The sequence below is a fragment of the Neodiprion pinetum genome, chromosome 1 (genome assembly GCF_021155775.2).
Source record: "Neodiprion pinetum isolate iyNeoPine1 chromosome 1, iyNeoPine1.2, whole genome shotgun sequence".
NCBI classification, from domain to species: Eukaryota; Metazoa; Arthropoda; class Insecta; order Hymenoptera; family Diprionidae; genus Neodiprion; species Neodiprion pinetum.
Genome location: NC_060232.1, coordinates 41,160,168 through 41,301,595, shown reverse-complemented (window position 1 = coordinate 41,301,595; position 141,428 = coordinate 41,160,168). Strand labels below are relative to the sequence as shown.

Below are 141,428 nucleotides of genomic sequence, written 5' to 3'. Positions count from 1 at the left end.
ATAGTGAATAATGATAAATGAGATTTAGAAGCATTCGATGCATTGGTTCATTATGATTGGTTGGGCATGAATTTTTTTTCAGCAACCAGCAGAATCCTAACTGACTAAATTATATCCTTTGCAGTATTACAGTCGTGGTATTTTGAACTGTTCAAATTTAGTCCAGTTTCACCTTCGCGAAAATATCTATTGTGAAAAATTATCTGTTCACTAAGTATAAAATTACTCGATTACTTTTCTCTGCAAATTCGGCTCTTTATAGCAAGGTTATGCCCGTATTAATTGATTATTGCCACACTGCGTAACCACGCAACGTCAATAAATTATGCTTGTCTTTAACAATTACGAAATCGAAGGAGAATGTTTCACCACCATTACTCACTTTATCACTAAAAATCACTCGAAATAAATTATAATATTACAATAATGTTACGATTACACGTTAGTCATTGAATACACGCCATATTGAATTGATGAATAATATCACTAGCATGGAGTCTAGAGTAAAGGAGTCCGATCTTCGTACACTTGATCCGGGATGAAAAATCCGTACAATAAGGCTTGCGCTAGCTGACGCTGAAGGCGCTGATATCGCAAAGATCCGACGAGTGTTGGGCTTATAGCGTTTTCCACTGGTTGCACTGCGTGTGCACTGAGAGCGCACTAGCGGTAGTGTGACGTCGGAACGGTACCTAGTGGAAATCTCCAGATGTTAGACACCGGAAACATTCACACACAGTTACAGCCAGACTCACATCAGTAGTTTGGGTCACCAATTACCGATTAAGTATTGAAATACACCGGACAACGGGCATTCTGTCGCTCTAGTCGAACGAACCGAAGAGGGAGAAATTGTTGGATAAAAGATTTAATTTGGCTTACCTTTTTGAGAGTATTCTGGATGCGATGACTTGTAGATTGGTGAGAGGTTTTAGTGGAATAACTGACTTTAATATATTTGGATATTTTGACTAACTTGGTTTATTTTATAAGTTTGATATTTAAAAGTCACAAACGCAGAGTTACACAGTGTAAGATCTTAGACTTAGTAAAAATGGAGTTGAAGCTCGCTGAACTTTTGGGCAGAGTAACGTTGTATGAAAGTTTTAATGCAAAAGGCTAAAGGATTTTACCGCGAGACTGTACCGGAACTAGATGACGAATCTGGAGGTAGAAACACAAGAGAGCGATCGAGTGATCGGTCGCCGTTTTTATAGGGGTCGATCGTTGCGCAGAACGATCCCCCTCTCTAGTTTTTTGGTCGCCTTTGCGCACCTCCCCTCTTTTCTAGGAATTCTAATTAGGGCACGACATCTTCGCCGCATGCACGCCTGTGATCTTATTTCTTTAGCTATTACTATATTGTAGGTTTTTACGTATGGTATATCGCTGCTTGGTGCGGTGGTGTAGGTGCGTGGACTTGGTTCCGTAGTTCTCCGAACTGCGTGAGCTTTTCGTTGTGTCGCCAGTCCCCTTTGTGGCGCCAGCCCCCTTTGTGGCGCCAGCCCCTTTGTGGCGCCCGTCAGCCACTTAACTACCTGTCTACCTCTGAATGTTTTTGCTATCTTGCTCGTTACAAAGCCCATATTTCATTTTGGTTACCTGTCGTTTGTTAGTTTTATAGTTATATCTATATAGAATTGTATATGTATTATAGTCGACTACTGTCGTTGATAGTTTTATAGTTGTATCTATATAGAATTGCATATGTATTAAAGTCGACTACTGTCGTTGTTAATTTGGGGTACAATAGCAATTGTTTATGAACATAGTTTGTTATTTGTTTAACATTATTAGAATCACGCTGCTGCGAATATCTTTAGTTGTTTGTGTTATAACTATCTTAACAGATTTAGAATACTTAGTAATTTGATGATTCATAGCTTTAGAGCAGGTTTACATGTGTGCTTTTGTATATGATTCCCTTCTGTAGTTGTTAATTCTTATATTGATATAAATCGGCTTGGAAGCTTCTAGAACGTTTTCGTTTCGTCGGTAAGTTTCCTAATGTATTCTCTAGGTAAGGCTCTGTATGGCTCCACATTGGAGATCTGCATTGCCTTCAAAACGTTGCGCGTGTTGCCTACAATACGGCGTTGCGGAAGAAGGTATAGTTCATGCTGGGTAATTAGCATTCACGGTTTGATGGTTTTGCAGCCTCTGGTTTTATGGGTTGCAGCAGTGCTATCTTTACATTATATTGGTTATGCATTTATCTATGGTTTTACAGTCTTCTATACTCCAGACTATATAGTAAAGCGTATGTTGCTTAAGTATAGCTCTCAGCTCCGAATGCACAAATGGCATTGCTGAGTGCTATATAATAATTGGGTATAATTGTGTTAGTTAATTATAGTGTTAATGTGATAGTGATATATAATAACGCATAATAGTATTATAGTTCTCTGTGGTACGAAGATCTCGTAACATGGTTTTTAAGCCTTGGCTAGTGAATTTCATAGTTATTTCCATCTAGGGATATTCCAAATAGTTAGACTGTTGTTTTAATTTCTTATGGTTACAAGATTCTCGTACTTCGAGTTTGGTTAGTTGATAAAAGTAACATGCAGTAATAATAGTCGATAAAACATACGGACGTTCCGGTCGGACGTTACACCTCCCCCCTTATGCAAGAATGGCGAGCCTCTGCTCGATCATTCTTCCTGACGGTCGTTGGGTGCTGTAGGTTTTTCAATCCATACGGTACTTTGGTTGTCCTTGGGGTCCATGGTCGATGTTGAGACGTTTTTTGCAATTGGTGATTGGGTTGCTGGCTTCATGTTTAAATTGGGGTATATGGGTATCGGCTTTCCTTGGGGTGCTTTGTATTCTCCGTCTTCTTCTGTTGTTGGTTCGGTCTGGTTAACGTTTCTCGTGTTGTTTCCCATTGATTCATAATATCGCCTAACCGTAGGTTTTGGCGCTGGTGCTTCTTGCTTGAAGGATCCGGGTATTGCGTATTCGTGTTTGATTGACATGTCCATGTGTATTTCAGGGATTCCGGAGCAGTGTTTTGGTTTTGGTTGTTCCTCGGTTGTGGTTATTTTATGTTTAATTACGTTAGTGCATCCTAGGTTATCGCCTGGTAGGTGGAATATATCTGCATTTGCTCGGATTAAGTTGTAGACATTTTCTTTCTCCTCGGCATTTAGGTGTTCTAATCTCAATAAAGATTCCAGAAGCTTGGCCCTGGCTTTGGCTAAGTTATGGGAATTTTGGACCATAAATAATCGTTTTATTTTCGGGATACTTATTCCATTAGATCGGTTTGTGTTTTGTGTAGAGATATTCCGTGGGATTGCGCGCGTTGTCTTCCTTCCGTACTCGTCTCCGACTGTTTTCGTATAGGGCATAAATTTGTGGATTCGTGTAGATTTCCTTATTTCTTGTCTTCTTTTATATTTATTTGTCTCTCGGTTTTTATTGCATCGATCTATTTCTTCTTTAAATATCGAGGTGTGTTCATTTATTACAGCCTTGTTTGCGTTGTCAGTAATATACGGTCCCATTAGTTTGATTTTATTTAATTCACTCGTTGTGGGTTTATTGGATTCACTCTGGTTTACTATAGAATTATCATTTCTTATGGATTCGTCGGAATATTTATTCTTATTTTTCTCGGACTCATCGGAGTTACTTTTACACTTATTGTTCGTAGTTTTATTTTCGTCCTTCGCGGATTCATTGGATTCACTTGGTATTATCGCAGTTTCATTATTATTTTTCATGGATTTATCATTATCTTTCATAGACTCCTTGGATTCACTTGGATTTATTGTATATTCATCATTAATTTTCATAGATTTATAGGAATATTTCGTGGATTCATTATCGTTTTTCGCAGATTCATTGGATTCATTTGGATTTATCGCATTTTCGTCATTATTTTTCATCGATTCATTGGAATATTTCGTAGATTCATTATCGTTTTTCACAGATTCATTTGATTCACCTTGGTTTATCGCAGATTCGTCATCATTTTTCATAGATTTATTGGAATATTTCGTGGATTTATTATCGTTTCTCACAGATTCATTGGATTTATTTTGATTTATCGCAGATTCGTCATTATTTTTCATAGATTTATTGGAATATTTCGTGGATTTATTATCATTTCTCACAGATTCATTGGATTTATTTTGATTTATCGCAGATTCGTCATTATTTTTCATGGATTCATTGGAATATTTCGTAGATTGGTTATCGTTTCTCGCAGATTCATTGGATTCACTTGGATTTATCGCAGATTCGTCGTCATTTTTCATGGATTTATTAGAATTTTTCGTAGATTTATCATCATTTTTCACAGATTCATTGGATTCACTTTGATTTATCGCATTTTCGTCATTATTTTTCATCGATTTATTGGAATATTTCGTAGATTTATTATCATTTCTCACGGATTCATTGGAATATTTCGTAGATTTATTATCGTTTTTCACAGTTTCTTTGGATTCGCTTAAATTAATCACATTTTCGTCATTATTCTTCATGGATTTATAGGAATATTTCGTAGATTTATTATCGCTTCTTGCAAATTCATTGGAATATTTCGTAGATTTATTATCGTTTTTCACAGATTCATTGGCTTCACCTTGATTTATTGCAGATTCGTCGTTATTTTTCATGGATTTATTGGAATATTTCGTAGATTTATTATCGTTTTTCACAGATTCATTGGATTCACTTTGATTTATTGCATATTCGTCGTTATTTTTCATGGATTTATTGAAATATTTCGTAGATTTATTATCGTTTTTCACAAATTCATTAGATTCACTTTGATTTATCGCAGATTCGTCGTTATTTTTCACGGATTTATTGGAATATTTCGTAGATTCATCGGATTCATTGTCGTATTTCATGCATTCGTCGGGATATATTTGATATTTTGTGGGTATATTCTTATAATTAACGGTTTCTTTTGCATTCTCACTTTTGATTTTAAAGTTTTGGGTATCTGATTCTAAGGAGTTCTCTGTTTCACTTATTTCTTCCAGGATTTGCGGTGGAATCCTCAGTCTTACTTCCGAGTCTGACGTATTAATTGCATAAAGGTACGCTTTATCATCTCGGTTTGTCACTAACGCGTTCCCTATGTAGACGTTGTCACCTGCGTCTATCAGAGGTACGTACCCTTCGGTCAACTCAGTTTTTTCGAGATTGATACGGATGCCAAGCCGTGTCCTCGATGGAATTACGATAACATCTTCCGGATTTTCGACCTTTTCCTTTCCTTTAAGAGGTTCGGAAATTTCCGTCGTTAATTCGGATTTTGTATAACCGAGACACCCGTTAGATTCTACATCCAGGAGCGGTAAAACCTCGGTGCCTAGTTCGGTCTCCGCGAGTTTGTCGCAGTTGCCAGTCTGCGCTCTATACGGAGTCGTTTTTTCCTGCCGGTTTAGAAATGGGATTTGTACGTTACCGAATTCTAATGTGCCTTTATCAAAATTTATCTGAGCTCGATTTTCGTTGAAGAACTGGGATCCTATTATTCCGTCCTGTGGGATTGGTAAATTTTCCGGAACTATATGGAATTGAGCTTCGGTTCCTATTACGTTTATGGGAACTTCTCCCATAGTTTCTACGCACGCGGGGACTATTCCGCTAAGATTAAATTTCTTTTGTTCGTTTATTTCAATTTCTGACCTTACACAGTTATTTTTTATAATGTTCAAGTCGGAGCCTGTATCCAACATGAAAGTACTCGGATTTTGTAATTCGCTCGCTTCTAATTTGATCGTGGGGATTATACTTTCTGGATTTATGATCGTATTGATTGATTTGTCATCGGAATTTTGAGGTGGATCTATAATTATTTGTTCCATATCGCTTGTAGCCAACGTCACTAGTTTTCTATCGGTACGCCCTGTATAATAGATAAGGTGCGGTTCGGTATTTTGAGAGCCTCCGAGGTCGCACCGTCGTTCGGCAGGCTCTCCCCGTTTCCCGAAAATGAGACTCGATTTTCTCGCGGCATTTGATTTGATCTATCATTTCGCTGTTTAATTGGGCATTCGCTGATTAAGTGACCGTAGTTTCTGCAATATCGACAGTGTTCGCGTGGTTGTTCTGTCTGGTATTCGTCAGGTCGGTTCGAATTGTAGGGCTGATAATTCGTTTGCGGAGTATAACGCGTTTGTCTAATTATTTGATTATCGTCGTACTGATTTGGACGCTGGTTTCCCTGTCTGAAATTTGGTTGTGACCTCTGCGGGCTAGGGTCCCTTGAATAAGTTCTTTCACGGTACGAGTTATTGCTGAGATAAATGTTTCCGCGGTATTGATTGTTCCCTTGATAGCGATTTTCGCGATATTGATTATTTCTGGGATAACCTTGTTGATTAGGGGAATTCGACCTTCGATTACTGTAATTGTCCTGGTTACTAAAATTCGAAAGTCCCTGTTGCCGATTAGGACGATTTTCTCTTGGATCGTAACCGGGTTGCGGTTGGTAATTTATTTGACGATTTTGATGTTTCAGAAATTGATTTCTCGAGTTAGTATTATTTTGAAGTTGGTAGGTGTTCGAGTTACGTCGGGGATCCGAATAAGCATCCCTCGAATTATAATTATTCCGATAGTCTGCTCGATTACCTTGGATAACATAAGTTTGATTCCGAGGTTTACGGTGGTCGTAATAGCTTTTATCTGAATTATATTGGCAATCGTATTTATTGTGGTCGTTTGCTCCACACACAACGCAATTATGTGGTTGAAACATCGCGTAATTTATCGTAGCGTCCTGAATTGTGCTAGGTTGATCTCCTCGTCTAAGTTGGATTTTAATTTTCTCCTGTTTTTCTATTTTCATCGCCGCGTCGACCAGTTCTTTCAGAGTACCGGGTATTGTGGGGATTTTTCCGTCGATTTCAGGTCTTAATCCGCGCAGAAAAGCGGCTTTGCCGTCCGCTTCGGTATTTCGCGTAAAAATTTCGAAATCGTCCGTACGTTGTTCTTGCAAGAATGCCTGTCTTATATTTTCCATCGCTTCGCGTACCCTCGAGGCGTACGTCACGACGTCTTCATTCTGTCTTTGGAAAATTTTCCCTAGTTCACCCTGACACAGATTAACGGATTTCGCTGGTCCATAAAGCTCATTTATTCGCGCGGTTAATTCGTCTACGGTATCGAACCGTTCGTTCTCGATCACACGTCGAGCTACTCCCTTGATTTTATTACGTATTATTCGCGTGAGGCTTAATTCAACTTGAGGCGGGACCATTTCGCGTGCATCCTTGCATCCCTGCACAAAACTTCTAACCTGGGACGGATTGCCGTCAAACACCGGGACTGCCTCTAAGGCATCCTTAATTGAGATATAATGATAAGTCGGTGCTGGTAAGGCGGTTGCGCCTGTACTTGCAACGGGTTCGCTCACCATTTTAAATTCCTGAGGAATCTTAATATGTGTTTGGGATTGGTTTTCCGAATCAGGCGTTTGAATAAGTATTTGAGTGGGTTTTTCTGTTTTTCTCGAGTTCTCCGGAGAATTTTTATTCGTTGAATTAGAGTTTTGGCTGGAGATTTGCGACTGTTCAGGATTTAGACCTGAGGTTCCCGACGCGTTCGTCTCCTCTAAATTTTCTAATTGTCCTTCGAATAATTGGGTGCCCTGCGTACTAACTTGTGATCTGAGTCGTCGGTCTGAAGGCGGACTATGTACTACGGCTGTGCGTTTTTTATCGGCAGGAGGGTCTTCCTTTCCCATTTAATGTTGGGATTGCACAATCTTTTGTTAATAAGGTTTATTTTCAATTTTAGATCCCGTGTCGGAGAAAAAGGAGGTAGGAATCGTTGGAAGTTTGAACGGGAGGTATTTAGAAATAATTTTCGCCTTTTTCCTAATCCTTGCGTCTTCTTCGCTAATCGTTCTAGGTCGCGTTGGGGGTTCGAACAGCTTATTTCTTTCTTTTATTCGTTCTTCTGCATTTCCCTTGCAATAGCAAATATCTTCAGAAGTTCTGATGGTGTGGTTAGAATTCTGCGGTTTATTGAGATAAGGCTCCTTTACAGAGTCCGGGATTTCGTGCGGATCGCTTAATATAATCGGCTGAGTATATTGTTCCCAAAGCTTCGCTATGGTTCCGCGTTTTCCTCCGTTTATTTCGTTCGATTTTGGGAGCATTCGTTATGAGAACAAAGGGTATTTGTCAGAGGTTTCGATGAAAGGTTGAAAACTTGGTTCGACAGAGTATTTCGATGAAAACGAGGGATCTCAGTGATACAAGGTCCCAGTAGTTGCGATATCGAAGAAATATTTGAATGGGAAATTTCCAGAGCGGATAGAAAAATTCTTGATTTACTCATTGATTTTTAGGATTTTGGCGAGTTAACGGGTATTAAAATTCGAGTTTGTTTAGTCATTTTATTAAATCGAGCGAGATTAGGGTGATCTTCAGTTCGTGTCGGTAGCGCGCAAAAATTCCGCCGTCCGTCGGTCGCTACTCGCGTCACAAAAAGTTTTTCGCGATTATAACGTTTGGTTTCCCGGCCGATGCACCAGAAAATTTTTATATGTGACGTCGGAACGGTACCTAGTGGAAATCTCCAGATGTTAGACACCGGAAACATTCACACACAGTTACAGCCAGACTCACATCAGTAGTTTGGGTCACCAATTACCGATTAAGTATTGAAATACACCGGACAACGGGCATTCTGTCGCTCTAGTCGAACGAACCGAAGAGGGAGAAATTGTTGGATAAAAGATTTAATTTGGCTTACCTTTTTGAGAGTATTCTGGATGCGATGACTTGTAGATTGGTGAGAGGTTTTAGTGGAATAACTGACTTTAATATATTTGGATATTTTGACTAACTTGGTTTATTTTATAAGTTTGATATTTAAAAGTCACAAACGCAGAGTTACACAGTGTAAGATCTTAGACTTAGTAAAAATGGAGTTGAAGCTCGCTGAACTTTTGGGCAGAGTAACGTTGTATGAAAGTTTTAATGCAAAAGGCTAAAGGATTTTACCGCGAGACTGTACCGGAACTAGATGACGAATCTGGAGGTAGAAACACAAGAGAGCGATCGAGTGATCGGTCGCCGTTTTTATAGGGGTCGATCGTTGCGCAGAACGATCCCCCTCTCTAGTTTTTTGGTCGCCTTTGCGCACCTCCCCTCTTTTCTAGGAATTCTAATTAGGGCACGACATCTTCGCCGCATGCACGCCTGTGATCTTATTTCTTTAGCTATTACTATATTGTAGGTTTTTACGTATGGTATATCGCTGCTTGGTGCGGTGGTGTAGGTGCGTGGACTTGGTTCCGTAGTTCTCCGAACTGCGTGAGCTTTTCGTTGTGTCGCCAGTCCCCTTTGTGGCGCCAGCCCCCTTTGTGGCGCCAGCCCCTTTGTGGCGCCCGTCAGCCACTTAACTACCTGTCTACCTCTGAATGTTTTTGCTATCTTGCTCGTTACAAAGCCCATATTTCATTTTGGTTACCTGTCGTTTGTTAGTTTTATAGTTATATCTATATAGAATTGTATATGTATTATAGTCGACTACTGTCGTTGATAGTTTTATAGTTGTATCTATATAGAATTGCATATGTATTAAAGTCGACTACTGTCGTTGTTAATTTGGGGTACAATAGCAATTGTTTATGAACATAGTTTGTTATTTGTTTAACATTATTAGAATCACGCTGCTGCGAATATCTTTAGTTGTTTGTGTTATAACTATCTTAACAGATTTAGAATACTTAGTAATTTGATGATTCATAGCTTTAGAGCAGGTTTACATGTGTGCTTTTGTATATGATTCCCTTCTGTAGTTGTTAATTCTTATATTGATATAAATCGGCTTGGAAGCTTCTAGAACGTTTTCGTTTCGTCGGTAAGTTTCCTAATGTATTCTCTAGGTAAGGCTCTGTATGGCTCCACATTGGAGATCTGCATTGCCTTCAAAACGTTGCGCGTGTTGCCTACAATACGGCGTTGCGGAAGAAGGTATAGTTCATGCTGGGTAATTAGCATTCACGGTTTGATGGTTTTGCAGCCTCTGGTTTTATGGGTTGCAGCAGTGCTATCTTTACATTATATTGGTTATGCATTTATCTATGGTTTTACAGTCTTCTATACTCCAGACTATATAGTAAAGCGTATGTTGCTTAAGTATAGCTCTCAGCTCCGAATGCACAAATGGCATTGCTGAGTGCTATATAATAATTGGGTATAATTGTGTTAGTTAATTATAGTGTTAATGTGATAGTGATATATAATAACGCATAATAGTATTATAGTTCTCTGTGGTACGAAGATCTCGTAACATGGTTTTTAAGCCTTGGCTAGTGAATTTCATAGTTATTTCCATCTAGGGATATTCCAAATAGTTAGACTGTTGTTTTAATTTCTTATGGTTACAAGATTCTCGTACTTCGAGTTTGGTTAGTTGATAAAAGTAACATGCAGTAATAATAGTCGATAAAACATACGGACGTTCCGGTCGGACGTTACAGTAGACTCGTATTTCCAGCGTGTTCCACTGGCAGCTCGGGTTCGTAAATTTAGCACTCAGTGTGTCAAATATTACCCTGAAACCGGGAGTCGGTGTCAAAGCAGTGCAATTATGGCTGCCGATCGTGAAAGAGTCGAAATAGATGCTGTAAGAGCTTAACTCTTTTACTAGATCTAATTTCATCTTCGTCTAGCAGTGATGATGACTTGCTGGAGCCGAAAGATAGAGGAGAGACTCGCAAAATTTCAAATTTCATACGAGTAATCCACAGCATGTCCGATATCGAAGTATGTATACACATTTTTTCAGCTTTTAGAGGCTAACTGCTAGGTATATTTCAGGAGATTGGGACAATTTGACTTACTGCTCATTAATTTTTATCTTTTCAATTTTTTTTGCCCTGTATGCTCGTGCCTAACATTTGTGACATTTATTTACAAACGAAAAATTACCGTTACACTTGCTTAAAAAACTGACAGTCGCGCAGTTGGTCAAGTAACGTCACATTATTTCTGATATAGGAGAAATTATGATCTTTATATTGCTCTGGCACTTACCGACCTGTCCTACGGAATTCCAATTTTAAATCGAATCGGCATAGCAGGATACTGCACTCTCACCCCGACCTTCCAGTTACCCATAATCGTGCCTTTACCTGCGGAGCAAAGCCCATAAGGTTAATTGTCTTTATACCTATATCGTCAGTCACACTCAACAAAACGTGTGTCAATTGATGTTGACCGTGCTAGCGTTCACGACTAGGTATCTCTATACGTCGTATAAGCCATAACCAAAGCTTTGGCCGTCATAACGACATAACGTGAGCAGAGGTATACCCACAGCTCGCAGATCGTGATGGAGATGGATTTCGGTAATGGCCGCGATAGTGGACGGTGCTGGTGGTGATGTTCACTGATCTCGTGTTCGTGCTACAGGTTGTTTTCGTTTGAAGTATAACCGTAGTTTCATTCAATAAAATCCTTCTATCAAACGTCGTCGAAATAATAAATGTCCGAGATGCCACGATTTCATAAGATAGAAATCAATAGAACGGAATGGGAAGTTCCGGAACGTTATCAAATGTTAACACCAGTTGGCTCAGGAGCTTACGGCCAGGTTTGGTAAGATTTTCTCGCCTCAAGTTCGAGCAATACTGTACCTGCTTTATTAATACTCACTAGCTAAATTTTTCCCACCCAACTAGAATATATCTAATTATTTCATTTTCCTTTCTATTACGTACCAGCCCAGATATGCCAGGGATGAATGAGCTAAGCCATCTATTATTGGTATCTGTCAACTTTACTCGTGATAAATCGTTGTTAGAAAGCATTTTCTGGCATGCCAAACATAGGTGACGTAGGGAATTTGCAAAACTCGATTTGAGAGTAGCAAAAATTGTCCCTGACTTGGTAAAGACTGCAAAATCTGTTTTGCTAATAGCTTTCTCTCAATTTAGAATTGAACCATTGCCTGACAATTCCCATCTTAGTATTACCATGTCTCGTGCAGAGTACAGAGCAGCAAGTTGTGCAAGCCTATATGTACCCTGCTATGTAGATTTATTCATTTCAGCATCTAGTAAAAAATGGCATTGTCTCAGTGACCTGTTTCTTTCCCAGAGTTCTCAGCTAGTTGGTTGAGGTATTAACGGTATTATCACAACATCTTTACTCTGAACCTCCAGATTTCAGTATCAATTTCAAATGTTAGAATGACAAAATTTTAACTTGCTTAAAGAACATATTATTTGGTTCGAATTTAGGAATGTCATGCCCTATTCAATGTAACAAACTCAACTAAGCCAAAGAATATAGAGCTAAATAGGAAAATGTTGTTGCAAGTTACATAGCTCAGGCTACGTTCCACATGTGAAGACACGACACAGATTACCAAAACCTATTTGCCCTAAATTATATTAACCATCACGGATATGGTATCAAAATGTTTCTGTATTTAAAATTAGTGAAGATAAATTGTAATAGATTATGTAATATACTGATCATGTCTGAATCTCCCTTGCAAATTAGGGGACTTTTTGCATCACTCCAGATTTCAGCAAACTCTGCAAAATCAATACATGTTGAGCCAAGATGCAAGCAGCTGCATTTGCCTATCTATTGGGTCACACATAGACTAATTAGCCGCAAGTTCCAACTATTGAGCATATGAAAAAATGTGACGAGCTTCAATTGATCATTACCCTAATAGTAGTAGTACGTAGTGTTGAAGATTGCAAGATCCATAATCTAAAAGAAATTACATCGAAAAAGACCAGGCTTATTTTTCATTGACCTTGCCTACGTTGTAGCCGATACTTGCAGCTAACTTCAGTGTCATAATAAAATTATGCACTTACATACTGCAACCATCTACTCCGTTTCTCATGACTTCGATGATAAACTAATACGATTACCTACAATGTAGCACGAAACTGCATAAAATCTTCAATGTCAAAAGTAAATGTTCTTTTTTTCAAACTGTAAATATATAGCATACCTCTATTGGTTTGGTAATAAAAAACGCGTCGCCTACATTTGTATAATTGCAAATTAATCTTGTAAAAATGAGTCATCATTAAGCAAATATTAATTTGTTTTTACAGTTCAGCTGTAGATACAACCAATGGGCAAAAGGTTGCTATCAAAAAATTGGCAAGGCCGTTTCAATCGGCAGTACATGCCAAAAGAACATATCGAGAATTACGTATGCTGAAACATATGAATCACGAAAATGTATGTTAGAGTACAGTACAACCTGAAACAAACACGAAATAGAATGAGGCTTGATAAGTCGCGTTACTTTTCAGGTGATTGGCCTGCTCGATGTATTCCATCCATCCACATCGCTTGTAGATTTCCAGCATGTGTAAGTATTGCAAGAAAAACAACACTACTTCAGCATAGCAGTGCGCCTACTAACAATTATAACATTTGTTATAGGTATTTAGTAACACACTTGATGGGAGCTGATTTGAACAATATTGTGAGAACTCAGAAGCTAAGCGACGACCATGTACAATTTTTAGTCTATCAGATACTTCGTGGCTTGAAATATATTCATTCTGCAGGAATAATTCACAGGGTAAATTTCTTAAGACATCTTTTTTTGAAAAATGAGGTATCGCCAGAGAAGAGTATCAGGCTATGGTTGAGATGAAGTTTCTTTACCGATACCCACCAAGATTCATAATATTGATTTCAGTCGATATTCTGCTTGTGCTTTAGGATTTGAAACCGTCAAACATTGCCGTCAACGAAGATTGTGAGTTGAAGATCTTGGACTTTGGTTTAGCACGGCCAACAGAGAATGAAATGACGGGATATGTGGCAACCAGGTGGTACAGAGCTCCTGAAATAATGCTCAACTGGATGCATTACAATCAAACTGGTATTTATCACAAGAAGCAGGAAAAGCGGGAGAGAGGCGTTTCGAAGAAAACTGTTATTCCTTTTCTTAACTTTTCTTATTTCTCCAAATTTTACTCACGCTAAGCACATGTCTATGTATGTACAAATTTCGACGTTTTGCCACATAAAATTAATCGAATTTTAGTTGATATTTGGTCCGTTGGATGTATAATGGCTGAACTACTAACTGGCAGGACACTATTCCCAGGAACAGATCGTATCCTTTTCAAAGACTTGTTCAATAGTTTGAATGGCTTGCTGTGACCGTCGATAAAATATTCATCACCTCAAGGAAAAAACACCTTGGTACCTCGATATCTTAAAACTATGTCGGTCACTTTCCTCTATTCGTGTTGATGCACCTAGCGTGCAACCTATTGTCTGAAATAAGCTTGAAAATAGCATGCTTCCATGATTCATTCCATGTTTTCACGTTACTACTGTCTTGTCACAATTGTTGCTTCTGCGCTGAGGGCTACTGGAAATAAATGACATTATCGACTATAGTGTGCAGGTAATATCATGTTGATCACTAGTAAATATTCAGCTCTTTAGCACTCTCTCTACAAGATTTTCTCTCGTGCAGCACAGCTCAACCTACAGAAGGATCAGCAGTGAGAGTCAGACGTCATAACATGCGCAAGTGCTGACGACTTAATTATCATATGAACTGATGTTATGAAGTAAAACATTCAGCTCATCTCATTCCAATTCAAAAAAAAAATTCATGTTTCCACCAATACGTTCATGGTAATGCTTATTGTTTTTAATACGCCAAGTGCAGAGTCCATTTTGCTAATGTTTCCATTTATGGCGCTTGATACTATCAACTTGAGCAATATGCAAGATTAATAACATTAGGATACTAAATTTGTATCATTGGTCATCAGTAACCGATATGACACTTCCTGTATTGACTTTTGTTCTGCAGGTGCTGTATCTCAAGCTTCATAATTTACAAGGCTTGTACTTTTCTGGCAAGTTGTATAATTTAATTCCGAAAATTTTAATATAAGGATATATGTTGTTGAAATTCGAGGTATAAAATTCGTGGGCTGTCACAATTTGTCATCTTTGCTTTCTTCAAGATGTATATATACATATACCTATATATACACACACACACACCCAATTCAGTGTCGATGCATATTCTCAATAATAAATAATCATCTGAATTAGTATAGTAGATATGGTAAATTGGGTTGATATTTATACAAAACACCTTCATATTTCTTAAAGTCGCGGTTTGCAAAGACTTGCGTATTATCAGTGAAGCCTTAGCAAGAGCAGATATTCATCAGTTGAACCTTATTATGGAGATTCTGGGGACTCCGCGAGATGAGTTCATGCAGAAAATATCATCAGAGTCTGTGAGTATGCTTGAATTACCAAATGGTATGTAACGCTTGTAAATGCTATATAATTCCACATGAAAGAGGTTTCCGCAATAAACGCATTTACTCGATGTTCCATTAAATCTAGTCACTGTAAACTAGTTTGAGAGATTCAACGCCTTGGTCGCTGCCAATTCATATCCCCATCTAATTCTTATCAGTTGGATTTCAATCCACAGCTCTGTGTCCATTTCCACTACTGTCTAATCGATACTGGGCAAAGTTAACTTTTGGTATGAATCAGAAAATTCTTCAGCTGGAACTAAATAGGATTGAGAAAATAGCCGAAGCCTCTTTCGATTATGTCAGATGCACATTTTTCAAGGTTTTAAAGCCGGTAATAAAGAATTGGCTCTCAGTATGAAAATTTTAAGGTAAGATAAACTTTGCATGTTCTAACTCTCTGGTGCATGAAGTGTTGACAAATTTTCATATCTTCGCATTTTACATCAAATCAGGGGATCAGAAATTAATGCACAGATTCAGTGTGATCGATACTCGTGGCTAACTTATCATACCTCTGGCAAACTTATATGGACGTTTGATCGCATATTATTTAAGAATTTGCTGCGCATTCTGAAAAGCAGAACATCAATCTCATTTCAATTGTATCATACCACCCTTTATATTTATTCTCACAATAATTTTTCATGGGCTGATATTCTTCTGAGATGTTTGAGTACTTAAAATATCAATAGATTGTATAATACCTACTGTACATTTGTTTATTTAATTCCAAGCAAAATGTTTATTTTTCATTAAGAATTCAATAGGAATGTGCATCGGCCAAAATTACCTTAACAATTGCCAGACATCGATCACCTGACGCGAGTACTCGTGCTCTGTGGCACGCCCACAGAAGATACTTTAGGCAAAATAACCAGCCAAGAGGTAAATGGGATATTATTAGTTTGAGATAACGCCAGGATTTCTCACAATATGGTAGCACATCACAGAGTAGCTTCGACCCAAGTATTAAGGGATCATCTCTTACTTTTTCTTGTGCTGTCAAAATTTGAATTCAGAATTAATGAACTATCGAGTCAAGGGTACTACAAGGTTTCGTAATCAACCCAATGTTTGCAAAATGGTACCTAATGTATGATACACAGAATTTCAGGAAGGTGAGAACAATCAATGACACGGCAAAGTTTATACTAGGCATCTACTGAGGTTAACAATATAGTACGCTTGAACTACCAGCAAGTTTCTGCACAAATGATATGAATTTTGCAACTATTAACCAGATTTGAAAGAGGAAAAATTCGAAAGCACTCGAATTTTTAACAATGAATTAATGATTAATGCTTGTTGCGAGCTGTTACAAACTAAAGTGATACTACAATATTAACATAATATCAGATGATAGAACAGCGTTTGGCACAAACGTGAATTAAGTTTAGGTAATTATCTAATTGCATTACAGGCTCGAAATTATATACAGAGTTTACCACCGCTTAAAAAGAAGGATTTCAAGGAAGTATTTCGCGGAGCAAATCCTCTGGGTAAGGAAAACTGCTAATACTTTATGCGAGTTATTAAAATGTGTACCCAACTTTGAAGAAACTCTTAGTATAGAATATAAAACCGTCGTATCAAATTTAGTCTTAGATAGTTGAATATAACAATGATCAATAATAAAATATATACATAGTATATGTATACTGTATGCGGGCGCGCTGCTGTAAAAAAATAATACCTGAGCGGTAGCCTGCACAAAATAGCCGAGGTTTGAACGAGTCCAGCTACACCTGGGCAAGTTTTTCGCGCATTTTCCTCATCTCCTGGGTGAATTCAGATGTTTCTATTGATCAGATTGAGATGTCAGCAGATGCATAATCTGACCCATCCCTCCCTCACCCCGCACAAGCTAGTCGCTTATGGGGAAATACCTTTTTGGGTATGGCGGAACTAGTAATAATCATTATTATTACAATTAGTATTCTACTTAAATTGCTTTGTATCGAGCGTATTTCGATATTGTTAAATGTCCGACTCGACACATTACAGCAATCAACCTATTGGAACTAATGCTAGAGTTGGATGCTGAAAGAAGAATAACAGCAGAACAAGCTTTGGCACATCCATACCTTGCTCAATACGCAGATCCTACCGATGAGCCTGTATCTTTACCCTATGATCAGAGTTTCGAAGACATGGATCTACCTGTAGAGAAATGGAAGGGTGAGTGTCTCTCACTGAAGCTTACTTACTACATTACTACCTCTATATCGTATCGCAATAAAGAGACTGCGTCTCGTCCGAGACACTTTCGTGTTTCTCGATTAAAACCCTGTCTTGACTATGAAAGAAAATGCCATCCTTGTTTTCGCAGTCATTCGTTAGTGAACTTTTCTACATATCACTCCTTCATTGTCATCGGTTTCTTGGATAGATACAGAATGATACCCTGCCTTATGCAAACTCGGAGCTGCACATTTTTCGATTTCTTGTTTGACAACGCTGCTATCCACTGTCTTTAGTGTTTCTACAAATTAGGCGCATTTCGTGCGAACTCTACGTGCACGATTATGATTCTACGATCGAGGAAAGTGATTGTTTCGTTATACGTTTTCTAAACTCTTCAAAAAACTATGCAAGTTTGTAACCTCGACTTACGCGATCTTCGTCGGACGTACCTATAGCATAGCTACGGAGTATTATTACTTGTAACATTAATTGTGTATTCAGGTAAGTTTTTAGAATTATACATGAAAAAGATACATATATTAATTCCCTGTAGAGATGAATATCATCTGTGCACAGGCCCGAATCTTACATTAATATTTCACTTAAATCTGATACTTTCACAGCAGGATAAGACCAAAACTGTGCACAAAAATGCACTCTTTTTAAATCAACTTCACTTACTTTATCCCTGGTATGCACATTACACTCAACATATATCAAATTATTTTATATATCCGTAGCGAGCTATGTCTGACCATAAATTCCTGACTGTATTCAATGACTCTGATTTGTATAAGCACTTTCATCTATGTTTACCAACATTGTTTAATTAAGTACATCATTAATATTTTTTGGTGGCTGTTGGAAAGATCCTTATCTGCAATGTATCATGACTACGCGTTTATCGCTAGAAAGCTAAGAATCTGTTCGCTCAGCTCCTTTAAGACGTATGCTGAAATTCCATTTACATATGAGATCTTTAACAAATGAGTGATTTGCTTCCATTTTGTAAGTTGCATTAATTTAAGTGTCTTGAGTAGATTGCTAAGGGATAACTGTAATCAATTTTGCATACCCGTCGGCCGTAACAAACTAAAGCATTCTGTAATACAGATTTGCAGTCGTTAGGCTTACTGTTAGTCTGCTATGTAGCATCAGAATCTCTAAATTTAATAATATCTTCGAGGAAAGGCTTTCATTTCATAATTGATCAATACTACTATAATCAGTGGCGCTACTTGCTAGTTAATTATTTCGAATTTCAGTTTGTCTATTTTCAGTTGGCTGTGCGTATGTGAGATGCATTGAATATTACTTTCGGTTTATGTACCATTATGTTATATGTTTGGTGATACTGATTTAGGTTGGGAAGGCAATACAAACCATTAGCAGTGAGCATGCAGAGGCGCTGTTAGTTTGTATCACATACCAACCTAAATCAGTATTCTTTTACATGCAATATATGTGCTTTGTTATGGTTTCTGGATTATAGCGGTATTGCACAAGGGAATCTTCCATGAATATGTAATTAATAAATGAATATTGAAGTAATCATCACATGGACTTTGTGTTTGTTAATTTCAGAACTAGTTTACCACGAGGTTGTGAATTTTGTCCCACAACAGTTGCCGGCATCAGCTGCTGAGGGGGAATCGACATCCTAGGATGAAGAATAGTTTATCTAAGTGAATTAATTTTAAGGCGGCAATCATAGAAACTGAATGCGTGGAACATCTGTCGCTGTAAATAATCCATAATTAAGGTCGAAAAAATAGTGCAGATAATTATGAAACTTATTTTTGTGTACCACTTCCCTAAATTATTGATATGAACGAAGTATTGGAAAGTCGTTTATATTGATTATAATGTGTGCCCATTTCATCTTATTGTCACGAGTACCTTTGCTACAATTTACCCATGAGGGATGAGCATTGTTTAGGTAATGTGAAAAGATCTAAAAACTGATGGTTGGTATATTTATGCCAGCACAGAAATGGAAAACCTTGACCCATCTGTATATGTAAAGGGTGGTCATATGGGAATGTAACAAACATCATTACCAAAATAATATTCAACAATTACTATTATTTTTTTCCCCCTTAACGAAAGACTACGCAATAAAGTAAATTTTTTAAGATCAAACTAAGTTGAACGCTTTTCCTGAAGATATTATTTGTTATATTTCTCAGAATTTGTGTATCAAAATTTTGCATAAATTAGAACAAAACTTGAAGTCAAAGGAACTAAGATGGTATGGACAAATGAATAGAACTTGGGCAAGTGACCAGATACATGAATTCATTGAAAATTTACATATAACGAACTACCATTTGCATCACTAAAACATTAAAAGCGTATCCAATTTACTTGAAGTAGAACAGCCAAAATAAAACTTACTTCGTGAGTAATATTATGCTAAATCTGGTAATACTTTATCTGTGGAATTTAGATCAACATTTTGAATTTGCAAAATAAGTGTCGTGTACAACTTACAGATAAGCAAAGCAAACAAACCGTACAGATACTTCACTGTATAGTTCACTATGGCGGAATTTATAGACCTAAATACCATGACTCGATGTTATAAAAATTCACGTCTTTTATGAATTAAAATGCTGGCACCTGGTGTTGGAAAAAATGTGCTATTTCATAGAAATTCATTATTTTTAAGAGTCAAGAACAATCTATCGAAGTGGCCTGAAAGGCAATCATACAATACATGTTGATTTTCAGTTTTGTTCATCTGTGACATTTATAGAGCGCTACGTGTACTATTCTCGTTAAGGAATAGCGCCTGACTGGTGCAAAAACAACAAAAATATGATATGACTGTGTGCGAGTGATTTTTCATAATAGAATCAAATTAAAATTACTTACAATTTGTATAGAGCAGCACTTTTGAACTAATAACTAGCTGCACTTGTATTATTTCATGTTTAACAAACTTGTTCGTTGAAAAGTAAACTAAAATATATAATAATATGGTTAAGGTTGCGACAAAGCTCGTATGTATATACATACAGGATTGTACATGTAATGTACAAGATAATATATAATGTATTGAAATTTGATTCGGCGAATTTGAAATGCTAAATAAATCTGTTATATGGTTGTACCATCTCGTTGATTATTTAATTTCAAAATAAAACTAACACACACGAAATAGTCGAAGATGATCTTTGAAAAAAGCGATCGAATATACGCCACTTCACGCTGCGGCGACCGCGTAAACCAAAAAAATCCGGCAACTTATCGGCTACTTCCGCATTGTACCGTTGTTTTGACTGATGCGCTGGCAGTCACGTCGCTCCGCTGATAAACATAACCGTGCAAACAATGTAAACAAAACGAAACCGACTTTGAAATATGCTCGATCATTCAAATACGGTTAATGATGTGGTTATTTCAGACTTCATGTCAGGCAAATCGGTTGTGGATAACTTGCTAGATTAAAAAAAATAAAATAAAATGAGCATCAAGATCACCAGGGCTATAACGGCGAAGGTGCCTACATGGGCGAAACCACCAGGAGTTGCCAGTCCACTCTACAATTTACATTCGTGGCCGTGATGTATGTAACATCCATAGAGTGTCTATAAGCTCTATCTAACAAAACAACTGCTCTTGCTCTTACATTTTAGCGCATGCACATTCAACCATTCAGTGTATATTGGGCGTATGACAGCGACAAAACCCCGTAACGCTGGCGATCTATATTCTCTCAAGTCAACGGTAACAAGTTCAAAATAAGCTACCAAACAAATATCCGATATTCGTTAGTAATAAGAATTATAGCAAAAGACTTTACTGTGTAGGCGTATAATGCAATTTCTACCGCTGCTAAGCGATGTGTACAATTACTCTCTAGAATAAAAATCATTACTCGGATCTAGGATTGAAATTGATCGAAATGCTTTCAACGCCAAAAGCCAAGGCTGAATTGTTTCTGGCATCATCTCTTTATGACGGATTGGAAGACAATAATATAACGTAAGTATTGTTACTATGATTGTTTCTTCTGCACACATAATAAATACAATGAAAATAACAAAATTAAATCTATGTTCATTTATTCCCGCTACAATTGCAAAATATCAAAAGGCCTGGCCATGGTCGACTTCGACGATGACACATATATGTATCCAAATATCGAGGTCCACGTATCTCAAACACGAAAAAGAGCTCAACAGCCCCATTCCATACAAAATTCTGAACAAAAAGCCTCCAACGCATTTTCCTTTGACGCATAGAATGGAGCTGTGAAGCCCTTTTTGCGTTTGAGATACGTGGTCTTCGACATTTGGAGATGCATACGTCAACGTCGAAATGGACCAGTGCACCTCCTGAAACTACCTTTTGAAATCACCGTGATCACTAGCAGTCATTATAGCTATTTAGATAACGGTAATTGGAAGGCAGTGACAAAAAAAAAAAAAATGGTAATCACCATTTCTGCACATATCCAGAATCTTATCCTTAACAATGGTTATCGAAATGCACCGCAAACTCATATTGAAGTAATTTGATCTTATTTTTTTTTAACCCTGACTATATCCTGATTACAATTCAATATACATGTATATTGACCATCGAGCGAGCTATTAGGGCAATGATCTTAAACGAGAACCTAGTCTCATTGCATTGTGTATTAAGGTATGTTTTTTTTTTAGGCAAGTGACAACCCTATTACTAAATAAAGAGGCAGATCCCAATGTTTTGATACCATCCCAAGGGATAACGCCTTTTCATTTGGTTATCGGCAATGACTCTGAAACATTTGCCGAAGAAGTAACCAAGTTGTTCCTGCGTCATGGTGGAAATCCTAATATCAAGTCAGTAGTTACTGATTTCATATTCGATTAATAAAATTGAAACGTCATAAAACACACGAATGCAAGTAGGAGCTCATGGTTGGTAGCCTTAACTTGAGAGCACGATTTCTTCTCGATGACTGAAAGGCGTATATATCGCAGTAATAACTTGTTATTCCTACCCAAGAATTAACTTTCTACCTAATCATAATCAAATCAAAAAGGGAAAGAGTATATGCTTCCTTTGTCTCTTCAAAGTAGAAATTAAAAAAATTCGTGTTTCACTTTGACGTATCAAACTTCCCACCCAAATTTGTAGCATATTCATTAAAGTAAACACGAAACTGATACTAGCTACGCTCGAACTGATGCGCAGTGGTTCGCACTCAATTAAAAAAAAAATTATCATTCGGTAGATCAAAGTAAACGACCGCCTATGCAGTTTACTTTTAGATCAGATTAAGAAAGGAAGCAACAAACAAAGTGAATAGTTAATTGGCTGTCCAAGTATCATTGCTTGATACTGTAGCTAGATGTATTTAAAAACAGGTCTGTGGATGGAATGACGCCGGTACATGTAGCTGCTGCGTGGGGTCGCCTCGATGTTCTTGAACTTCTATTATCTAACGGCGGTGATCCTCTATTGCTTGATGATGATGGGAGGTCCCCTTTCCATTATGCCTTTGACGAGGCTCATTACGACGCCATTGCTACCCTTGGAAAGTATTGTGGCGAATCTTTTGAAGAAGACCTAAATCTGAAGTACAGTATTGCCTTGGGTAAGGAGAACTTGACGAATGCATGTGTATACTCGTGAAAGATGTATATGTATGCTTGTGTATCTATATTCATCGCTTTCAGGAAATATGTTCTTAAGCTATTCATTAAAAATTGTACAGGAGATGCACTTCAATTGCTCTAAGTTCTTTAATTCAAAAGACAAGAACTTCAATACATTCCCTTATTTGTTTCACAGATAAAGTTGTAGTGAGCAATGGTGGTGTGATGGCTGAATATGCTGTCTCAGAGGATACATCCACCATGGCTGGCAACAAGCATCCAGATATTCAAAAAAGCCATATATTTAACAATAACAACGCTGATGCAGCGGTAAATTTAAATAATGGAAAAACCGGCAACCAGGTGTCTAACCTGTTCGCAAGGTATCCTGCGAATATTGACAGTACAATGACGACTACTGACGAGTCGTCGACTTCGTTGCCAAAACATATAAACATCAGGCGACATAAGAAGTGTCTTCCACGGAGCAGAAAAAATGGTCTTGATCACAATTTGAACAACAAGGAGAGGTTCAAATGCGGAGAACGAAACATGATGAACGAAAATCTTGTATTCGATTGGTGTCCTGTTTCACACCTCAATAACGAAGCCAATATTGAAGAACCGTTTTTTTTAGAACCACGAAAAGAAGGCGAAAACATGCCTCGCATCAGCTCACCGAAAACCGATATAAAATCGGTAGAGGCTACATCTGATGCCAGGACTAAATTCCGAGATGTCAAAACGACTGAAACTGTGCTACAGCATAACACAAAAACCGCTTCTAAAAATAAAATCATTCACAAAACTCCTCTACGATGTCCAAAGAGAGAACCATTTTCTGAAAGGAAAAAAACGCCATCTACCACAGGGAAAACCATGCATAATTTGAACGTCAAAACTACCTCAAACGGTAGGGAATTCTCACCAAACAAAAAGGCAGCACTATTTAGCACGCCGAGTAAACAAGGCCTTGAAAAGACTTCGTATTCACCTGATTGTTCCATTGTAAGCAAGTCACCAAATCTGATCGTAACGCCGACTAATGCTTATAAAAAATTGCACGCGGAAGGAAAATTGTCTACAAATAGTACAGCTGTACAAATGTCAAAGCATTCAAAGAGACGACCAGTCTGTAGTATCAATCAAGTATCAGAATGTCGGAAAAATGTCATCAACGGGGACAATGGCAAAAATCTTTCTGTGTTGTGCAAACCGACCGACCTGGGTTACATGCAAATGAAGAAAATGGTATTAAGTCCAAATAGACTCCACACTTCTCCAATGCAATCAGAAAGACATATATACATCCCAAACCTTACAGATTCGGCGAAAGAAAAAAAAACATTATCAGCCAAACCAACAAAAATTGTGACACCCAGTTATTCCACGACATGTTCACCAGCAACCCCGTTTAACAAAACCTATAATAAAAGTGATTACTTTGATGCTGCAGGATTCTCACCAAATATAGAAAAAGCTACTCCATTCTTTGATAGAAGGACTTTGACTAAAAGAATTGCCATAAAGTTAGAGGAAACGATGTATGACGATGATTCTGACAAAAGTATTTTACCTATGGATTCCAACCAGATTTCAGATATTCCAAGAACTGAGACGCAACTTCAAGACGACATAAGTACTAAAATTAAATTAAAAGATTGTATCCCTACTGAGCTTCCAGCATTAGGCATTGACGATAATAATCATTTCAATTATTGGAAGAGAAGATTAAATCCAAAACTTCCAGTAACGAACGAACGAAATGAAATAGTGAATACCGTCATTGATTCTACAAGAAACGAGGTAGCCGATGGTGTGAGCCATCGATCGGACAATCTTAATGGTAACTCAACAGAGACAAACAATACCATACATCTCCCGAAGGAAGCAATTGAATATGGAACATTGAAACCTGACTTGAATATACTTGCTGGTAATCATGTTCGCGTGAGGTCAATCGGCTTGAAAAATGAAAACAATGAGAAACTAACGTTAAGGCCCTGCCCACATGTATCAAACTTGAAGGAAACTGACGATTCGCTTGCACACACTGATCACAGTAGTTATTTCTCTGATACTTATATCGAAGATGAAACAGATTCAGCCAATTTCAGCAAAACAGATTCATTAATGAAACCGCATCAATTAACCAAGAACAAATCCGCCAGTTATGATAGCCTGGCAAAAGCCAGATCCAAATTATCTCAAAATCAGTGTAATTTCCCACTTGATTTGGTTAACAACAAATGCTTTAGTGATAGGAAAAGCTCTGGTCTCTTATCCAACGTTACGTCAAGTACTAACACATCAAGTTATGCATCTTTCGTTAGCATCGAAGAGGAATACAAATATGAAGACGCAGAGGAGGGAGTCATTCTATTGGAACGCCGCTTGTTGGTCACTCCAGTGAAGTGAGTTACAACTACCCATACATATACTATCTACTTTCCTTATCAAAACAAGGTGAGATTTCCTTCAACACCAATGACTAAACTATGCTTTATACGACCTTTATGCCCAAAACTGTGCATGGATCTGAATAAACTTGAAATTCAATGTGTGAGATGTGTAGGAGAATTGTGGTTAGATGTCTAATATGTAAAGACGTGGGCCAGTTGTGTGACACTTTCCTTAACCCACAATCATACAAGTTGCCACTTTTTGGATGACTCCGAGAAAACTGGGATTCTGGTTCATAACTTACTTGTTAACAAAGATTGTTACTTTTGTTTTATTTTATATTTGCAACGATCATGTAATTATGAATAGTAATAAGGAATGAAAATTATTGAAAAATTGATTAAACAAACCACTGTGAGATACTTGTGACTAATCGGGGTGGTGAATATGAAAATGCATTTGCATCCTCTGCAAAGTTTACATATGCCAATACACAAATTAAGAACTGTGGAGAACACCTCGAACGAATCTCTATCAACTTTGAGACGTAATATCTTTAAATAAATACTAATACCCAAGTACCCTGATTGTGGTTTAAAGAAAGAATAACTAGAATTACAAATAATGCTAGAAGAAAGAGCATAAAGTACTTTCAACATAGCTAAAACTATACTGGATAGGAATATTGTCATGATGCTGCAGAAAAATTGTTAAATGCTCTGTCATTCAGACTAAAAAAGAACATAATAAAAACATAGTCATGGAAAAGTCAGGTATTTCTATGTCATTGTGACAGAACGCGAAAGAATAATGCTTTTTCCATGACAGGAAATTCTATGAACAATCTGTTTTCCACGTGCTCGGTTACAGGACTATTAAATAGATTATAAGGTATTTTTGAAAACTGATTGATACAGACAGAGCTTTATTTATTAGATACTCGAAATGACACTATCGTTTCAATCAGGAAAGTTATAATTTGGTCAGGGAAAATCAGGGAATTTCTTCAACTATTTTGAGTGGCCACCATATATGTACTAAAAACAATACGGCTTATACTTAGAAAATTTAGATTATTTAAACTAGGCATATTCTGCAAGATCATAAATATAAATCATAGGAGGCCTGTGTGCACGCACAGTATTTTGGCTCGGGTATACCTGCAGAGTAGATATTTTCCGTTTTCTTATTTCAGCATTTCTGTAGTATGCTCAGCAATATATGGATTCATCTTTTAATTCTGCAAAAAGTTCCTGACCCGATAATTTCTTATTTTTCTGTCACTCTGGAAATATGTTCCATTAAGATGAAGAAATTATCAAACCACGCGTGAATGTTTTCTTATTTTTCTTATCTTTCAAGCGGAAAATATGAAGTCAAAAAAAATTTAATATTTTCCCCGTGACGATTGAGTTTAGTTGCTTTCTAAATTTTTATTTTAATAATTGATTTTGCACACTACATAATATCAATTTTTTCCAAAAATTTTCACAGTGATCTGCCATCAACAAAAAGTATTAATACATATCTCTTTTTTGATTGCCTGTAAATGTTGTTAAACTTCCGAGTGTTTTCAAGATATGTGTAATCACAGTGACTGAAAGTATATATAGATTCAGATATATGTTCGATATCTTACATATTATCGATTTTTTTTACATATCGCCTATCCTTGGTCAAAAGGTACAAGGCTTACATGCGTATTTTGATTGAGAATTATCACAGTTTCCAGATCAACTAATTGTTATAACTTTTCGACAATAATGTTGTAGCATTCCAATAATCAAACCTGAAGTCAACTGTTCTTCACCATCTGAGAAAGGCAGCGATTGTTTAGATGGTAAGTGAATTACCGTATTTACAAAAGGTTTTTATTTCGGTACGTGCTATAATTAATTTGGTTCAACTGACCTGTATTGTGTGATGTATGGCTGCCTACCCTTAACACTAATTGGCAGTGGACGCGTATTTTTTTCTAAGATGCGAAACCCGATTGTAGTTTACTTGAACTTTCGTGGAATTATTTTATTTAAAAATTGCAAAAGTTGTTAACTATCTACTGAGTAAACACTTGATTATATTCGTTCGTAACCGCCTGATTATATTTTTGGTATACTGTGTGTGAAGTAATTTATAAGCGTATTCGAAATTCCAAATTAAAATAATTATCTGCACGCATGCATAGACAATACATGTATAAAGTACAGGAATACTTTGTTGCGTATCGACATTTAAAATACGAAAAATCAAATTTCTACAATCGTGTGTGAAGTATTATTTAAAAAGAAAGGATGTTACCACAATGAATATTGCTGAAACTTTCAGAAAAATTATATGCCTTGCAATTTATTATTAGTTGTACGTAAGAATTGTAATATTTTCATTTGGCAGATAAATCGACAGAATCGTACACTTCAAGTTTACCATCATCATTGGTATTTATGGACAGTGAAACTCTGCGCGCAGAGTTGACTAAACTGATTGGTCATCCGCCTGGTCCTATAACAGCTACAACTCGCCATGTCTATCTGAAGCGACTATGGAAACTTCAAAAATTGACCCCAAGTTTGCCATGTCCCAAGATTGCAGCTTCACCAAGTAAATAAATTTGTCCTGCTACTATTTAATAATTAATTTATTTTATTTCAGTACAATTTGAACGATACTTCATATCACTATTATCATTTTTGTTATTGTTGTTGTTACTGTTGTTATCTTCATCGTAATAATTTGTTTGATCCTTACTCGGCATCTTGGGGTCTATTCGACACAACGCCAAGTTTAATAACTTATAGAATACAGATGCTTTCAGAAATTTGCCAATTTTTTTCACTTGTTAACAACGAAATTTCCTTTAAAAATCATGCCGCCAGCGAATCTCATATTTGAAGGGTATGTCAGAAGTTTTTCAAGTCATTCTGTTGAATATTTACTGGGCATTGATTAATGATTGTGTGTCGGCTACACCTCACCTGTGAGGTGTGTCGAGTAAGAGTTAAGGTATCTACTAGGGCTGTGCCGGTGTCAGAATTCTTCGGATCGCGTCGGGAGAAATCTATTAGTTTCGGGTCGGATTCCCGAAAACCCCGGAATTCCGGAAACTTGGGGAATTTCTGAAAATGTCGGGCTTTCCGAAAATATCGGGGTCCTCGAAAAAAAACGCTTGTCGAATTTTTCGAAATTCTCGGATCCCCCAATGAAAGATGATGTACTTTTTACTGACGATATCCATGTCATTTCGCTATACTATTTTCTATTAGTATTTAGTATTTGTCTAATATTATAAATATTAGATAATTTAGGTTACTCACGTTTCAGCTTTCCCAAAGATTTCTGGTTCTCCGACAATCCTGGGTCTTCCAAAGATTCTGGGTTTCCCGACTGTTCCGAGATCGCCAGAAAACCCAATCCGATACATACCCGTCTGAACCCGACCTTTTTTTCAGAGATTTCGGGAAGCCGCACAGCGCTAGTATCTACTATCTGTACATATGTACTATTCATACGTGTATGTATTTATTACGAATTTTCTTTCATCTAGAATTCAGCATGGAAATTGAAAGAACGTTGCGATCTGAGAGTTGGGTGAATGACTTGTCGCTGTATGAAACGTTAGAACAGCAAGTATTCAGCGAATTTTCGAAGCCTGATCCAACACGACGATGGAGAGAAGGTACAATCAAGTCGTCATTCAACTACCTGCTGATGGATCCTCGTATTACAGATAATCTCCCACGTCGAGTAGATGCATTATCATCGATCGAATGTTGGCGATCATTTTTGTCGTCGATATTTTACGTTGGTAAAGGAAAGCGATCAAGACCATATGCTCATTTGTATGAAGCATACGGAGAATGGAAAAGAGGTAACAGAAGTACAAGCGATAAAAAAATGAACTACATTTTGGATATTTGGAATAGCAACTGCGGAGTGGTCTGCTTGCATCTGTTTCAAAATACAATTCCTGTTGAGGCGTACACTCGAGAGGCTGCAATGATAGATGCGTTGGGATTGGATAGACTGAAAAATTCAAAATCAGGGGAGTACTATGGTGTTGCCGCAACATGGAGTCACCATCAAAAGCGAACCTTTGGCGTGTATTTATTATACAAAGCAATGCAGATTTTGATGAATGATGGCGAGAGGCAATTATGCCCTGACAATATTGGAAGATGATGCAACATTACATAACAATGATAACTATTTGTATGTGGTATACAATGCTTATGTCGACGAAACATGTTTTATCAACATGTCTAATACTATATTTATTTAAGACAAGGATTTTTTGCAGACAGTCTACTTTCATCTTTTTACCACAATGTAAGAATAAGTAACTTCACCATGAATTTTTTCATTTAGTAACGTTTTCAAAGTCATATTGGTCATTATTGTGGGATATAATGTGGAATGTTAAGATTTAAAGTTTGGTTTGTGTCAATTGCGCTTTCAATTCTGAGCCTTATGTTTAAATTGTATTCACGATTCAGTATGTCCATATTTTCCCATAGTGTTGGCTTCGCATACATTTTCATTACACGAATTAACTGAGTGTGAGAAAAGAAAGGAATCAAAACTTCTGCAAACAAGGTACAAATCTCACATGTGATAATAAAATTTTACTCAGAAAAAAGATATATATACATATATCATAGCATTAAAAGTTAGAGTAAAGTTGATGTAAGATCAGGTGGGAAAAACATTTGTAAATAGAATATAAGTATATGGAATATCTGAAGTGTAAATAAATTTTTATAAACTATCTAGGTTCCCCAAGGTGCTCAGTCGCGTGAACGTGGAGAACTTTATTAGTACTTTAATCAAATATACGTGATGCATTTCCTGTATGAAATGTTGTATGAAAACAGCTGATTACCTGGGCTGAAACAATGACTTGTGTAATACAAATTTGTCTTCCAATACTGCTATAATTTTTCAACGTACTGAATACATTTCTTGGCAGAATCATTACCGTTATATAACTGACACACTGTACTTCATTTCCCTATTATGTCCGTAGCGTAAACATTTACCGACGACTGTATAATGTTTTTGACTGAATTAATTTCGGCATATTTAAGACCAACGGGATAGTTTGCTACTGTTTGTTTAACATATTTCAGAATCAATCTACGGGCTGTAGATAGAAATCAGTGCAGAATCCTTTATATTATTTCTTCTTTTGGGCAGGCTGAACACTAAGTCTAAATTGAAGCTGAGTCCCACTATTGACAGCATGACATTCAACAAATCGTGAGGCTTCGATAACGGAGTGCAAAGTTAACTTGTCAAAAGAATCATATGTACGTACATAGAAATTATTACAAGTTTCCATGGGCCACATATTTTATTTGATGGATTTATTATGGTGCATTACAAAAATATGTCTGCCTAATTATGTGCTGCACGTATGATACATAACTTTTTCAACTAGCAAACAATCATTTCAATAACTTTCCACTACAAGTACTCCCTATCCATAGGCGTTTTCTTAGCTTTCTTGTCCCTAGCTCTTGGATACCATCTGTGTTTCGTAGTGAATGTGATTTTGGTCAGTTCTTCCCGTACTACCTCCGGATGTTTTTTCCTAAATACGTCCATAGCTTCTTTTGCTCGATTACTGAGCACCGAATTTTCCTCAATTTTCTCAGCTGGCAAAGGTTTGGTGTATTGGTATGGAAAATGTTGTTCAGGATGCCAGCAAACAATCGTTCCATCGTCTGCAATGACCACCACTTCCGACGGCATCGTAGAATAGTTTAATTTTGGGCACCGAATTGATCGTAGGGCAAGCAGCGGTCCTTTCAGACAGAACCTCATCTAAAACATCGTAACATTTTTACAAAGGCTGAAGGCTAGAGAATGATATGCGGTTTTTTTAGGTGACAAAATGTATACGATTACTAACCATGTCTGATAAACCTCTCAATCAGGACGATCACGAATATACTCTGGTCACCGATTAGAAATTTGTACTGATCTAGTTCATTGCTTTATTCATTTGAAATGAGCGTTATTATTTCTTTTTATTGTTCTTAATCTTGATGATTCTAATCTTTACAGTGAGGTACCAATAGTCTTGACTCTTTCACCGATTTACTCTTTGAAATTTCGCGACTCAGGCCATAGAGATGTCATAAATAGAGCAGTCAGCACTATCAGTAGGCAAGATACAGAGATAGCAATGTGTATGTTAAAGGACGGTTCATAAGATCTGTAGCCGTAACCATTAGAAAATTGGAGGATAGGGAATCTGCTCTTGGGTTTACAACGCCGAATGGTGACTGATTGTAAACCATATTACACAGATTCCCTATCCTCAAAACTTCTTCCTGACACTGTTACGGTTACGGAGATTGTAGACCATCCTTAATTTCAGTCAACGCAGTTCATGCGAACAAACCGGAGCGGAGGGTCCTCTGCGATTGTAACGCCATCTTAGGAGTGAAATAAAAAATTGGACCCATTTCAGTACCGACAGATTCTGTCTTCTTATCTCTGTATAGTCTTGGTCCTCTGTGCAATGTGCATATGTGACAGGGCCACGGTCTTGCATACAGGTCCGAAAACTAGTAGGGTGGGGAATGACTCAGATAATGAGGCAAAACCGTGGTTCTCGTCTTCGCCGTCTGCAGCGCTGCCCCCTCGGGGTGATCCAATCATAAATCAGATCCGAACAGCTGATTTTTCGGAATCAACAATCCTGAATAACACTCAAAAATGAAGAAAGATGCGAATAAAAAATGATTGAGATGTTTACTAGCATTCCATGGCGGACGTGATAATTGTTTTATTTTAACGGAATCCTCAAATGTTTAAGTCAATAAATCCATAAACATCAAGCGAGGGCTCACAACTTTTGAGACAGTTTGAGATCTTGTGGTGATGATCCACCGTTTACACACTTTACACTGAGTTATGAAATGTCAAAAACTTCGATGAGCAGGTTATCTTATCGGTATATATCTATATCTATCATACCCCGGGCCAATGGCGCCCCTAGCGGATAGATAGGAAACAAGACCGTGTGCCTCACTAACGGTGACACCCCCTACCACTCAAAAGTGCCGGAGTTACCAGACCTGTATGTAAGACCGTGGACAGGGCCAGCCCCCTGGCACTCACCATTGCTCGTATACTAAAAAATGGTACGCGTTTTGTCCCCGTTTCTTAGTTCCTCTACGTGGCGCTAGTAGACTTCTGACACGCTCACTGTCCTCGCTTACCGCGCGCAAGCTTGTCAAATAACTACTAGCGCCACTAGTGGTGGAGATTGGCGGCAGAATCGAGGGACATTTTGCGAACCACTTTTAGCAGCATGTGTCAGGGGTTGGACAAGGCGGCATTAAGGCCATCATGGACTTATGAACGGATCCTCTCCCAGCGGGGTTAAAGCGAAAGACGGAAGGGGAATCAGCGCCGTCAGCCATATTGATGAGCTAAATAGATATAGATTTACATAAGTATGGGTGCTTTTCATTTACTGACTCAGGTTGTCTTGTGTCGCTCTTTCTGGTGAATTCCTCTGCCCAGATTGGTCGGTTACACCAGAAATAGCGACACAAGTCGATTTGAGTCAGTAAATGGAAAGCACTCTATACAGCTAAATAGATTTACATATGAATATCACGGATATATACCTATAAGCGTTTACGGCTTGCACTTTGATGGATCGTTATGTTTTTGTATAGGTTAGGTAAGAAGGTAGTCAATAATTTTCCACAGCGATGTTTTTAATTGAATAGTGAGTGAGAATAATATACAACATGCCGTATTGTGTAGCTCCTAACTGCAGAAACAGATCTTTTTCAAAACCAAAAAATCAATGTGAGATCGAAGTAGAGAATAAGACTACATTTCACCTGTAAGTATAAGTAACGCTTCTGGAACTGTAAATAATGTCAATGCTGTGATACCAAGTAATGTATTTGTATCTATATTCATTCAGGTTTGGTTTTTTCTTTGTATACATTTATACTGAGTATTATTCTGGTTCTATGCCAGGTGCTTTGCACCTCTATAGAATGTACGCCGGAATTAAAATTGGATTTAAAAAAAAAGTGCTTACCTGCACAGTTTCTTATACAAAAAGTATTGAATCTGTGTTCGTACATACCTATACAGTTCGAGGAAATAGTTTATGGCAACGATCTGTCCGAAAAACTTAATACTGCCTAAAGTGAATCGTTTAAACGTGGCGCCCGAAAACTTAGCTCATCAATATGGCCGACGTGCTACCACATGTACCCTCCACAAGAAGGCCACTAATGTTAAAATTAAAAGAAATCTCGTGGAGTTACAAACTACAAAATATTTGTACTTTGTAATGGCTGATTTTAGCGAAGATCTTTTTCAAGTGTTCGAAGAGAGCAGTGAAGATGTGGTTCAGTTTTCTGGGGATGCTATTCCTTTCGAAGAGTCGACAGCAACAGCAAAGTAAGCTGTGATCATAGACGCCTAACCTCAATAGCTAACCACGAAATTACCGATTTTTAGAAAGGAGGAGCAAACCGATCCTAGCATTAAAAGAGATCTCGAGGAAATTGAGGAACCATTTGGAAAAAGACAGAGGACAGATTCCATAACCGAAGACATAAAGTACAGTAACTACTTGTGGCATTCTACTCACTGTGCATATAATTTCCTGGCACACAAGTTTTCGTGATTATTTTACCTCAACAATACATTCCTAAGTAACCTATTCTATTTCTGTTTAGCTTGGAAGAGTTGGCAACACGTATAACAATACATACTATAGAAACAATTGAGTCCTGTACCCATGAAGTGGCTGTACCACCTGCGCAGGATTACATTCCTTTGGAAAAGAAATCTTCGCTACCGGCCAAAGAATATAAATTCGTTTTAGATCCATTTCAAAAGGAAGCAATTTTGTGCATCGAAAACAATCAATCAGTACTCGTATCTGCACATACTTCAGCTGGGAAAACTGTTGTAGCTGAGTATGTACTGATAAACAATTCCAAAACAATAAAAACGTCAGAATTGAAAATTCAAATGCAATTCCTAAACAGATACGCCATCGCATGTTCCTTGAGAGACAAGCAACGAGTGATATATACTACACCTATAAAAGCCTTGAGCAATCAAAAATATAGAGAATTTTTTGAAGAGTTTAAAGATGTTGGATTGATTACTGGCGATGTCACAATTAATCCCACTGCCAGCGTTCTGATTATGACCACAGAGATTTTGAGAAATATGCTCTACAGAGGTTCTGAGGTAAGTCCCTGCTCTTGAAAATATAAAACTTACAACTGCAGAACGTGCATTGACAGCCTAGAAACAGTATTACTTAAAGTCATAAGGTATCTGACAATATTAAAATATAGCATATCATTTGTATAAAAATTATTAATTTAGACAACAACCTACAGTTTCAATCTTTTAGTTAATCTAACTATCTATTTTCACTACAGAGTGAACTTTCACTGAACACCAGACACGTCAAATGTTTGATCGTCCCAAATTATTTGCAAAGAATTGAAGTTTCCAAACAATGATTTTGAACGCTATAAACATATTATATTATTGCGTACTTCTCAAAGATCAGTCATTTTGACCGACCTGGTAGAATACCTTTGCCTTAATTGTTGGTTGGTCTAGTATTAAATGTATGTATATGATTACCATAACTGAAATTTTTTGAATAGAACCGTAACTTATATTTGCTATTCTCAATTCATCGTCAATTTCAAACTTAATATTTGAGGCTGACGGGAAGATGTTGCTTGTACGTCTCCAGTTTTTTAATTCATAGTAATACCGCTACGAATATGTCAGTACAGGTTAACCCTATTTGTCAGCTTGACTGATATTTCGAGTGGCTAGTGTTTTTTTAATGTGATGTCTTGTAATGTGACACAGTGGTATGCCTAAACTAAGTCAACAATTCAGAATCACTGTGCATATTAGTCGTAACAGTTTGCTGGGGAAATTGAAATGTAATAAAGTTGAATTAAAGCTGGTTTCCTTTGATGTGGTTCAAATTCGTAACATCCATGTAATAATGTTTTTATAGCAAACATCCTTATTTTACAACTTTTGGATTGTGTTAAATTCAGTTATTCATAACAAGGATAAACATATATTCATATTCATATCTTCATATTGCCAAACAGTGAATTTTGTTTCAACTTTTCGTTTTGTTGACGTTGCTAACTTCGATCTCATTTCTTTTGGGCAGTTCGCTGTATAAATATAAATCAATTTAGTCTTTGGAAAATGTTCTGATGTATTATGAACGAATTACGATTATCAGGTGATGAGGGAGGTTGGTTGGGTTATTTTTGATGAAATACATTATATGCGTGACAAAGAAAGAGGGGTGGTATGGGAAGAAACCTTGATTCTTCTACCTGACAATGTTCACTATGTGTTTCTATCGGCAACCATCCCAAATGCCAGGCAATTTGCTGAATGGGTAGCGCATTTACACAATCAACCTTGCCATGTAGTATATACAGATTACCGTCCAACACCTTTGCAACATTATATATTTCCGGCCGGTGGCGATGGAATTCATTTGGTTAGTATCACTACCTGTGCACAAAATTTGACATTTCTATTTCTTGCTATCAAATTTTCGTTTAAAAAATTTTTTGTCTCACAAATTTTCGGTGATTAGGTTGTCGACGAAAGCGGCGAATTTAAAGAGGAAAATTTCAACAGAGCTATGAATTGTCTGCACCAAGGCGGCGAAGCCTCAAAAGGGGATCAAAAAGGTCGAAGAGGCGGAATGCGCTCTAATGCTGGTCAAACCAATATTTTTAAAATTGTCAAGATGATTATGGAGCGAAACTTTGCCCCAGTTATAAGTTTCAGTTTCTCAAAGAAGGACTGCGAAATTTATGCCATGCAGATGGCAAAGTTGGATTTCAACACCATAGATGAAAAGAGATTGGTTGATGAAGTATTCAACAACGCAATGGATGTACTCAATGAGGAAGACAGACGTCTACCTCAAGTAGAAAATGTGCTTCCGTTACTTAGGCGTGGCATAGGAATCCATCACGGTGGCCTTTTACCAATATTGAAGGAAACCATTGAAATACTGTTTGCCGAAGGGTTAATCAAAGCTTTATTTGCAACTGAAACATTTGCCATGGGCCTTAATATGCCAGCAAGAACTGTACTGTTCACTGCACCAAGAAAATTTGATGGTAAAGATTTTCGATGGATAACCTCGGGTGAATATATTCAGATGTCGGGTAGGGCCGGTAGACGAGGACTGGACGAGAAAGGAATCGTCATTTTAATGATAGATGAAAAAGTAAGCCCAGCTGTCGGCAGAGACATTGTTAAAGGAAAACCTGATCCGATCAACTCGGCGTTTCATTTGACGTACAATATGGTCCTTAACTTGTTGAGAGTAGAAGAAATAAATCCAGAGTATATGCTGGAGAGAAGTTTCTTTCAGTTTCAAAACCAAGCAAATATACCAGAGTTGTACAATAGTAAGTATGCGAATTGCTATTACAATTTTTCAACGAATGTAGTAATGTTTTTTCTACATCGAAAGAAGAAATTTAAGTTTAAAAGACTATTCTCAACAGCCGGAGAAGTATTGCATCTCCAACAGTTTCGAGTCGTTGGTAACAGTACTTAGGTACTGCCAATACATGTTCTCTTTTCTTTATGTTAAATATGTATATTGTATACCCGAATTAAGGTGGTTTCTTAATTTTAGGTTTTACTAACCAAATACTGTGATATGTTTCAGAGGTTAAAAATTTGCAACAACTACACGATTCTATAGTGATCGATAAGGTTGTCCAGGTTTCATCATATCATCAGATCAGGGATCAACTAGACAAGCTAGGAAATGAATTTCGGATGTATCTAACGAAACCTGAATACCTTATTCCATTCTTACAACCTGGTAGATTGGTGAAGGTACTCAAATTTTCCATTTTTTTTTTCCATGCCAGTTATTTGTAGTTGGCTAATACAATTTACGAAGCACTGCGATTTTGAATTCCATGCTACTTCAATGTGCACAGTAATACGTTATCTTTAATGTTTTTTTCATGCGAGTGTCCCTCAAAAACAGTATGTTTGTGTGAGCACAAAACGAAGAATGTTATTAAAAATCGACTCTGATTAATTTCTTGATAATGAGGCTGTAGAGCCCAGCCAGTTTTATATTACGGCAAAGTACTAAGCATCTACATTAAGAATTTGAGCTCTTGGTCACTCCTTACTATACGTATAAAATTTTTGAGTGCCTCATGTTTCCTGAAGCCCACATGAGCCGTTGCTACTTACTTGCTGCTCGTTTGCTATCTGATCTTTGTGTAAGAGAAACTCGCTTATTAAGGCTTCAGTTAAAATCAAGTGTCTTGACTTGCACACTTAGGTTCCCTTTGAGTCATGAGAAATGACCAAGCGTGTTTAACATCAACACTTGCATGCAAGATTCAATTCGTCTCTTTATTGATACATGTGACGCGTCCAGTACATATAAGTATGCAGTCTCACGAACAGTGGAGAGTCGGTAATAGTAATGTGATTACGATAGGTACTTGTAAGGAAATGTCAAATCCCAATCGGAAATTAGTTAGAAAGAAAATAGTCGGAGTCCAATGTAGTCTCCTATAACTTATTTATCAATTACCAACTGTTACATCTAAAAATCACTACTTAACAATGCGACATATTATCCTAAATGTTTTGTATAATATGTACTTGTAAATAATTTCGGTAGGTTAAAAATGAGACTGCAGAATTTGATTGGGGTATCATTGTTAATTTCAAAAAGAAGAGTCCAAACAATCCAATGAAAGATAAGACTGTAATCATTGTGGACATTCTGCTTCACATATCCAGTCAGTCTACTGAAGGAAATCCACTTCCATGTAAGGATGGTGATGAGGGAGATATGGAAGTTGTACCAGTATTACATTCATTAATCTCACAAGTCAGTTCACTACGGGTATTTTATCCAAAAGACCTAAGACCTGCCGATAACAGAAAGAGTGTATTGAAAACTATTCAAGAAGTTGAAAAGCGATTTCCGGATGGTCCACCGTTATTAAATCCAATAACTGATATGCATATCGTAGATCCAGGTTTCAAGGATGTCATTAAAAAAATTGAAACCCTGGAGGAAAGACTATTTGCCCATCCATTGCATAAGGTAACAAGTCGCCAATCACTTGTGGGCTATACTCTGATTCATCAGACTTATTATGTAGACGTTATTTTTTTATTCTGCAGGATCCTGAATTACCAGATCTATCCCAACGATTTTTGCACAAAGAAAAGATTGGCGAAGATCTAAGACAAGCAAAAACCGATCTCAAACGCGCCAAGTCCGTATTGCAGATGGATGAACTGAAATGTAGAAAGAGAGTCTTACGCAGGATGGCTTATTGCACAGCAGCTGATGTTATCGAGTTGAAAGGTCGGGTGGCTTGTGAATTAAATGGCGCTGATGAATTGTTGATGACTGAGATGATTTTTAACGGGTTGTTCAACGCATTGAGCGTACCACAAATGGTGGCTCTAGTTAGTTGCTTTGTTTGCGACGAGAAGAGTAATGAAATGCCTAAAAGCACAGAAGAGCTAAGCGGACCCCTAAGACAGATGCAGGATTTGGCTAGGCGAATAGCTAAGGTAACCACCGATGCTAAACTGGAGATAGATGAAGAAGCATACGTGGAGAAATTTAAACCATATCTAATGGATGTTGTGTACGCGTGGTGTAAAGGTGCCAATTTCTTACAAATCTGCAAAATGACTGATATATTTGAAGGTGGGTATTCTAATTGTCAATAATACAGTGAAGATTTTGGACTAATCACTGCAATATCTATTGAAGCAGTGGTGAAATATTTATGCAGCGCGAATGGAATGTTTGTGGTCATTCATGGCCAGCATGTGCACTATTTCCAACTTTTCATTTGTTTCAGTAGTTTCTAGGGTATCGTAAGAAACACTGTTCATGCAGCTTTAGATATAATAGAATTTAATATTAGTTTGCTAGTGAGTGTTCGAATATCAAAATGATAGATATAATAGAGTTTCATCAAATTCAAATATCTTCATGTAGAAAGAACAAAAGTTTCATTTTCATGTGGGTGCAGTTAGTTTTGAGAACGAGAGTTTAGTGGCTTTAAGATCGCATATTCTTGTTTATTTTTTGCTTTCATACTTGACAACAGCCAGGATGTTGAAATGCAAGATTGTATAAAAATTCATGTTCAGTATGGCTACTAACACGTTTCTCTAAGGATTACTTTAGATATTGACTTCTGTTAATTACGTTTTTAGAGGCAAAGTGTTCAGTTTGAAAGGTAGAAATTTAGATATATTTTAGGGAAGTGTCATTGGATATGCAGTTTAGAGCGCAAGTCCAGAAGGTAGACTGCAAGATCACGAGACGCGTGTATGAGATGGGTGGTAAAGTGCGTCACCGTACAGAGGCTACTTGCTCTATGAGTGGACAAAAACAGTTTTTTTTTTCTCTGGTGAAAAAATGATTCAACAATTCTCAACGCGCACGTCATTCGTTGAGAAATAGCATGTTTTGTTCATTTTCAGCATGCGACCAAAATCGCCCATTTTCACATTTTAGTTGCAAAAAAAAAAAACTTATACTTTTTCCTTCAAAATAATGTAAATTGATATGAAATTATTGTCGGAATACGAAATTTTGCTTTTCCTTAGATTCGTTTCCGTTCATATCCACGACTTGAGCGCATGCCCTTTTTACTCCCCACTTAAAATATGAAAAGCATAGCTAAAATCATAGTTTTCCTGAATTAATATACAGTTTAAATTATATAAAAATTAATTATGACTAACTGTCATTTCTTTATTCGAGCAATTACTGTGAAGATGAAATTTTTTCAAAATCGAAAGCTTTCACAATGGTGATTGGTTATGGCTGGATCAAAATGTTCAGCTATGCTACACAATATGTAGAATCAAAAACCGAGTAGCTATGTTAAACGTACACACGCATCCGTGGAAGCTTCCACATGTTTATAAGAATGAGAATACCTTGAGATTCGTGTGCTTCATGTGCTACCCTTATTTACATCACAACAATAGATTAACATGATATTTTTTCCAGGGTCTATAATAAGATGTATGCGTCGGTTAGAGGAGATTCTGAGACAACTCTGTCAGGCAGCAAAAAATATCGGAAACTCGGATTTGGAAAATAAATTCAGTGAAGGCATAAAGGTGATAAAACGAGACATTGTTTTCGCTGCCTCCTTGTACTTGTGAAATAATATTGTCTATAATTAAAACGTTGACGAGTTGTCAGAGCAATGAAAAAATTGGGGAGAAACTGACATAGAATTGTAAACGGAATGGAAAATAGAAAGAATATACGACTATTACCCTGGGGTGCATTCTGAAGGAATGTCTGGATCTATTTTTATCAGTTAACTGCCAAACTCTTGATGATAACAAAGGAGACAATACCATTCACAATCAGCAAAATTCAGCATTTGTGACGATCTAGTCCTGGAAATGTGTGGGATGTTTTATGTTATGCTAACGGTTTATCTATTTGTATGAACCGTACATGCAACTGAATTATGTTTGATTATAAATTGGAATACTTCATTTAAGCATTATGGAATTATTATTAAGAAGGAAACAGAACTTCTTCTCCAAACCGTTCAGTAACCACATTCTACCAAGGAGAACCAGGCTAATGGGAGTTAGTGTATCGACAAAATTGAATGGTACACTACCGACAATTCAAAAAGTAGCCAGTATATATAATTATAATTTCGTGACCATGGTATGGTTAGATTAATTTCATTCGATTGAAATGAATCTATATGTATATACACGTGTATGTATGTATGTATATATGAATTTTTTATAATTTTTTTGTAGAAACTGGTAGTTTTTTTTTTTTTTTTTTTTTTTCCCCCAACTAGCGACATGGGTCTGAAATAGTAATTATCTTTCGCAGAAAATCATTTTTTCATAAATTATTATTTCGTGCAGTATTCTTAGAATTTCGTTAAAAAGTACAAATTTTTATGAAACTCCATGAATTCTCATAAAAGAGTATGAATTTCTAAGAAAAATTGTAATCAGATTCTAATGATCGGCAATTTTAGAATTTCATTTAGATGGATAAGATTACGAATCTGTAAAAGAGAGTATGCAATACTCTTCTCAAACCACCGCTACTTGTCGTATCTCGCTCATTGTCGGAAGGAAAACTTATTGCGGCAGGATAAACCTGTAAAGCAGAATTTGAGTCTTCATTTGAAGATTGATCTTCTCATCTATTGTGTATCATCTAGACGAATTTAGAGAATCTATCGTATATTCATGAACTGACCTTGACTCAATACGCTAGTCTTATAAAAAACATTTGTTACTGTTCTAAACCAGGAATTTTTACCCATTTCAACATTTGATAGAAGGAAAACGATCGAGTAAATGCGAGCCATTCTACACTTATCTGTCACATGCGACGAAAACGTATGAAGAATTACAAAAAATTTTATGCCAAAACTACGAAAGAGTTCGAATTCCTTTACTTAATCGTAAAATAAAATTCGTGGTTCGGCGTAGAAATTATTTCCATCAGGCTAACGAAATTGAATTTTAATCCTGGGGACTGGCACCCTCAGTGTCTACTGTCTTCATTCGTGTTACTCACCACTGTGCGACTGTCCGGTAGTAGAACGTTACTTCTGTCTCTGTTGCACGTGGTACCTATGGCTGGATTTTCACGGGCGTCAAATTGATGCGGCAGCGCTACGCCGTCGGCAGCAAAAAGACACCCCCAACAATGGGCACCGACAAAATTCAGTGATTAAAACTGATCAAAACGACGTGATTGAGTCAGTGGTTGTCAGTTGCATTTTTATCGTAAGAATAAAAAAATCTGGGATTGTTAATTGGAAGTCTTACAATCCCAATATTACAACGCCAGCATAGCGGCCACGAGATGAGATAGGTTCTTGCAAAGCCATCTGTAAGAACCAATCGCGTCCCGCGCCCCATGGAAGCCTTCTTGGATTTTCAACCAATCGCATTCGAGATCATTTTGCGCACATTTTAAAGTGTGAAAATCTCCACATGGTATGTGCACGGTATACGTGTAGACTCCACTTTGTACATTTTCGAGATGGCTTTCATTGGGCTCAGAATCAAATATGGTCTGCTCAAAATGGGACGAAAATGTGCCCATCGAAAGAACATACACCTCCCATCATGACGGTAATGTCCTACGATGCTAAATTAGTCAGTTATCCGTATCCTCGCGCACCTAGCTGCGCTGAACCCGCTGAGCCAAGAGCTTCGAAAGGTGCCGCTTAGCCGGCTGTCTATAGCAATCTTCAGCAACCGTTTAGTTAACGACGTTGCTTCGAGAAAGGAGATATACAGACTGCCTATTTATAACCTCTATTTATTGGTATGGGTCCGGTGGGATTGAATATATTGCGAATTTATCTGCAACAACGTATTTCTTTATTTCTGCATCAAATGAAAATGTATTGGAGTTTCTTTTTTTTCAGAATTGTGCATAGAACGGGACTTTTGAGCCCATTTTCGCGTTTGAGATACGTGGATCTGGATATGTGGATATATATATATATATACCAATACGTAAACATCGAAATTGACCAGGGCACCCCCTTAATCACTTGGCGTCACGCTCCAAACCCCCTAGAAAAATCAAAGAGTGTGTAATAAGCATTTTCGACAAGCCATTGGTGCAGCAACCAGGATAATATACCAGAACAATACCGTGTCCCAACCGAATTTTCCACAAGACGAGGAAAAAATATAGGGTTCCTCAGTAGGCGTAACTGTAACTTTTTCTTGGTAGATCCACCGTTTTAATAGTAGCGAAGTTAAAATGTATTGCGTTACGCGAAAAATATACATATTGGCCGTCCGCTACCACTTTGGAAACTGTTCAACGATTGCAATGACTAAAATAGTTGGCGTGAATTGGGTATACTTTAGATTGCGTGATTCAAATTTAGCGCTACTATTTGTAATTAAGCATGGCTGGTCCCGCGAGTCTTTGATTCGAAGGTCTCTTACTCAACGGAGTGAAATCGGCAAAGTCACCTCCGCCTGATCCCGTGCACCTCTCGTGCTACCTTGCGCCTCGGCCCAGAGGCACTTTACGTAATACACACGAGGAAGAACGTAGTACAATAGGTATACGCAGGGTTAAATCAATGATGCGGCGGCTGCGCGCCGTAGAAATCGCACATAGCGACGCGGGTCCGGGTACCGGGGCTGCTTGTCGCCCCGTTCCTTTCCTCCAGAAAAATCTACCTTCCGCCACCGTATCACCCCCGCACAGCCCTCAGCCCTCTGTACCCCGTATAGCTGGACCGCGCCCTGCGCCCCGCGACCTGCCGAACGACGACGACGACGACGTAGACCACCGCTACGTATCAGCGTAACGTAGTACGTAGTAAAAGGACTGCGCCAGCGCAAGTCCAAGGTTCGCCTCCAAGATGATTGTGTTTCTCGACCGTGTTTCTCTACGAATAAGGCAAGGGAATGCGTGAATACTCATGGAATTGTATTCTCGAATATATCGTGTGTTAACGGAGGCACGTGAAACCAATATCATACGGGACGGGAATCGTCAGTTTTTGCTTAAACGAACAAGAAGTGTCACTGGGAGCTGTTTGTCGCCGAAGTCAACGTCACATCCGAATTAATCGCCTAAGGAAACGAAAAAATTACCCGAATAACGTTCGATGTCGTTTAGAATTTTTTAAACTGTTTAGTGTGCTTTCGCGTAGCTTAGCCAATTTTCAACAATATTTTCATCGTGACTGAGAGCGATTGATCGCGTGTAATTTATATTCGCAAGGGGAGTGACTTCCATTTGTGTTTCGTTTTTCTTCGCCGATAAAACCCAGATATACGGATTTCCACCCAACGTGCACGGTCCGCGGGCAGCAAAATTCGATGTTTTCAAACGTTGGACTACATACTCGTTTCAACGCTGTTGCGGACAGTTTGAATCTTCATCCGGACCTCTCTATATAGCGTTCTTACGGAGTGATAACGAGAGTTCCTGCGGAATCAAAACCAGCTTCGACTACCCGCCGTGCCCTGAGAGCCCTAGATGTGAAGAGGGCTGGTCGCCGGTCCGATTTCATGATAAAGACAATAGAAAAGGCAGCACGAGTGAAAACTGGTGTCATAAAGTGCAAAGATTCGAGTGCGACAAATGTGCAATAATAATAAGAATAGTACCACTAATTGTGGTGGAGCACTCTGAAGAAATAAAAATCACAATCGTTGAGCGGTTCGTCAAGGCGGTGTGTCGATATACTCTCGTACGTTGACAAAAATATGTGAACCAAGTCGAGGCATAAACCCGAGATCCAGTTTCATCATTTAAATCGAGAACCGGGCAAAAGTGACTAGAAAAATAATAATTATACCTGCTATTCGGATTCGCGACGAAAATAATTGACGATACGTTGAGATAGTTTGTACTGCATGTTTTACAATTCATATTCTTCGGCTTCGACGTGAACGCTATCAATTTCTACCCGGTGTAATATTATTAAATCTCAATCAGTATCTCAATCAAAATGGCTTTCGCTTGCGTAAAAATTCTGTGTTTTGGTGTAATCCTTCTGCTGAGAGCAGAAACTTCCCGCCAACAAGAAGAAGATATTCCTCACAACGAGTTAGTATACCCTTTACGCAAATCTATCTATATCTATAGGCATAGTTATAGATAACGCACACGTGCATGATGCAATTTACACGTAATTCTCGATGACTAGGAATACGGATTACATAACGGTACTACGGGTTTCGCGGGCGGGGGGAGGGGGGCGTGAAATTTTTGGCAGCGGGGGACAGAAAATTTTCTGCCAAAATTTGTTTGCGTACACACTTTCATCGAAGAAGATGGAAATTTTTTTTCAGGTCACACATACTATCAATCCAAATCTTGTACGAAATAAACTTTTCATTACTTCCGTTTTAGTTATTTCAAAAACGTAAAGCTCGGTATTACTTAAATTTTACTCGAGTCCCCCTCGTTTTTCTGTAGTTGCGCGACATCACCGTACTTTGTTTGAAGCGAGGATTGCCCTCCATCGGTGTAATTTAACGTAAATTGTACGTGTCTCTCCCACATCCAACTGGCATTTTTACCTACACGCATAGATGTATGTATACATAAATAATTGGCCGAAACAAGCGAGTGTAGTACAATAACATCGTTTGCATCGCCATAAAAATTTTCCGATAATTCTACTATTTTTTTACATTTCTTCTACCATCGTCTATCGACCAATTATACATATACCTATATCAACCGATGCATAACTCGATGTACATAGCTGGCACATAAATACGGCGACTTAAAGACGTTCAGTTATATCAATAATATAACATATGAACAATTTGTGCTGGAAAAAAATTGTAAAAAAAAATTATAACAACGGGTAGCGTGTTATGGATGATATTTTAGCTCAAGTTCAAATGCCGCTCTGTAGAGATATCATGTGTGTTCACATTGCATTCCGGTGTACATTGTGCGCGTTCATCTTAATGCAGTTTGATGTATAGCTAAATATGATATTAATAACTCAATAATTTCCTCTCTACCCTAAATCAATTTTGATTCTGAGATTTGGTACGAATGTAACAATGCGAGACAAATCTTTATATTCGTAAGTTTAAATGAAATCGTAATGCGCTATCGTAGTCAAAAGGTGTGAAACGTAATTGACTTAAAAAGGTATAACGCAAATGAGAAAAAAATAACATCGTTGAGTCCAGTATCCAAGAATTATAAGTGACATGTCGGTACCGTGACATCTTACGAAGACCCTCCGTTCATATCATATAACCGTAGATTAATTAACACAAATTTATAGACGATTTATTATTCCATTTACAATTAATCACAGTCCAGTTTGGAAAACACTAAAAGCGAACTAAGAACGAAATTTCAGAACGGGTGGGTTACTAATTGATTATTCTCAGTTTTTGAATTAGACATGTCATCTGTCTTTGCAGCGTCTCAGACGAGTCGTCAACATATCCCCTGACGCAGATTCAATACAAATTTGCAAAGTGAATTGAATTCATGCGGGACTTCTGGTGATCAGTCACTAAAGCCGATTTTACCTACTTTTTGTACACAATGTCACTTTTGGTCACATTTTCCGGATTTTCATACACTTTCTGCTTTTTCTGCCGTTTTTATACAGAAGACTTGATTAGAGTTCAGAATTAGCCTAATTTAAAATTGCAAATCGCAAAAATTCCTCCTCAACTAAACTTAATATTTGTTGCAAGTGGATTTTCTTTTCGAATTTAGGACCAAAGCGCGCAACTTCACAACACGATAGGTATAGGTATAAGGCAATTAGGAGCAAGTTGACATATGCGAAAATTGACGTTACTTTTTTGAGGCCTTTAGACGTAGAGCATCTCTCGTGAAATTTGTACGTCTAAATCGTCATCATGTTCAATTTCATCTGCTATTTTAAATGATTTTTGGCTACCAGACTTTTCGTGTGACTTCTACGGTTTGATTTTCAGTTAATTCGACAGTTTGAAAAGTTCTGATTTTGTGACGAACATCGAGACACTATATTGCGAGGTCTCAAAACTTTTGTTACTTTCTGTAATAAATAATACGTCTCACTTTTTTCTCACTGTCAGTGTGGAAGAACGTAAATACACTCGTGAAAAAAATTAACGAGCCCCTTCCCTCCCGCTTTTGCTGTAGAAAGATCCAACTTTGAAACGCAGAAACTTTGCGTAAAATGCAAGTAGAAAGTTGAATCGAAAACGATTTTAAAACTGCAAATCTTGGCTTCAAGTTCCATCACATTTAGTCTATATGCATTTTTTGTAGAGTAATTCTATCTTTAAGTCACCCATGCCAAATTTTTAAATTGAACCTTCGACTTTGCACCGTTAACGCAAACAACAGAACTGTTCTTCAAATTTTCAAGATAGCCCGGAGTTGCAGATTGGCGTTTTCCATTCAAAATCATTTTTTCAATATTGTCTGTGGTGCGAATTGAGGGTCGTTTATGCCCGAGCGGCAGGGAATACAGTGCGACTGGGTTTAACTGGGATGAGGGCTCTTGATTGAGGTGTTGAAAGTGAACATGGGTCTTGTAAGTGAAATAGGACTTGGTGACTCATTGATTATAAACGTAGGAATGCGTGGTGACGATCCTAATTAGAGAGTCGCAAAGATTAGCGCATAGATCGAGAGGTAAAGACGAGGTGCACAGTTTAGAAGGTATAAGACGGGAAGTGACTTGGGGTGAGCGGAACGATGCGGGAGTGAGTGCAGAAAGCAGAGTCCATGACCAGAGTTCTGGGAACAAGAGGCTATAGTCGGGTGTGCATAGGATGCCCTAGGGATTGTTTACAATTAATCTGGCGTAATAATACATACACCTATGTAGCTTCCAGGTAATAGAGACCAAGAATGAGTTGTGAGTGCGAAATAGCGATGAGCACGTAACATCTGTGATTGTTACTCATTCGGTTATCCAATATCAAAACAAATAGTGTGCGAAAACTTTGATCATAGGTATAATGAGTGAAAAAAACTTTGGGCAATCTTAATACCGGAAGTAGCGTTTGTACTTCAATATCTCCGGTATTAATGAACGTGGGAAGAATTTTAGAACAGGGCTTTGAAGTAAAACTGTTCTATTCCTCAAGATTGTACGACCGGGAAACACGCTCGGTATTTTTGTGGAAGCTGTGTCGCGGTGAGTTTAAATCTCGATCGCTGAATTTCAAGAGCCATCTTGGGCAGTTGTCAAATCTGCAGCTGGCATTGCGGATCATTTTCTGTTCAATATTCAGAAAAGCAGCATTTCGAGGTTCAAGCTCGTTTATTTTCAAATTTCCATAAAATGATTTTTTGACTTGTTAAGCAGGATCAAAGATTTTGAGAAATTATTTCTTTTGATATTGGATAACTTGGCGAGGAACAATCTCGAACAATATTTAAAAAATCACCTTGAAGGGAGATCTCCAAGCTACTAAACGGTCATGTAGAAAATCTAAAAAAAAATTCTGTTAAACACGTATGACCGCGCGAAGTCGAAGGTGCGGTATACAAATTCGATACGAGGTGCTTAAAGATGGGATTACGCGAGAAAAAAGTCGGGCGAGTCTAACCTTCAGGCGCGGTTCAAGTGAAACCTCGTTGCCATCGATATAAGATTGTCTTGTGACCGAAGAAGGATAAGTGTCTTTAGAATGTTATAATGAAATATTATATTTAGGACTTCGCATTCCAAATCAACACACTACTAAGATAGGCAGGCATACAATAGGTTGGTGTAATTGTACTAAAATTGCTAATGCGATAATTCCAACTAGTCATCTTCAAATTGTATTATATGTTTGAATTTATAACGTAATATCTGCTGCCTCTTCCCGCCTCGTCCGATATGAGAAAAAACATTGCACGAGATTTCAGGTGTAATGCCCCATTACGCAGTCTCTCTATATACAGTGAATTTTAATTAGTTCCAAACAATTTTCACGCGATGACCTTTCCCATCATTATGTCAACCACTTTGAATAAATGCATTTTTTCCCTTGGAGGTTTTCCTTTGCAAGTGGTCAGGCATACCTTTATTCATTTTGTAATTTCTGAGTGCAGCTGATGCATAAATGTAGAGGGATTTCGTTAAGCTCTTGGTCACTGATTGGGTAATTATTTTATATGTATAGGTTGTCCCATGTTCATGTATGCCGTATACGATGCTGTCCAAAAGACATCACACGGGCTTAGATCGTCTTCGAGGTAGCTCGCAATCAGTCGTTTACGTACGGTCGGATTTAACGGGTACCAGATCTGGGACGCATTCGTACCTATAATAATATCGAATTCAAACTTTTTTCTGCCCAAAGTATACTTTGTACAACTTTTGTTGAAAATGAATTTCGAAGCAGATACGATCCTTCGTGCGTGGGGACTTGGGTAACGTTGTTGCTTAATCGGCTATTGCAGGTTTCTTATACCGTCTCCGTCAGCAATCGCCAATGGAAATCGTAAGATTCCGAGTCGTGTGGCTGGTTTTTCAATTGTATGTAGTACAACGGAATCATCGACATGTGTCTCCTTGTTGTCACCACCAATTTCCGGATAAACATAAGTGCATGAGCTGCGTCTTGTTTTCATGTAATAGTCGAAATTTGCATAAATTTTTTCGCAAACTGCGCGGCTTAGGAATACGAGTATGTTTGTCATGCGCGTGAATCCTTTGAAGAACACTCATCACGCGAATCCTTGCCGTATCTCTAGAAATAGAGTGTTTCGCAGTTTCTTCTCTCTGTCCTTCTCGCATTTTATAGATGCATACGGGATTTACGGACAAATCTCTTCTGCCGTGGATAATCTCGCTGCTTGCGAAAGAAGGGCCGGGCAAGGGTCCGGAATCATTTCGGTATTGCCGGCCATTTGTGACCGCGTAACGTGCAAACATCTGCGGATAAGTGTGTGCCGTTTACCTACCTATATCTAATTGTATGCGCAAATATGTATGACATTATAACATACGTATATACGCGGCATGTAGGGATGTTACAACCGTTGCCGTTTGTAGGAACTGTATAAGGACCGTGCGTGATGCTTCTGATACAACGCAATTGTATCGGTTGTTTGAGTTTCGAGTTGAAATCGCAGTTACGCGTCGGTATCTCGACTCGAAACTCATAGAGTTTACCCCGGTGGCCGGTATAAAGTAAATAGCGTATCTATTTGGGTATCTACACAGTTGTTATAACGCAAGAGGTGCGCGTACCTTTGTTACGCTGCTAGGTATGTATGTACCTACAAGTTGTAGGTTCACCTACTGACAGTTGCGTGCCAGCTTTTGCCGATGCTCGCAACTCTGATCCTAGGACTTCCAAGAACTCGGAAAACTCCTACGCTTGTAGTACGTGACGTAGAAATACTTGGGCTAAGGGCCATAAGATATTCGATGAGCTAAATGGGCCAAGTGGATAGACATACCTATATTGCCTTAAACAGAATTCGAAACTGCGCGTTTCTTCCGAATATCCTTGTAAGTCACGACTTGTGTGAAAATTTTCAATGGCTGAAGACGAATGACGGTTCTTTGGCCTGTAGGAAATAACCGTTGCTAAGAATTAGTGATTGCAAAATGTTATTCTCAATACAAGCCAGAGCTACGTGTAAAGTGTTTGTAGACTATACTCGTACTTTTGGTAGAAACGAAACGCAATTTTTAATTGCCCTACCGTATCGGTACGCCAAGCTAATAATTCTGTTTTTCCAGAAACACTCTATACGCTCTTCGGTTCCGAAGTGTTCCGCATTCTTCTGAAAGGATATCGAAATTCATATTTCTTTTCTACCAGCGAAATATGAATGACCGAGAGTAATAATAAAATACAGCGTGCAAAGATTTAAATCATTTGCCGGATAGTACATTCGCAAAATGTTATACCAACTTGTCGATGTCTGCGTTCCAGCTAATGATGATTAATATTCTCCTAAATAATATGCACTCGCAGTATTTCACACAGGTTCGTTATTCTGTTATAGAGTCAAGAACTGGGCGCTAAAATTTGGCGTGGATCTTTGGGAGTTTGGTAGACAGGTGACAAAGATGAATGAAATACAACGGGTAAGTTAAAAATCGATTTCGACAACTTCTTTTCTACGCCACGCCGACCAGCGTACATATCGTGTATGATTGCAAAAGAGGTGCCCAAGCGATAACTTAAAAGTGTATGGATGTGAAAGACAGTGCGAGTAAAGTAAAATGATTAAAAAATTAAGAATATTCATGTAATAAACATTCGGACACACGTGTTGTGTCTCTAACTTCTGAGGCAAGACTATGTTCACAAAAATGTCAATTGATGCAGCATTCTTGTAGGTAGTTTATTTATTTATAATATGCATTTATCTCAAAAATGATATACTCCCCGTCTTTAAATATACAGGGTGCTAGCTTACCTTCGTACCAACATTTGTTACACGTACAGAAGGAAAATTGACAATTGTCGGAAACGAGATTGAGTCAGGTGGGTACCCACCTGTAAACTTCCGCTCAATAACATAGTGCGTAAAATTGAGACAATTGAAAACCTTGGTGTAGAAAATCGAGCATTTCGCATGTAGTTGTACTCATATGTACATCTACGTCGTTTTACTGCAATTTTGTGCGAGAAGTTATCGAGAAGGCCTTTTTAACATACTGCAGCTGATTATAATATTCCCACCGTTGTAGTCTCTCCTTGTTTTTGCCTCGATTCTCTTTAAAAATTGCTGACTCTCAGTTTCTGCATGTACAATAATCCAGATGTAGGAGCGCTACCGTGATGAAAAAAAATAAAAAATACAAAACTTAATTTACTTGACGATCGAGTCCGAACTTTAATTTTTTCCAATTTTTCGTTAGGCTAAAATCGTAAATATTGTGTATTTGGCTAAATTGTGCTACCAAGACCTTTTATAGACACTTGGCAGTCAAAAATTTCGTAACATAAAAATTTGACGTAAAGTTTTAGCGAGTTGCCTGATCGTACCCTTTTAATGATATTCATAACCTGCACTGGTTACCAACTGGGAGCACTTTTTTGAGGGCACGGGGATTGCGATTTTTGAGAAAATCTTATTGTCTGCATACTATATCGGCAAGCGTCCGGACTGCCATTCTATAAAGAAACAAGATACTAACAATATGGTTTTGTGCGTATTAAACGGACGGTATATGCGTACGTCTGTGGGTCGTTCTAATCATTCCAGCAATTGGATATGCTACTTATATTAAATCGTTGGTCCAAAGACCAAACGAACACTTACATAGATGCTGTTACGAAGGTACCCTCTCACGCTGTATATTTAAAGAAGATAATTTAGGCCCTTAAAAAGCAACGCATGTCATGATTAATTGAATTACTGATTGTCAATTGCTGCGTCAATCACTGCGATTGGAGAAACAGTAAATCTCACAACTTTAAGACGAGTGGACGTATTTCTAAAACACACACGATTTTATCGGTGAACCTTTACTTACAATTAAACGTTGTTACTTTTCTAACAATATGTAGCCAACAACTAGCGGAGGGGTAACTCGGCGAAAAGGCAGAGTATGCGGTACTTTGCACAGTGCAGATAACAAATGTGCAGGTATACGAAAGAGTACAGCCCGCGATCCGCCATAGGTACAACCGAAGTCCTGTAAAGTGACACTTGCGTTCACGCGTGTAGAAGTTTCTACAGGCATAACGATCCTTGCATAAGAATAGGCGACAGTTGAGCTGAGCTATACGTATGTAGAGCAACCGACGACAACGTCGAATGCAGCGGCCTGGGGAGAGCGGAGGGGTAGTTCGTCATCCGTCATCGTTAGCGGTCTCTCGGCTGTCGGTAGCACGTCTGCGAAGCGCCCCTGTTGTACCACCCTTCCTATACCTGTCGTATCTATCTAGGCACGGGGTAGGGATACACTCGCAGGGTGTACCGTCGTCGCGTCGGTACGTACTTCATGCGTTGGAAATTACTTGGAAATAGTAATAATTACGGTTCGTTGCAAATTGTACGTATACGTACAACGCAGGGTTATTAATTAATTATGCATGCATCTATGGGACATTCCATGCGATGCTGTAGCGTCACATTTAGGATATTTTATTAATTTCGCCTGGTAACGGTCTGTCACGAGTGAGGTTTGTCTGCCAAATATCTTTGCAAATTACGATGAATTCCTCGGGCAATTAGTATTGCAACATTCGTATATGTTTATTTTCTTTGTTTTAATTTATCAGATATCGTACTACCCGCCCTATCGCAAATAATTTCAAATCGAATGTTCTCTCGAATAGGCACGATAGGTGTAGAGACAGCCGGTTTCGTGTCTCGGGAAGTACAAAAATTTGTTTGCTGGAACTGGGAACAACTCAATGAATTCGGCATAACATGAATAATCGTTATTGTAGGTATGAAAATTCGACACCCCGAAGACTTTGTCAGAATGCAAGATTTCTAAAAGGTTTTTCAAAATGGCGAGAAAAGTGGTGAAACTCCACGAAATTAATATTTTTAGGGGCGACGAAAACGCTTCCTGCGCATACTTACAATTCAAATGGCTATTCAGACAATTGCCTACAGCTGCGGATTGGTAAACTTTGCGACAAGTAGGTATCTATCTACTCATCTTGGATTGATTGTCGGACAGAAGCCGCCGTTCAAGTGGTAGGCTCTCTCACGCTCACTCGGAAAAACGCGACGCAGTGATAGCGGACTACAGAGATAATATAAAAATTCTTACGATTGCAAAAGATTTCACCTTTTAGGTATGAAAATTTGACTACATATGACTACAGAAAAATTTCATGACTGCCTTGATTACAAAAAACCAGCACTCATATGCGATCATCTGTAATCATCAGTGATTTTGTTTTTACTTTTCAAATTTCACATTATCAAGGTTTTCAAGATTTCATGATTACTGCAATCACAATGATTACGATATGATTAGTATTTAAAAAATGTCTCCTTGGTGGCAGGCACTTTCGTGAGTACAACGTGATTACAGTGATTGCAAAATGACTAAAGTAAGGAGTAACACAATGACTGCTTTGGTGGCTAACCCCTGGCCACCCTTAGTCTAGTAACAATTTCATCCGTGAATCTTCGGCGGAAATTTTTCTTATCGCGAATCTTTTTACAAGCTCACCGAAGACTTATTGTTAGTGCAGCTATTGCGAAATCGTTTTCCAATTTTCATCTGTCGGCAGATTTTCTAATGTTTCTGATGCATAATATTTCACTGATACGTAAAATTTCTGCCGTTACTTCGAAAGAGCAAACTCATTGCAGTCTTCCACCACGTTCTTCTTATTATGCCATCTGCTTGAAAAAGTGGGTAATATCTACCGAAGTGCTTCAACGCATCTTGTACTGCAGAATTTGCCGTCAGGTTCTCATTCAAATTATGACGCAGACGGTTAGTGATTTTTGGTCTTTACTACAGATCGTTGCTAGGGCGATGATAACTGATTTGAAAAATCCAGAGTTCTCTCTCTGATGTCTCTGCGTTGAAAATTGAAAAAAAAAAACAAAGAAAAAAAAACAAGTGCCGAAAGGGTAGTTTGTCTGCTCGAGGTGACAAAGTATCGGGTTCTTGACGTTGGACCAATGACTTATGAGCTCCTCTAATTTGAAAGCTGCCAGGTCTCATGATCGTGAGTGGTGACTGAGCATGAGGATGGATAAGAAAGATAATTTTACTACTCAACTAGTCAATATCCAGTACTTGAGAATTTATCTCTAGCTGATACTTTTCGTCGCTTCGTTACTGCAATAAATTTTATTCCTTGCCTACAGAAATATCACGAAGTGGAGGCTGACGTGGCACGGAAGGACGGGCTTCTCTTGATCCGAGAAATGGCAGCAGAAGTGAAAAACATGATGGATTTCAAAATGAATGCCGTCATGGTGAGTGGTCATTTTCACTAATTCACACAAAACTTAAAACCAGTTAAATCTGCGTGTTTTTGCCAATAGTCCGGGCACGCCAGTGCAGCACTTATCTCACTGAACGAAATGATCAGGTCTACAGGGTACATGTTCTACAGAATATCTTTCTAGAGAATATTTCTCTGCAATAAATAACCCTTTGCCAACCATCTGAAATCGCGAATGCGAATGAAATTTCATCCATCCCTCGTTGATTAAAAAACTTCAATTTCACGATGATAACACAGTTCGTAGTTGAATTGCAATTAATAAAATTGTATTGTCACGTATAAAATTACTATATAACGTCATTGAATTATCCCGTGTCCCAGCCAACAATCTCGCCGTTTGACCTAATGAGCCACCACGTGAGTCACACCCCTTAAATGCCGACCACCCTTACTGTCGAAAAAATGGGCATTTTCTAGAAAATCATTAACGTTTTAATATTGAACGCAATGTTTCTCTGCCAGATCATAAGGTTGTTTTGAACTTGTAATATACCCTAAAATCTTGGCGTTGCAGCCGATCTCAGTAATGGCACCTGAAACACTGACTGACAGCTAGACTGCGGAATGCTGCCCCCGGAAAAAAAACTGACGAATTTGTCGTTCACGATACGTGTCATACTAATAAAGCGTACCAGCGTTTTGAAATTGTGTTTGAAATTAGGGAAAAGGTGGCAGGCGATAAAAATACCTATACTTCTGATACGAAGGGCAATACGGGGATGACCAGGGTAGGCGCCCTAAAGGGCTCAAGAAGAAGAATAAGGGCTGTGGACTGCGAGGTACGACGGTCGTAGAGACGCCCAGCGTCGCGCCGGCCGCGTCTCAAGACCACCGCCAATCAATACTCTCCATTTTCGCTTGTGTTTATACATACCTAGACACGACGCGCACAAACACACGTGGGCGTATACCTGACGTTTGTGTACTTGTAGGCACTGTGCCTGCAAAGACAAGTTCAAAAACAAAGCTTATTTGTCAATACGTGTAAACAGGTACTCCTTGAATTCAGTTGATTGTGAGTAGGATGAAGGGAAACTTAAGACTAATTGTAAGTCGGGCAGGAGGTACACGATTTATTGGCGCCTTTTTATAAGATTCTGGATTCGATATGGAACAAGAGTGTCTGGCACGGATCTGTGAGGAAATGGTAAATCTCCAACGAGACGCGACCTGATGGTGACACGAAGCAATTTGGGTGGAGTGGGGAATGCTTCGCTCAATTTTCATACTCTTAAAATGTAAAACGGGATTTAATAGCACATTGTAAGACATGCAGTATTGACCCTTATGAGTTACACACGCAATCTTTTCATGCTATCCCATTTACAGCACATTTTGTTCGGACTATAGTTCTTGCAAATCTGCGGGTACAAGGCCAACTTTAACTTGCTAATTTTAACAAAACTATTGAGAACGTGAATGAATTTGAACGTGAAACCTTTGCTGTTCTCAGCGTTAAAATTCCAAGCAGATTCCCCAAGGTTGGCGACCTATGAGGTGAATTTGGTAGAATTAATTGGTTTCAAAGTTCTTGAATCAAAGCGTTTCGACGTTAGACTGAACTATGGTAAAATGCGGGTGTCGCGTTCTTATTTACCTGTATTTAATGTATTCGTGTTAGTCGAACAATAAATTCGAATTACATTCGAATGTTACAGCGGATAATGGAGAGCGCGGAACAGGCGGCCGTCTCTGCCCCGAGGGACGTTGAGTCACCCCCTAAGTATTACTCTTCCCACCGTCTGAATATATTTACAAAGGATAAAAAAATTGCTCCCGGTTCTCAAGAAATGATCCTGACTCCCAGCCGTCACTTTGACCATTTGCCCGTAAACGTTAGCCTGTCCGCGGTGCTTTTGCCATTTGGCGTCAAAGATACCGGTAAGGATTCCTTTATATCTTAATGTTCATGTCGAATTATACGCATGTCATTTGTATCATATTATTCACGACCATGCACAACTTATAACGAGCATAACAATGCGACCGCGCCGGTAGTACCTTCGAGTATATTTTCATCATTCTCGACTTTGGTTCAAGACCCGGATGTCGCCGCTGGTATTCGATGGAGCGACTATCTGGATCCACTTTTCGCCAATAATTATGAGAGCGACCCGTCGCTTTCGTGGCAATACTTCGGAGCAACTTCCGGCTTCCTGCGTCGTTTTCCTGGTGGGTAGAAATTCCTCCTTTACGTTCAAGGGCCACAGAAGTGAATATGCCTTTAAAGTATACCTGTACAGGTATGAAGTTATTCACACAAACCACGGTATAAGATCGTCCGCTTACGCCTTACGCCCCAGGCTGGTGAAGTAACTTTTGGCTATGTCGTCAATAATTACCACCACATTTCTCGGGTCTCGGGTTATTGTATGTACATCATCTCCAATTGTACCATGCAACCGTATTGTGTTCGCCAATTTCGAGATACGATCTATTTGACGTCGAACGCGTAATTGTCTCGTAAAATACAGGGAATATTCGGTGAAGTAAGCGACTGATTGCACCCACCGTCAGAGATAAACCACCTTGCTTAATTGTTATCCGTGAGTACATTAAGGCACGGAGTCAGCTCGAGTCACCGGGTGACGGTCCGCTTTGCCGAGTATCCTTTAGTTATGGGTATAACGAGATCGGACGAATTCCAGCTATTTCGTGGCCACCTCTACCGACATCGACGCCGTCTCGATCATCGTCGGTGGTACGCGATGTATACGACTTTCGCAATTCCGGATGGTTCGTCGGAGGAGCAACGAGTTCTAAGGACGTAGCAATTCTCATCGACAACGGAGGTTACATGTCCGGAAAGAGGCGTGACCTCGCCGTAGCGACAGCCAAGGCCATTCTGGGGACCCTTGGCCCTGACGACTACGTGAACGTCTACCGTTATGCAGAGGGCGTGGACGAGACTGTTCTCTGCTTCAAGGACAGTATGGTCCAGGCCACACCTGAGAACGTCAGGGAGCTCAAGGTGGCCCTCGACGCGATGAAGCCGGAGGGAACAACCAACGCTTCCGCGGCCCTGAGCACGGCCTTTGAGATATTGCACAAGTACAACAGAACCGGCCAGGGTAGCCAGTGCAACCAGGCGATCATGATGATCACGTCCGACACTAACGACGTGCCGAAGGAACTTATCAAGAGATATAATTCACCGCACATGCCGGTAAGGATATTCGTCTATCTCGTTGGCGGAGAAAAGAGTCCCGGACTACGCGCAATGGCGTGTGCAAACAAAGGTAAACTCACTCCCCATCGGTCTATAGATAATAGATATACATTAATAACATTATACACTTGCCTATATAATTCACGATTATAAAAAAAAAAAGAAAAAAAAACTCACATCTACAATTCCGTGAATTCGTCCAACGGGGAAATCTGATCATTTGATCGTTGATCATTGAAATCATTTATAGGCTATTACGCCAGAGTTTCAAGTATGGATGAAATCGAGGAAAAAGTTTTCGAGTATATCAAGGTCCTGGCGAGACCTATGGTGTTGTATCAACACGATCATCCGATACACTGGACGTCCGTTTACGTTGGAGGAAAGGTATTTTCAATTGTTTCAACCTGAATTAGAACCGTGTAGTGAATTGTACATTTGAGACTTATGGGGTCTAGTGTAATGATCGAAACTTTACATTGATAACATATCATTCCGGTCTTTTCATGGATGCGTAACATGTCACAGGTGGCAAAGGTAGATCCACCTGTATACCCTAGGTAGCTACGATCTTACTTTTTGCGGACGACAATTGTTTGTTAAGCACCACACGTGGAGAAACCATGCCAAGCCGTTGGTTCCGGGTAGCACAAAAACCAACTTAATTCTCATTCATCTCTTATACGCAACCAATTACTTTGGTCAATAGACTTTCTCGAGAAAAAAATCGGCCATGAAAGTTGCATGCGCTTTCTGTGCACAGGCGGACTTTTATCTCATTATCTAATTTTCCTTTCCACGCATTCATTAAAAGATCTGGTATCGGATATAATTATATGGCACATTTGAGACGAAATCGCCGAGTTTTGAACCTCGGCATCATTTCTAATTTACAATTAGATGAAACCTTAGCGGCTATAGCAGTACATTTAACATTCCTACATCCTGTATTGTTTTTCCCATTTTTGTGTCAACGTCTTTCGGTCATGTCCAAAAGTTTGTGTTCAAAAATTTCAAGACATTTCTCAAAAATTGCATTCTTGCGTTCCTTAAGTTTTTTTTATAATAGTTACAATACCACAGTATCGCTGTGTTTATTCCGTTATTAGATCAGGAGCGTTGCAAATGAGGATAAGGTAAACATAACTAGTAGATGTGTTATGAAGTGGGATTGGCAATTGGAGTATACTTTGGAGAGAATGGAATGTAATGAACTGAATTGTTTGAAAGATCGGACTAAAGTATAAATTTTATATGTATTAGCCGAATGAGCGAAGAATCAAGTACCTGGGGCGAATGATGTATTGTTAAGAGATCGACTAGTTGCATTTTAGCCGGCGTTGTGCACAACTAGCAGTGTAGCGAGTAATCACCTTCCGACCAGCATATGGGAACTGAACCTGTTATTATAGATGAGGATGAAGACAAAATGCAAGGTGTAAGGGAATCGAATTGGCGGATCGTATGAACTGGAAGGCCTGATGTAATACAAAATAAAAAATGGACCAAAATTATCAAATCACGGTAGTGATATCGCATGATCGGCATAAAGAAATGTATTTCGAGAGAAATTTACATACGACTGTCTAGAAAATATTTGCATGTTCGTAAATCAAAAACGTTTGGCTGAAAATAAAGAAAAAAAAAAAAAAATAATAAATAAACCAACAACTGCAGGGGCCTAGAACATCTTACTATAGCCTAAAAAGGTTTACTATAAAATCGAACATGGTGGAATTCAAAACACGGAGATTTCGCAGGGTACGCCTCGTATACTGTATACAATTCTTTTCTTCTTTCCAAATGCAGAGCAACAGGTACGGCGAGGAAAGTAGCGGGCAGCTGATGGCTTCTGTGACGGCGCCCATATTGGACCGCCGTAACCATACGGTGAATATCCAAGTACAAAGTTGTTTCAATGCTTATAGCTGTATCACGGAAGAGAAAAAGAATCCTTTGATAAAGTAAATTACATAGGCGTATGCATTCGATATTAGGTATACAGAGCAAGTATCTATCTTTCTAGGTGAGGGTGGCCAATCTGTTAGGAATCGTAGGTACGGATGTTCCGGTCGAACAGATACAGAAGCTTGTGCCTCCGTATAAGGTTCGTATTATTTAGTTACGACTCCTTATAACACTGTGACGCATGACGTGACGACAGCAATAGACGAGGTGTGATATAACGACGTGAAAATATCATACGACGTTGCTTTATTTTCAGCTCGGCGTCAATGGCTATTCGTTCATTGTTGACAACAATGGTCGGATTTTGTACCACCCGGATTTGCGTCCCCTGGTGAGGTATTTTTATTTCCCCTGTATCTTGCAGAAGCTGTATCCCGTTCCTTGTATTCCTAACACGAGTGGTTTAATTACACGCAGCCAGGAAATATTGACGTAAGTTCATGAATATCATTCCTGACCGCAAGTCGATCATTAACAATAATTATGCTTATGTGTTACTTATACAATTTATTACATATATATATATATATATATATATATATTTAGAGCTTGGTTATTTTATTATTGAACACTCTGCACAAGCGTCTTGGATTAATATTCTGAATTTTTTTTACAAGGTACATCTATTTTTTTCAAATCCTCTATCCGCATAGAACGAGGTGTCGGGCGGCCAGGGAACTGACCGAAAACGTATCTGTGAATTATTAGGCATATTTTTAGCCCAAAATCTATAAAGTTTTCTCGCAATGGGGGAAATTAAATTCACGTGAGGGCAGTGTTACTTAAAAAAATTAGGGATAGGGAGTAGAATCTTGTACGGGCTCGTACCCACTGTGAGGAGAAAAAGTCGAAAAAATTACATTTACGAATCTAATTGTAAAACAACGTCCTCAAGTGACCCAAAGCGTCTTTGGCGAAAAATGTCGGACATTTCCCTCTTTTCTTTTAACAATATTTATTCATATCTGGGGACTATTATAGCCATTGAATCATAAAGAAGTGCTCTCATGCTCTACTCTCCTTCCTACTGCTCTTAAAACGATAATGATGGTAACCAGTCTCCTTGATAGTAATTAAATCCCGCGACAAAGTCGATACCTTTCAGATATATACTGGCCTACAGAATTTGTTTGCTCATTTGAGCGAAAGTTAACGATTACTTTGCTTCAGTACGATGAGACACTGAGGCCAAAGTACGTGAGCGTTGATTTATCGGAAGTCGAACTGGCGGAACACGAGGCGTCCTCCCATCCGCTGAACAACTCTCTGCTCTTGGACGTAAGTCATTATGTTGTCAATGGTTATAGTTTGATTTGCGACTGGCAATACCTATACATATGTAATGTCTATGGCGATTGGTAATAGAAACAACTATTTCTACAGCAGCGTATAACGTACAAGTATCAATGTATCATCGAGTTCTTCGATATCTCTAGTATTGTTTCTTCATTTTTTCTTTTTTGCGTTTCTAGCTGAGACACGATATGATTGATCAGAAGGAGGGAGAGACCGAATTCGCTGTGAAAATTCACTATGACGATATGGTAAGTATATCACATTATAAAAAGTTGAACTAAAGTTTCCTTATTTGGGAGAAACGAAATGAGAAGGGGCCAATAAAATACAATCGGTACAAATTTAGAATATGGAAGATACCGCAGTGATTGACATTTTTTTTCCTTGTTAATGCGACATAATACTCCTGCTTCTTTGGATATTTCGAAAAAAATAAGAGCGAACCCAATGCCGATGTGAAAAGGCGTGCCGCGTGCTGACAGTTAACACTTATCAGATATCTTCGTAACTATTCCAATACTTGATTTCTGTTCCAATAAACATTCACAGAAGAGGGTGACCTTGAGGAGGCACAAATATTTCTACATGCCGATCGAGGGTACACCATTTTCTCTGGGTCTCGCTTTGCCGGAGGGGTACGGGATGTACGAACTCCTCGCAGAGCAAGAAATCAAGCACGCTAAATTTAACGGTAAGATGAGATTGAAAAAAATTTTGTATTTACCATGATTTTTGTTTCGCTTTCCAAATCGGCAGAGTGAAAACTATAAGATAGATGTAGTGAATTTTCATAAATTAACGGCCGTTTCCTCCATCTACACATAATAACTTGGTAGATACTAATCACCGCACTGATCACGAGTTGACAATTGACAGGCTGCCCTTGTCCCACCCTGTAGAGTTTTACCGCCATCTACCATTGCCCATTGCAATAGAAATTATATGCCTCTCAAGCTACAAGATAATCGATTCTTCAACCACCCGACTCCGTATCGTTCAATTTACTAGGTCACTCAGTTTATAAGACGAAGCCAATGATTAACCTCCCGCCAAGTTCCCATTACTGTTTTTTCAAATAGTTGTAGAATATATACCGACTCTATTTCGAAAATATGGTTTTTTTTTTTTTTTTTATTGTTAGTCGTAAAGTGGTGTGAAACTTTTGGATTAATCATCTTTATTATCTGATCAACATTTCAGTTACCGACTTTTTCAAGGGGAATAACTGGAAGGTACACCCCGACTGGGTTTACTGCGAATATAACTCAGGGTCGAACAAATGGTTCGCCAGCCCCGAGGATAGGGTTTTTCATTTCTTAGACCGGACTCGCCGTCCTGGTTGGAAATGGATGTCGTTGAGACCCAGAAGCCCCAGCTCGCATCATAGACAAGCGAGTAAGCCGGACAAGGATTCGTACTATTGTGAGTATTATCACCGAGTAACATTATTCCGATTTGGTAAAATCTCAGTGAGCGTTATACCAACGAGAGATCGTGTTGGTGTATGTCCCTTCGTCGTATCAACCCTATCACTACCGTGCGTATGTAGAACACGTCGAGTAATAGTTCTGGAAGCGAGCACGATTTATTATTGGCGATGAAATTACATGTTTAATTCTCTACACATCTATTAGGCCGGTCTGTGCAATTGAATTGTTGCGCATGTTATACCTACTTATACGTATAATTACTGCTGGTTTCAGGTGACAAGACTTTGGTGCAGTCGTTGGTGCTGGACGCTTTGGTAACCGATGAGTTTGATAGAAAAAGTACACATTCTATGCGTAAAGATGATAAGCAAAGGTACGTCACCCTCATCGCACATAATGCGGATGCCATACTGTTTCCAGTTACGACAATTTTTCCGCACCTCATGCACTGGCACTCAATACGATATTAGAATTTTCGATTCGCTGTTCGACCGACTTTAATTTTGAGTTATTCCACGCTTAGCAGAACAGAAATATGATATGCATATTGTTGTTCAAATGATCTGTAAGTGGAAAAAAAAGTTATTTTGGATTCGCACGCATGACAGTAATTATATGGATGGAACTTTCTTGCGGTAGAAATTATAAGGATTTCGGTGAGAATCATTTTTCAATATGTCGAAGTGACATTCACGTATGTTCTTTGAACTTGTCAAATCCCACAAACCCCATAATTTTTATTTCCGTTTATTAAAAGCGGTGTTCATATAATTACCGTCACTCATATGAATCTAACATCATTTTTATTTTAAACAAGGGTCGTTTTACGGTTCCAGGTACCTGCTGGACGAATGTTTTGTATTACGTATGAAAAAATATGTTCGACCATGCCAAATATGGTGATCAACCGTGTAGGGGAATGACATTTTTTGTTTATTCAGATACACGAGTTACCACTTGCAAATGCAAATTGTCTTTGCGATTACTTGTTCAATCAATCAAAAAATATTTCTCTGGATCCGAGAATAAATTTTTTTGAGAAAGTTTAACAAATCGAATTGAATTTATTGCAAGGGAAATTAAGAAAAAAAAAAAATGTATACTCACATGCATTGCAACCGACAACAATTTCGTGACAAAAATATGATTGTGCTTATCTCTACTGAATATACTTATTCATGGTCACGAGTGATTTGACGATAATCCGATCACATTCGAGTCCTGTCCGAAGACCTGAAAGAATATACCGAAAGCGATTTATAATAATCAAATAACTTGGCGTAAGCGACCCAATCACGTTCTGCCTGACGTGGACTAACTCATATCGTATACATATGTTATTTGTTGTTTGGTTTTAACAATTGAAATTTTGTTTGAAAATTGTTTTCGGAAAACCACTCCAGAATTCGAATCGACGCCTCGTGGAATCATTCGCTATTTTCCATGGAAATTTGAACGTTAAATTAGTACATTTTTACGCTAATCATAATAATTGGAGATGCAAGTTTTGCAAAGGGTTGACCGTAATTGAAATTTATGATTACCGAGAAAAATTTTCAATATCTTATCCGTTATTAACACAAAGTATCGTAATAAAATCTATGGAGGATTGAGTAGTGAATTCGGAATCGGGCGAACTGTATGTTGGAAAGAGCTTGTAAATGCACCACTGCACAACACATTATGCCGATATGAATGTTTCATAATTTCATAATTCATCATTTTCTTTGAACATTCGTTTGGATCGAAGGTTTCATCCAAGATTTCATCGTCATCACTATTCTCATTACGATACTATTGCCCTCACTGAATTTTTCACTCAAAATCGTCATCAATATTATTATACCAATTATACCATCATCGTCGCATTACACCTACTATCGCCGCCACCACCACCATCATCATCATAATCATCATCACCATAATTACTGATTCTGTTGTTGCTGCCGCAGTTGTTGTTGTTGTTGTTGTTGTTGTTGTTATTATTATTACATTTTTATTTGTGTCTCCACCGCTAGCCCAATTGCCATACTGATGGCTCTACTGCACAGGTAATTTATTACACACGATTATATGATTAAAATTTGTGCACCTTCCTATCTGAATATACCAGTCATTGAAATACTGGATTTCGTTAACATTTGTATATGTAGTGTATGCATACAAATAAAGTATACGTATACTCGGATGGTATACGTGCATATGTGTGTATGTATAACTTATCAGAACGTATGATATTAACGTGTGGGCGTAAATGGTGTGCAACTGCAACGGGTTACCAACAGAAGTGTTTTGTTAATTGGTTTGTAAAGATCGTACCCGATCTTTATAGAAATGGAAGGATTTCATACATTTGATAACTTGCAAGAATGTACGAATAAGTGTTTAAGGAATGTTAACCTGACTTGCAAAGCGTAACTGTACCCATATAATATGCACACCCGGGCAACGAAACCTTATACGGCTGCTCAATTATGCAGTCGCCAAAGCTATTTCGTATCGAGTGAAATTTGAGAAAATCTACGATATACTTATGTGGCTAACTCACATATATATGCAATATCGATGCCACTGTTGGATGAGCGGCATGTTTACAAATGGTGTGAATTACACCTGTTATCTTCTCAAGATACGAACTAGTAAGGTATTGCAGGGTAACTGCCGCGCCCATTCCGTCTATCAGATGCTCTGCTGATTGAAATTTGAATCCCAATGCCCTGAGCTCTTTTCTTTTGATCACTGTGATATCGCGACGAGGTCAGCCACCCGGAAACTTAATATTCTTCTTGTATCGTGAATATTTACTATCGGACATCGCGCCTTATGCCACGATGATTTTCAAAAATCCGCCCGGGTTTATTACCACGAAGAAATCAATACTAATACATTGCAGGGGTAGTTACAGGGTGTCCAGCAACACGGGACTTGAAAATTCCCATAATTTTCCGATCATTTTATAAAAATTCCCGGAAATTCATTATATCACTTTCAGCTGTATAACTAATGAACATTAGTTGTTTTAAATAGTAATCTTTAAGTACGCCGGATACTTATTGTAAATAATATGCTCGTCGATGAACATAAATATCCGAATCAGTTGGATTTCCCGTAAAAATAAGTTGAGCATCCCTATGCCCTGCTTAAGACATGCATCTATGGCAGTTGTAGGCATATGAGATGTGGCGAGGAAATTGACGCGAAAAAAAAGGAAAAACTCTTACATAGCTTATATTTATTAATAATATAACTAGGTGAGTTATTATATAATATTTCGAAGATATGATTTTAATGCGACATGATTTAAGTAAGGGCTCTCATTATAATTATCAGACCTGGGACGAAAATTCACGCAAGTTCAATTTGACGAAAAAATTCCCGTATATTTTCCGCATTTTCAAGGTCACTTTCGAATTCCCGGTTTTCCAGGAATTCCCGGTCGCTGGACACCCTGTTACGTATAATGGAAGGTAATATTTATTTATACAATGAAAATTTCATTGCCTCATCGCGTAAAGTGACCGAGTTATTGAGACTAGCTACATTAGGACATAATATTGATGAAAGTACTGCTCGTTAATTTCGAAACAGGGTCGGGATTGACTCAGAAATGGTTTATAGGTCTGGACAAACTGATCCCACACGTAGCGCTTTTGACGTATCACTCCAGAAAAGGTACCTTTCCGCCTCATTGTCAGTCCATTTTGCACACAAGATCACGGCAAGCAGTGTTGTTCGACACGACATTATCCGGCTCGGATATTATTCGATATAACTTATAGTATACGTATGTGTTATTCAACACGGGTATTATTTTCCAGAAAAAAAAATAAAATTCATCCGGACGTCTGGATCAATTTTTGAATCGATGCGTCACCTTATCCGATATTTCTCCAAACAGGAACAACGTATTTCATCAATGTACGAGTTTTTCTTATTTCTTTTTGTTTTCGACGACATTGCTTCCGTCACACAAGTGTTGCAATAAGCTTGTGAAGAAAGCAAAATTGCCTTTTATCAAACAGTTGTTCCTGAACACGAACACCGTGAAATTATCTTTCGTTTCTGAAAAATCGGAGAGAAATATATGCCCTGCAGAATATTGGGAATACAACATATGTACGTACGTGCAATCGCGTACTAGTAGAATAACATCGCGTCGTATCAAATATCATTCGCGTCGACCGATACCTTTGGTGAATAATACCGTGTAGAAGATGGTGTTTGTTTCAGAGAAAAGCCCTGCGGAATGTTGTCATATCGAATAGTATGCATGCGTAAAATAAGTCCGTATTGAATAGTACGATGCGTCTGTGTGTAAAGTGGACTGAGGCGAATCGGTGCTCTTCTATATTCCATACAAGAAAATATTTTCTGGCCCGTATCCGGAATTGGTATGATATTCCGATGCATCTGACAATTGTTTAACAAGCAGCATACCCGAGGACAAGGAGTGGGTAATTTTGATGATACGTTATACGAATATTGTTGACCTCTCATCCGGATGCATGGAATTGCGATATTTATCTGTTGATACGATACTCCGAATTTCAGTTGAATTTTTCCTTCAATTGCGAATGAGTATGCAAGTGAATTTTGCCAATAAATACCACTTCCCATAATAATAAGGAATTTTGTAATTAGTGGTCAGTGAAAGGGTACGCGCGGGTCAGAGTTTAAGCGTGTACTTATGCGGTGGTTTCTGGAATGTCTCCAAGCAACGATGTACCCGTTGCAGAGAAATTTATTTTTACCGGCACACCGATTCACCATTAAAATTGACTTATATTATCACATCGAGTCCGTAATAATACTTGATGCTAATTATACTCGTATAAAATAAAACCCCGTTCAGGGTTACGTCGACACGTTTTATCCTCAAGGTGATGTGAATGTTTATTTCTGACGGTGTTTTCTTGTTTTGCAGCCAAGGAAAAGGTATGTTCGGAGTAACGCGCAGCTTTATCGCCACCCGTAGCGGACTGCTCCGATGGCACGAGCATCCGTCACAGGAGGATGTTCCGGCAGTCGAAGCTACAAACGAACCGTAACTATTCCTGATATATTATACATGCCTATACGCTGTCCATGGGGCAAACGCGGTAAAAACTCTCCTTTATAAGCGATTCAGAGCTTTGCCGGATAAGTTTATCATCACTTTCCCGTGATCCGCAGACACTTTGGCGACGTCCACAGGAGGGCTATGGATTCCTCCTGGTATAAGCGAGCCGTCGACCAGCACTCCGTCGAACCGGAAAGTTTTGTGTTCAGTGTGCCCTTCAACGCCGGTGAGTCAATTAAGTACCTACTTTTCTTCATCGTATACTACCTTGATTATACATATACTATAGGTATATTCCGTAACGAACATGTACGAACTGCATACAAGCTGAAATGATATACCGTACATTACTCAGGCGCAACTGGTTGATATACGAGTACTATAGCTATACACGTAATGGCGGAAACACCATGCAACAAATTTTTAAGTTGATCAATTTTTCAATAACCAAAGCCACTCTTTATCCCGCCGACGATAGAGGTGGCCAAGGATTTGTTTGTCGGTAGGGTTTAACAAAAATTCGGTCTTTTTATTCGCGTGGCGAATTAGTTCTCTGTGGTGAGAAGTATCGAACGATTGACCCAACGTAGGTAGGCACTCGCATGTTTCGCTCGTTAGGAGGACAAAAAGAAACACTTATTGAAGCAATAATGAACAAACCCCGCGAATCAAATGCCAACGAAACCGGCTTAGGGCACGCTTCCAACTCGATAAATCGAATTTTTCTATTTTGTATCCGGCAGCCGACGGTGCAAAATCATTGGTAACCGCAACGCACGCTGTATTCGTTGAACGAAAGGGCCACAGGGCTCCTGCGGCAGTGGTCGGTCTCCAGTTCCTACATTCATCGCTGGCATCTCACTTTATCAATATCACGTCGACGGTGAGTACGCTGTAATTTGACCTGTATATTTCACTAGCTGCGTATCTAACTTCTCTTGAAATTTTATTGTTTTTCACCCAACCAAAAGACTTATTTTGATTCCAAGCCCTACGCGGTACCGACTTTACAATAACAAAAAATAGTTCATGGTAGATCATAATGAAGTATTTCAGTTGAATTTGGATCTAATAATAATCCTTCTGTTTCTCTGTCGAAATGTTCAATTCACTTGCAAAACATTTTTTCCAATCAGCAAACAAATGTTCATATTTTTTCCGCATGCAATAAATATTTTACCAGTAAAACAAAGAAACTAAGCGCACGGCTAGAACCAGCCTTTCGCAAAGATCCATAACCACTCCTCGCATACTTACGTGCAATTTGCCTAAATTCATACCTATATTTTCATTCATCAAGAGAAATCAGGGCGCAAATTTTAGCGACGACTGTGAAATAAAAAATCCTTCCGATATCTTGGAAGGAGCGGATCGATTTCATTTGAACTCGGCCATCGTCATTCATTAAAGTCGTGTAAGAATAAAATTACGGGCACTTATAATACACGAATCGTTTTACAATCCGCAGTGTACAGCAATGACGGAGTGCAAAAAAACTTGCGCGTCTGAAGAACTGGACTGTTATATCCTAGACAACAATGGTTTTATTATTATAAGCGAAAGGCACGAGCACACTGGGAAATTCTTCGGTGAAATTGACGGAACAATCATGGACTCTCTGGTTCAAGATAGAATTTACAGGTGAACCAAGGATTAAATTATGATCGTTCGCCACACTAGACAACACGTGGTATTATTACTATGCTTCAGAGTCATGCGCCTAAGTTAAGGATTATCCGGACGCGGTCAGCGCCCAGATGTTTACGGAATATCGTGAAACTGCGCTTATAGTCAACCTATAATTTCATTTTCCATATTCAAGCATATATGTTTCGCAATTTTTTAAATCGTTGAACGCTATGTCTATTACGTATTTTCCGATTGTCAATTGCATGAGCTTGAGTATTAGCCGTTCGATACATGGTGCGATCGCGCCGTTCAAAAGAAAGAATTGGATTCGAATCGAGGCAAGGTATCAGAATATTCACAGTTCGACGCGTCTCTTTTTTCTGCTCAATACGAGTGTTAATAACGATTGTCTCGGGCTCGATACATTAGAATTTGTAAATCCGTACAGTTTTTTAGTTTAAATTCTATTTCTCGGAATGACAGCGAGTGATTGTACTCTTGCTAATTGACGCAATTTCGTCAACATTCGTCGGTGACTTGAGTGCATGGCTTTGATGCAATTGCCTTGGGATGGTATCCAGCATTCACAACGCTTCCGCTTTCTCTGATTCGAACAGAAACATAACGGTCGTTGACTACCAGGGAGCTTGTCTTCCTCAACGGTCGCATTATTCAGCTGCTGTAAGAACCATTTCGAACTCGATCGTCAAAACGTTAGCATCGATTGGTGGTTTATTCTGGAGTTTCGCCGTCCGGATGAATCTTTACGGATTATGGGGACCCGTGCAGTGGACTCACGCCGAAGAAACAGAGCCGGATGGTAAGTGACCGAAAGGACTCACAAGCTCGTAACTGAGCACATGTGACCTTACACCATTAGTGAAAGTGATTATTTTCCATAACGTATACCAATGTACTTGTAAAATTCTTTGTACGGACGTTTTTACAGATTTAACTTAAAATCTATTTGACGGAGTTTTATGAAACTTTGTTTAAAATGTTCCTCATGATTACGGAAGTGTCACAGGCTATGTTATATTCAATTTTCTACATAAAAGTTTGAGTTAATAATCAATGAACGTCTTATGCGTTCTCTACTCCTTGAACTATCGCGCTCATTGTCAGACTCACCGTTGCCCCACCACTCTGATCGCCGGTAGTGGGGGTAAGATGATATTGACAGGGGGGAATGTGGTTTAAGTGGGAGAAGCGGAGCCAGATCTGTAATGCTGCCGGTCCCGCGGGCAAACACGCGCGAACGGGCATCCTACGCGGGTCTCTGGGATCGTCTGGCAAAAAGTGAAATTCACGAATAAAAATGAATACTGCGCGTGATTATTTCTTCCCGGTAACAAAGGGAGTCTAGGTTCATGTGCGGAGGGGGGGAGTGAGGGCGGGGGGGGGGGGGGCAATGCTTATGTCGTTTGCCGGAGCGGGGGTCTTTAAATCTGACAGAAAATTAAAAAAGCGGGGAGAGTGGGTCGAAAACCCTCGAGTTTCGATTTCGTAATTTATGGATGCTCCTTCCTCTGTGAATGCGATATTTTTTCTTCATCAGAATTTTCCAAGTATTTCAATTTAACGATTAAAGAAAAAATTATAAACCGGGTGACGCCGGGTATTTCTGCTACTTTTCCATAAAGTTCGCGATGAAAGGGCTTAACCGACAAGATATTTTATCGTTAATCGATCGATTTGCCGATTTCAACGTTTTTAAATGTATCCTCATATTTTTCGCATACATACAAAGAGGGGAAAATACGCTTTTTCTACTTTACGCGTGGTAAAAGGGCGTATAATGGCGCGGACGTCCTCATAATACCATTATATGACACGCGATACATTATTGCCACTTTAATTCTACTTTACCGTATGTTAGCCAACTATTATTTTATAGTTTTATTACCATTAGGTATATTGTATTCCTTGTACCTCTATTATTCGCCTCGTTCTGAGGTAATTCGTAGGTACCAAGGCGTAGTAATTAAGCAATTGGTTATTCAATCAAATCTCTCTGTGATAGCGATAACGACCGAACGTGTAGTAAGAATTTTTGGAACGTGAAATTTTTCAGACGAACCCGCCTATACGGACTACGATACGAACCACGTCGAGTCGTATCAACCTAAATACACTCAGGAAACCGCACCTGAGACGGAGGAACTTCCGGCGCCTCCGGCTGCAGGACCCGCTCCTGCTCCGGCTCCGGCTCCGGCGGTGCCCCCGGCGACCCACGCGACTCACGCGAGTTATTCCGCAGGGCGAAGGATTCGTGCTTGCGAGAAGAAGACCGAGCTTTACATACTGCAACCGGAACGATTGAATACCAGCGGCCTGAGTAATCCGCTCAAGGGGAAGTTGACCAATTGCGACGAGAGCGGGTGCGAAAGGTATCGTATAAGTATTACTTGCACATTTACTTATTTCGTTGTCAATTATATTTCTATTGGTTCAATCCCCCGGCTTATGATACTTGATTCCGCAACCTTTTACCGCAGTATATCACTGTATATGAGTATAGTATCGACTCCACTCACCTCATGCACGATATAGGTTTATGTTTGTCAATCGTCACTTTAAACATAGCGTCGAAATCGGGCATTTCTACTACCTTCCAGGTGTCATTTGACAACGACAGACTTACTTGGATTCGCGTGAGGATTGATCCCTTCGACTTTTAGTTTTGTATAATCAATGAAATTGAATACACTGATTACGTTAACCGATGGGAGGGAAAAATTGACTCGAACCAGATTTTAATTTTCACCCCAAGCCGAAAGTAAAAATCTTGAATGGAGATAAGTGCTGCATGTCAGCAAATGAATGATGGCGCTCATCGTGCTCCTCGCATTTCCATTCCATTCTAGACCGTTCAGTGTGCAGAAGATTCAACATACGAATTTGATCCTTCTGGTGGTCGACACTACGTGCCCCTGCGGAAGCAAACTGCTCAGTATAGAGCCGATAGAGGCACTTACCGAACCAGAGGCGTGTACCGCGAGGAGAGAACGCCTCTACCGACACAGACCACCGAAATGTATAAATTATCACCCCGAGGAGATGGAAATTAAACAGTGCGGAGGATCAAACCGCGTCGACATCAGCGTGACGACTCTGGCCGTCGTTACAATCCTCCTCACAACTGCAACGTCTCAATTGACGTGATTTTTCCACCTTATCGTACAATAATTTATCATAATAGTATACCTGGTTCGGGACGGGGGGCAAGTATACAGTATACCACATATATGTATACGTGTAACACGTAGGACAGTGGATATTATATGTCCGGTTATTTATATAACGCCAGCACCTTAAATTCGAATGCCTCGCGGTGTACCTAATGATTCTGGCGATCATATTATTAATTAACACATGAGAAACGTTGCCGTGCTGTACGTGTATACCTATATTACCCCTGTACCTCGACCCTAGAAGAATTGTCTACATGCGTGCGATGCGTACCTTATACAATATATATATGTATATGTGTATTGTATAAGATACGCTTATATATATACGGCATACGCCCGGACACTATTGCCGATTATTTTGGAGCATGCGTCGTGAACGCCACGGGTGGGTAGTAGTCACGGTTGCCAATACGCACCTATAAATATAAATCTCATCTGCACGAAATATGGTGAAGATTGGCGCGCGTGCGTGCGTGTGTATGCTGCGTGTATGAGGGGAACGCAGAGAGAAAGGAATTATACTGATCGCTGAGGAACTGATCCGAATGATATAGTATTATACATTATAGGTATACATACATGTGTATATACTTATATATATATATATATATATATATATATATATCTATGTCGTGATTCTATTATCGATTGAAATATCGTGCACACAATTGGGCCGCATGGGAGGCAGATGCGATTACAGTTATAAGCAACGCTTATATCGATTGATACGAACGGTGGAACAGTTTTCACTTCGAATGACCGTTTCCTGCAACAGATTGTATTGATTTGGAAATTCCTAGGAGCTATAGACGCGTAACAATAGAGATGAGAGTTGCTACGTACGGTAATGCTACCGCGTTTACGTATATTACGTTAATTACCGGTGCTTAGTTCCGTATTACGTTTAAATTTGACGTGCGGTCCAATTTCTTCGACAATTGTTAACTATCTAATCATTGCGAGTATTTCAATTAATTTCATTGTAATATGAGGGTAATTAAATACATTTACACATAATAGGTATAATATGCAATTATGAGATATTATATATATACATATATATATATATATATACACACACAACACACACACATATATACATATACATATATATATTGCTAGGCAATGAAAACATTCTATTTTGTTCATTTCGAGATTTATTGTTATTAGATAAATATTTGTTGCCGGAACTTTTATGAATCACTCGAAATCATTATAATATAATATAATCTTGACATATCCCTTGGTAGGACAATAAACGTCCCTGTATCCATTCGCTGCGATATATAAGTATGATAATCATTATTACAAGAATCGTGATCGTCATTGTCATTCTTGTAGCAGATAAATTTTTGTAATATAATTATACTCGTATCATAGTTATCGTACAATACCGGAATCTCATTGGGAAACTGCATGGTCTGCATTTGCGCGGGCAGGTCTCTCTTCCTGGACTATATGTAGCTGTTAAAGGCAGTCGATAAAATTTCTTATCCAATCCCGAGGTGTCGTGCAATGCAATTTTTCGACAATCCGCAAGATATACGCAAGCGAGTATCGCGAAAGTATTTCATATCTTTAGGAACATTTTAAGAGTACGGTGGATGACCAATCTCCGCTAACCGCGTGATCAGAAAAAAAGCAAAGATGGCGTGTTCGCAATAAGAAATTAGGTAAAATCGCGAGAATCACCTGAGTTGCGGCCGTGATGTTAATTACTAGCCTCGACATGGACCGTAGATCGTTCTCTGCGTCCTCCTGCGCGCTGATTTTGGAGTTGGCTTGCAGGTACGGACCATACGTTTCAATTATGCTTCTGTGCGTGAAGAGCTATACATGATATTTTTATAATAAGTTTCGGGAGGTTTTCACACAATCATCGTTTGCGTTATCAATTATTACCCCAACGCGGAAATTCCTTTGTAGGAGAACTATCATCTAACAATCATTATCAACAGCTTCTATACCCTGTAACGGTATATTATAGCCGTGTCGTAGAAATGTTGCAAATGTCCGTCAACTATACCTGTGTTGACTATCTCACTATACCCGTGATTTGATAGTTGGAACGCCACAGGTACTTGGTGCATCCGGATAACTTTGCTTTGCTGCAAACACACCCTGCGAATTAGAATTGGGTATGAGGTCTTCTGATGCTTCGGTCTGATAAACAATACGTATTTTTGTCGGAAGTTTGCCATACGAATACGAAGAATTAATACTGACGTCATGCGGTGTAGATATACGCAAATTCAAGAAAATTCACTGATTGCGAAGGTGAAGCTTTCGGCACGCACGTGAATTCTATGGATTACGTGTGGTTTCGATTTATCAGAGAATGGAGTTAGAGACGATCTTTTCAACGCAACAGCGGATAGTAATTGGGTAACATAAATTCAGAGATTTGAGTCTATTATATTTATGCTTGTAAACCGTTTTGATACAAATTCACCAGATTAGGTATATCGGTTACGGCGATGTCATACGGCTGATTGTATAATAATCGATCCTTACAGTAATCATGACCTAGTGAAGTAAAACTCGTCGATCGATATCGAAGTGTGCGAGTTTTTATATCATAGTGAATTGCCAAAGGATAGAACAACGATGAATAATATTCATGCATTCCCAATGTAATTTCTGAAACAGAAAAATATTTTTTGATTACTAGGCGTCACGAACAACAACAAATTAAAAATGTCCGATATCATGCGATCCTATAACGTTACTTATCCGATATTACAGAAAGAACTATACGCGAATAATATATTATGTACATAATAGACAATAAATTAATGGCCAAATATAAATGGATCAGTATAAATTGAGTGAAAATGACCAAGTTTTTCTGGTTAAAACTTCGTAACTGATCAAGTCGAAGATAATGTTGAATGTTTAGAAACTAGCCAATGTAACCTGTGTATAATTGTTAAAGTATAATGTACGGATAAATTATGTATAACAAAACACTTCAGCAATTGCAAATCGCAATTTTACAATAATATCGCCTTACAGCTCAAAGTAGTGAATATTTGCCATTGTCTAACCGAAGTTGGTGGTTTGTTTCTTTTTTTTTTTTTTCTTTTGTACTGCGTTAGTCACGTTACTCGCAATACTTTAGGAGCAAAGTTTTCTGCGTTATTGTTATACAAAATATTTCGGCTTGAAATAAGGTCGAAAATCAAATTTACTGACATAAGACGATTCTGCTGGCGGTCGAGTAAGGTAAGTGTACCTGTTGCCGACTCTGTCCCAATTATTGACCTTCTTTGGTTGTATCTGTTTGATCCTTGGTTCTAATATTAGCAAAAAATAAATTCTTAGTGCCTAATCCCCTAGCAGTTGGTTTTAGCCATCGACAAATTCACAATCCGTGCCGTAAATTTATAATTTTGAAAAATAAAAGGGTCAATAATTGGGTCCAAACGTGTCAAAGACTGGTCCACTTGCCTTAATTGATATCTCTCAAACTGCCGTCGCGCGTGAAGAGTTGTGAGGGTCATTTACCCTAGATTCATCATAAAAGTAGGTACCGAATTAGTGCTTCGAACGAACGTTGTAAAGTTTTTTATTCCCTACTCAACGATAATGGTTCACTTCTTGACCACACAAGCGGGAGGAAAGTAGCATATGATTTTTCCCTCACACATACTTTTTCCCTCATCCGCCTGAGTATTACATTTTTTTTTTTTTTTTTGGTTCCGCTCTTATTTTCAATTTTGAACTATTTCTTTCTGAATTATTGTGAACTTTCAATAATATTCGAACTGTCAGACCGATAAAATCATTACACCTACACATAAAAGGTCAAATTACACTGATTTTTTTATACAAAAATGATTTTATTAATTTTCTTCTTCTGTTATAATAATATTTCGCGAAGAAAAGAAAAATTTCAGTGTAATTTTGCAAGAAAGGTAGGGAGAATCTCTGATCGAGTTTGGATGAAATAAACTACCCCAAGGTATTGGACACGTGTGAGGATTTTTCAAAAAGTTACTTATGACGAATGGAAGTCAGCCATGAATGTAAATAGTTAACACGTCGATGACTGTCATTACTTTGGACTGTGAATTCGTCGCGTGATAACTCAATAAGATCACAACAGTATAAGTCAGGTATAAGACAAGGCATTGAATTTTGAAGTATCGTACTCAACAATCGGCTGGGCACTTGTAATATCAGTTACCTACAGAAAATACTGATTATTACATCAAGACACCAACCCACAGAAATATACGACGCGTAGATTGTATATCCATTTTGACTATTCAAAGGATTTTATTCAACTCAAGAATGACTCAACTTAGTTATCATACGTAAATCGGTGTCGGAGAAATGGATTATACTCAAATTTCTGCGTTAAAGTGGAAACCGTGATAAAGCATTATAGACATAAGGTTATAAGTTGAATGGGTTTTTCCAAACGCACAACCATAGCAGATTTTCCTAAACGCTATCGGAATCAGATGTGGATGGCATAAGTAAATTGTATGTAGTATATGTTTCAGTTTACTCTAAGGGCAAGGTATATAGTACCTGATCGATTATGACAATGACAGATATAATCATATTGACCGCAATATATATCTACCACAATACATCGCAATTCAATGCGGAACATCAACGGCACGAGTAAAGCATATAATTACTCTGTACGGTTCAGCAGGTCAACAAAGCTAGGAAAACGAAGGCTAGTCGAGATTAAATGGAGTGGGGTTGACCGTGTCAACCTTCCGAGTTTACCCCTTTAAGGTTAAACGGTGTTCGCCAAGTATTTTTTTTTTTTTTTTGTATTTTTTTTACAAAAACCGTGATATGCGAATGATTTGAAAAGAATCGGATAGTCGACCCAAACCTGGTTAAAGAAAATATCTTAGTTCCTACGTGATAGCGCGAAAATTTGTATGAATCACCTCACACCTGTATATTCCTTGTATTCCAAGACCTGCATCAGTACCTCATATTACACAAACGTATGGGAATCGCCCACCCATCTCGGTAGTTTTATTTACAATTAGACGCGAGTCGAGACTTTGCTTCGTATGTGCATAGAAATTTAAGTGAGATTACTAAAGCTACCTATCAACTTGGCTGTATAAGTGAAATGAAAGCAAATGATTATAGAAGTTGATCGACGGGGCATGAAAAGTCAGAATAATTCGTGTTGAACTGATACGACAGATTTTCCTTAGTGTCCTGGAAGTGGATTGAGGCGTGAAAACGGAGCGAGGACGTTTGCCGTCTTTTCATGCATTTGGCCCAATAATTGTTATTGTATACATTGTAATCTACGTACTTATCACAAGTATTGCTATACGATAAGGATGAAACTTGAAATAATATATCCGTAAATAAGGTATGTTTTGCGAATGAATCAGTTCAGCAAAGCTGAAACGTATCAGAATAACGCGATACTGTAAATATTTGGTGAAACGGATTTCAAGGACGCATGCGCCCATGCGGCCATCCAAGAACGATCAGTGCTATCATCAAGTAGACAGCTTATACAGAGCGGCTAAGAGGGGTCCGCCTCACCAATATCTACGTGTTCGGTACATACATATATGACATGTATATTATATACATATATCTGGTATACATATAATACATATGTATAGCATAATACAGGGTGTTTCGAGGTAAACGCCTGCGTGGTGCTATGCCGCTTCACTTAATATCGATAATACCTGCTCAATGACAATGCTGCTCAATGTTAACGCTGCTCAATGTTGATAGTACCCTGTCAGAGCAGATCGCTGTAGGTATAAACAATCGGTGATAAAAGTTGGAAGAGTGTCAGTGTTTGTCTTGCACGATAGGTAGAATTACTGCAGACTTTTCCTGCCGATGCAACAAACCACTTTCGCACTGCTAGTTAAACGGAAACAAGAAACACTATAGGCGTTTTTCTTTTTGCGCTATCGTCCGCCCAGAATCACCCTGTATGTATTTATATTGTACAGTTACAACTATTACCGCTATGCAACTATAATTATTGTTAACATGAGAAAAAAAAGAAAAAAAAAAAAAATTGAATTATCTATTATACAGACAATACGAGGTTAAGAATTTTTACCAATATCGACAGATACCTAAGTAGCGAGTGTTTACCTAGGTATTAAATGAGAGACCCTCAAGTCAGAGTCCGGCGGGGTGAGCTATACAAATATTAATTTTCACTAATTATTGATCATAGAGTTGTAGCGAAATATGACAGCCACCAATGGATTTTAACTCGATTGTCACGGATGAATGTATTATAATGTAGGTATGTAGATACGTTAATTGTACCTCACACACGTACGTACAAGGAGTAATCCCAATAGGTCCTGGCGATGCACACTTACGTCTAAATGAATAGTAATTTTTTTGAACTTGAAAAAATCGATAATGCCTATATGAACGTCGAAGGATTGATGGATAAGGTCATTTATTGGTTACCGAATCCAAGTGCAACTAACGCAGCCGACTTTATTCGAAACCTACATTATAATAGCTCCCTATTGCTCAAAGGTCACTTTTTTCAGTAACCGGCGAATACAGCTGTATACGTAATAGCTTATCGGAATTTCATGAGACTACAAGTCTTTTTCTCCAAGCTGATTCTGCTAAACTTTGTTATTCCATGAAGACAGAAATTAAAAATATATTTTTCCCCAGGCTAGAAGCACAAGAGAGTATTTTTCAAGACGCATAGAAAATTCAGATCAGCGACTTTTTAAACAAGCGAAACTCACGATCTTAGAAATACATCTTGAGACCGAATTTGCATCGTTCTTGAAAGATTGCATTGAATTTTTTTTTATACTTAATTTTCTTCACACGTATTCGTTCCCGAGAGAAGAATTCTTCAACGGCCTATTTTATAGATACTAATTCCAAGTTGTGTAAAAAATATTGTTCGTAATGTTCATTAGATATGTTGTAGACGATAAATTACGTAATTGCAAACAAATTCCAATTGTATGCGGAATAGTGGCATGTTACATACACCTATAGGTATATACGTACCTATAACAGAAGACGTGCCAGTTAGTTTGGCCTGATAAAAAAACTTGGTTCAAGTTGCGTGACTGGTAAAGTCGGAGGTGTACATAGTTTTCAAATTATAACAAGTTGTAGTTCGACCATTCTGCTTTGACTTATGTCGTTGGTTCGAAAAATTTGTATAACCGGACAAAATCTATGCCGAAGCTGAGCGGTTATCGAGCGACTTCCCACCCTCGGCTTTCTGGTTCCGAAGACTTGGGCTTGGTCATGGGCATACCAGTATAGGTATAGGGAACACGCGTGTATTTTACACAAGCGCACATTGTAGATTATGTTTGTGCAAATCTATACATATACTAAATTAGTAGTGCCTCTTTGAACAGTTTTGGCCCTACTGAATTAGCACTGTAAGAAGCTGCTCGTCCCGCGTACAGATCCGTTGGGTCCCCAGAGTGAAGGAACATGAGAAAATATTATCCAGAAAATGTTTCCAGGTTGTTTTATGTCTCGTTATAGTACGATGTCTAAAAGACGTGGCACGCCGTCTTTATATCATAAAATGTTTCTCAACCCTTAGCGGCCACACGGGGTAACTGGTTAGCCCAGGCTCGGAACAAGTGAAATTGGAGGTCTAAAACCTTTGGAATTGATACAAGTAACGACATCTGCCGGTAGTAGACAAGTGCGATATAAATAATCAGAAATGTTGAAGAACTCTTCGACAAACATGAAACAATCGGTTACAAGTCTTAAAACACCCATATGTCTTGTACAACTAGGTTTTTCAGCGTGGGGTAATCAGTTAAATCACGTGGCCGCTAAGGGTTAAACATCGTAAAACGGGACGTACGATCATCCGGAGACGACGTCTCGAATTTTTCACATGTTTTTTTGCTATCTGCAGGGTTGGCTCAGTTTGTCGTGAGGTACGTACGAATGAAATGACACGTATCTATAATATATGCAATTGACTGTTGATTTGTTTTTACCATATTATTAATTATAATGACTATTGTTGTTATTACTACGCAGCTATTGCTATACTAATACTACTAAGAATATGAAATACCAACTTATCTTCAAGACTTTTGACGCCTCACACTAAATCTTGCAATACTATACATACATATGGTCTGAGAAGTTGAGCTGAAAGAACGAATGTGAGTGAAAATAAGATAAATTGAATGCGCTGAGAGTGTAGGGCTAATACACCTGATACATTTATGAACTGAAATGTGGAAGAAGCTAAAAAGTATCGAGCGTGTTGGGTAAATACTTTTAAAGCATCCGAAGGATGCTGTCAAGTCTTCCATTATCTATATAACTCTATCATATTACCAAATTATATTATCAAAAGTAACTATGTATGATATACATATAATATGAATATAGTGAATTAAGCATAACATGGTTATGAGTATATTAAATAGATATGTATAATTGAAATTGTTTGAGGGATGCGAACAATTATATATTAAAACAAATCATTTCATGTAATTGATTACATCATTATACTAAATTTGTATTTAGTGAATTTGAAGACGTGCACTTTTGTTGAACGATTCGCAATCTTTGGACATGTGTGATTATACGCATGTACAATACAAGCCTTATTGAGTCTTCTAGATTGGAAATAATTGTCACTTAATTATCAATATTTCGTTCTCTAAAATAATTCACCTTTTTATCAAGTTAATCTTCCGTTCGTGTTCACATTCAATAATCGCTTTGTTATTGCGTCTGCCTCATATATTGCAACAATATGCCTCTCCAATAACTCATTCGCGTTACTCTTCCCAATTACAAATGAGTCTCATCCACTGGTATGTGACTACACGTCTCATCTTACTAGGCGTTTTCTTCGAAACTCGCTGCTCAGCGCCTATAGATCGGCAAACGAATTGAGTTACATTCACGGTCCATAGTACCTTTTCTAAAAGGATCTTAGTTGAGAATATCTTTTCAGAAATAGCAATACAGATACCTGAAATGTAGCTTCGGCTGCTGACGAGTTTTACAGAAAACTACAATTCAGACATTTGTCCATACATATAGTTCACAAAATAAAATAGGTATGTGTAAGCGCACATAATTGCTCTATTCTACCGCACGTGCTTGAAACCCCGTGTTTTCCAACGTCTGAAACGGTATGGAAGTCACAGTATCCTGTCCGGGATAATAAACAGGGAAAAAACTCGCCACGGGTAACTCTGGCAACAGGTAAGAAAAACTCTGGCGACATAGGTAGAAAAAAACTCTCGTAGCAATAAAATAAATCTCAAAAGTACTGCCCCTAGCGAAGAACTCAATTGAGTACGATGTTTCCATGACGGGTAGTTTAAGAATCGAAGCAGCGCTTTTGATTGTCCTAGCCACGCTTTCATCCGCGTCAGTGGAAAATGAAAGGAACACTCGTTTTTGGGTCAATTTTTTGTTTTTTTTCGATCTGAGGTCTTCGCTCCCTGGACCCCTTTGAATGATTTTTCCAACTTTCCTCTCTATCGAATCCTCCATGTTATACTATTCGTATCCGAGTAAGCTGCCTGGCGTAACCTAACAATAAGTGATTTGTAATTTCAAACATGCCTTTTCACTCGTTTTCAATGCATGTACGGTAGAAAATATCTTATGCACCACGGGAAGGAAGCATTTCTCCCCTAGATGCATAACATACTATTTGTATTAACGGGGAATGTGTGTACCTTTTCAAATAATATTTGTATATTTCATTTTTTTGCGGTCAAATCTGAAATCAGCTGTCGTTTTTAAATTAGCTTCATTCAATTATACCGCATTTCTAGAAATTATTCGGAGCCGCAGTAACCGGCGACCATGATAGTTTGAATAGTGCGTTGCAACTTGCATTTCGAAAAAACATGTACCGGGTAAATGTGGCCGGAACACGTGTATTATAAATGGGGAAATCTACCCTCTTCGGAGCACGGGTTAGAGGTGAGATAAATATCTGGAAAAAATTAGGGAATTGTTTTTGAATTATTTGCAGTAGATTTGAGGGGCGGCCTGGGATAAATTCGTCAACACGCTAAGGAAGAACCACCCCAGTGCACACTATAGAAAATTGAGCGACTTACTCATATAACGCCAAGGTTTATTGACAAACATGTCGACTCCAAAGGTTCAAGTAAACGAGTAAATGCCTTTCATATTTCTATTCAACTATATCATTTTGACTCTCGGGTCCCAGAGACGCGATCCAATTGGAAGTCGTTGGAATTTTAGGGAAAAAAGAAACAGAAATCCATTTTTTGTGCGCTCCAAACATTATTCAATGTTTTTTTGTAATTTAAATATTCTGTTAAAACCTGAACAATTTAAAAGCCTGCAATCAGGTCGCATGTAAAAAGAGGTTAGACGAAAACATGACAGACAATTAAGGCTGCGGGGTCTGCTGCTGCAGATTCCTTTGTGTGATTTTACAATGGATTTTGAAGTGTTAGGAATGAGAGTTAGAAACGAAGAACGAGCATTTCTTATTTGCCGGTGTTTTTAATAACACCGACTGGCTTGCTTACGTACTTATCTAATCAACAGTTAAATTTATCGCTATTGCCATATTAAAATCATATTTTCACCGAATATGTTGTAGAATCAATTCGGCAGCTGAGAGCAACATCCTATCTTAGAATTTGGTACAACAAAACCTAATCTCAAAGTTTGGTTGATCAACAAAATCCCATCTCAGAATTTTGTTCAACAGCATTGTATGATTCGTATGTCCGAAGTGATCTCAAAGGACATACGACGTTTTTAAATGAAATTTTGAGATGGGGTTTTTTTACTCTCGGCGAACGAATTATGCTAACTCCTCGTAGATATAGATTTTCTTTTACAGATAATTAATCCAGCGATGGAGTGTGGTAGAAAATCTTATAAAATAATATTGCATTTTGAATGTAGAAACCAAATTTCATTTTCTTCATAACTTTCGGAGTGTACGATATTCAACCCCCGCCAAGTCACATATCACATGCGTCAGTATTCGTTGTAAGTCAGAACACCATGCAATTCCTTGAAGCTGCATAGCAATGTCGGTAAGGATGTAACGAGTCCACCTGGATTGACTAACAATCTAATAAAGACGTCCTGACTTAAAGACCTTGATACAACGTGTGCGGTTTACAAATAGTGCAATATGGCAGCAAAATATTTGTGCAGATTATTGTGGGGTTAAACGAGCCTTATAGTTACAAAATATGAAGTTCGCTATTGTTTATCTGTGAGAATGTTTGTTTATAAAATAAACCCGCGACTAGGAGAACGCGTCAAACAAAATGAAGGATTTCAAATTGATGATTCATTTGGTTCAAGCAGCATTGTTATTCTGCCACAAAAGTGAAGTAAACTGTCATTGTGACAAGTGTAATAATTTCGTTTTCTAATCATTAAAATATTTGTGGTGCCCATCTTGTTTTTGGTTATATAAAGTGTAATGTACTATGCAAAATAATTATAATATGTTAGTATAAGCTTACGATGAAAAATAAATTCTGGGATTTCCAACTTGTGATGCTGATATTTGAATAATTTACACCTCAAGAATATTTTGTAGTGGGCGAGAGCTTGATCCGAAGGGTCTATACTTCAGTATTGTTCGGGCTGAGGTTTTTTTAGGCTCTATGACTGTCCCAGTTGAGATACGAATGTGTCAAGATCACGGATAGGGCGATACCATTCACGCATATTTCATACCGTTAATATGCATTCTTTCATGGGTACGTTATGGTTACTAATTTATTATAAAAGAAACACGATTGCGCGTGTTCTTAAGCCACTAAGAATTAGGGTGAACGAGAAGTTAAAATTGGAAAACGAAAGAAAGTTGTTGTATTTTAGCTACTGTTGAACACGCGATGTTCCGGTTATTTTTTTCACATTCAAGTTTTAACGGATGTTGAAAAATCCTAGAATGAATTTATTCAGACCTTATATCATCGTAACTTAATGAGCGAAAACTATTGCGCACAGTCTAAAGTCGCTGCACGCACGTCAGGTAAACAATCTTACGGTCAACGGCTCAAGTCGCCTAATCGCTAGCAACTCAAGCAACTACCCCAAGCACCTAATCGTAGGCAACCTTAACGACTTACTCTTCAGTTTCGCTCAGTTTTCACTTCGCTCTTGTAGAACCTGCTACTCATCGGAAAAGGCTAAAATTAATTATTCGATAGACGCGGAAAATGATTGGAATATGTTCCAAGGCATGCTGAAAATATAATCAAAAATCGTAGGAATTTTATTGTATTCGCAAGACACGGGGCCTACGACGTTTTGAGTGTATTATACGATCATTTACGAATACAGTGTTGAATTCGAACAATCTTTATTATACAAGATGTAGTAATGTACATGCAGATAATTGTTTTTCGCTTCTGTTTGTAAGTTATACAGTTTTGCATTTATAAAATGTGACTAATTTTATTATTATTAAAAATTAGTACTAATCAGTAACTGTTACATGAGCGTACCATATAATACGTATAGATGTATAACAATGTTATAAGCAATGTATCCAATTCTGAAATAACTGCACTCAATCGAACTTAGAGAAAAAGATCACCTAACAGCTAAATGGCCCCTAGCATGTCAGAGTACATAACAATGAAAAATTGAAATTTCACTACACGTATTTGCACACTAAACTCTGCTTTTGTTCGATGATATGCATATACATGAAAGGAATATTGTAAAATTTGAAATTTCTATGTAAAAACTTTAAACATTTACGTAATATTTCAGCTTACTCAGTCAAGGCAACGGATGCAAAAATTTGAAAGATTTTGGCAAATTGCATACCTTGGAGACCGTTCATTCAGTCAACTTTGTGTGACAATAATGTAAGTTTGCTTTTAGAAGCACACCAAAATAGTAGAAGAGTGAACAGATCCAATAGCCAATCAAGTATAGCTACTGATACCTAAATACAATTATTATTACAGATTATTGGTGCTCGAATAGCCCTCGTTATTTTGCAGCTATAAAAAATTCCAAGCTCTCTCCACTCAGTTGCACAGATTCGTAATTCATATTTTGGACTTTCATTTGGCAGTAGTCGCACAAGTTACGTATTGGTAAGCATGGATTTTTAAATAAACGTGAGTTTTATTTCGGATACACATCACTAGACAAAGTAATAAAGGTATATGTCAACTTGACGTGGCACGACTCACGACGAGGAACGTATATTATTCACTGATTTCTTAATTGAAACTTTCCTCAAGCTTTCAGCAATTGGAATGAGATTAGGAATCTAGGCAAATGACTGGACGTACTCTCGTGATGAAATTTTAAAGAAAGCACATCGCTGTAGCTGAAAGCTTGTCGATAGTTGGTACAAAAGTATTTTTCTTCGCTTATATAAGACTACCAACGACAGATATTTTTATACATAGTATATAATGTATGTGCAGTAAAAATAATGAATATGATTCTCTGAAAATAATATTATGACATTGGAATTACAAATACCGCAATTTTTCTATCGTCCATTTAGTATTAAATACTTGTGTTGTCTGGTTTCATGTTACTTCCTCTTACCAGATTCCCCTAGCCATACTAAAACTTTAGTCCTGACGGATCATTGCCTCTTGCAATTAGAAAGCAAAATACGTGGCTTGATTTAAATTTTCATATTCTGCAGTTGCAAGTGTGACCAGGATCGCCTTTGATTGTTATCGTCTCTTTCAACAATTTACCTCTCAATTTCATATTCCACAGTAATAATATATAGAAGGTCATTTTGGTTGAGGAATTATATTCACTTAACCGACATATCATTTTATAAATAACGATTTCACCGTGATAAAAGAAAATAACATAAAATTTTAAATGAATACATTACGTTATGTGAAGGTTTGAGCCTAATTGCAGTGTTGTATTTATAAAATACAGCAAGTACTCAATTTTTTTTTATGACTGTGGATAGAATGTTTTTCATTGACAAACTCTTTTGGTACTATTTCATATTTATTACTCTTGAATTGCAATATCTTATTACGTAGACCTTAAAAACTAGAAAGTGAACAAATTTTTACATCTGACGGGGAAAGAAAGAAGGTAGTGGAAAACAACACGCTCATCGAGATGATATCTCGAGATGACTGATGGCTTTATTATAAATACTTGACAATTCGGCTCAATTTCCGAAATGGATTTATCTGAGGCTGCAGGTTGACTAAGTGAAAAGAAAATTTCTTGCCGTCGTTGCGGATCAGAAAATATGCATGCGATTGATATAACTTGTATGGAAAATATTTGTCAATCGTGAACTAATTTTCCTATCAGATCATAGTGTGACAGTATTCTGAGAAGAATAATACCTATCAAGTAAAGATGTGATCACTTATTATTATTTGGAATTTGTACAACTGAGCTTTTCTTGAAGTACTTGAGCTACCAGCCGGCAACATGTAGTCAGTGTCAGAGTTGAAATTAAAAATGACATAGGAACGCTCGTAATTTTGTGATTTCAATTATTTATAAGCTCTAAAATAAAAGAGATGTAGAAAATTGAACTGTTCGTCAAGTATTTGTAAAGTTGGTAACTTGGTCGGATACAATATGATCAGGAGCGTGTGTGGCGGCCCGGTGTTGGATCAAAGGGGCGCGTTAAACTATTTGTTCATAACTTATGATTACTAGTGAGCCACGTAAGCCCCTCAAACAGGCCATCGCCGGTTGTTGCGCACGAAGGCTGGACATACCAGTTTCTATCACGTATCCTGGTCAGCCCAAGTTTTTCCTGGATCTCGTGTGGCTTCATTGCTAAAGGAAGTATTTCCGTTTTCATGATATACCATCAAATTATCAAGGTTCAATAATTGCATGAAAATCGCTCGTCACTTGGCCCCTACGCTTTCAAAATTTGTATCAAGGAATGACGGATGCAAAATAACTCTACAAAAAATATCAACAACCGAAAATTTCGCTGTTGATAATGCTCTAAATAATTATAATAAGTACTTACCATCAGGAAGATCTTGTTTGTTGGCAAAAATTAGAATAATAGCATCGTGCATCTCTCGATCATTTATTATGCGATGTAGTTCTTGTCGTGCTTCGTCTATTCGATCCCTGTCTGCGCAATCGACCACAAATATAAGTCCTTGCGTTCCTGTATAGTAGTGGCGCCACAGTGGTCTTATTTTATCTTGCCCCCCTACATCCTGAACGTACCAAAAAAAAAATTAATGAACGGTTTGTTTAATGCAAGAAGTACTTATGCGTCAACAAGTATCTAATGACTGTACTTATAAAAATCATATATATTTAATATCAGGTCACAGAAAAAATGTTTCAGAAACTTGTATCTAATCCCTAAATTGTTTGTTTTAGTCACATGCACTGTACAGCCACTAAAAGTACAACACTTTAAATTAGGTACTACACATAAAAAAGAGTCCAATGTGTGTAACTCATACTTGTGCTTACCCAAACGTTAAATTTAACATTTTTATACGTGACAGTTTCTACATTGAATCCTACGGTGGGTATCGTTGTCACAGATTGACCTAGTTTGAGTTTATAGAGTATAGCTGATGTATGAGGTAAGGATTATATGAAAATGCTTAGAAACAGACAGATTAATACAATACTCAAGGAAGACAAGATCTTGTGTTGCATGTATTTTTGGTTCTTTTTAGTTTGGCAACACTATCCCAAGAACTTTGTTTTGGAATATTTAACAATCATTGAAGTGAAAGGATACTGGTTTTCCCAGCAGCGTCCAGCCCCAGCATTAGAATGCGCATCTCTTTGTTGCCGAAAATCTTCGACAGGAGCTTGCCCATCTTGGCGGCTCACTCGCTATATGTTCTGCACCTAAATATGAATGAAAGATATTGAAATTTTGCGGAAAATTATGAAAGTAATAACAATACGAAGTTAAAATATTACAGTATTCCATAATTAGCTGTTATTAACAAGTCAAGCTGGATTGTAAAATTCAGAGTAGCCTTGGCTGTGCTTCAAAAACACTTGTTATTTCGTAAGTGATTTAAACTTTACAGTTGGTTACATGGAAATTTACCATGGAAAAAAATAAGAACCAATGTCGGAAATCTGTTAACTAAGCTAGGATATCAAAAGCAATTAATTTTGTACTACAAATAATCTTCTTCAACAAAATTTTTTAATTCTACTCAATCAAGAACACGTTATCAATGTTTGAAACATGTTTCTACTTGGAAACCTGACTACTGCTAGCAGGAAACATCTGAATTATCCCCTACATCGACCCTAATTGCATTAATTAAATAGGTAATTCTAATCGTTGGAATGACAGTGTTTTAAAAATGAGACACATTATACGACACTCTTAAACATTCTACTTGACTCATTGCGTCGTTGCCACGAATTTTTTATGGTGAATTCATGTATTTCAACCTAACATCAAGTAACGTACATCTGTTACAAACGGCATACCAGAAATTGAACAAATCAGGCATTCTCTACTGTCCATCGTTCTTCACAATTAGCCAATGAGATTGTATGTAGCACTTATAATGGGACGTCGACAGACTAACAGACTTTGAAAGCATATAGAACTTACTGTGTAACGAAATCGGTCAACATTTACAATGATTATTGTTGAACTTGTGTCAAAATTGGGAAGCTCGTCGATTAACCGGACGATTGACATATCATCAGAATATTTAACTGCTTTGTAACAATGTTTGTGCAAAATCACATAAGCATAAAGTAATTTTTAGCAAACCAGCGAAATTGGTTACGGCTGATAAGGGCGAGGCAAGGCTAGGTGATGTCCCCCCTCTGCCCACCCCCGAAGTATGCTGACAGATCTTGAATCGTCAGAATATAAGTGGGGATAGCGGGAATGGGTGTCACTTCCTGGAAACTTGAAGTTAACACTTTTCTTATGGACGAGTTTGGAGTTGGAAGGAAAATGAAGAATTTAAATACATTCGATGATATGCCAAGGGCGGGTGTTGGGCGTGCGTCGAGCTTGATTACTAGATTTAATAACAGGCGTGTATTCTCAGTTTAGAAGGCTAATAAAAACGAAATAATATCAGAGTTCAGAGATAATAGAAAGGTTAGGTATCTTCGATAACGAATGTTTCATCGCGGCTGTGATATCTACTGCCTAACTTTCGGCACGTGAAATTCGAAGGAATTCATTCACGTGGCAATTGATGGACAGATCGTAAGCTGGGCGTGAGCTCTGTGAGAGGAGAATCGGTAAATCGGTGGTAGAACTAAAAGGCGAGTGAAGTTTCAGACCGGAGTATGGCGACTCGGAGCTAAGAGTAACAACTCACATATTACACGATATCTTAACCACCGTGCGCTCGAGTGCTCGGAAAATTCGTGTCGCGTACAAAAACGCGCCTATCAGCGATGATATAACCACTTACCAAGAAACATCTACACAATAGCCGAAATTTATCGTCAACAAACGGGCACATCGCAACACAACACCATTTTCTCTAACGTCCGGCTGGCGCTGGCGGTTGCCTGTCTCTTGTCAGGACTGTCTATTTGCTGTCCGAATTCCATGCCGCAATTCAGGCCCCAGGGCCGTACGAATCTTGCACGCATCGCATCCTGTAACCAAAACTAGGTTTGTATTGGGATTGTCACTTGCAACCGTGACGCGTCATATGGTGGAAAAAAATCAAACTAATGCAACTAGGCTGACAGCTGACCGGTGTCCGTGTTTTTTGGCATGTGAATGGTAAAACAGGTATATTATTGATTACCTTTCATTAATTTATCTGACATGAATAATTTGAAACCTCAATAATCACGATTTGACTCCATTAGAATTAAAGACTTAGGTTATGCGGTGAGAAAATGGCGCCGACAACCAGGCTCTGACGTCATGAGGACATTTTCGAATACATTTTGCACGCGGACTAGATATAAGGAAAACGATCGGCATAGGCGTTTTGGCCTTCTTTGCGGCCAGAAAAGAGGAGAATGAACATTTTCTTACAATGTCCACTAGGGTGGCGCTGGTGACGTTAATGTTGGGTTGATGACGTCTGTTCGTCATTGTATTACAGCATTCCCCCGCTTTCTCAGAGCTTGTTATTATATATAATATAGATATATTAGAAATGGACCGGGCGGTCCGTGTACCGAGCTGTCGAAAATACATATCTGTAGTTTAGTATCCTTGCCGAGCTGTAGCCCTGATTAGAAAGAGAAAGCAACAGCGGGAGCCCGACCGCTCACTCTAAGAGGTAACTTGGCGGGGGAAATACCTAGCTTGTATTCCCCGCTTGCCTTATTGCTTTCCCCGCCTCGCGGCTACTCCCCACTCTTTCAACCGTACAACAGAGAGGTCGGACTCCCGCTGGTGCTTCATCTTTTTAATTAGAGCTTCAGCTCGGTGCACAGACGCCGCAGTCTATCTCTATAAGTCTATGCTCTGTCCCCGGCATTCTCCCACTTTCGGATGCTTAAATTTCAAAAAACCTGACACTAGCAACTTTAGCGTCGCTAGTGTAGAAGGATCTTTCTGCAAAGTTTCGGCCGTTTCTTGCACATTAGGATCGTTCTTCATATATCTTAGCGCTCTGAGGTATCGTCATACACAGTAGGTATGTATGTAGGTACACAAAATGCTAACGTGCAACGCATACGTCAAACTTATAGTGTTACGTTGCTGTCGTTACGGATCATCGCTATAGCGTCAATATAATATGAATGAGTAATGACAGATTATTGTCTCATAAGAAAAGCGATTGGTATTGGAAATGAATGTTAATTTCAGGTTTCGTAAGTTTTAAGCAATCTAAACATTTAGGTAATCGTAATGTTATAAAAAAATCACTCGTTGCAATATAGGACAGGTTCCCGGATTTCAGAAATCCTTCATACGAACTAAGGTCTTTGTTTAAAATATATCTCTCACTGAAACTCCGATTATGTACTCAAAGCTGATTGGCTTCCTCGAAAGTCGAGATATCGAAGTTCGAGAGCAATCATTCGAGAATTTATTGTTCGATCAATTTCGAAATCCTTTAATTCGATCAAGATTAAAAATCTTTTGTCAAGATATTACATTGTGACGTATATCGGTAATTTATCTCAATCCTGCAGAAAAAAAGGTCCAAGTCGGACTCTATAACGTAATATATGCTTATAACGAATCCCAAGAACAAGTCCATGGAACGAATCCTACTTCTTGTACATCACGTCTGTAGAGTGACGTTAGTGCTGGGATAATTTGATTTTTTACCACAGTGAAAATTGGAAAAGCTTAACTGATCATGGGTTATATAGTCAGAATCTTGCATACGTCGTGCGCGGAGGGAATCTGGTGTACGGAACCTGCTCTTGGCGATAAATTAACTGACACATTTATCCCCAACACTAGTGCGGCAATGAGATCTCTGTACTAACGATCGTGATCTAGTACATTTACATTCAAGTGAAACTACGTTTCCCGACCAAGGTATCATTGAATGAAATCGGCCCTTGATAAGCTCGACCTGCCTATGGGGGCGTTATTCACAATCAGTGTCAAATTTCATGGGCGTGATACATGTACCCATTTCACACTTCTCTGTGGCTCATCGTCAGATTTATTAAACTCTTGTTACGCCTTCAATCCACGTTGTGTTGGCCGACTCTTGAGCCATGACGAGGTTGCTGGTGTTGGGGTTCATCTTGTTAGCAATTAATAATACAATACAATTCTCAGGTGAGTGTTGAGAATCAATTCGAACTCTGATTTTACTGATTTTGTTATCGCGCCTGAAAACAATTTATTGAATCATCACATTCGAAAATCTCTCCTTACTACCTCGATCCATGACTTTAATTCAAACTTGTGATATAGTTGACAAATACTCGCAGTGTCCCGAGGATCGAGTGAAGAATCGTTCGATGACTTTACAACTAAGAAAACATTTATTTTGCGACTACGATAATTACGTCCGTCCATCCCTTCAACAAGATAATGCTACGAAGGTGTACTTGGAACTCATCCCAAAGTTCATCGAATTCGTAAGATATTCTAGAGTTTGAGAATACAGATCATCTTTAGAAGAGAACGGGGCTAAGTGAACTCCTCTTTTATTCTTTGGAAATAAGCATGGGACTCCGTAAACCCTTTCAAAAAAAATGAAAAATTGATAATTGATAGTGTAAATAGGGTATATTGAGGATTGTAATCTAACTTATAACATTATCTCAAATTAACGTCAATAATTTTTCAACTCAATAAGTTCATAACTTAATACTCGATTACTTACACTCGCACAAGAATCATATGCTCAATATTCGGCATTGGAAAATTGAATCTGAAATTCAGTTGATTCTGAGTACAATTCTCTAGCATAAATACATGACGCATCGTCTGCGTTGGACTGATTAACACGTGGCGTTGGTTTTGATGATTTTCGCGTTCGTTTTGCAATCCGAGTTTTGCTTTTACAGTTTTCACTTTTCACCGCTTGTGGTGTTACAAGAAAAGTATTAGTTTAACTGAAAAATGACCTTTTTAATTTCAACGAATCTTCAAGTTTTCGGGCTTTTGGTATCCGGGAAACAGGTTTTCATAGAAAAGTCGGTCTTTTTGTCAGTCTGGGCGTCTATCTCAACAAGCTTTCGCAACGATTTTCGAAGCGGTTAGGTCGAAAAAATTTGTAATCTGTCGGACCTTAGATTCGAATGATGTGCTTGAAAAATTAAATAGGATTGTAAACTGGTGAGAAGTACCTGTTTCTACAACTTGTTTTTACTAATCTTAAAACGGTTCGTTTTACCCAGCATTGATTGACTTTTTTTCATTGAATATAACCGAATTCAAGCTACGGTGTGTATTCGAAAAATTAACAAATATATAAAATGACCTAGAAATTATATTTTGTCTTGATTTTTTTTCAGTATGGCTATTTAGCTCCGTTCTCTCTTGCACATATAACGTTTGATAAATAATCATTCTAATTATAGCAATGGTATTTTCTCACATCATTCAAAATACTTTGAACTATGCGGGACCGTTATAACTAGAGGGATTAAGGAATTCATTGATCATGCATGCAGGTATTGGATTCGCGGGAAAATTTTCTGGTTTCTTTCCAAATTCAGCACTCCGGCTAATTTTGTCTGTCAAATACTGCACAGAAGCTGTTGACGCCTCCACAGACGTATCCTACACTACATGGATGCATGATTTGTATGGTTTAATTAATTGATTAATTTTAATATCCCGATCTGCGAAGTGTACAGGTAATTCATCAAAAGGCAGGTATGGCGAGACCATGAGAGTATAAAGCAAGAGCTCACTAAATCAGTTTGATCGGATATCAGCACAGATGAAATGGCGGGCTGGGATTTGAGGGTAACAAACCCGTTGCATAAATACGGACATTGTTAAACTTATAAGGAACATTAGTTTGGTATCGCTCTCCGATGTCGTTTCAACTTATGTATGCTGTAGAGCATTGAAAACTGAAAGACACCTGTTGGCTTACGTGGTTTCATGCAAATCCATTAAGCGCATCAAGAAATCGCCCCGTTGGGTGCCCATTTTTGGGGGTCACGTCCAACATCTTCAAACCGTTTTCCTACCATTAAAAAAAGTACGTGTTTTTTATTGTACAACGTTCTACAACATACATAAATTGCTGCAATTCGAAGGGGGTACCAAATTGGTGTTCCTTGTCAGCGATAAGGGTCTTTTACACGTCTTGTGATGAATGACACTGTACGTTAAACCTGATGTACAGTTTCACACTGACGCACTCTAAATAGCTGTTATAATTTTGACTGTTGTAGGACGATCATGCAAATACCCTCGTACTCCACGCTTGGATGGCATTGGTACGTTGTCGAAGAAGTTCTTTATGATAGGCACATTTATACGTAGAAGTTCTTTATGATAGGCACATTTATACGTATTCTGAAACAGGGTGTTCATTCTTATAAAAACCAGCGCGTAAATTACTTACATACTTCGAAGTAGTATACCAATAACCACTAGTTAAAATGTAAATTAATGTTAAATTAAATTAAGAATAGTAAATTAAATAACTTATTTCAGATCGTTCTGAGTGTCAAACTAAATGAAAATATTAAATAGCTCGAGACATGACTTTTGAAACGTTGAAAGTTGGAGTCATGTCACTTTTACAGACAACGGTAAATTAAAAATTTGGATCTAACTTTCAGATTTGGACGGACGAGCATCTCAGTTGGAATATATCAAAATTTGGCAATCTCAACTCACTTCAGGTGTCCAGTGACGAACTTTGGATACCTCATTTATATGTTTACAACTCGTAAGACACTGTTGAAAATTAGGTTTCGATTAATTGAATTCGTACTTTTCAACTTGTGTTATAATTTAGAATTCCAAAATAGATCGGTTAACGAAGATTTAAATGTTTCTGTTACTCGCAGCGGGAACTTAGAACGTGAACAGTATGGGATACCAAAAACTGATTGTGTACTACATAGCAGTGGACGTGTAGCTTGTGTCCCGGCACTGAAATACACGTCACACTGCATAGCAAATTATCAGCACTGGCCCTTTGACAGTCATAACTGTACCCTTTATCTTGGCTCCTGGTCTCACACAGGGGAAGAGATAGATTATAGCTTTATCCATCGCGGGGTAACGTAGCACAATTTCAATTCCATTCATTTCTCGTTTACCACCAGGTAACAATTAGACAAATCATTAACAGATAGTATGAGCCTGAAATGAAACCTGCCACCTCAATTCCGTGATATTAAGTCACCAAGTTTGCAACTACATACCTGTTACATTTATATGTTTAAGATAGTGAAGTATCCGTTATCTAAACAACAACGGGCTCTCCATAAATTCACTTAATTTCTAGGTGATTCAAATGCCCGATTTTACCCCTAATCCACAATGGAAACTATTGTCAATAAGCGCTCTGAAAAAAGTTGAAAGGTTTGAGGCAATGAATTACACATTCCCCAGATTGGTTTTTAATGTCGTTGTTGAACGGCATTCAACTTTCATGCAGACTACCATCCTTGCTCCTGCAATTGGTGAGCGATTATGCATGCGTGCAGTACACACTTCTTAGCAAGTTTCGATGCAAGTTCATAAGAACTTAAAATCTCACGCGTGTCGAACGTTATTTTCTATAACAGTACGCGTGAAGTAAACTTTTTTTTAGATCGCGATTCCCGTGCGTAAAACGCTTCTTTCTGGCATACCGTGCATAAAGTGAGGTCATTTCGATACAGCGTTTCGAAGTAGATATTCACGTTGCACACGGTATGCCCAGAAGGTAGCACTTTACGCACGGAAATGAGGATACAAAAATCTCACATTACGCAATTGGTTGGAAAAATGTATTTATGCAACGCAAGCGTGGCTTGCGGATCTTTTACGCCTGTGTTCCGTACTTATAGTAGTCTCTTTCGCGACGGTACAAAAAGAGGATCTTTACGTCCTCGTACTTGAAAGTCTACGTTTTTGTACTCCGAACAGTACAAAAAAAAAAAAAAAATTGTAAACTATACTTTTGTTTCATAAACTTACGCTCGGCGTATCTACTATTCTAGTACTAATCGTCTTGACCATGATGGTACTGTGGCTAAATCCAATGACCAGTGAACGAATGGTACTGGCTGCCCTCAATTTGATCTGTCATTTACTCTGCATCATCGATGTTAACTGGCAGGTTCCTTTCAACGGTGACACTTTACCCTCGATATGTAAGACATACTATGTACAATTATTTCCAGATAATTGTTCGTACCGACCAATGGTCGGGGAATTAGGTGACATGTATTAACAGTATGGTAACGATAATTTTCAGTGGTCTTCCATCAAAATTCCTTGGTCATTGCCAGCGTGGTGCTTTTCTTAACCGCACTGCTCCGACAGCTGAAACAAATATCGATACCCGCGCCGGTTTGGCTTACATCGATAACTTCCTTTATATTGGAAAGAAAGGCTGGCCAGTTCATTCTGCTCGCAACTTTGGACCCAAAAAACTCTACGACACTGGGAACTACAGACGACAATGTTGGGTTGATCCAATCGAGTGCTACATCGTCTCGAATTAATCCAGAGAGTTTCAACGCGTGGCATCATTTCGCCACTTTACTGAACCGATTGTCTTTCATTGCCGTGCTTTTAACATATGTTATCATGATATCAGTACTCCTTCCTAAGTAAAACAACGAGGGTGTGCCTAACTTATCATCTCTGAGAAAATATTCTGCACAAGAGCATCCTGTCGTCAATATAATCATTCATTATAAATTCATGTACTACGTACCAGTTGGGACTGGTTCGCGTCAAATAGAAAGCTGGAATGTCTGGCAGTTTCACGTTATGGCATAGCATGTATTCGCATCTCGAATCACGTCTTGCGACTGTCAGTATACTTACATGTTGGTGACATAATATTTTGACGATACATTTAATAAAATTACATCTATCCGCGCTACTGTGTCTTATACCTATAATATACCCATGTGAGATTACTAGGTCAAGTGTAAGCTCAAATTGCAGAGTATAAATGTCTATGAGTTGCAGGACAACGATATACATCGTATTCCAACTCTTGTCGTACATGACAGGGCAATTACGCATTTAATACCATTGACCATCACAAAACCCATCGTGTGGCTGCACAATGTAAAATTATTAAATTGTATAGTGTACTTTATTTTGGCACATTCTGAAGTATTTTTGTGAGGTACGGAATTTGCTTACATTATTCAATGAAGCTATTATTATGGCGTTGTTGTACGAGCACAAATGTATGAGGGCTCTGATTGATTTCTGAAGTGATACTCGAACAAGTTCTTCTAAGGTTTACGGCCTTCAGTTTGAGATCTGAAATTGTATGAAAACGTTTGTTTTTGAATTACTACACATCGATGGATCAACCATGTAAGTTCGAGGACGTGACCCCTCCTTATGATAATTGATAAAAAATATGGAAACATACACTTTCACTTCCAAAATTATATTATACACTTTCAACTACATAGTTTTATCTGATTATTTATTGAAATCGTCGCAGAAGGCAGGGAAATGATCAGCCTACCAATCACCTATTATATATGTGGAAAATAACTTCGAAAGTTGACAATCATGTAGCACTAAAGATAAGTCAGTGGCATTAAATATAACCCCGATGCTTGTTGGGCGCCGTGCACTATAGCCGTTCATACGCTATAAAATATTCAACTTGCCGAGTCGTTTGTGACGTCGCCAGTCAGTCGCCGCTGCTTGGCCCGACAAAAGGTCCGATAACCTCGTAATGTACTTTGTACGTAACACTCGTCGGTCGAGTAAGTCAAGTATTTTAATTCAATCGTTTACAAAACTTGTTATTCAAGTAAATGACCAAATGTAATCAGTAGTTTCTAATTGTTACAACCAACAAATTAATTTAAAACCAGACTGTAATTGAACTGGAATAAGAACACTGAACGGTATTAGATAGCTTGGCCGTAATTAAAATCTATAGGTAAGTAATGTACCATTGATACGTCTGAAGTTTTGGAATTCATTAGTTTTTGTCGTATAAGTGTTGGGCAGTCATTTAAATATGGCCAAACCACAAGCACTGTCTGTCACTATCACTGCTACTCCATAGCGCAAATGATTGGTGCTAGGTATAACATTCGTCGTGTGTGAGAGACATAGAATTACGACTACAATTATTCATGTAATTCGCGCATTAAATGCACAGCCATACGTGACGAACCAATCATACTCAAATCGATCAGTTTTACTTGTTTTACGATAGGTTACAGAGTTGAAGAAATACTATGAAGTATCGTGCAGTAAGTAACGCGTATATTTATCAAAATTGGAGGTTTCTGTATATACTGACCTATGCAATGACATACGACGTTCCAGGACTCTGGATACCAAGAATTAATTTAGCATTATATTTTATTCTTGGAATACGTAACCAATTTTACACTTATTGTTAGGACCAACGTGTAATTTTCGAACAGAGTGTTTTCTTTCTTTTGTATGTATATTAATATCTTCATATCATTTCTATTTATCCTACAGTGTTCTTTTTTTTCAGCATATTCGATCGAAGGACAAATTAACGAGCCTTATTGTTTCATTTACGTAGAAAGTTCTTCGTGTTAGCATTCCTTGCTTCGGATGCATTAACGCTTGGAGCTCAATACACGTGTACTGATCGTTTGGTTTAGAGGTCATCTGGAAAATAACCCTAAAGATAAATAATGATGTTTTGGACATTACTGGGAATCTTGTGCGTATCCACGTCGGTGGTAATTTCAAACCCATATCGTGTTAATCCCGGACCATTGGTGACCGCTACTCGAGGTGAGCCATGGCCTCAACCTTATCAAACCATAAAACACGACGGATTCCTCATTCTTCGGCCATCGGTATTCCAGATCCTGGTGAGTTGGTAACTTAAGAAATACCCTACATCGTCGAAAAAATTATATTATATTGGGTCGTTTTCCTTGAGGAGACACAGCACAATCTCAGGACAGAGAGATCCGATATGCTTTTTTTCCGCAATCGCATCGATTCATCAGATACCTCGGAGTTTTAGCTACACATGCACCAACGTACTTTATAGCTGGTGTACACGATCCGCGTCATAATTAAACTTCAACTTACAGTACTAAATGTCATCGTATGTTTTGGCAGAGATTCAGTGTAATTGTACCGGATTTCGAAGCTCCTTCTAATCGTAAGCCGTAACAATTAATTTTATTTACTTGCTCACTGGTCTCTTGTAGATAACTGGAGAGACTTGTGATATTCTCGAAGACGCGATTCAACGTTACACAGCCATCGTAACTTTGGAAGCTAGTGTGGCTTCCAGGGAACTCCGATCGGCACCACGGGCACACGCAAGGCAGTACTCTTCTTTTGCCGGAAACCTTGCCTCCTTGAACGTCCGTCTAATAAACCCGTGCGAGGATATGCCTCATCTGAACATGAACGAATCCTGTAAGACGATTTTTCTTCTGACGGCGTATAATTTCAGCCTGACTTCTGACAATGCGGTGAAAACTTTTTGATCATAAGGTATACTTGCAATGGTGCTTTCTACAAAGGTGAAACAGACCAACACGCTACTACACAAAATGGTACCATTGGTTATGTGTGTGATCAACGACACCAGTCATATTCTTTTTGTTGAGTTATGTCATTAGATGAAAAGCACCCGAACTTCTGCTTGTGCTGACAACCGTGATAATTTATACATAGATATACGAATGTACTTCAATTTGCATATTCTTGAGAATTCGCAAACCGAATTAGGTTCATCTAGCAATAATCGGATCAATTATAATTTATTCTATTTTTCTATGCATAGATATTTTCAATATAAATATCTTATATTATGTATTTTTCTGGCCCGATTATGATCGTGTATCGGACTGAATTTGAATGTGGTGATGCTATTCATGAACGAACGAAAATATTTCTATCAACCACAAGACGGGATGATTAGGCGTGTAAATATTTTTCAATGCCCTGCATGTATCCGAATTAAATTTCGAGGAATTGTACTGTGATAACTCTGTTATTAGACCCCTCGATATCTTGTTTCGCTTTTGCAGCGTATGTAACAACACTATCACAGTATTGCCAAGAACTAGAAAAAAAAAAAGATTGGCAAAGCAAAGAACTTCTTTGATTTGGAAATTCTGAACACTCAACGATAGACGTTACATAGTCGATAGATAGATTCAGAAAAAAAAAACAACACATTTCGTGTAAAAATAATTTTTCGACGATATTGAGAAGCAATACGAGTTTCTATTCACTAAAAATGATGTTGCTTTTTTTACAATTGAAGATTATTGGTAAAAGGGACGACCCTATACTGATAGGTTGGCAAAATCGACACGAAGTGATTTTTTGAAACGTGTTTCGACTTCACTTTTGTATTAATCATGGTTCATGTACTTTCATATCACGTCTACCTCTCCTCCATCTACCGGTGTAGGTAATCGTTTTATTTCATCTGTCAATTTCTGTCTCAACACACGCTAAAAATATGACCCAAAAAATTATTTTGCCTCAAACAGATGTCTTGGATGTACGCAATACAACAGAAGCAGGAAGCCTCATGGCCAAGAGTATATGGGGCATTCTTCGAGGTCTTGAAACGTTTACCCACCTCCTATCACGTTCCGGGGACGGGCCGAATGTAAGAATAATAAAAAACAATAATAGAACGCTATAATACGTAACGTATCATGTATATTAGTATTAGAGTTATTTTTTCTTAACATTCTTATAATTTAATCCGTAACTCGACTTGCAAAAAAAAAATTCCGTTCTTGTTTGAAGGCGAACGAGACTGATGGTTAATATCTTGTAGAGGTTTTCAACGAATAATTAACTTACAGCTTGCATTGAAGTGTCAGACCATCATTGACAAGCCACTATTACAACATCGTGGTCTCCTTCTGGATACTTCACGTCACTATCTTCCAATATCCGACATACTGCGAACCCTGGATGCAATGTCATACAACAAGATGAACGTATTTCATTGGCATATTACCGATGACCAAAGTTTCCCGTATCAGAGTACCCGATTTCCAGAGCTCTCCGCCAAGGGTGCCTTCCATCCCACGCTAACATATACGCGGGAAAACGTACAGAAGGTTATTGAATATGCGAGGTACCGGGGTATCCGTGTCATACCCGAATTCGACACACCAGGTCATACCAGGTCTTGGGGAGAATCTCACCCTGACCTACTCACACCATGCTACAACGGTTGGTGCTGCTTTACTCTTGTTATATTATTCGATAAGTATCTTAATGCAGTTTCCATTTTTACATTTTTCCTTTCAAATGAAGTAAAATCTCCGTGTTCAAAAATGTTTCTGTCCAATCAAACTTTCCAATTATTGTTCACAAGTAGTAAACAACCCTACGGCAGTATCAATTTCCTGGCGATTAAAAATTTTACAAAGAAATGTTTATCTCTACAGCGCATACTGCCATGCGTATCATTTACATTGATTCCTTAAATAATACATGTAAGGTAAATGCGGGGTTTCAATGTTCAGATAGCACAGGAGCTCCGGATGGCACCTTGGGTCCACTTGACCCAACGGAGTCTAAACTCTATCCATTCATTCGTGAATTATTTGCCGAGATCGGCGTCACCTTTCCCGAACGGTACATTCACCTTGGTGGCGACGAAGTGCCGTTTGATTGCTGGGCCAGTAATCCACGCATTCGTCAGTACATGCACGAGCATCACATGAACGATAGCTATGAACAACTAGAGGCAGAGTACATTCAGAATCTTCTGAATATCACTCGGGATCTCAATACGACCTCTATTGTTTGGCAGGAGGTATGTTACAGAGTGATAAATATATTTATGTTCGAGTATCCACTGATATTTAACTATAGGATTTTTCGAACAAGGCGACCACGCCGACCAGAGTAAACTCAACTCTATAGGGATTCTGAGTGTATTGCAATAATATTAGACAAGAATGTTGTATTGTCAAAAAACAATTGACCTCAGATTTATAGGTACACTAAAAGTGTGAAAAACTATTCACTATAGAAATAATTGTTCGATGCAAATGACACTTTAGGGTAATGCAGTATACGAAACGGTTTGAATATTAATCTGCAATTTGTACTATTGAGATGTTTTTGGCATTTTAACCCTAGAACGGTACACTGGTTGTGGCATGCCCAGCTCGTCAATTCCATCGTCCTCTTGGCCACCAAGCTCTACCGACTACGATTTATCTATAAATAATTGTAGCAAAATTCGACTTTATGCTACTTCCCCACATTTCGAATCGTTCAACGTACAATTCTGTGTTGGATTCATGAAGAAATCTTGAGTGCAGACGAAACCACAGTTGCTCCAATTTCGCGGGGTGGCAAACACTGTTTGCAACCAGGTGCACTGTTACCACACAGTGATCAGTTGCGGAAGTGTACCATTCTTGGGTTAAATACGTTGTCGCCAGTGATACAATTACTGTAATCACTCTAATTTTAAATAATTATATAATTTGAATACGTAAGATGTCACCTTTGACGTACTACAGCAGACCCTTTGTGAATGTTTAAGGTTTTCGATAACGGTGTTCATCTTTCACCGGAAACGGTGGTCCATGTATGGACGGGAAATCAAAAGAGCAAACTAGCGGCTGTAACGAAGGCAGGATTTCATGTTTTGCTATCAGCATGCTGGTACCTCGACCATCTTCAGAATGGTGGGGATTGGCGCAAATTTTACGCTTGTGATCCTCTTGCATTTCCAAGTACCGTTCAACAGCGAGAGTTGGTGTTGGGAGGCGAAGCCTGCATGTGGGGAGAAGTTGTCGACAGGTACTCAAAATAAATATAACGCAAAGAATTAGTATTAGTGCCCCGTCCATCGAATAACGATACGGATACGGATACGGATCTTGATCAGATTCCGAACGTGAAACACGATTGATTGTACATAATTTTTATTCCAGTACGAACGTCCATCCAAGAATATGGCCAAGAGCAAGTGCTGCGGCCGAGAGACTGTGGAGCCACGAACGAAACCCTTCTGTGACTTATGCTGCTCAACGCCTCGAAGAGCACGCGTGTCGTATGAATAGACGCGGCATACCCGCGCAGCCGCCGAATGGCCCTGGATTCTGTATCCAATGATGCATGAATTCGTTTTCCTTCCAAGTATGTTTTATTTACACGGATAATTGCAACAGGAAATAAAATTCCATAAGCATACTGATTGAAAAACTGCTGATTGTATCTTCAAACAGCATTGTTAATTTGGAAAATACATCGATTTCCGGAAAAACATTTCAGTTGACTTGAAATCAATCGAAATGTTGAAAATACATAAACAGAATTTAAATCAGCGACGTTTCGTTGACAGTTTCTGGAATATTAAGTAATGATTCACGAGAAATACTTTGTTTGAAAAATAATAAAAATACCTTATTTCGCGGAGAGAAATTTTATCTCAATCGAATTATTAGAGGATGACTGTAAAAGGAATATCATTGCCGTATAATGTTCAAGTATTGTTGCGATTACAAGAAAATGTCGTACAAGTAACTGTTTGGTGTGATCGGAGTGTTCGATACTACATTTTTTGATGTATAGTATAGGACCTCGATATCCGAACCTCAGTTATTCGACCCCTCAATTACCCAATCCGTGACTTGATTTGACCGAACTCTTTAGCAGTATATGCTCTAAGGACCGTTTTTAACAGCCTTCAACGCTATCTGAGCCCTAATAGTCGCTGTCTTTATCGGCATGCTCCGCTCTTTTAAAATAACGTCGATATAGTGCATCAAGCAGTTGATTCCAGCATCATCCAGAATTGTCAAAATTTTCACTGAATATCCAAAGGGGTTTGCCTTAATTTTTTTAATAAGATATTTTCAATTTCAGAATCGATTTGTATGATCCTTTCTAGGCTAATTAGACCCTCAGAGACGCAGGAAAAGCACCAAGAAGAGCGTAGGACCAACAGCGGAGAAAATATGAGGAAACGACTCGCAGCAGCGAAATTTTAAAAAGGAAATCTGTCATTTTTTGGTTATAGGTAACTCTTGATACGTTGCTCTAAGCGTGTTTGAACCGCGCGCAGTCGATATCTCGTCCAAAATTACGTCGATATAGCGGATCAAAAAATTAACTCCAGCATTATCCAAAATCGTCAAACTGCAGGTAGCGTACCTACTCCGCAGAAACCACGAAGCGCTTGTCCTGGAAGTCAAGTTCCTGCGGGTAGTGGACCTTGAGTTGAGAACCTACCGAGCGCTTGTCCTGGAAGTCGAGTTTCACCAGGTGCCGGACCTGGAGCGCAGTAACTACGGAGCGCTTGTCCTGGAAGTCGAGTTCCTGCAGATAGTGGACCTTGAGCGCAGAAACTACCGAGCGCTTGTCCTGGAAGTCGAGGTTCACCAGGTAGCGGACCTGGAGTGCAGGAACCAGGAGGTAGAGAACCCGGTACTCGGAGCGCGATTCTCATACGTCCTCTCTACTGCGCGGTTGTTTCCAGACTGAGGAATTCGGCCAGCTCATTTCCGTCGTCGACGATTACTATAGATCGATGATGTCAAGAGAAGAAAAAAATTTTGGGTCACGTCACTTTCTGAACATCCGAACATCCAAACTTTGGTTTCAAACTTTAATACTATGTTTGATGCATGATGTATGATGTGTGATGTATGATGATATGATATGATGTATAATGATTTCAGTTTTTACATTTCACAATCAGACAAGAAATACGCACTTTATCTTTTCTGCCGATTGCAGACTCAAGCGGCTAGGCCCTTCGATGGTCAGTCGTTCACTAAAGATATATTCTTCAGTTAACGGGTCAGCTAATAACGCTGCCGTTCTGCGACAGTTGGATGATAACAATTTTTTCTGGTACCTTTCAAATGTGTGTTAAAATGCACTCCAAGTTTTAAGAAGCTCCGTTCTATCTCTCCCTATTAAAAAACAAATCACCGACAATCACCTTTTTAGGTCTTTAAATCAGGACACTGCGCTAAATACTGTCTCATATACGGAGCATCCATTTCATCTCGATCAAAATTAGCGCATCCGTGACGCATTACACTTACTCAGAATTTTTTTCCATACGAACACTTTTTGAAAAACAATTCTCCTTCTTTACCCAACGTATATAATTCACTTGCGACTAGCTGAAACAGCCTCTCGATTCTATGCCTACGAAAATTAAAGATCGAGAGAGCAAATCAAAAGTCGTTGGAATAATTATGAATATTAATGTTTCGAATACATTGAGCGCGTGACGAATAGAATCCGATTTCGGAATGAATAATTCTTCTATTTTCACATTATAGCCGTATTATTGTAGATAATCTAGTTTTTCTGTTGGAAAATATAAAATTTATAGTACGCATCACGTATTAATCGTAAATGGATCATACATATTAATGAGTAAATATATATATTATAAACATATATATTAAACATATATATTAATATTGTACATGGACCGCATATATGTACATATATACTATTTTGGTCTCTGCATCATTATTACATCTGATCTATTATTATTTATGATCTATGTATACGTTCTTCTCTCGGGTACCTATACCTTAACTAAATCACTGTTTTGCTAGGAATTTCGGAAGAAATTTATTCTCATTATTAATTTCTTATATCGCCGACAAGTCGGTAAGTACACACAGGCTACGTTAATGGCTTGGGCTTACCGGGCTGGGCTTACCATTGCGAAGACTGTGTTACTCGGAAGGTGAATGCAGCCGGCATTATGTCGAAATCGGTAACTCTCTGATGTTCTGCAATAAGTTCTCAACTCTACCGTTGGAACATCTCAGGGGACGCGAGTACACGACGATTTTCGGTTGTCACACCAAAGCCCATTAGGGACAACTGTCTTTATATTCTTCAGTCAAAGCTTCAGTCAACCATGTGTATAAATATGTATTAACGTATTGTGCTTGGACCACTAGTATAGTGAAATACATATACCATATAACCTCTACAAGCTGTGTAAACTGTTGAAAATGCCAAAAATCCGCGTTGATAAAAGGTCTCGCATCCACCAAGAGGTTTCCAAACAAGGTTTGTATTCGATACAGCTATCGGTATTCGACACAGCTATAGGTTTATGCGGATTTCGTCGTGTGGCTCTTCCCACTCTTACCGTACGGTTATTTCCATCAAGGAATATACCAAATGTTTTCTATTTACTGTAATAATTGCGAACAGGAGCACAGTTTCTCTAGCATACAACCATTCGTGATGGACGAAATATAAGGGAACTGCACTTGGTGCGTACCAAGTGTAAAAAGTAGAAAACTCTTTCAAACATCGTAAACAATAACTGCTTGAATTCGAAAGAGGATAGTAATGTTTTCCTCTATTTTCAGGCATTGTGTTTAACAAGGACTTTGGTCAGCACATTTTGAAAAATCCATTGATCATACAAGGAATGTTGGAGAAATCTGCTCTGCGACCGACCGATGTGGTCCTTGAAATAGGTCCAGGTACCGGAAACATGACTGTCAAGATGTTAGAAAAAGTTAAAAAAGTTATCGCGTGCGAAGTAGATCCCAAGATGGTCGCTGAATTACAGAAACGTGTCCAAGGTACTCCGTTTCAAGCCAAGCTTAAGATTATGGTTGGGGATGCCCTCAAGACGGATCTGCCATTCTTTGACATATGCGTTGCAAATGTGCCTTATCAAATATCCTCACCATTAGTGTTCAAATTGCTTTTGCACCGACCTTTCTTCAGGTAAACCAAAATCATACTCAAAGTATCTTGTTACTTGAAAATACGTTGGCATGCGTAAATAGAATTTTGGCAGAGACAACTAATACTGCCTGCCATGATTTCGATAGTCAGTATTCTGTATTCTGATATTTTTAATTTTTCAGATGCGCAGTTCTCATGTTTCAACGAGAATTCGCGCAAAGGCTAGTGGCAAAGCCAGGGGATAAATTGTACTGTAGACTGAGTATCAATACACAGTTATTGGCAAGGGTCGATATGCTGATGAAAGTCGGCAAAAATAATTTCAGACCCCCACCAAAAGTTGAATCTAGTGTAGTTCGAATCGAACCAAGAAATCCTCCGCCTCCAATAAATTACAAAGAATGGGATGGTCTGACTAGAATAGCATTTGTCAGGAAAAATAAGACATTGGCTGCTGCGTTCAAACAGACCGCAGTTACGACTCTCTTAGAAAAAAATTACAGGCTTCACTGCAGTTTAAAAAATACTGTGAGTTGACACACATTACCTGTAAAACTCAATAGAGCTGTCAATGTAAAATTTTTGCAGAGCGTACCGGATGATTTTGATTTGAAAACCAAGATCAATGATATTTTGACCGAAGCAGGAGCCACAGAGAAACGAGCAAGGTCCATGGACATCGACGACTTCATGAGGTAATTCGTATTTATTTATGTTTTTATTTCTATTCATAACATCCTTTTTTGAATAACGCTTGTACCTATAAGTAACGTGGCGCTACTTGAAATAAACATTATAGTACAATGTCAGTAAACTAAAAATTAACTATCATATTTCGGGTGAAATTATATATAAAAAAAGAAAAACAATATCTTGCAATTTATTGCCATATTTATATGGACCTAATCCCGTATCCATGAAAGACATAACCCTCTTTATAAATGTCCAATTCAGAAATGTACTGTTTATCTGAATACCACCACTTTCTCAATTAATATTTCAAAAGCATTGAACTGACCATTCAAGTGAACAACGTTGAGTGGTAGATCGCCCCTTACGTCAAATTGATTGCAATTTGAGTCTCGATGTGTGATGTTCACACATTTTTATTGATATTTGTTGGAATTGATACTAAACAGGTAAAACGTATAATAGCTCAACTATATTTCCAATATTGAATATTGATTTGAAGTCAAATTTACAGAGCTCACGAATTTTCGGAATAGGCAAAATTTGTAAAGACATGCATATCATTTCCATGTAAATATGGCATTTTCAGTGCATTTTATTGTTCCTGCAAATATCAAACTGAAGCGTTCAGTACCAATTTCATAGAATCCGTTTGCATGGTATAAATAGGTAACAAAAGATGTCAACTCTTTAATTTTCGGGGACAATAAATATGTATGATCACAATTTTATTTGTTTCAGCCTTCTGCATGCGTTCAACACGGAAGGCATTCATTTTTCCTAACCGAATCTGTGCAGATTAATGCAAGTAAGGCGGTTGTATTGTGTGTAGACTTAAAAAAAAACTTATGTACAATATGAAAGTAAATATAAAATTAAACAAAATTTTGAAGGCTTTTGATTTTATCCTTCAAGAGAATGCGTTTCTGTTTGTATAATTCTGTCTCGTCGCCGCACGTCATCGATTAATAAAGCAGGGAGCTTATCACTTTTGTATCACTTAGAAAAATAGAAGTATTGAATATTGCCATTACTTATACTCAATATTACTAACGTACGTTTACGAAATTACGACAGTTTAAACGCATGGTTTACTACTGAACTTTAAGGCCACGGATCACTAACAGGCCAAAACTGACAATGAATTCGGGAAGGCTCGAAAAAACAGGAATAAAATTAATTAGAAAAGTTGCTCCGACGTACTAAAAGTGTGCTCAAACATATTTCAAATAGGACTTTGAAATAGTGTGAGAAATTTTTTTGACGTATCGAAAATTTAACGTACATTTTTTTATGATTCACGGAATTCTTTCATTCAATTCTGAGCAAAAAAATGATTCAATTCGAAAACGTGTTATCGTTGTATTTTTTTTTTTTTTCGTCCGTATTTACTGCATAAAAAAGAAGAGGGTGGGGGGGGGGGGCCTTTAATAAAAATAGAACATAGGTGTAAGAAACGTTCAATTACTCTCGTGAATTGTGTATTCTATGATCACCCTTCAATCAATTATTTCCATAACGTATATCTATGAATTATGCAGGTCCTATTTTTGCTAGCGCACGCTAGCGTTGGGAATTATTATCAACAAGATATTTCATCTAGACATGATTTGTGAGAGTTAAATCTTGCCGCGCACGAACAGAGAACTGAACGTTAATGAACAAATTTGTTAATACATGTTTTATTCCGAGTCAGAGCTGGAGGACGATCTAATACGGCGTTTCTTTTTCTTGGACCTTGATTTAGATTCGCTCTTAGATCGTTTATGAGACTTTCTGGATTCCTTGTATTTTTTGTGGGATCTACGTCTCTCCTTAGAACTCGAACGTTTTTTAGAACTGGCATATCTAGATGAAAGAAGTGTGTCACTTCTAATGGATGAAGTTACAGATGCCGTTGAAACACTTGGTGTGCAATTGTCATCGGCCTGGAATGAATCTGTGACAGTAGCAGCAACAGTCTTGCTGTCGGATTTGCGACTTCCCTTTTCTTTTCGTCTATCCTTGTGTTTTGATTTTTTCTTACCAACATATGCTTTACTCGACCGTGCGCTGCAATAGCTACTTGAGCGACCATTCAACACATTCCTCTCAGAATCTGTCGTGCTGTAGTCGACTTTAAAATTAGCTTCTGTTAGTTTTTTACTTGACATCCCATTGTCTTCAAAAGAATTATATTCGTCGCTTTCACGCTTCTTTACTTCTCGCTCGGAATCTGAATCCTTGATCGAACGATATCTCTTCGATCCACATTTCTTGTTTCTACAAGATCTATGTTTGGGAATACTGGTGCTTCGTTGAGAGGCATCGCTTTCTGCACAATTTTCACTGCACCATTCTTCCTTTTTAACTAAGTCTTTACGAACTGTTATAATATTGGATATTGCCGATTTCATTAATTTGGATTTACCTTTTGTTTCCTGACGTTTTTTGTGCCGGTCTGGACTAGAATCATTCCAACTTGAAGAATATTCTCTCTTGTCACTTTCTGGTGATATTGACACGGGTTTGAACATTCCATCTATGATCCGGCCTTCAGATTCGCTGCTACTTGAAATCAATGCTTTAACACGACGCTTTATTCGAACAAACATATTCGTACCCCGCTTGTACTTTTGACCATGTACAGGACTTGTGGCAATGATTGACTTCTTTGTTTTGTTCTTTGATCCGTTACCGCTGTAGGGAGTATAATCCCGATTAGAATCGATATCATCACTCTCCGACGTCGTTGTGTCAGAAAATCGTTTTAAGGATGCCAGAGTATTTTGAGTTGAGCTTCTTTTCCTATCCGTAGAAGTCGTAGCCTCGTTAACTTCGCTTAAGGTTGATACACTCGGCGAATCAAAAGGAGACCGATCTATACAATCTTCAAATGGTGGACATTGTTTTGTCACAACTTGACAGTTATGTCTAGTATGCTCGCTAAAAAATTGTATCAATGATCAGCGAGGCAGATATTCAGCATTAAGAAAACGGAAATTTCATATAAAATTCTAAGCAATTGGCGTAAGAGACACAAGACTCACCTATAGTCTAAATTGGGAGCATCAGGCACATTCACTGTGTCAGCATCCGATGATAATAGATCGATAACTTCTGGTGTTCTTTCATGCCGAGGCTTCACATACCCCACAACTTCACATTCATTATCTGATATTCCCGATGAGCTTGACGAAATTGTCAATACAATATTAGAAGTTTGTGCAGTTTCTCGGAGTGCTTCGGCTACTGTACTTGGACCTTGAGAGAGAGGAAATGCAAGATTAGAGTAAAGTATTACATGAAATCACAAAATATATGCAAGCATGGGCAAGGAAAAAATGTATTATTATTGAGTTTCCCAAAGACTGTGTTAGTCAAGGGTAGATACTTATGTATGTACTTAGTATTAGACTACATACCAGGCATCTCGACTGTATGCGGACCTATTCCGAGCATCTCAATATTCATCCGACTTGCATCGATAGTTTCTTCAACAACTTGAACATCTGAATCAGTAGATATGCTGCTGCTACTAGAACTGGGTGATGATACGACAGGGACATATTCGTTGGACAAACCTGCGACACATATGACATATGAGGATGTCCAAAATCAATTCAGGTATTTCCACAACTATTCTCCGACGAAAATTGTATACAATTTGACCTCATCGGTTATTCTGTTCGCCAAGTTAAATTCTGATACGGAAGTCCAAATGGCCATTATTATTCAAAATAATTTTACACCTTGATATTCACCGAAAGACGTGAAAGACTATAATCCAGTTACCAAAGAGATGTTTTCCATAGCTACAGATATGTAGCGGATTTTAAAGTCCAACAAAAAGCTACATCAATTGGGTAAGAATGCGACAGTAAAATTGTTCAGTTGAAAATCTTTTTAGTTATGTGACTATAGAATGTATAAATTTTGTTGGAAGAAGAGATAGAATTTGAATGGTATGAACCGGTGACATTAATTGGCGGACAATTTTGCAACATGCAACCTTAATCAAATATACTAACCACGATTTGAAACATAGGTAACATATTGATCATAACCAATCAAGTCAAAACTGGTCTGCGCGTAGTTGAGTAGCTCATGGACAAAGTGCTCGGTGTGCATGGCAAAGTAGGGACGAACTGTGTCTCGAAAGTCGGAACTTCTCAAGTCATGCCGTGTGATAGATTCCATGATAACACGCATCACGTAACTTATTTGCGGAGCATTGTTGTTAAGCAATACTTGCAGTTCGCGATTCAGCCAAGGAATCAATCGATTCAATTGGTTTGGGTTTCGCCTGTAAAATAGATCAATACAACACATGTCTTAGTATCCTGGTAAACATTGAAATTTAATAAAATTCCAAAACTAAGTATTTTGGACTTTGTATCTAAATAATTAAAATAATCTTCAGATTTGAAGTCATGGAAATAAATGGTAGGAAAAAGTAGGAATTCAAAATTGAAACTGTAATAATTCATTTTAAATAATACAAGTAAAATGCGAAACATAAGCAGTGTAACTTACCGATAGTATTCAGCACTGCATTCCCTAAAGTTTCCAAATATGTCTGGTAGAGATGTCGCCCAATGTCCAAAACGATACACATTGCGCCGATAGTCAATAGGATTAGTACGTCGCAGTCTTCGTTCCTCTCTAGTAACTAGTGACGTAACAGCAGGTAGTTGTTCATTCCTCATAACTTGTTCGGGATTTAAGATATTTCGGTATCGATGATTAGGTGTCATTGTTGTACTAAAACAGAAGGTTGTCAATAAAAACGATTTCTAGCATTCAAATAAATACGTTCTTGAACGACATGTAAATAGTTTTCTAGCGGGAACCAGGCCTTATTGTTTTGGCAGCATATCATATCCATATTAAATATATTGTAGGAACATGAAGTTTTTTCTGTGCAGAACGCTTGATTGTGATTTCAAAATTATTAGCTGCCATTGCCAGTAACCGACAACCAAGAATGAAGAATCTCTCTTTAGCTAACTTACCGGTAACTAAATCCATGTGTTTCCCTCGGCAGGTTTATACTGCTGACCAGATCAAAATGAACATCCACTGTTGCAGCCATTTGTGACGCAGACAGTGAGACAAACTGACGGGGAACATGATATTGATCATAGTCGCCCTCGGATCTAACATTATGTATGATGGATTTGAAAGTTTGTTTACACAGAGGGCATTCTGTTTTTATTTTCGACCACTCTAACAAGCAGCTGAAACAAAACTGATGCAAGCAGCTGTCGGTGAAAGATTTGTTGACGAGCTTGCCCAAGCAAATGCTGCAATTAGGTGGAGGAGACGTGGTGCCGTCACTTCGCTCGCTTGGTTCATTGTCTGGGCTACTTGGAGATATTTCTTCCGTCTTTAGCGGACCCTTTGGAATAGCAGCGGCGGCCGCACGTATGCTTTCTATTTCTTCATCCATTTTGCGTCAATTCTTTTCGTGGTCCATTGGTCCTTGCATTACCTTTTCCTGTATTATGCACACAATTAAAGATATTATGACCCAAGTGTGGATAGGTCCAGCAATAAATTACTTGATTTGAAAAATACGCAGTACTGGATGATGGAAATGCAAATATCTACAGATATTGTTTACGATTACTCTCTTTATACTGTAATGTACAAAGGGTATTGTATACAGCACAGTTGATACTATACGCGTAACTGCCTACTTATATCAATACAGGCAGAATCTTTTGGATTCCGAGGCAGAGAATATAAATATTCAAAGCCGTAATTAAATCCACGAAAATTTCAACTCCCAATCAAGCTGCCCTTGAGTAGTAGCTTTGACTGAGGAAAAGTTAAGTGATTAAAACTGTGGAATAGCCGAAAGGTAACGCATCACATGACATCCGCTCACCGTTAAAATGTTGCCTACCACCGAAGGAAATGCGACAAGTTACGTTGACAATTAAAACTACAATCAGTAGCAGAGATATGAAAGGGCTCAACGCAGGCACCGACTGCCATCATCGGCTAATTTGATCATAAAGCTCGCAGCTGTACCAAGGGCGTTAACTGGTTATTACTAACCAGCCAACCATCCGTGCTCCAGCTGCACTGCCAGTCGTGGTCACATGATTCGTGTGGAATTGAACTCGTATTTTGTTTCAGACCGAAACAAGATAGCCGAAAGATTAAAGCATTTATGCATTTCACTGTATTCATATTTACATACATGCATGCCGATAAAGCAATATGTCAACCGTTTAATTAAAAACAATGCAAACAATGGACTTTTAAGAATTCCCATGATTTAAGGAATTCCCTAAATCTAGTGGATTCTTCATACTTCAGTCCTCACATCATGATAGTCAACCGATTTGAAGTTCGATGGAAACGCAGTATTAACATTCGATCGTGAGCACCGTGAGCACGGTCAGCCCCACGGTCTTACATACAGGTCTGGAAACTCCATTGGAGGGGGTATGTCGCTTATTGAAGCAATTTCTGTGTTCACTAGTCACCACTAGGTTCGTTGCGATCTTATCAACAGCGTTGGCGGGGCCGGGGGTCCAGACAAGGCCGTGGTATTCGCATATATGTATATGAGTATTCGCTCACTCACGCTCACTCATCGTATTTATTGAGATTATTGTTATCCTGGTAACTAGACCGCAGCGACAATTGGTGGTGCCGCTAGAATCGAAATTTGCACTCGTTAAGCGACACGAATAATCGTGGCTCCCAGCATAGGAGTTTCCAGACCTGTATATAAAACCGTGGTCAGCCCCTTGACACTCACCGCTGCTCGTATACTAAAAAATTGTACGCGTTTTTTCCCTATTTTTTAGTTCCTCTATATTTAGATAGATATAGATATATACCGATAAGATAATCTGCGCATCGAAGTTTTTGACAGTTCATAACTCAGTGTAAAGTGTGTAAACGGTGGATCATCTCCACAAGATCTCAAACTGTCTCAAAAGTTGTGAGCCCTCGCTTGATGTTTATGGATTTTATTGACTTAAACATTTGAGGATTTCGTTAAAATAAAACAATTATCACGCCCGCCATGGAATGCTAGTAAACATCTCAATCATTTTTTATTCGCATCTTTCTTCATTTTTGAGTGTTATTCAGGATTGTCGATTCCGAAAAAATTGGCTCACCCCGAGGGGGCAGCGCTGCAGACGGCGAAGACGAGAACCACGGTTTTGCCTCATTATCTGAGTCATTCCCCCACCCTACTAGTTACCAGACCTGTATGTAAGACCGTGCAGTAAGCTGTCGCGCGATTTCGGAACGCGGTTGCCAGTACTTGCAGTACTGCGAGTATGTTTCGGAATACACCCTAAAGGGGGTCTCCGAGTGCCCATTTCCATTAGCGTGACACCCCCTAGGCCAAGGTATCATGGCGGCACTTATAGGTTGGAAAAGTTATCGAAAATGACATTTATGTCATGAATTAGTAGTAAATACTGTTTGAATTATATTTGTTTCTACAGAGTCCCACTCGTAAATGTAAGTTGATTTAGATAATACTTATTGTTTATTCCGTAGTGGGTTTATTGTCAAAGAACACGTTGTTATGCGATACGTTTGACAGTTCCCATAAGTCTATTATAATTATTCACAGTATTCACATTCTATAATAATTATTGTTTTTAAATAAGATAACGAAATATTTACAGGAAATGAGACAATGATGCCGATAAAGGATAATCAAGATGTGGCTTGTTTTCTTGTCACTAAACACTCGTGGAAGGGAAAGTAAGCAGTTTCGTATTTTTTCCTTTTTTTTTTTTTTTTTGTTCGCTGGTCAATACACTTTCATCAGATGTTTTTCTTATCCCCTGCAATGGCTCGTACTATGCTTCTGCCTTCCTGTATTTGTTTTTTACCTGTGGATGATTTCTGTATTAGTAAAACTTGCACATACATTTTTACTCTAAAGATAAACACTTGTGTTTACTTACACAAATGAATATGCTTATCAGTAAGTGTATCCGTAACTGGATATCTGACTGTGGTCCATTACAAAGGACTCTGAAAATGACATCGTGTGAAGGTGAATAAAAATATCTTCAGGGCTTTATAACCACTTGAGAAGAACATTGCAGTCACTATCGACGAAAACAAAATGTGTCATATATGAAGTTCCTCTTAATGTTTTAGGTACAAACGTGTTTTTTCTATCGGATCCATGGGTATTACAACATATAATCCCGGCAATCTCGAGGTTACTAATAAGTGGGCATATTCAGATTTTATCAGCCTACAGCCGACAAATAAAAGTCAGACTGGCCTGTATGAGTTTAGTATCACGATGCGCAAGGAACGAAAAGTAGATACTATGAGATTCAGCTCTGAGTACAGGTTACAACTTTTGACTGAGGCTTTGAAATTCAGAAATCAATTTGCAGAAAAACCAAAGGAGATTTTGGTGAGTTTCTCATTACGATTATGTAATTAACGTCACTTTCTACTAATGCTGCAGTTTTATGCTTTAAAATACAATGCGACAGGTACGATAGAAGTATACAGGGTGTCCCAGCGTAAATCACGCATTACAATATCTGAACAAAAGATGCAATATCCAAGCAGAAGGCTATGGATTTTTTATTTTCCATAGCGATAATTTGCGAAGCGAGATCACTGGGCACTTTTACCACCTATCTTCGAATTTGTCTTAATGTAGGGTAAATTTTTTGTATTGGTAAAAAAATCGGTAGCCATTTAAGAAAATCTAGTTTGGGTCAGTATCTTGGAAGCAGTGATACGACAGAACTGATATCAGCAGATTGTGTCCCCCCTAGTAACCACACAATTACTGTCTCAAACAGTTTCCAATAGCAATATTCTAATGTGTGATTTACATTTGGACGCCCTGTATATCGCGTTATCAGCCATATGGTCATTTAATACTGCAGGCTACATGGATCAAAGCTCCATATTTACTAAAACACAATTTTAGGCATGAGTGAATGGTGCGAGAGAATTTCGTCAATACTCTAGTTGATTATTGTTCATAAATTCAAATTTGCTGTCAAAAATGCTGTTATCTTACCATTAATGAAGCTGAAGTTGGCAGCCAAAAGTGTTAAAATTTTTGCAAACAGTGAAAAGCATTTCAGCTTTATACTCGTAATTGTATAAAAGTATCGGGTGTTCCACGTATTTTAAAAAAATTTCATTTTCGGAGTTCACTACCTTATTCGAATCAAGATTAGAACGTTTGGCTGCTAATTCTGGCTACTAGCTTCAGCCTTGTTCACCATTAATCATTTTGCCTTACACAAGTTCTCCAGTGTTTTGATTATTTCAACAATTGTGGGTTCAAGATTATACATTTTTTTTCTCAGAGATACCAAGCTTATAAGCATCATTGGTCGGATACGAGATTGCCCGTGGTCCTTGAGGTGACACCATTTAGTCTTGACCAGTTGGATCCTGCCACAAACATGTTATTGGCTAGCTATTGTTACAAGGATTTTGAAGGCCTTGCTACAATGAAAGACTACCCAGGTGGCTTTGTGATAGTATGTGGGGGCTTTGGACGTCTGCACCTATTTGCCTCGCATCAAATTGAAGAGATAAAGAAAAAAATGCTGGAATCGGCACTAAATAACTTGGGAATCAATATAAAAGTATTGAAAGAACAAATAATCCTCGACGATTTTCTCACTCAAAGACTGGGAAAGTTCAGTGGCGATGAGCACATAACCAGTGTATCAGAGTTCACTGTTCACAAGCTGTCATCCAGGCACCCGGATCCTCAACGAAGAACATTATGCCTTTCAGATACTTGCCTTGTTGAAAGAGACCCTCAGACGTATAGCATTTGCACCCTCAGACCATTGTCTGATATTTTTACTCTGGTTCGAGATAATTCAAATCCGCAATTGTTCACGATACAGTACCTGAATGGTCAAATGCGGAGTTACACAACCACTGACAGGGATTCTTTACTCGCTTCTTTACTAGATGGTGTTAGGGCATCTGGGAACAGAGATGTTCATGTTAAAATGTATCCTATATCTCGTGGCAAGAGACTCGGTCCATTGAACCTGCCTGTCGATGAAGAAGTCGAGACTTCTCATGTAAAATTTTTGCAACAACCACCCGGGAATAAATCATTCTCCGAGATGTTGGAAAGATTCAATGCAAACGCTCCATACAACGGGCTACACTATTCCACCTCCCAAGATGTGAGTAATCTTCAATAAGTGTTACTTGTTTTTGTATTTACAAAGTGGAGACATGGTCTTTCACCTCAAATTTCCTGTAATAATGTCAGTAACTGACGAATGACAAATTGTTGTGTTACCCGTCGAGCATGCTTTGTAATTGTGTCGTTCACTCGATTGGTTCGATAACTTGCTCTTTGAGGAGATACCTTGTTTAGAACCAACCTGTGATATTTCTTGTTCAGGATAATAAACCGCTTGATTGGACTGTAACTACGTTACAACTTCAAGTCCACAGGGTTACAAATGACTATTTACAGGGCCTATTTACCGAGAACAAAGACAAGGTAATTCTCGGCGCCCTGAATGCTTTAGTGAGCAAGGAACTGGAAACTAATAGCGAAGTCGAGGCGCAGTTTCATGCCCTAAGAAGGCTAGTTGCAAGCAAAGTTGGTTTCACAGCGTTCACAACGTTGCCAGGCTTTAGAGAAGCCATTGGGAATAAAGTTGTCAAAGCATTGAAGCGACAAGATTGTGGAGTGACGCAAGCTGCAATGGATTGTATTTGTGCTCTCATGCAGCCCATGCACGAAGACTGTGACTTAAGACAAGAACAATTGAACAAAAGCAGTCTACTCAGTAGTACCAAGTTCCTTGACAGTCTTCTAGATATGTGGATCAGTCACGTTGTGAGTATTTGACGAAAGAATTACGACGTACATGTTTTCTGTTGTCATTCGGAACATTTTGAGTCACTTATCAAACCCTAAGTCATTTTCGCATTTCCAAATCAACCACAATTAGCTTCACAGTCTTAATTTATGAAGTCCAGTGTAGGGTGGTAATAAACTATATTTCTTCAAAATGAAATTAATTGATTGGATGAAAAACACTGGGGATAAATTTCTCATTTTATGTGATTTTCCATTATTTATAAATATTTTAGAATCATGGCACAGGAGCTCTTGTGGTTTCTGCCATGTTGGATTTCCTAACATTCGCGCTCTGTGTACCATACAGCGAAACAACAGATGGCAAACACTTTGATAATTTACTGGAAATGGTCGCTGCTAGGGGTAGATCGTTGTTTCGACTGTTTCAACATCCTTCGTTAGCAGTTGTCAAAGGAGCAGGGCTCGTGATGCGGGCTATAATTGAGGAAGGAGCACCAGAAATTGCAGCAAAAATGCAAGAATTGGCACTAGCCGAGGGCGCTTTGCCGAGACATCTGTTGAATAGCTTATTCACTCTAGGCAGTGATGGCAGACTTTTGACACATCGACAATTGTGCCGACATTTGGTGGGCTTGTGGGTCACCGGACACCCTACTGCGATGGGGTTACTAAAGAGAATAATGGTACATGCTTGACAATAGTTATCTGCTTGCGTACTCCGTCACTGACACTGTTTAAATTTTTGAGTGACTTATTTTGAATTTGTAATTACAGCCAGTTGGTTTGCTGAATTATCTGGATTCAGAGGAGACAGTGCCGGATTCTTTTCTGGAAGAAGAACGATTGAATAATCGTGATAATTTAAAAATTGCGATCGATCATGCCTCGAAAAACAGAAAAAGTCCACAATGGATAGCCATTGAGCGTCAAATGCGAGTACTTGAAAGGCATGTGGAAAACGCCCTTCAACACTGGGGTGCTAGAGTGGGTATCGAGCGGCGTGAAAAAATTAAAGAACGACCGATTGTGCTGAGAAAGCGTAGAGAACGGATTAAGTCCGAAGCAAATTGGAAGCTATTTTATTACAAATTTAATCAAGATCATGCGCTGCCGAATTTAATCTGGAACCACAAAACACGAGAGGAGTTGAGAACCGCTTTGGAAAACGAAATAAGAGCTTTTAGCTCTGACAAGGATTTGTCGGGTGGCACTTTGATAGCCTGGAATCACAGAGAATTCGAAGTACAGTATCATTCTTTGTCCGACGAAGTGAAAATTGGTGATTATTATCTCCGACTGCTATTAGAGAAGGAAGACAGTCCTGATAGCCCTATAAGGAAGTCGTAAGTCGATGTGATATTCATTGTTCAAAATGTATCTAGTTTCGGTACATTAAAAGAAATATGAGATTAACGCCCTATTTCATTCTAGGTATGAATTTTTCAACGACTTGTATCATAGATTCCTGTTGACTACAAAAATTGAAATGAAGTGCCTTTGCCTGCAAGCAATGACTATCGTGTACGGTCGATATTTTGAAGACATTGGCCCTTTTTCCGACACTAAGTACATAGTTGGTATGCTTGAACGGTGTTCAGATAGGATGGAGCGTGATCGGTTAGTTATGTTTATAAATAAGCTGATACTACATCGGAGAAATGTTAAAGATATTATGGATCAAAATGGCGTTAGAACTCTGGTCGATCTCTTGACATTGGCTCACTTGCACACGTCGCGTGCTGTTGTTCCGACTCAGACGAATGTCCTAGAGGCAGGACCAGATCAAGAAAGGGTCATGGAGAAAGAATGGTACTACAATGACGGAGACCAGCGAAAAGGTCCAATTTGCATCACTGAATTGAAGAAATTATATGCAGCTGGTAAAATTAACAACAAAACTAAGGTCTGGGCACAGGGGTTAGATGGTTGGCGAATGGTGATGCAAGTTCCTCAGTTGAAGTGGACTTTAGTTGCCAAAGGCAGTCCAGTAATAAATGAAAGCGAATTGGCAACCCTAGTTTTGAATATTCTCATCAAAATGTGCGAATACTTTCCAAGTCGAGATGCTGATGATGCTATAATTCGGCCACTGCCTCGCGTTAAAAGGCTACTTTCCGATCCTCAGTGTATGCCACATGTAGTTCAGTTACTCTTGACTTTCGATCCAGTCTTAGTAGAGAGAGTATCGACTTTGCTATGCGAAGTGATGAAGGATAATCCAGACGTGTCAAAAATCTATCTAACGGGAATCTTTTTCTTCATATTGATGTATACTGGGTCCAACGTTCTACCGGTTGCAAGATTTTTGCAGCTGACGCACACCAAACAGGCGTTTAGGGGTGATGAAGTAAGTGCAGCTTAAATTGTCTTACCATTTTTAGATCATCTGAACATTGATGTGTTTGTTTACATTTTGTCAACTCAGAACACAGCATCTGACATAATGCAGAGGAGTATATTGGGCCAGCTTTTGCCAGATGCTATGGTTAGCTACCTTGAGAATCACGGAGCAGAAAAGTTTGCACAGATATTTTTGGGTGACTTTGACACACCAGAAGCCATCTGGAATGCTGAAATGCGCAGGATGTTAATAGAAAAAGTGGCTGCGCATATAGCAGACTTCTCGCCTAGGCTACGAAGCCACACACTGGCTCGCTACCAATACATCCCTATACCAGCTATAAGATATCCTCAGCTTGAGAATGAACTGTTCTGTCAAATATTTTACCTCAGGCATCTTTGTGATACAAACAAATTTCCCCAGTGGCCGATACCTGACCCTGTAAGTATATTTTGTTTTACATAGGTATAACATTTTTTTAAACTCAAAGTTCTTGATAAATAATGTGTATCTTTCGTTACAATTCAATCAAGCATTATTTATTATCAGGTAAGGTTGCTGAAAGATGTGTTGGATGCATGGAAAAAGGAGGTGGAAAAAAAGCCACCGGTGATGACAGTGGACGATGCCTACAGAGTTTTGGGATTAGCCGGTGGGAAACAGCACAATGAAGCTACTGTGCGAAAGTCTTATTATAAACTAGCACAAATGTATCATCCAGATAAAAATCCTGATGGCAGGGTAAGGAGCCAATGACTTGTTCTTTGAGCGAGCGTGGACTATTACAGATCTGTTGAAAACTTACGAACATACTTGTCTTGACGTTTAATATTTTCTAGGATAAATTCGAAGCTGTTAACCAAGCATACGAATTCCTGTGTAGCCGTAGCTGTTGGACCGCGGATGGTCCAAACCCGGATAACATTGTTCTCATCCTTCGAACGCAGAGTATTCTGTTCCATCGATACGCCGATGAGCTTCAGCCGTACAAATACGCGGGTTACCCACAACTGATTAAGACAATAAAGTTTGAGACCAATGATGATCAATTGTTCTCAAAGTCTGCACCTCTCCTGGCCGCAGCAAGCGAACTTGCCTATCATACCGTTCACTGTTCTGCTTTAAATGCCGAAGAATTGAGGAGAGAAGGTGGCCTGGAAGTTATGTTAGAAGCATATTCAAGATGCGTTTCAGTCTTAAATAACTCAAGTAAACCCAATGACGTCGCTGTTCAAGTTTGTACACATATCACAAGATGCTTTGCTGTTGCCGGGTTGTTCAGAGGGTGTAGAGAAAAGATGGTCGAGTTGCCTCAATTGGTCAGGGATCTCTGCAGGCTCTTATATTTCAAGGTACGGCTGGCGTATTTACGATGATAATCTGCTCGGAATTATGAGCAAAGCTCTTTTCTTCAATGTACTTTCAAATAACTTGCGGACCGGATAACTTGTTTCAGCATTTAACGAAACTCTGCTCTGTGGCAACGGAGTGTGTATCATCCTTAGCAACCGATAGCGTGCTCCAGATGCAGTTGCTGCAGTCGGGAGCACTGTGGCATTTGCTCCTCTTCATGTTCAACTACGATTACACGTTGGAGGAAGGTGGCGTGAAAAGAAGTCAGGATGAAAATCGGCAAGAAGTTGCAAACAACTTGGCTAAGCTTGCGGTGAGGGCATGTGCTAGGCTGGGTGGCTATATGACTGGCGATAATGAAACACCAGTTAATCCCGTTACTGTGGCTGCGCTGGAAAGCACCCTCACCCTGTATCTGGCCCGTCAGCTTGGCAAGGAAAAACCTGAAGAAATCCTGAAAATTCTCAATTCAAATTGCTCAAATCCGTATTTGATATGGGACAACGGTACCAGGGCAGAACTAAATGAGTACTTAGAATCAAAGCGGCAAGAAAGACTGAGTGGCAATGGAGACTTTGAACATGATTTCACTGAGTTTAAATATACGGCGCATAGCAGTGAACTTATAATTGGGGAAATCTTTGTTAAAATTTATAATGAACAGCCAACGTTCCCAATTGAGGTAAGCGGCTTGTTCAGGAAATGCCAATGCCTCTGTAACATAATTTATGATTCGGAAAACTTTATCTAGAAAATTTTCAGAATCCGAAGGGTTTTACAATAGACCTCCTCGACTTTCTCTCCAAGTCTGCTGCTTATTTAGCTTCTGTCGGAAGTGTTGCATTGTTAAAGAAGGATCAGGAAAAATTGAGGCATATCGTAATATCCCTTGACGCTCTAAAAAATGTGATAAAAAATAATCCCGGTGTAGAAATGCAGTGCATTGGTCACTTCAAGTTACTTTTTGGACTGTTGAGTTGCAACAGCTTCAAGCCAATCCAAAAGGGAGCTCTGGAAGTTATTAATAATGTCACTAAAAATCAAGAGTGCGTCAACGATATTGCCGCTAATGAGGTAGTGGTGCATTTACTTTTGTGCCTGCACAGTTTGACCGAGTGCCAGCTTCTGACCTTGGAAACATTGTACGCCTTGATGAGTACTACGAAAATAGTAAAAGATGCTTTGACCAAAGGTACCCCGATGTTAGTTTTGGTGTTGCTAAATTTATTTGAAGGTAACTTACAGGCATTGCGGTGTTGTTTCAGGTGCTGTTGTGTACATTCTTGATTTATTTTGCAACTCCAACAATACCCAAATACGTGAAGCCGCTGCCGATTTACTGGCTAAAATGTCTTCCGACAAGTTAGCTGGGCCAAAAGTAAAGCTTGATTTATCGAAATTCTTGCCACGGTTGTTCAGCGAGGCAATCCGAGATGCGCCTAAGCAATGTGTACATATGTTCGAATCTAGACATGAGAATCCAGAGTTAATTTGGGATGACGACTCAAAGAACAGAGTTTCCAGAATTGTTTCCGAGATGAAAGAAGAGTAATTATAACTTACTATCCGGTATCTCTATATATTTCAAGATAGAATACGACCAATCTTGATATTTCAGACACTATGCAGCCCAGAGAGTGAATCCAAATACAAATCTGAAGTTGCCTGAAATGCAGACTAACATAGATATCGGAACTAATGAACCTGTGGTAGCTGGAGTTTACCTCAGATTATTTATAGCCAGTCCTACATGGGCCCTCAGAAAACCTAAAGAGTTTTTGAGCGAGCTGATGGATACGACATTGATTCTAATGTCAAAGGAAAAAACTGACGTGAGTGGTTGTCGATTTATTTCCACGATTTCCATTAATTTGGTGTGGAAGTTACATGCGCTCCGATGCAAAATTTTGTTTCCATTTTGACGTGTAGTGATTTTTTGGAAACTTGGTTCTCTAAAATGCTCTGTAACTCTACCCATTTTTTTCTTGCTAGACCGATTTGCTAGAGTTAGCTGCGCAAGCTTTGGTGTGCTTGTTGCAAGCTCAGCCAGCGTTGGCTGATCAGGTACCATCTCTAGGCCATATACCAAAGTTATGTCGACAAATGTCTGTTCCCAATAGTCAACCGGCCGTCTACAAAGCTGCCATATTAATATTGCACCAATTAGCCGCTAGTGAGGTAGGAAATGGAAGTTTTTAATCACGTTTTCAAACTAAAACAGTTTGATTCTAACAGAGAGCTCTTACTATCTGCCCTCACGGGCTCAGAAGCTGATACAATGATTTTTTATTTTATTTTCACTACACCGAGATAACACCTACATAAATTTCAATTTCAGATATGTATAACATCAATATGTCAGACAGAGTGTATAAGTCCTCTAAAGTATGCAATGCAATCGAGGAAAGACATGATAGCCATAGCTTGCGAGGCATTAAACAGATTATTCTCAACGAACGAGGACAGGCTTGTGAAGCAGGTGCTCTATTGCTATTCATAATCGCGATATCATAACATTTTCTAACTTAGTTTTGACTTTTGTCTATCTGTAAGCGATAAATTTTTGCTTCATGCTTGCAGGCATTAGAAGCACAGATGGTCCCGTACCTTTTGACACTTTTGGAGGGTAGATTAGACACCATTGATAATCCTGGCACGACAAAGGCTCAAATAGTGAAGGCCTTGAAAGCAATGACACGGAGTCTGTTGCTGGGTGAAAAAATCACAGCGATATTAGACAAATCCTCTGTTTGGGCAGAGTACAAAGACCAGATGCACGATTTGTTTATATCCAACACACCCACTGCGGGTTATTTGACTGGTAACTGAAATCACAATTACATTGGTGTAACGTTATCGTGTCATTTTCATTGTTCGACCTTTCTTATCTTTTTTTCATCAATTTTATTGAAGCTGGTGTACCGGTGTCTGCGGGTTATCTAACTGCAGGACCAAGTGCCACACTTCCCACAGGACCCCCACCAGTCGACAAAGAAGACAATGTGATTAATAGGAACGATAACATTTGATGAAATTCTGATGGCTAAATATTTGAAACAGTGATAAAAAAAAAAGAAAAAAAAAAAAAAACAGTAGCTGGTATATTGTTGGAAAATTGGAAGGTACCGTTATTAATGCTTATCGGCCACATTTCAATACGACTTAATTCGTAAAATATCATCGTTCGAAGATCAAGACGTCTTTCTATCTATAATAAGTGACAATTTTGATATGCACATACATATTTGCTGTAATGATTGGCGCATATTTAGGGTTGATTTTTTGCTTAACTAATTACTCTTTTCTATTCTTTGATCATTCTATTTGAAATCCGTTCTTTACTATCACAGTTTAGATCTTACATGCTCAGATACGTGTACATAAATACATATACATTACTCGGGATCACCCTATATTAATCAGGAAACACCTGATTACCTGTAGAAAAAAGAAGTTACATGTCGCCGTACTTACCAATATAATTTCAGTGTCCACAAACGTAAGACATGCAGAGTCAGACCTTTTACACATGGAATGACGGGTAAATTGCTGTTGTAGTTGGCGAGTGAAGAGTTCCTACATGTATTGCATGCGTATTTCCTTTATCGCGTCAGTCGCACTAGTGAAAAACAAAGTCCGTGTACACATTTTGTTTTGCCGAAATGAAACGAGACTTTAGTTGACCATAATAAAAAAAAAATATTCGAAATAATACATTCCGATTGAATAAAATGTTTGGTAGAATTGCAGAAACAAAGAGAGAAAAAAATAAACTTGTTGTATGCATTACTCTTGTTATAAATAGAACGACTTTTTTTCATTGCTGTAATTCTGATATACATGATAAGACGTTATTGTATAATTTACTTATGCCGTCTACGCTTATCAATTTATGAATTAATATTGGGATGGAAATTTGTTAGATTTTATAATTTGTAATATTCGTTGTGTCCTTGGTTAGGAAACAATTCTCTGATTACTTGAATCGCAAATTTTTCAATCATCAATTCTATGAGAGCGCGTGGATGCTTATATGAGTATAAATGAAAAAAGATACACTCACATGTCGTACGATGTTTTCATTCGCTTTACAATAGTGGCCTATCTAGAATTAGTCCAGGCATTACTGTACTGTTTGTAATATTATTATAAATAAGTGATTAACTGATTAATATGATGATTATCAACGCCTTATGCAATGTATTATTTTCTCCGAGTCTATATCTCAGTTTTTTCTTTCTTTTTTTATTTTTGCTTCATAGATTTAATGCAAAAAAATGAATGTATATACAGGTATATATGTATATATATATATTATATATTAAATCACGGAAAATTTTTGTCCATGTATAGTAATAAAAAAAAAGAAAAAAAGAAAAAAAAACAATATTCAAAATATACAATTTTGCACATGGTTGAAAGTGACGCTATAATTGTTTTATTGTGCAACAGCGATAATATGTTGCATCATTTTTCTGAGTTCGACAGCAGCCTTGGGTAATGTTTTGCGCCATGTAGAGGGGCAAACCTGGTTGGTAATTTTATAATCAATGGTGTTTATCGGTGAACGAAAAGATTGCCGATTTCTTACTTTGTCCTATTGTGCCGGACACTACAGATCGCTTACAGATCTGCTGTATCGCGTTGAACTGATGGATCGATGAGAGAGGGAGGTATCCGAATTTTCTGCGTATACTTATTTTTTTTTATAGAATTTAGTACTGTTATTTGCTTCAATTATTTATTTGAGCTCGCTTTTCTCTGTATTCATATGATTTCCGGGGCCGAAAGAAAATGAGGTATGTAAGTGCGAGGCTGGGATCGGGGTTTAGAGCCGCATACGCACGTGCGTGCATCCTACCCGCAACCTCAGCCATCTATAACGAACGTATGTAGAGCGATGATATGTATGAATATATCATCTCAGTCTCGAGTTTATGACTACGTGTATGCAACGTATACCCATGTATACTTACACACGCGTGTGGTACGCGTCATCGAAGATGGGACCAGTAAAAGCAGTTTAACATTGAAATCGTTTAATTTACATACGGCTGATTTATCGCTGGGATTACGGAGAGACGGTGTTACCCGAGGAGCGTAGGACGTCCCAGAAGCCGCGGACATCCGCCGTTCGCGTTCTGGATCTCTCTTCAAGATTATTATGCGCGCACATACTAGCAGCCTGCCTGGCTCTATCTTCGTTTGCGCGTATAACGTATGGGTACAAACATATAATACGTGTACGTACACTTCGTGTATTATCCGTTCCTCTATCAGGGATGCATGTGCCGTACATGCTGCAGCGTCGTGAATCTTGTACCGCAGCTTACCGCACGTCAATACACTACTTCGGGTCACCTCGTTTTCTCCAAGTTTTCTCCTTTGGCTGCCATGCAACAGCCTGTCAACGGTTGTCACTAAACACGTAAGGCGTATACCTACATACGGCCTTTGCGGTTTTCCACGTGAAATCAGACAAGATTTTATAGTCGAATTTTTGCGTCGCTTCGTTTTTTTTTTTTTTTTTTTTTTTTTACTTCAACCTGCCCCATAGAAAGAAGCGTTCTTGATTTTTCAAAAAATTTATGCTCAAAATCTGTTCTTCAGTTACGAAATATCTAAAAGTTTCTTGTTTCTCAGATCTCAAGTGGATATTACTGTGAAACGAGAGGAAATGTTTAAAAATTCAATAACACGTTTCATTTGCCCTGAATCGTAAATTCATAACAAGTGGAAAGAAATTATATCTGATTAAAGTCACCAAGAAATTTAGTCTTCAACATGATGATGAAAAATATCACCATGGACCGATCCATCCTTACGTTACGTATCATCTTTTTAAATTTCAATTTAATTAGATAAAATTTGAATTATTAACCTTTTTAAAAATTAAATTCAATAGAAATGTAACGAGTGATCGGCCCGTAATGATAATTGGTTTAAAAATTTACGAAAAAAATCAACACTTTCCAGTATATGTATTGTTCGCATGAAAATAAAACTTGACCATCTTAAACTTTAAATAATTTGGTGATTTCAAGGAGATGTAATTGCGTCAAATTATTTCGGCATTCTGTGATAGATGTAAGATGGAAAAAATGTGTGCCGAATTTTCTCAATATCTTATTTCGTTCTCGAGTTACATCTGTTTGAAATTAAGATTACGAGGAAATCAGGAATGCTTCTTCCGATAGGCCGATTGGAAAAAAAGAGAATGATATAAATGAAAAATTCGACTTTAAAACCTCTTCCGATTTCACGTGGAAAACCACATAGGTATATAACTTAGTTTCTTAAAGTCTCCAGTCTGGTTTTCACGAGGCGCCAATATCGGTTGCCGATTTGTACTTTGTAAGTCGTTCATTAACGTCGGCAGATATATAACTGATATATCCCTTCGTGCGATATTTATTCGGACGTGTGGTGGAATAAATTTGCGAAATATATACACGCTGAATATTCGTTCTATCGCGAATAAGCGATGATTGCAATAACTCTCTTACCCCTACCCGAGACTCATCGGCTAGTTTACATATGTCGTCGGGGAAAAGAGTTCGGGACTGGTTTTACAAAAGTCTGAGATACCGCTGGGTAGATTTTTTAGCTCTCTCATTGCTGCCGTATTCTTTTATTTCCTTCATTCGTTTCGTGATGACGATACGATTTCTGCTCAGGTATTATTGTACACCCCCAACCTGTACAATTAACACATATCGCGTCTCAGTATGCAGTTCTAGTTCAAGATCTTCCGGGCAAACTAAGTTGTTTACCCGTCCAAATCGGGCATTCGTTTAACGTAAATATGTACATATACTGCACAGGTATAACAAACCTCGTTTCGAGAGGCTCTCGCGTCGCTCTGGCGACGTTCTCACATTATACCTACATTATACATGTACACATGCATGCATAATGCATATACATAGGTATAGGTATGCTCACACGTTACAATATTTGGCTAAGGTGCGGACTGCAAAGAGTACTGCAAGAATGAGGTGTAGACGGCCGAAGGGAGAAAAAATGTCGATTTACCATTTACAAATACCAGCGCGCACTTTGTACTTGAGTATTTTTCAAGCAGCGTCGGTTAGTTTGACTTTCCAAGCAAACGTAGGAGGTATACCCGCCGCCGACCTTTGCAGGAGTCGAAAGAGGCGCTTCATTGAGAACGGCGAGTAAAGCTCGACTTTCCTTCTGCGGCGCGGCGCGGCGCAACGAAGCGGTTTTAGTTAGCCGTTCGTATAAGCGACGATTTTTCATTTCAAAATTATATCCAGTAGCAAAATATGTATACATACCAACACGTCACTTGTGTGAACAAATTATGTATGGCATAGTTATCGCTGGCGCCTTGGTGCCAGAAGGCACTTAACAAATTAACAAGTACCTTACCCAGGTTATAATAATCGGTAAACATATAACGCGCGGTACGGTGCAAGTCCACTATACATATACGGAGTTATATGGACGTAGAATAAAAGGAAGAAAAATGGACTCGGTGAGGGAAAGACGTATGGTAGGTAGAAGGTGCGCGGCACATACCGACGGATAAATTGCCTTGTCACAAACCCCGAGAAACTTTTTCACCGCTGAAATTGATTGATGCGATCTACGCCCAAGGGTATTTAATTATATACTTTGCGGTATTGTACAGAGTGCAGTTGCGAATATTGATATGCAATATCAGGAGCGAGAAGGTGTATTCTGCACGCAGTTTTATCTCATACTTCCGAGTGTTGCTTTAAGCGATCATCCTAGTGTAACGGGTTGAAAAATAACTCATTTTCCCGATTTTTCTGTTGATAGTTAAAATGCGCTGATCGGTCCGATTTTTTATGTGAATAACAGAAAATAAATTTCTGGACGCCCGTTTTTATGTTTTTAACATTTCTTTCAACAGTTTTCGCGAAACGTGGTTTCTCAAAACGGTGGACACTCTCAAAGGAAGAGTTTTCAAGCTATTCGTGTCAAATTTTGACACGACATTCTTTGCGCTATTCTTTATCTTGTTACCGAAGTTTTTTTTTCTTCGTAATCTTGATATTTTTTTAGCGAAAAACTGTTGAAAAAGCAGGATAAATTCGATCATTTTTTTTCAAGCCCCCGCCTTTTTATCATTTATAATAATAAATGGAAAAAAAAACTAGCAAGATAATGGCTGTCATACAGATTAATAATCTTTTTACAAAATTTTGTTTCAGATAATATTCGCGGCCAACACCGTGTCCACCGTGGGGACTCTTTTTTTTATGTCATTTTCAACCTTATAAAATAAGTGTAAAAGAAAAAAACGTTTGAAAATTTATTTCCTGTTCTTCATGAATGCCTTTATTAGACATAAAAAAAAAAAAATAATTAGATCAATCAGCGTATTCTGACCATCGAGAAAAAATCGCGAAAATCAACCATTTTTCGAACCGTTACACTAGGATGTTCCCTTAAGCTTGAAGGATGTAACCTAAGCAGGCAAGTGTAGCTTGCGGCTAAGAACCCCGTAGAATGTCTAAACAGTCAAGCTGGCAGTGTTTATTGCCTTGATCTCAAGAGCCTTGCAATCTTCTCCCGTAGAACCGTACTCGTTGTCCCCTGTGCATCGAGGGACCCACGGCGGCACCTCTCTTCCCGTATTCGTTTACGACTTGGTCAAGTGATTCCTCGAAGCTAACGACCCGCTTGCGTACGCTCGGACCTGCACATTACACGCAAGTGCGTATCTTTTACGTCGCGGAGGTCTTGGCTAATAGGAGAGACTCGATGAGTCTGCATAGACTCCTGAAATTGAATTCGAAAAATCCAATTAAGTGACGTGCGACGCCTTCGTCGAGCTCTCGAGGCTCGGCAGTGCGTAAAGTGCGATTTGACGACTCCACTGTCGAGACATGAATTTGCATTTACATGTACAATTACGATATAATGCATAAATTCACGTGAGAGTTGTCCGCAAGCCGTACGGAAAAGCAAACAATTACCTATACACCCCGTAAATGTAAATTACATTTCGTAATTTGTGTCCTTCTCATAAATTCGAAGTCATTTTTATCCGCGTTTCGTAACATTATACGGTTATTACACGACAAGTGCTCGCGTTAAACGCACACCGTTTCTGGCTAAAGAATTCTCGATTATTGCACCCCGCATCTCATCTCGCGTTATAAAGTGGTATACGACAAGTTGCCGCTTGACTTATGCGAACATGACTACTGACAAGGAGTAGCAAGTCGTAAGAGCTGACAGTATATAAAGAACGAGAGGGAATAGGTGTATAGGTAGGGGACGGGGAGAGAAGGAAAAGCAGAGGCTGCATATCCTGCATCTTCCATCTTCCATCTTTCATCTTCCATCTCTACCCGCAGTCCGGATGGTGTATTCGAGGGAGCAACACCTTGGCCGTGTACGATCATACTTTGGCCCCAGCGGTGCAGTCCTTCAGCAGCACGCGTTCCCCGCAGCATCGGCAAGTCCGCAGGGTCCACGTGCTGTTCCCGCGTAAAAGCTCGCCGTGTCCCGACGAGTTTAGAGTGCTTGACAAACAACCGCGATCCTATATTCCATTCGTTTGACCGTAGACGTTTTGAAAAAAAAAACAAGGTAACGACAAATTTGAAGAATTAAACTTGGAAAAAAAAAACGCACGAATGCCTTATTCTTCTCAATCGAATCACCTTTAAAGACGCCACTTTGGTACACACCTGCGGTGTTTAGGTATACGTATGTGTTTGCCCACGTTACATACTCTCACCACAACTACAGTTACGCACGAAGCACTTTGACGTCTAAGGCTAATCGAGCCCTCAAAGAATAAGTTATTTTTATACTTGAATTCCGAGGTGACGGATGAACCTTATGAAAACAATTAACGGGAAGAATCATGGGATTGTAATTTTTTTCGTGCAATCCCTCATTAAAATAATGGTATCTGTGTTTAATTGTATTTGAAAATATCGATAAAAAATATTGCCTACCAGCTTTTAGTGGTCTTATTGTTAATCAGTATCCCATGACTGTTTATTTAATAAATGTGCCTACTGTTCTATCACCAGTGCAGCAGAGTGCGTGATCGGTATGACTACATATAATTTGTAGATCCAACGTGTACGCACGTACGAATATCATCAGCGGTATCTGATTGCAAGAAAATCGTTAGCGACCTACTTCGTACCGGCGGTAAGTCTTACGCGTTTCCTCATTTCAAATTATCAATTTTACTTTCGACTCTATTCTTACATCGCTACAGTTGCTATTTATCGACGTCGCAATTTGCGCACGGAGTATAGATACGTCCTTTCGAAGGTGTCGTATCGTCAACGATCGACGCGATCGACGCCTCATCGATATTCGTCATTCCGACCGGACCTGTCCGCTCCTACGGGCGATCGATTTGTATTACCGGTCCGGTTACGAGTCTTTTGCTTGCGCAGAGTGTGCGCGTTGCGAATGAAACGCGGAGGCTTGCACGATTTATTAGCGATCGTGTTCCATCGAGCGTTTTAATTGCACGCGCCAGACTGTTCGATGCTTCGCGGTGAAATTAAACGACTCGATCAATTACAATTATTCAACATTTTCGGTGGGCAAGCAAACTGAAAGAGAATGAATTCTGAGAGTCATCGCTGCCTGAAGACGAATCTCTTCTTCAACGGAACGTAGTATTTTTTGCTATGCAACGGTTCGCACAATTTCCGGAATTATCTTTATGGAACAAAGCGTCGTTCAGAATCGGTCAAATTTCCGTTCATTTTATCTAAAACGAGTTAAGATGCAGAAGATCCATACCGAAAAGTTTCTAATTCGTCTTGCATCGTAATATAACGTTACTGCGTTAAAACAATAAAATACGAGTCCAGAACGAGTCGAAGGAAGGGAGGGGATGCGAGAGCCCGAGACATTGAAATCAGTGCAGAACTTTGATCGCGTAGAGAAATAGGTCGTGAAAAAATTTCGCAAGAAAAACGGAGAACCGAGCTGCACGCGCGGTGCGTGGGCGCAGTTGCTCCGGTGGTTTGCCGTAACTAGGCGATAAAACGGCCGATCAGCCCCGGTTAACGAGAGCGAGCCGAGACTTTCCAACCCCCTCCCTGGACCTCTTCTCAATCGACTTTACGTACCGTCCGTATAATTGGCACACCCCGTGTCAGCCGACGAACCTATTGCGATTTACGCTTCAGATATCTGCGCTCTTATGTGCGGCTAATTTGAGAGACTGACTCGAATCCAGGCGCAACCCGGCGAATCCCTGAAGGTACCGCAGAGCAATTCCGAGCACACCTATGGCGTAAGGTAGGTGTACCGGTTATTGAACTTTTTTGACTCTGTCTGTTTGATCCTTGGTTCTAAAATTGCCAAAAATCAAATTTCCAGTCCTCGACCCTCGATCGATTGGTTTCTTAGTTATCAAGAAATTCACAATTTCTGTTCTAAATTTATAATTTTGGAAAATAATAGAGTCTAAACGTGTCAATAACCGGTAGACTTACCTTGTGCGATTTTTAATCGCGACGTTCGTATAACGAGATCTGTAATTGACGTACAATATTGATATACCTTACACATTCTCTCACAAGTGCGCCAGGAGTTGATTCTTTGAAGTTTTCTTCCAAAAATTTTCATCCTTCCTTCGGGGCCCTCCCGGAGTGTGTCGGGGCTCTTATTGTTAACTCAATCCCTCTCGTGTCTTTCGACACGGTCGAGTTTCGGAGGCAGGAATACGGGGGTAACCGGCACACGTGCGAGGCATGTCCCCCTGTTGAATTGAAAACGCGAAAGGACGATTCTCCGCTGCTGGTATGCAAATCAACCGAGGGCCGGGCATGTAAGTAGTCAGTAACGAAGGATCGAGGGTTTTGCATATTATCGCGTTTATCGGTGCTGAACGGAGGTGCGTGCGCGTTTAAAAGTCCGAATCGGTTCCGATAGGGGAAAATGACACCCTCAAACACTGTCCTTTTATTGATAGAACCACACTTTTTTCTACCCACACTCACGTCTCACTCGATCCGTGTAGTTCTTGTCTTTTCTTTTTTCGCCGTTTGTCCCGAAGAAGATGTCTTCGAATTCCAGCGTGTTAATCCTGCGACGGTGAAGCTTTTATTGCTGGCAATATTCTAGATCTACTATAGTTGTAACCGGGTCGAGAATTTTTCAGGAACACGGATCAGATTTCTTCGGTCCAACTTGAGAGCAGGGATCCAAAATATTATTTTTAAAAAAACCTTTGGATTTTTATTGACAAAATATTCTTCCATCATGAATTTCTCTCACTTATCGAGCAAATCACATCGGATAGAATGAGAGAGACCGGCTCTGTGGTGTGTTTAACTATTTAGATATAATGGGTATTCCCAAATTCAAAGGTCGGGTTATTTTGTACCGGTTCTGCATAAATGACATTCTTCATTCAGCGATGCACAAGCGTTATTTGCATGATTTCAAAATAATTGTTAGTCTTCGTAAATAAAGATTTTCGCGATTAAGAAACCATAACTTTACACGGAATGATTAAAACTAACGAGCCTCAGACGATTCCCTCCACCAATTGTATTCTTTGACTTTGCGATTAAGTTTATCCGATACGGATCGCGTCGTTTCCTGCAGTAACATAATATTTATTTCTGCATCACGCTGTTGTTCTGATTACAGGTATGTAACGATATTATTACACTGATATAGTACAGGTATATAAGATAAAAAATATTAGGGCTTGATGGGGGAAAACAACGAATTCAGCTATAACCTGCAGGGTTCCAGTTTGAGTTTCAAAGGTCTGTATGCACATACATATCAGCGAACGATGAAAAGAGCGAAAGGATCTATGTCTGTCCCGATTCGTAGGCACAGAGTGATTTAACCGTGTTTTATCTGCGTCTCTTGAACCTTTCGGAATATGGATTGAGATAAGGACGCTGGGGGGAGGAGGACAAGCGGGAGGCACGGATACTCGAAAAGACCGTGAAAACGAATGGCACGTATGTAGCGTGCGAATAGGATCGTTGCCAAATGTCCTGTTGCCGGTCTTGTTGCCCCTTCGAGAGACGGCAGAAAGAAAAGTGGCGAGGATTTGGCGAGGCTCGCTTGCTCGGGAGGATCGCGCGTTAATCTTTTATATCCAGAAAGTGTAGTGAGAAATAAATCGCGTTTGATAATGGGTTCCAGCCGGCTCTGGAAGATATGTCGGCCGTCGCGTCGTTTCGTGCCCACGCCAGGCGAGAAAACGAGCCGAGAAGGTCGAACTCGAACCCATCCGCGTTCTTTAATATAGACATGGCGCTATCAATGATTTAGGATTTTCGAGCCACCTTCGGGCGTATCTTTGCCCGATAGCCTCGGACATGTTCCACGGTTTTAACCGGGGACTCTTTCGCTCCGAAAGCGAACCCGTGCCATGCGTCTAGAATCCATGAACTCTAATTCACACGACTCGACGGCTGGAGCGTCGTTAACGTTCCTTACAAGGATAACAACACTAAAATCCCTGGTCGGAAATCGCGACAAAGATATAAATGAAAAAAAGTCACAAACTCATTTTATTTCGGACTTGCAGACTTGTTAGTACGTGCCTACTCGAATTTTTTCTTCTTCAATGCAGAATCCGAACGATTGTTTACAAAATCTATCAAGAATTTCGTGGAACTGCATTGATAGATTATAGTCGAAATCTGCGGTCATAATCGGCAAGTCTGCGGGGAAGGTATTCGTCCAAAGGATCTCCCAAATCGATTGATTGAGAAATTAATTTTGTCCGTATATTACGAATGAATTACGAAGCGAATCACAATATGTTTGTCTTCGGTTTCAACGGTTCTCGGCAGGACGTATAATATCCGTTAAATTTGACTTTGTAGCTTACGATGGATTCTGACAAAGAATTCTCAAATAGATGGAACGCAACAGTGACGGTGCACCGCGGTGGTCAGAAGCCCAACGTGCCAAGTATATTCATACCTATACATTCTATATATTACGAAATATAAGGGTCTATAAACGAAGTGACTAGTGAAAAAAAAGCACACACAAGATGCACGTCCTTGACGATTCGTTGTCGCGATGCTGCTGTATCGTCCGTCAGTGGGTGAATGATAAAACCGCACGCTGTCGGCGGCCTACGATTAGCTGCGTTCAGGGATAGTATGTATGTTCACATATACCTGTGCATACGTGTACGCGTACGATCGTGCCTCGACGTTGGGCGGATGAAAATTAAGAATTATACCTGGGTATAATATAGATAGGGATGTACGTTGTTTGTGTATTCCTGTACACCGTACATATTTTAGGCGATAGGATATTGAGCGGAGAGAAGATACGCGCTACATCGTTCGTATCTTAATTTCACAACCAGCTGTATAATTACATACCAAAGCGGAAATCTCTATTCTACCGCAAACAGGTGCCTATTAATTACCACGCGCTCAAGATTCAATTAAAAATTCGACGTGTGGCAATTATCGTTACGTCTTGACTAACAAACTCTCCTCGCGGCTCTTGTATGGTGCACAAGTCGAATACCTTTCAGGTGTATATAGGTATGTGCTATCGGAGAAACCATTGTATGATGATATATTCATCGCGGGGAAGTAACGATAAGACTCGGTGGAAATTGTCTAGCAGAATCGAAAAGTCAATCACAGAACACGGCATGATCGCGTGATCGGTATTGCACTCGATACGTACAAATAGAAAAGGAAAAAAAAACACATTTCTTTCAGTGACACACGTTACAAATCCACCCGAGTTTCCAATCGTGTGGTAATTTTTCAATTTCACCACCCATCGGTCTTTCTTTTACCAGGCTACAAATTATGTGCCTCAAGTTGGGACTTCAAAATTGGCTATGATGCCGTTTATACTTGCGTCGCGTCAGGTGGATGCCGAACGATCATGTTTTATTATTTTCATGGCAGTTAAATTGGCCTCACCGTCACAGCTGTGATGCCGGAATATACGAGGTACAGGTAATTGGTACAAATTGATAATCTTCTCGATACGAATCTTAGATCTTGAATCTTCAACGGTAAAGAGGCCACACCTTTGACAATAAATCGCAGCGAATTATCGCAATTGCCTGAGGAAGATATATGTATACGCAGATACCTGTACGCAATCTCTTTCGCATAATATTAGCAGCCACCGTTTTACGATTCGACGTGATCAAGGATAATCCTGCAGACTGATGAAAAAAAAGAACGCTGTTATGAAAAACGAAAACCTCACGACTACGAGCATTACCTATATTTAACCAATTTTAACAATTTTTCAAGTTATTTTATTCACAACTTCCCCTCGATATGTTGCAGCGGGAAACGAAGCATCAGTACATAAGATCCGGGTACCTGTACACATGTACGTACGAGTATTCAAAATTTTGAACGCGCAGAGTTATGGTTTTGTTCATGAGAAGGTATTGAATTTGGCGACTCTAGCGATGCAAAACTCTGTTACGTGTTACGTCGAATGACCAGTGACGTGCCGGAAAGTTTTCTGTACTTTATTTAGAGTCTTGTTCGTTATAGATTAAACTTTTGCGCGCTGCGTGTTTAGCGTCAAGCGTCCGTTTAGGCTTCGCTGGAGATTCACCGAAAAATAGGAAAGCCAAAATGCAGTTTCTTTTCACCTGTTGTGTTTTAACTGGATGAAATTGCATGCGCGTCGGCTACAAGTGTTAGATTTACGATTTCCTCCGAATTTCAAGGGTTCTCTTTCGCCGCTGCAACACGAACAATGAGAAAAAAAAATTTAGATGGAAACGAAATGATTTGACAACTTTCTCGGTACTTTGCTAAATAACGTATACCCGATATAGATTCGAAATTCGCTCACCACGATTCGTACTTTATTTCTTTATTTATCATTTCCGAGGGGTTCTCATTAAACTGGGAACTTCTTGCTGTTACGGGAAGAAATCAACGGTTCTCGACTGTCTTTCGCTTGCCTGTCCGTATTAGTTGGAGCACCCGGACCATGCATCTCGTGTAGACTTACTCGCTGTACCCACGTCAGTACGGATCACATCATTAGGCGTTGAAAATATTTTTAAACTCAGGATCGTGTTACAATTAATTCACGCCCGATTTCACCGGCTGTGTCGCCCTTTCGTATTATGCGTGTACAGATGCATGGATTAACAAACTTATCAACGTGTGTTGGTTCGTCGTGGGCCGAAGATTAAGAAACGCCCGTTAGCCCTGCTGGATTCTTTAAGACTGACGCGGTGGTGATTGATTTAATATTTACATAGAACACGCGGTTTGAGAAACTTTAATTACAATCCGTACACGCGACCGCGCGTTGACTTTACAAGCTGAAAAAAAAAACGGTCGCGAAAGGCATTTTACGGTCCTCATAGTGAAACAGATGAAGATTTCCTTTCTTACTTTTTTCTAATTACTAGGGGCTTCGCCCCTGCGCGCTTCGCGCGCCAACCCCATCTCGGCGCTACGCGCCTCGGGCACTCGGCGCTGCGCGCCTCACTATTTCCTTACGCATTGTCTAGTAGACAGGCGAATTCCTTCATGTTGATTTAATGACAGGTCCTGCACTTGCTGTCCACTTCAATTCCTTCTGTGCTTACTTTTCTTTTTTTCACCAATCTAAGCTTCCATTCGTTGGTTGAAAATTGGTGTTCCTTCTCTATTGATATCTGTCTATCTCCTTGACTTGCTGAATTATTTTTGCTACCGCTCTGCCCGTTATTCTCCAAAATCACCTTCTTTAAATTTTTTTTTTCTCTGTATTTATGTTGCTGTTCACTCCGTAAAACACCTCTTTTTCTTGTGGTCAACATCTATCATGGTCGTCCTCTTGCCTGGTTATAGGAATATTTGTTTATTATTATTCTCTGGCTTATTTGGTTCTTCGCACTTAAAATTTTATTTTCCTTTTTCCTTTGTGATACTTCCGACCATCCACCATCTTCATCGCCTTGTCTGCTGGTTGAAACTCCTCCTTTCTGTTCGTTGTTTGAAAAGCCTGTATGATATTTTTTGTTCGCTTCCCTATATTTTCGATGCTGTTCCCGTCGTCTAATTTTTCGCTCTTCTATGTACATCACATTGGTTGGTCGTCCTCTCGATTTATTTTCCGAATCAATCATCGCAATCGATTCTTCTAATTCTTCGACACCCTTCGTTGAATTATTTTTACTGCCGCTCTGCCGGTTATTCTCCAAAATCACCTTCTTTATATTATTTTTTTCTCTATATTTGCGTTGATGTTCATTCCGCAAAACACCTCTTTCTCTTGTGGTCAACATCGATCCTGGTCGTCCTCTTTCCTGGTTATACGAATATTTGGTGGATATTATTCTATGGCTTATTTGGTTCTTCGCACTTACAATTTTATTTTCCTCTTTCTTTTGTGATACTTCCGACCATCCACCATCTTCATCGCCTTGTCTGCTGCTTGAAACTCCTCCTTTCTCCATTGTCATCGTAAATCCTGGCTGTCCTTTTGACTGTTTGGTGATATATTTAGATTTACTATTATTTGATTGTTACTTTTCATACTTATTACTCACTATCTGAATTTTATTTTGGTTCTGCAAGACATCAAAGTGTCCACTCTCTCCGTCACCGGTGAAGAGTAGCGAGAATTGTGTTCCATTTTGTGATCCGATCCGGTGTGGATGAATTTGTTCTTCGCGATACTCGATTTAACATATCTTAAAAATTTCCGCAGCTGCATATATTGCATTTTTATTCATATGTGATTTGTAATCACCAGGTCACCTAATCACAGCACCGTTTGACTCATTACCTGTAATAAAACCCGCAAATGTAGACCAATTATCCATTATATTTGAAACGATACTCAGTCTCACCTCTGCGTGTCGATCTTGAGTGCCGTATACACAATACGCCAACGCGCGAAAAAGACAATTCCTGTCGGGAATCATCGTTATAATTTTCGTTTGCATGTTCATTTTTTGCGCGTCAGAAACAGATACCTATAAAGATATTTGTCAAAGACTGTCATAAACAGCCGATGACAGCTGTCAAAGGGTTTGCTAGATGCTTTTTGTTTTGTTTTCGGTATCTCACCCCACCGCCAACTTCATGCATATACTATTGTTATTATAATCTTTTTTTACTATTGTTATTATAATCTTTTTTTACTATTGTTATTATAATCTTTTTCTACGTTCATTTGTTTGAAACTTTTTTATTAGATAGAGAGATTACTGCTATAATATAATTCAGTACAGACTGCAATGCTGTACGATAGTTATGAATATACACGTAGGTAAACAGGTATGTAATAGCTTCGAACAAAGTAATTTCAATGAAATCAATAAATTCACATAAAGTATAAGACCTCGAACTGCAATTAAAGGGTAAAAGCTACTCTCGAGATCGGTCAAGTTCACAATTTGTTTGCGAATGTAATAACGCACGCTCGTACGGCATTGACACGTCGTTGATACTGCAATTCGCCCAATAAAAAAGAACGTGTCACTGCTGATATGTCCCTCGAAATTGTGGGCTATACATGCCCGGCCGAAAGGTGTCATAATTCGAATAATGTCAATGACGATCAAACGTTATCTGCAATATCGACTGACCTATTACCCAACGGGCGCTGGGTTTCCATCAACCGTCGGTCGGTAGTCGAAATCTGATTTCAGTATCGGCTGAGTCGAACGACCAGGTGGCATTGTATCCGTCATTCCGAGAAGGATGGTCTTCGGTTATCCGCAAGCGAGTCGGTAGGGTAGAGTTGCGTATTTGCGGTGGGCGGGAGAGGGTAGAGAGGCCGACGTGGTAATTAATTTAAGTTTTGGTAAATTAGTTGGCACCTGCCACGAGTTACAAATTGAACAGCAAGGCTCATCCGAGGGCTTTGATACATCGTATTTCGAAACCTGGCTACACCTGCCGGAATTTACGTTAGCTAACAAGCTTTGTGAACCGAAACGCAATTTTCCGCATCAGCCAAGCTAGAATTTTGTGGAAAATTTAGTTTCGAATTAATCAAGTTTTACGGGCCCTGTCCGTGTCGTCGTATCGCCGGACCAACCCGCCTACACGCTCTACCAACTATGGATAGGTACGCGTGCTTCGTTGTTGCAATTTCCAATGCTCTTCGCATTTAATAGTCATGCTGGGGAAATTTCATGCGGCAGGGGCTTCAAACCGAGCGATAATTTATTTATAGGAAATTATGCGTACATTAAACGTTATAGGCGCAGACGAGTATGCGGTATAGTTGTTGCTGAAGGAGGAAATAGTGATTAAAACTTTTCACCGTAGATCGAAGAAAACAAAAAGGTGAACGCGACAGAGACAAGCTGTCAATCGTAAAGTGCGATATTCTCAAATTAATTTGCCTTAATT

General features: G+C 38.7%; 12 protein-coding genes and 1 long non-coding RNA gene across 34 annotated transcripts in view; 8 read left to right on the top strand and 5 right to left on the bottom strand.

Moving 5' to 3' along the window:
* The window catches only part of LOC124219294 (ubiquitin-protein ligase E3C), an 8,215-nt gene extending 7,756 nt beyond the window's left edge, over positions 1 to 459 (bottom strand). Inside the window, exon 1 of the mRNA XM_046626647.2 lies at positions 383 to 459. The gene's annotated coding sequence lies outside the window, so the exon portion shown is untranslated. The remainder of the gene's footprint in view (positions 1 to 382) is intronic.
* Positions 460 to 10,732: 10,273 nt separating this feature from the next.
* On the top strand, positions 10,733 to 20,573 carry LOC124219324 (mitogen-activated protein kinase p38b). 9 transcript variants are annotated; one of them, XM_046626757.2, is made up of 11 exons: positions 11,161 to 11,585; positions 12,495 to 12,642; positions 13,070 to 13,199; positions 13,274 to 13,332; positions 13,407 to 13,548; positions 13,692 to 13,854; positions 14,020 to 14,091; positions 15,114 to 15,244; positions 16,695 to 16,773; positions 17,279 to 17,452; positions 19,043 to 20,573. In XM_046626757.2, the coding sequence occupies exons 3-11, from the start codon at positions 13,173 to 13,175 to the stop codon at positions 19,120 to 19,122; spliced, it is 927 nt and encodes a 308-aa protein (XP_046482713.1). In that variant the 5' UTR covers positions 11,161 to 11,585; positions 12,495 to 12,642; positions 13,070 to 13,172; the 3' UTR covers positions 19,123 to 20,573. The 9 variants fall into 9 exon arrangements, 7 of the variants coding, with proteins under 7 accessions (XP_068991077.1, XP_046482669.1, XP_046482713.1 ...); XM_069134976.1 differs by lacking the exons at positions 11,161 to 11,585; positions 12,495 to 12,642 and adding an exon at positions 10,733 to 10,751; XR_011176830.1 differs by lacking the exons at positions 12,495 to 12,642; positions 15,114 to 15,244; positions 19,043 to 20,573 and adding exons at positions 16,080 to 16,159; positions 16,923 to 17,168 and having other exon boundaries at positions 11,149 to 11,585; positions 17,279 to 17,414.
* Positions 20,574 to 20,940: 367 nt separating this feature from the next.
* LOC124219278 (uncharacterized) lies at positions 20,941 to 31,122 on the top strand. 2 transcript variants are annotated; one of them, XM_046626623.2, is made up of 9 exons: positions 20,941 to 21,029; positions 21,100 to 21,190; positions 21,352 to 21,448; positions 22,129 to 22,290; positions 22,819 to 23,048; positions 23,246 to 25,463; positions 27,225 to 27,292; positions 27,844 to 28,050; positions 28,994 to 31,122. In XM_046626623.2, the coding sequence occupies exons 3-9, from the start codon at positions 21,369 to 21,371 to the stop codon at positions 29,626 to 29,628; spliced, it is 3,600 nt and encodes a 1,199-aa protein (XP_046482579.1). In that variant the 5' UTR covers positions 20,941 to 21,029; positions 21,100 to 21,190; positions 21,352 to 21,368; the 3' UTR covers positions 29,629 to 31,122. The 2 variants fall into 2 exon arrangements, with proteins under 2 accessions (XP_046482579.1, XP_068991055.1); XM_069134954.1 differs by having other exon boundaries at positions 20,941 to 21,190.
* mRpL42 (mitochondrial ribosomal protein L42) lies at positions 30,781 to 31,782 on the bottom strand. Its single transcript, XM_046626830.2, has 2 exons — positions 31,361 to 31,782; positions 30,781 to 31,272 (listed from the first exon to the last, which is right to left on the bottom strand). Exons 1-2 carry the CDS (start codon positions 31,361 to 31,363, stop codon positions 30,913 to 30,915), a joined length of 363 nt encoding a protein of 120 aa, XP_046482786.1. The 5' UTR covers positions 31,364 to 31,782; the 3' UTR covers positions 30,781 to 30,912.
* Positions 31,783 to 33,577: 1,795 nt separating this feature from the next.
* Mtr4 (exosome RNA helicase Mtr4) lies at positions 33,578 to 41,057 on the top strand. The gene is made up of 10 exons (XM_046626634.1): positions 33,578 to 33,888; positions 33,949 to 34,050; positions 34,170 to 34,412; positions 34,485 to 34,692; positions 35,732 to 35,998; positions 36,098 to 36,926; positions 37,193 to 37,365; positions 38,177 to 38,608; positions 38,689 to 39,226; positions 40,550 to 41,057. Exons 1-10 carry the CDS (start codon positions 33,593 to 33,595, stop codon positions 40,705 to 40,707), a joined length of 3,246 nt encoding a protein of 1,081 aa, XP_046482590.1. The 5' UTR covers positions 33,578 to 33,592; the 3' UTR covers positions 40,708 to 41,057.
* Positions 41,058 to 43,643: 2,586 nt separating this feature from the next.
* Positions 43,644 to 86,110, top strand: stol (voltage-dependent calcium channel subunit stolid). 2 transcript variants are annotated; one of them, XM_046626602.2, is made up of 24 exons: positions 43,644 to 45,130; positions 51,017 to 51,098; positions 54,809 to 54,919; positions 56,610 to 56,832; positions 56,992 to 57,123; positions 57,600 to 58,190; positions 58,371 to 58,507; positions 59,930 to 60,010; positions 60,147 to 60,227; positions 60,345 to 60,419; positions 60,506 to 60,520; positions 61,259 to 61,366; positions 61,561 to 61,632; positions 61,934 to 62,075; positions 62,585 to 62,806; positions 63,088 to 63,187; positions 64,833 to 64,865; positions 67,739 to 67,858; positions 67,987 to 68,099; positions 68,617 to 68,756; positions 69,342 to 69,514; positions 70,120 to 70,322; positions 71,577 to 71,892; positions 72,370 to 86,110. In XM_046626602.2, the coding sequence occupies exons 1-24, from the start codon at positions 45,033 to 45,035 to the stop codon at positions 72,665 to 72,667; spliced, it is 3,666 nt and encodes a 1,221-aa protein (XP_046482558.1). In that variant the 5' UTR covers positions 43,644 to 45,032; the 3' UTR covers positions 72,668 to 86,110. The 2 variants fall into 2 exon arrangements, with proteins under 2 accessions (XP_046482558.1, XP_046482566.1); XM_046626610.2 differs by lacking the exon at positions 64,833 to 64,865 and having other exon boundaries at positions 43,645 to 45,130.
* On the bottom strand, positions 85,014 to 90,240 carry Arf51F (ADP-ribosylation factor 6). Of its 3 annotated transcripts, none has more exons than XM_046626801.2 (5): positions 90,084 to 90,240; positions 88,415 to 88,527; positions 88,138 to 88,241; positions 87,674 to 87,872; positions 85,014 to 87,471 (listed from the first exon to the last, which is right to left on the bottom strand). In XM_046626801.2, exons 2-5 carry the CDS (start codon positions 88,494 to 88,496, stop codon positions 87,329 to 87,331), a joined length of 528 nt encoding a protein of 175 aa, XP_046482757.1. In that variant the 5' UTR covers positions 88,497 to 88,527; positions 90,084 to 90,240; the 3' UTR covers positions 85,014 to 87,328. The 3 variants fall into 3 exon arrangements, with proteins under 3 accessions (XP_046482757.1, XP_046482774.1, XP_046482766.1); XM_046626818.1 differs by lacking the exon at positions 90,084 to 90,240 and adding an exon at positions 89,988 to 90,009; XM_046626810.2 differs by lacking the exon at positions 90,084 to 90,240 and adding an exon at positions 89,258 to 89,921.
* Positions 90,241 to 92,266: 2,026 nt separating this feature from the next.
* LOC124219316 (neuronal acetylcholine receptor subunit beta-3-like) lies at positions 92,267 to 98,836 on the top strand. Its single transcript, XM_046626701.2, has 9 exons — positions 92,267 to 92,380; positions 92,519 to 92,685; positions 94,462 to 94,506; positions 94,855 to 94,964; positions 95,086 to 95,299; positions 95,529 to 95,706; positions 96,229 to 96,381; positions 96,486 to 97,169; positions 98,778 to 98,836. The coding sequence occupies exons 1-8, from the start codon at positions 92,317 to 92,319 to the stop codon at positions 96,845 to 96,847; spliced, it is 1,293 nt and encodes a 430-aa protein (XP_046482657.1). The 5' UTR covers positions 92,267 to 92,316; the 3' UTR covers positions 96,848 to 97,169; positions 98,778 to 98,836.
* LOC124219299 (beta-hexosaminidase subunit alpha) lies at positions 97,870 to 105,619 on the top strand. Of its 5 annotated transcripts, XR_011176824.1 has the most exons (9): positions 98,893 to 99,075; positions 99,424 to 99,637; positions 100,726 to 100,847; positions 101,050 to 101,425; positions 101,722 to 102,014; positions 102,756 to 103,015; positions 103,150 to 103,354; positions 104,084 to 104,237; positions 104,363 to 105,617. XR_011176824.1 is itself a non-coding variant. In XM_046626670.1 (8 exons), exons 2-8 carry the CDS (start codon positions 98,893 to 98,895, stop codon positions 103,328 to 103,330), a joined length of 1,629 nt encoding a protein of 542 aa, XP_046482626.1. In that variant the 5' UTR covers positions 97,870 to 98,153; positions 98,860 to 98,892; the 3' UTR covers positions 103,331 to 103,420. The 5 variants fall into 5 exon arrangements, 4 of the variants coding, with proteins under 4 accessions (XP_046482626.1, XP_046482644.1, XP_068991061.1 ...); XM_046626670.1 differs by lacking the exons at positions 104,084 to 104,237; positions 104,363 to 105,617 and adding an exon at positions 97,870 to 98,153 and having other exon boundaries at positions 98,860 to 99,075; positions 103,150 to 103,420; XM_046626688.1 differs by lacking the exons at positions 104,084 to 104,237; positions 104,363 to 105,617 and adding an exon at positions 97,873 to 97,974 and having other exon boundaries at positions 98,860 to 99,075; positions 103,150 to 103,420.
* Positions 105,620 to 105,866: 247 nt separating this feature from the next.
* Positions 105,867 to 108,475, top strand: LOC124214624 (dimethyladenosine transferase). Of its 2 annotated transcripts, none has more exons than XM_046617085.2 (5): positions 105,867 to 106,264; positions 106,573 to 106,939; positions 107,083 to 107,428; positions 107,489 to 107,595; positions 108,332 to 108,475. In XM_046617085.2, the coding sequence occupies exons 1-5, from the start codon at positions 106,207 to 106,209 to the stop codon at positions 108,372 to 108,374; spliced, it is 921 nt and encodes a 306-aa protein (XP_046473041.1). In that variant the 5' UTR covers positions 105,867 to 106,206; the 3' UTR covers positions 108,375 to 108,475. The 2 variants fall into 2 exon arrangements, with proteins under 2 accessions (XP_046473041.1, XP_046473051.1); XM_046617095.2 differs by lacking the exon at positions 105,867 to 106,264 and adding an exon at positions 106,318 to 106,473.
* Positions 108,476 to 109,015: 540 nt separating this feature from the next.
* Positions 109,016 to 113,626, bottom strand: LOC124214615 (E3 ubiquitin-protein ligase Topors). 2 transcript variants are annotated; one of them, XM_046617063.2, is made up of 7 exons: positions 113,463 to 113,626; positions 112,585 to 113,069; positions 112,106 to 112,333; positions 111,601 to 111,875; positions 110,995 to 111,153; positions 110,620 to 110,833; positions 109,016 to 110,515 (listed from the first exon to the last, which is right to left on the bottom strand). In XM_046617063.2, the coding sequence occupies exons 2-7, from the start codon at positions 113,019 to 113,021 to the stop codon at positions 109,273 to 109,275; spliced, it is 2,556 nt and encodes an 851-aa protein (XP_046473019.1). In that variant the 5' UTR covers positions 113,022 to 113,069; positions 113,463 to 113,626; the 3' UTR covers positions 109,016 to 109,272. The 2 variants fall into 2 exon arrangements, with proteins under 2 accessions (XP_046473019.1, XP_046473030.1); XM_046617074.2 differs by lacking the exon at positions 113,463 to 113,626 and adding an exon at positions 113,272 to 113,374.
* A 1,266-nt stretch (positions 113,627 to 114,892) lies between these two features.
* Positions 114,893 to 125,215, top strand: Rme-8 (receptor mediated endocytosis 8). 3 transcript variants are annotated; one of them, XM_046616696.2, is made up of 19 exons: positions 114,893 to 115,066; positions 115,237 to 115,315; positions 115,721 to 115,988; positions 116,908 to 117,753; positions 117,978 to 118,421; positions 118,679 to 119,089; positions 119,181 to 119,749; positions 119,838 to 120,753; positions 120,832 to 121,188; positions 121,297 to 121,488; positions 121,587 to 122,099; positions 122,204 to 122,782; positions 122,863 to 123,292; positions 123,366 to 123,648; positions 123,719 to 123,932; positions 124,093 to 124,278; positions 124,439 to 124,579; positions 124,681 to 124,921; positions 125,014 to 125,215. In XM_046616696.2, the coding sequence occupies exons 2-19, from the start codon at positions 115,248 to 115,250 to the stop codon at positions 125,127 to 125,129; spliced, it is 6,774 nt and encodes a 2,257-aa protein (XP_046472652.1). In that variant the 5' UTR covers positions 114,893 to 115,066; positions 115,237 to 115,247; the 3' UTR covers positions 125,130 to 125,215. The 3 variants fall into 3 exon arrangements, with proteins under 3 accessions (XP_046472652.1, XP_046472659.1, XP_046472665.1); XM_046616703.2 differs by having other exon boundaries at positions 114,894 to 115,066; positions 118,053 to 118,421; XM_046616709.2 differs by lacking the exon at positions 114,893 to 115,066 and adding an exon at positions 115,543 to 115,613 and having other exon boundaries at positions 115,298 to 115,315.
* A 13,917-nt stretch (positions 125,216 to 139,132) lies between these two features.
* On the bottom strand, positions 139,133 to 140,137 carry LOC138190652 (uncharacterized). Of its 2 annotated transcripts, XR_011176660.1 has the most exons (3): positions 139,613 to 140,137; positions 139,430 to 139,549; positions 139,133 to 139,369 (listed from the first exon to the last, which is right to left on the bottom strand). It is a non-coding gene; the product is annotated as an uncharacterized lncRNA (long non-coding RNA). The 2 variants fall into 2 exon arrangements; XR_011176659.1 differs by having other exon boundaries at positions 139,133 to 139,549.
* Positions 140,138 to 141,428: the final 1,291 nt, after the last annotated feature.

What these genes read in the sequence shown, in the direction of transcription:
- LOC124214624 (XM_046617085.2), top strand. Translation starts at nt 106,207, where the DNA reads ATGCCAAAAATCCGCGTTGATAAAAGGTCTCGCATCCACCAAGAGGTT. An exon ending in TTGCACCGACCTTTCTTCAG is followed by an intron (nt 106,940 to 107,082) that starts GTAAACCAAAAT and finishes TTAATTTTTCAG; the next exon opens with ATGCGCAGTTCTCATGTTTC. An exon ending in GACATCGACGACTTCATGAG is followed by an intron (nt 107,596 to 108,331) that starts GTAATTCGTATT and finishes TATTTGTTTCAG; the next exon opens with CCTTCTGCATGCGTTCAACA.
- Mtr4 (XM_046626634.1), top strand. Translation starts at nt 33,593, where the DNA reads ATGGCAACGATCTGTCCGAAAAACTTAATACTGCCTAAAGTGAATCGT. An exon ending in GGGAAAACTGTTGTAGCTGA is followed by an intron (nt 34,413 to 34,484) that starts GTATGTACTGAT and finishes ATTCCTAAACAG; the next exon opens with ATACGCCATCGCATGTTCCT. An exon ending in AATGACTGATATATTTGAAG is followed by an intron (nt 39,227 to 40,549) that starts GTGGGTATTCTA and finishes TATTTTTTCCAG; the next exon opens with GGTCTATAATAAGATGTATG.
- Arf51F (XM_046626801.2), bottom strand. Translation starts at nt 88,496, where the DNA reads ATGGGCAAGCTCCTGTCGAAGATTTTCGGCAACAAAGAGATGCGCATT. An exon ending in ATGTTAAATTTAACGTTTGG is followed by an intron (nt 87,873 to 88,137) that starts GTAAGCACAAGT and finishes TGGTACGTTCAG; the next exon opens with GATGTAGGGGGGCAAGATAA. An exon ending in CAAACAAGATCTTCCTGATG is followed by an intron (nt 87,472 to 87,673) that starts GTAAGTACTTAT and finishes TACTTCCTTTAG; the next exon opens with CAATGAAGCCACACGAGATC.
- LOC124219316 (XM_046626701.2), top strand. Translation starts at nt 92,317, where the DNA reads ATGACGAGGTTGCTGGTGTTGGGGTTCATCTTGTTAGCAATTAATAAT. An exon ending in TCCCAAAGTTCATCGAATTC is followed by an intron (nt 92,686 to 94,461) that starts GTAAGATATTCT and finishes TGACTGTTGTAG; the next exon opens with GACGATCATGCAAATACCCT. An exon ending in CATTTATATGTTTACAACTC is followed by an intron (nt 94,965 to 95,085) that starts GTAAGACACTGT and finishes TGTTACTCGCAG; the next exon opens with CGGGAACTTAGAACGTGAAC.
- LOC124219278 (XM_046626623.2), top strand. Translation starts at nt 21,369, where the DNA reads ATGCTTTCAACGCCAAAAGCCAAGGCTGAATTGTTTCTGGCATCATCT. An exon ending in GAAGTACAGTATTGCCTTGG is followed by an intron (nt 23,049 to 23,245) that starts GTAAGGAGAACT and finishes TTTGTTTCACAG; the next exon opens with ATAAAGTTGTAGTGAGCAAT. An exon ending in AGGCAGCGATTGTTTAGATG is followed by an intron (nt 27,293 to 27,843) that starts GTAAGTGAATTA and finishes TTCATTTGGCAG; the next exon opens with ATAAATCGACAGAATCGTAC.
- stol (XM_046626602.2), top strand. Translation starts at nt 45,033, where the DNA reads ATGGCTTTCGCTTGCGTAAAAATTCTGTGTTTTGGTGTAATCCTTCTG. An exon ending in CAAGCACGCTAAATTTAACG is followed by an intron (nt 62,076 to 62,584) that starts GTAAGATGAGAT and finishes TCAACATTTCAG; the next exon opens with TTACCGACTTTTTCAAGGGG. An exon ending in GTCGAAGCTACAAACGAACC is followed by an intron (nt 67,859 to 67,986) that starts GTAACTATTCCT and finishes CGTGATCCGCAG; the next exon opens with ACACTTTGGCGACGTCCACA.
- LOC124219324 (XM_046626713.2), top strand. Translation starts at nt 11,473, where the DNA reads ATGTCCGAGATGCCACGATTTCATAAGATAGAAATCAATAGAACGGAA. An exon ending in AGAAAATATCATCAGAGTCT is followed by an intron (nt 15,245 to 16,694) that starts GTGAGTATGCTT and finishes ATTGCATTACAG; the next exon opens with GCTCGAAATTATATACAGAG. An exon ending in TCGCGGAGCAAATCCTCTGG is followed by an intron (nt 16,774 to 17,278) that starts GTAAGGAAAACT and finishes GACACATTACAG; the next exon opens with CAATCAACCTATTGGAACTA.
- LOC124219299 (XM_069134960.1), top strand. Translation starts at nt 98,893, where the DNA reads ATGATGTTTTGGACATTACTGGGAATCTTGTGCGTATCCACGTCGGTG. An exon ending in CATCGGTATTCCAGATCCTG is followed by an intron (nt 99,076 to 99,423) that starts GTGAGTTGGTAA and finishes GGTCTCTTGTAG; the next exon opens with ATAACTGGAGAGACTTGTGA. An exon ending in GTTCCGGGGACGGGCCGAAT is followed by an intron (nt 100,848 to 101,049) that starts GTAAGAATAATA and finishes ATTAACTTACAG; the next exon opens with CTTGCATTGAAGTGTCAGAC.
- Rme-8 (XM_046616696.2), top strand. Translation starts at nt 115,248, where the DNA reads ATGATGCCGATAAAGGATAATCAAGATGTGGCTTGTTTTCTTGTCACT. An exon ending in AAAAACCAAAGGAGATTTTG is followed by an intron (nt 115,989 to 116,907) that starts GTGAGTTTCTCA and finishes TTTTTTTCTCAG; the next exon opens with AGATACCAAGCTTATAAGCA. An exon ending in AAAAGATGCTTTGACCAAAG is followed by an intron (nt 123,293 to 123,365) that starts GTACCCCGATGT and finishes GTGTTGTTTCAG; the next exon opens with GTGCTGTTGTGTACATTCTT.
- LOC124214615 (XM_046617063.2), bottom strand. Translation starts at nt 113,021, where the DNA reads ATGGATGAAGAAATAGAAAGCATACGTGCGGCCGCCGCTGCTATTCCA. An exon ending in ACACATGGATTTAGTTACCG is followed by an intron (nt 112,334 to 112,584) that starts GTAAGTTAGCTA and finishes CTTCTGTTTTAG; the next exon opens with TACAACAATGACACCTAATC. An exon ending in GCTCCCAATTTAGACTATAG is followed by an intron (nt 110,516 to 110,619) that starts GTGAGTCTTGTG and finishes ACAATTTTTTAG; the next exon opens with CGAGCATACTAGACATAACT.